Source organism: Ammospiza nelsoni, chromosome 23 (assembly GCF_027579445.1).
Source record: "Ammospiza nelsoni isolate bAmmNel1 chromosome 23, bAmmNel1.pri, whole genome shotgun sequence".
NCBI lineage: Eukaryota > Metazoa > Chordata > Aves > Passeriformes > Passerellidae > Ammospiza > Ammospiza nelsoni.
Window position 1 is genome coordinate 2,272,774 of NC_080655.1, and position 108,739 is coordinate 2,381,512.

Here is a 108,739-nt window from a genome sequence, read left to right on the forward strand (position 1 = left end):
AAAAATCCCTTTTTTTGGGATGAGCCTTCACTCCCTGAGTTTGAGCTGCTGCAAACACAAAATTGGATGAGCAGGGTGTCTGTGAGGCCTTGATGGATCCAGGAGGATGCAGTGGGAGCTGACCCATCCATCTGAGGCTGCTCTGTGGCTCTTCCTGAGCGTTTCAGACCCAAACCAGCAGGAATTTCACTCCTGGATTAAAACCCCCCCTGATTCCCAGCTGGGCTCACGGGGTGGGCAGGACACGTGTGGGGCAGAGCAGGAATCTCTGCCTGGAGCTCCCAGCAGGGGCTTTTTCCACCTTCACATCATCAAAACAAATTCAAATTCACTCGGTTTTGATGGTGGGACCTGATCCCTGCCTCGATGTCTGTCCCACCACGGAGTTCTCTGCCCTCTTTGGAGCAAGATCAGGGAATCAAAGCAACAATTCCAATTCCTTGGGATTCAAACCCACACTCGACTTCCCCCTGCACCTCTGGCTCCGAGATCCTGCCGTGCCTCTGCAGATGAAAGGTATTATATGAGGATAAATTCCTAATCATCACAATAATCAATCATTCTTTACTTATAATTTAGTGGAAATTAATCCAGCAGATGAGCAGAGGGCCAAATGCTAATCTGTGTCCTGGGTGTCTTTATTGACTGGGAAAGGAGAGAATCTTCCGTGGAAATAAAGAGGAGAGGAATGAAAAAGTGCACCCAGAAGTTTTTGCATTTGGAAAAAGAGAAGAGACAAAAAAGAAAAACCTCCCAGAAACTCTAATAATTGCACTTTAAAAACTGGAAAAACTTTAAAAACTGTACTTTAGAAACCTTAACATTTCAAAACTCTTATACTTAAAAAAATGAGGATTTTTTTTGAGTCAGCCCCTGGGTTGGGGGCTGGATGTGAGTCAGGGTTTGAAACCCTGAAGGGAGGATTTGGGGCTGCCAGGAGCAGGGAACCCCCAGCTCACCTGCAGGAGCTTCATCCTTGGGGTTTATTGGGATAAAGGAGCCCAGGTTCGGGATGGAGCAGGTTTGGGATGAAGGTTTGGGATGAAGATTTGGGATGGAGGTTTGGGATGGAGGTTTGGGATGGAGAAGGTTTGGGATGGAAGTTTGGGATGGAGGTTTGGGATGGAAGTTTGGGATGGAGAAGGTTTGGGATGGAGGATTGAGATGGAAGTTTGGGATGGAGGATTGGGATGGAGCTTTGGGATGGAGCAGGTTTGGGATGGAGGATTGGGATGGAGGATTGGGATGGAGGTTTGGGATGGAGGTTTGGGATGGAGGTTTGGGATGGAGCAGCTTTGGGATGGAACACGAAGGCACCTCCTGCCCAATTCCAATCAGGAAACCTCCTGCAGGGAGAGGCTCCCTGGGGCTAAAGGAGGCTTTCATTGCCCCAGCACCGCAATAAAACACAAAATAAAGCCATTTTATTGACATTAAAATATAAATGGAAGATTTGTCTCCCAGCCCATCCCCGCCTGCAGCTGGACCCGTGTCTGGCAGCAGGTGGGAATCCCTGAGATTCCCTGGGCTCCAGGTCTGGGAATGGCCCTGATCCTGCCTTGTGCCCCACTGCAGGTCCTGCAGGGCTGGCCAGGAGGGAAAGGTTGTCCTGGGGAATTGCTGAGCTGGGCCAGGACAGGAGAAACCACACAGGGATGGCTGGGATATCCCTGCTGGGATGTCCCTGCTGGGGGAATGTTTGCAGCACTCAGCTTTCATCTCCTGATGCTCCTCCTGTCCATGAACGGGAAGAATTCAATGAACAGGAAGAATTTTTTCCCAAGGGGATGCGGAGCACCCAAAGGAGCACGAGAGGGGTGACAGGGTGGCTCTGGGGACAGCAATTCCAGCTGGATGCGGGCACAGCCAGCTCCAGACTCCTCAGCTCTGCCCCAAACCATGGAGAGCAGCTGGAAGAACACAACCCCAAGCTGGGGACAGAGTCCCTGTGGTTCGGGGTGACAGAGAGGACTCAGCAAGAAAAGCTCAGAGAGGCTTTGGGGACATCCCATGGGACATCCCATGGCCTCTGGAAGAGTCTGGTGGCAGCAGGAGCCACCCAAAGGAGCAGCCAGCCCCTGGCAGCGGTGGCAGAGCTGTCCCTGCCCAAATGTGTCCCAGCAGTGGTGGCAGAGCTGTCCCTCTGCCCAAACGTGTCCCAGCAGAGCTGTCCCTCTGCCCAAACGTGTCCCAGCAGAGCTGTCTTTGCCCAAACGTGTCCCAGCAGTGGTGGCAGAGCTGTTCCTGCCCAAACGTGTCCCAGCAGAGCTGTCCCTGCCTAAATGTGTCCCAGCAGTGGTGGCAGAGCTGTCCTTGCCCAAACGTGTCCCAGCAGAGCTGTCCCTGCCCAAATGTGTCCCAGCAGAGCTGTCCCTCTGCCCAAATGTGTCCCAGCAGTGGTGGCAGAGCTGTCCCTCTGCCCAAACGTGTCCCAGCAGAGCTGTCCCTGCCCAAATGTGTCCCAGCAGAGATGTCCCTCTGCCCAAACGTGTCCCAGCAGAGATGTCCCTCTGCCCAAACGTGTCCCAGCTGTGGCCGAAGGAAAATCAGGAAACGCTCCCTGCACCGGCCCAGGGTTTCTGGTAGCAGCTGAGGGACGGGATAATAAAACAGGAAAAAATTAACATGTAAGAAAACAGAGCTGCACCTGAAGCAACAGAGGCAGGGAGAGAGCGCAGGCAGCTCCCCTCGATGCCAGAAAGGAACTGCGAGGAGGGGCCGGCCCCGAGCCCCCCTCCTTCCCTCCCTCCCTCCTTCCCTCACTCCGATTTCAAAGGCGCGCAAACAACGCCCGGCTCTGTGTGGCATCTCCACTCCTAAATCTTCCTGTCCTCGGGTTTGTGTAACGTGAGCCGAGGGCAGGATCTGACCCTGCCGGGGCACAGGAATCCCCCCCTGCACCCCCCAAAGCCCCGGGACAGGCAGGAATGTGCCCTCGCAGGGATGCAGCTGCTGCGGGGCACGGCTGCAGCTCCCAAAGGCTCCGCTGGGTTTGGGTTCAGCCCCTGGCACCTGCAGGGCACGGGGACAAACACAAACTGCCCCAGTTTCCAGCCTGGATGGGGTTTATCCCAAACTATCCCAGATCCTCCCAGTGTGGTCTCACACACAGCCTGGAACTGCCTGGATTCCTAAATATTTCAGCTCTAATGTTGGATTTGGGGAAAAAAGGGGCAAAGCTGGACCTGGGTGTTCATGCTGGGGGATCTTCTCTCTTCTCTCTTCTCTCTTCTCTCTTCTCTTTTCTCTTCTCTTCTCTTCTCTTCTCTTCTCTTCTCTTCTCTTCTCTTCTCTTCTCTTCTCTTCTCTTCTCTTCTCTTCTCTTCTCTTCTCTTCTCTTCTCTTCCTCTTCCTCTTCCTCTTCTCTTCCTCTTCTCTCTTCCTTTCTTTCCTCTTTCTCTCTTTTCCCCTTTTCCCATTTTCCTTTCTCTCTTTCCCCTTTCTCACTTTTTTCCTTTCTCTCTTTCCCCCTCTCTCTCTCTCTCTCTTTTTCTTTTCCAAAGCCACCCCCTCTCCCCCTTCCCTCTCTCTCAGTGAGAGCTGATGCAGTTAATTGGAGCTTCTTGTAAGCGAACATTAACACAGGCAGAGCCAAGACGACGTCTTGGCAGCAAAATATCATTATCAGCTCTTGAGCCCCAGCCAAAATCCCCTTGCGGTCAAAACACAATTCTTTAAACTAAACAATTAAAGATTTGTGCAAGTGTTGCTGCCATGAGTTATCGAGGGCGGGGAGTGGCAGCACGGGGGGACAGCTCTGCTGCTGGCAGGGACACAGGTGACAGCCCCAAAACTCCGCGAAGGGCCTCAGGGAAGGCTCACATCGCTCTGCTTCATCCCAGCCAGGTACAAATATCATTTTCCTGCTCTGGAGGCGCTCGGCGCTGCCCGGGGCCGCTCCCGTGCCACCTGTTCCTATGGAGAAGGGTTTTTATCACAAACACTTGGTAAACAGCTGCCTCTGAGCCCCTTTCCTGCCGGCCTGGCGTTTATTCCGAGAGAGTCAATAAGGAAAAACAAACATTCCTGTCCTTGTGCACACACACGGCCCCGGGGCCGGCGCTGCCCGGCTGTGCCTGCCAGACCCGGGGCTCCCAGATGGTGCCAGAGCCCCAGGCCTGGCTGGGGGGCGGCTGGGGAGCCCAGGAGGACACAAAAACTGCTGCAGAGGGATTTGCCCTTCCCCTTTGTCCTTTCCCCTTTCCTCTTTCTCCCTTTCCCTTCTCCCTCTTCCCTTTTTCCTCTTCCCTTTTCCTTCTCCCTTTTCCTTCTCCCTTTCCCCTTTCCTTTCTCCCTTTCCGCTTTTCTCTTTCCTCTTCTCCCTTTTCCTTCTCCCTTCTCCCTTCTTTTTCCCTTCCCCCTTTTCCCCTTTTCCCTTCTCCCTTTGCTCTTTTCCCTGTCCTCTTTTCTCTTCTCTCTTCTCCTTTTCCTCTTTGCCCTTTGCCCTTTCCCTTCTCCATTTTCCCTTTCCACTTTTCTCTTTACATTTCTCCCTTTTCCTTTTTCCCTTTTCCCTTTTCCCCGTTCCCCTTCTTCCTTTTTCCTTCTCCCTTTTCTCTTTTCCCTTTCCCCTTCTCCCTTTCCGCTTTTCTCTCTTCTCCTTTTCCCCTTCTCCCTTTAATCTTTGCCCTTTTCCCTTCTCCCTTTCCCCTTCTCCCTCTTCCCTTTCCCTTTTCCCTTCTCCCTTACATTTTCCTTTCTCCCTTTCCCTTTTCCCTTTTTTTTTCCCTTTCCCCTTCCCCAGCACCGGGACATTTCCTCAGGAACAAATCCGCCTAAAATTCCAACTTAGTTCCTTCACCTCCCAACCCCAGCAAGCTCTGAGGGTTCCAAAGTTCAGCTTAAATCCCCTCTTTGCTTCTTTCCTGCTCCTGCAGGAGCCCCCCGAGGAGGGGGAGAGGGCAGAGAGAATCCCCCACTCCGACAGGAGCTGGGAATGAACAATTAACGAGGTGCTCAGGCTGTAATTAGGGCTTCAGCACCCTGACACCTGCACAAGTGTCTTTATTTCAGAGCAGGTAAATTGGAGCCTTCCAGGCTGGGGAGGAGGTGGCGCTGCTGGGGAAGGGATCAGGCAGGAGGGAATTTTTTTAGTGGGTTCTTTTTGCGACAGGGGCATCATGGCCTGGGTGATGCAGGACTTGGAGGAAGTTTCTGGTCTAGTGGGAAGTGGCCTCACCTATGGTATGGTTTGGAACCAGATGAGATTTGAGGTCCTTTCCAACCCAAACCATTCCACGTTTCCATGACTGGACTCAGAAGGGTGTTTGTGTAGGTCCCACATTTATCCCTGACTGAGGGGGAAAGGGGTGAAGCCCTGTGGGTCTGAACCCCACATTGTGCTCACCCCATTGCCTGCCCTGTCCCATCCTCCTGCTCCCAGTTTGGAGCAGGGTCCATCCTCCTCCTCCCAGTTTGGAGCAGCATCCATCCTCCTCCTCCCAGCTGCTCCCAGCAGCAGTTTGGCCTCTGTCTTCTTTACCAGGAACCAGAGTGGGTGATTGGATTGGGAAGGAATTCCCAGGCAGGAATGGGGCAGGAATGGGGCCTGGAGCAGGAATGGGGCAGGAACAGGGCAGGAATGGGGGAGCAGGAATGGGGCAAGAACAGAGCCTGGGGCAGGAATGGGACAGGAGAAGGAACTGGGGCAGGAATGGGGTAGGAACAGGAATTGGATCATGAACAGGGCCTGGAGCAGAAGTGGGACAGGAGCAGGAACGGAGCAGGACCTGGAGCAGAAATGGGGCAGGAACAGGGACAGAGCCTCCTGCCCATCACTGCCCTGAGCCAGGACATCCCTCCTTCTCTTCTCCTGCTCCAAACCTTCCAGCCCAGCTGCTCCCAGAGCGTTTGGATCCAGCTGATAACAGCAGAAGCCTCAAAGTTCAGGATATTCAGATCTAGACCAATCTCGAGGCTTTTTTTTTCTTTTTTTTTTTTTTTTTTTTTTTTTTTTTTTTTTGACAGCTGCTGCCTCTACTTTAGGCAAGGACATTAGCGCCGGGAGGAAAAAAAAAATTTGATTTTAATGCAAGCCCCAGTAATCAGCTATTTGTGATGGAATTTTATCTGTCCTGGTCTCTAAGGGATGAGAAGCAAGCAGAGAGGAAAGAAGGGTCAGAAATTAGTATGCAGAAATATCTGATCAGCCAAAGTAATTTTCTTTAATAATCGTATTCATACTGGCTGCTCTCCGCTCACTAGAAGAATTAAGTATTTAATAGTAATATATTTCATCTGGCAGCAGTTCCGTTTCGTTAGGAGCTGTGATGCCTCGCCAGGGTGGGGGTGGGCAGGGGAGGCAGGCAGGGGGACACAAAGCTGCCACCAGCGTGTCCCCACAGCCCTCCCCATGCCCACAGCTCATTAGGGAGCGCTAATTAACCAGGGATGGAGGAAGGAGCCAGCCAGGGAATCCTGGGCCCAGCCAGGGAATCCTGGGCTGCATCCCCGAGGTGGCATCGAGGGTTTCACCCTGCTCGGGTCTGTAATTGCGGGAGAATTGCTAATTATGGTCATTGGCAGCTGCTCGGGCAGGGGTTTGAGCACTCGCTTAAGTTGAGCATGTCCAGAAGTTCCATTGACTCTGATGGGGCTTAAATGAGTTCCTAAATGATGCCCGGAATATTGATAGTGTCCCAAAAGTCCCTGATGTCTTCCCAAAAAATAAAAAATCCCCGATGTTTCCCCAAAAAAACCCCTGACGTTTTCCCAAAAAGACCCTGATGTCTTCCCAAAAATCCCTGATATTTTCCCAAAGAAACCCTGATGTTTCCTCCCAAAAAGACCCTGATGTTTTCCCCCAAAAAAACCCCTGATGTTTTCCCCCAAAAAACCCTGATATCTTCCCAAAAAAATCCCTGATGTCTTCCCAAAAAAATCCCTAATGTTTTCCCAAAAGATCATGATGTCTTCCCAAAAATCCCTGATGTTTCCCCAAAAAATCCCTGATGTTTCCCAAAAGACCCTGCTGTTTTCCCCCAGAAAACAGAGAAAGAGAGAAATTCAAGTGTGAGCTAGGAGCCTCTCTGTTCTTTTAAAAGTTGGTGATCCCATAGTGGGAGGGTAGGTCCCTGCATGGTCTGGGATGGAACTCCTGGGTGTTAATGGGTTAAATTTCTGAGGGCAGGGGGAAGGAGACAGCCAAGGATTTTGGGGTGCTTTGGTGGAATTTAGGGGTGAACTGCCTCGGAGCAGTGGGAAATGCATCCCTGTGGGCCAGAAACACCAGCAGGGAACCAGAGCCACAAATCCTTGAGCTGTTATTCCCTTCTGGAGAAATTATCAATGGCAAGGAGCACCTGTGCTGATGGATTCAAGCTGGTCACAGGGAGCACATCCACTCCCTTCCTTTCTCTCTTTCTTTCTCTCTTTCTTTCTCTCTTTCTTTCTCTCTTTTCTTTTCTTTCTTTCTCTCTTTTCTTTTCTTTCTTTTCTCTCTTTCCCTTCCTTCCTTCCTTCCTTCCTTCCTTCCTTCCTTCCTTCCTTCCTTCCTTCCTTCCTTCCTTCCTTCCTTCCTTCCTTCCTTCCTTCCTTCCTTCCTTCCTTCCTTCCTTCCTTCCTTCCTTCCTTCCTTCCTTCCTTCCTTCCTTCCTTCCTTCCTTCCTTCCTTCCTTCCTTCCTTCCTTCCTTCCTTCCTTCCTTCCTTCCTTCCTTCCTTCCTTCCTTCCTTCCTTCCTTCCTCCCTTCCTCCCTTCCCTCCCTCCCTTCCCTCCCTCCCTTCCCTCCCTCCCTTCCCTCCCTCCCTTCTCTCCTTCTCTCTTTATTTCCTTTCCCTCCAAAACTTTTGTACTCCATTTCCCCAAGTTTGCTGAGCTGCAGAAATCAGCTCCCCTTCCCCTCTGCTCCCCTGCCTCACTCCATCCATCCCAGCCCTGCTGACGTGGGCTCTGCAGCGTGACCAGGAGCTGAGGTGCACAAAAGGAACAGCTCAATCGAGCTTGCAAATGCCAGAAAATGCTGTTCTGGGGAGGAGCTGGGACTGAGCTCCTGTGATGGATGGACTGTGGGGTGGGAATAGTGAGTAAATAAACAGCACAGCAGAGGCTGAGGTTCCTCTCACCGCCAAAATAGGGAATGTTCATGGTGTGAGAGCTCAGAAATGATGAGAAACTGGTGGTGGGCTCTGGGTAAAGGCAGGTTGAGAGTGCAGAGCTCCTGTGATTGTGCGCTTGGGGATGGGGCTTGTTCAGGACACAAACTGAGGGACAGGGAACACCTGGGAAAGCTTTTGGGGGTTCAGGTGCTCCTCAGGGCTCACCTGGCCAAATCTCGGCCTCTTCTCCTCCCTGTTCAGACAGATCCTGTGTGAGAGTGAGGGAGGAAGGGACATCTGGCTGCAGCCCTGCCTGTGCCTGGTGTCCCTGGTGAGGGTGACATGGCCAGGGGGAGCAGGAGCAGGTGGGTGCAGGACCAAGCCCTGCATTCCCTGATTACGAATACACCCCAGGATGCCCCTCAGTGGGTTCAGGACCAAGCCCTGCATTCCCTGATTCCCACAGCACCCAAGATGCCCCTCAGTGGGTACAGGATCAAACCCTCCATTCCCTGTTCCCCACAGCACCCAAGATGCCCCCAGTGGGTGCTGCTCCTCTTCCTCACCTCCTCCAGCAGCACTGAGCTCCCTGATGCTGCAGGCAGAGCCCTGTCCTGTATTGGTGACCCTGGCCAACCATCCCATGCAGGCCCCATTCCCTTCCTTCCTCCCTTTCCTCCTCCTCCTCCTCCCCGAAGCGCGCGTGTTTGTGAGCTCACAGGGAACGGCGGGACACGGGCCTTTCTCTCAGCTCTAATGAAACCCTTTAATCATATTCAAATAGGTTACTGTTCAGGGGGAAAATAGAAATATGGATTTGATAGCAATAAATTTCCCTGGCTGGCTAAGCCCAGTTCTTAATTGTCCTGTCCCAGGGCTCGCACATTTCATTGTTCGTTAGGTGCTTAAGTCCCTGCTCTCATTTTGTGGCGGTGACATTACCGCTGATGGCTCTAATACTCTCATAATTTGAAAGGGGATTTGCATGATAGAACGCAGAGTATTAAAAGAAAAAAAGAAAAAAGGAGAGTTAAAAAAAAAAAAAAAAGGAGGGAGGGGGGCGAAGAAGGAGTGGGGGGGGCAGGGGAGCGGATTCCGCTTTCACTTAAAAAAAAAAAGTCACTTTCTTCAAAGTCAAATCATTGTTTTCATTAAAGTGAGGGGGAGAAAAAAAAAAAAGTGTCTCTTCTGCACAGTCAGTCCGGCCTGGCGCTGGTATTATCCTTATTGTTGCTAATGGTTATTAATTATTATTATCCTGCTACACGGAGCACTGCGGACGTGATGTCCCCAATGTCCTTGGGACAAAGAGAAAAAAAAAAGCGGCGGTGTCCGAGCCGGGGAGGCTCCGGGGGAAGCCAGAGGGGTTTGCCATTGTCTGGGTTCTGCGGGGTTCGGGCAGGAATCTGATGCCAGCCGGGATCTGATGCCAGCCAGGATCCGCTGGCTTCGATCCCACAGTGCCACCGCTGCCCATGCCTGGGCACGGCATTATCTGGGCAGAAAAATCGGATTTAAAGTTAAACTGGCCCTGCTGCCTTTCTCCCTAAACCTCTGGGGAGGTTTGGATCCCAAATAGAGAATCGCAGGGTGATGGAATAGCCCGAGTTGAAAGAATGGAAGATGAAGCCAAATTGCTGCTCCTCGATGTCGAGAGAGACTCAGACTTGAGTACAGCTCCCAGTGCTCCCAGTGCTCCCACTGGAGCCACATCCCAGGCCTGAGTACAGCTCCCAGTGCTCCCAATAGAGCCAGGTCAGGTCTTCATTTCACCCTCTGAGGGGGAAATCCAGCCCAACCTCCAGAGCTGACTGTTCCCATGGCTGCTTTATGAGGTGGCAAAAGAACCATTGGGATCTGAGCTGGGTGCACCCTCAGCACCCGGGGCCTCAGAAATCCTGATGTGGATTTTATCATGGCAAACCTGTCTGTGCGGCAGCAGCAGGGCACGAGTCCCCAGGCTGTCATTTTGGGGACATAAAGCTCGTGGGGAGCACAAGAATCTCATCCCCAATCCCTTTTTTCCCTCTCTTTATATGATATCCCAATTATATTCCATCCTAGGTCTGAGATTTCACGCTGCTGAGCAGCCACTCGCTGCAGTGTCCCTGTGCTCCAGGGCACAGGAGTCTCTGGGAAGGCTTTATCCATCAGCTGTTTATTTTCCAGCAATAAAGTGGCAGTCAGGGATGTATTAATTAGGGTTGTAGTGTCTGAAGCTCATGCAGGATTCATATTTTGGCTGCTGTTCTCTTATCAGGTGCTTTTAGCATCATCCAGGGAGTGAAACCAGCCCAGATCTGTTGATCCCAGCAGGTTTGGAGTCACTTCCCCCAGCTCAGGGTGCTGCTGTCACACTTCCCCATCCCCTTTTTTCCTCTAATTCCATCCCAGTGACACCAGCAAAGCCCCAGGTTGTGATTCCAGATGTTTCCCTGATTTCTGTCCTTTTGCATTGGTTCTTTCCAGGCTTGTTTGGGTGGGAAGGATTCCCTGGCAGCTCCTGGAGCTGATTTAACCCCATCACAAGGGAGGCACCGAGGTCTCCCTGCTCAGCTTGGCCCAACCCAGGCAGGAATATTGCTGTGTCTGCCCATCCAGCACCCATTTCTGGGAATTTCACCATCCCTGAAGGCTGTGGGAAGAGGCCCAGAGGGTTTCTGCAGAGCTGAGAGGTTCTTGTGTGGCTGTCACTGCAGACACCCCAGCCAGATGCTCAGTCCAATTCCTAAATTCAGATGGGAATGGGGCAGGAACAGGGCCTGGGGCAGGAATGGGGCAGGAACAGGGCCTGGAGCAGGAATGGGGCAGGAACAGGGCCTGGGGCAGGAATGGGGCAGGAATGGGGCCTGGGGCAGGAATGGGGCAGGAATTCCTGCCCTTGCTGCCTACAAATCCTCTGGCAAAATCACAGCCAGGATTCCTTGCCGGGCTCACCCCAGGATGAGCCAAAGAGCCCAAATCCTGCCAGAGGGGCCAGGAGCTGCAGGGAGACGGATGAGAATCCACATCCTCTGGTGTCTAAACCCAGGGAGATCCTTGAGGAGTCACTGGGAAAGTTCCCAGTCAAAATAGGCTCATCCTGTCGCTCTTTTTGCACTTCCCACTCCGCGTTTACCCAGCGAGGAGGTGACTGCCATCTGTCTCCTCTTTATTAAAACACTCCAGGATTCTCCCCCGTGAGCTGCTGCCCTTGGGGACGGCAAGGAAAGGATGTCAGCGAGCTGGAGGGAGGGCTGGGAAGTGGGTCATGCCCTTCAGGAGAGCTGGCAGCCCCTCAAAGTGGGGCACCGAGCGAGCCTGGGGACGCGGCACCGCCGGCCCCGATCCCGGCGAGGTTCTGTGCCTGGAGCTGCTGCTCCAAACGGTGCCACCGGCTCTGGCAGCCCCCAGCCAGCAGCAACTTGTTCCCTGATTACGTCAGCCTGGATAAAAGGGAATTATTCAGGGCCTGGTTTCGGCTGAAACAATACAGCGAATTAACGGAGGGGGGTGGGTGTGCTCGGAGCCCCCCCTGCCCGCCCAGATCCCAAACCAGGGCAGGGTCCTGAGATCAGGGGGTTAAGGCACTCAGGGAGGTTCTGTGGAGGTTAGAAAATGCCCATTTCCTTTGGAAAACAGGAGGGAAAACCCAAAAAAGGGCTTTGAAACAGATCCCCCAGCAGTGGTGGTTGCAGCCGCTGGAGGGTCTTGGCTCTGCTCCTGGAGCTGTGCCCACCCTGGATGGGCATGGCCAGGCCCTCTGCACCCCTCCTGTGTCCCATGTCCCCATCTCCAGCCGTCTCCTGCCTTTGGGTCCATCCAGTTATCCCCACCAAAGCCTCAGCAGCCTCCACCACCAAGGAGGTGCCCTCGTGTCACCACCCCAGTGCCCTGCGCAGCTCTTAGAGGGTCCCACCACCCCCAAATTGTCCCCATCATCCCCAAATCATCCCCAGATCATCCCTACCACCCCCAAATCTGCCTTTGGGTCCATCCAGTTGTCCCCACCAAATCCTCAGCCACCTCCACCACCAAGGAGGTGCCCTCATGTCACCAGCCCAGTGCCCTGTGCAGCTCTTAGAGGGTCCCACCACCCCCAAATCATCCTCACCATCCCCAAGTCATCCCCAAATCATCTCCACCACCCCCAGATCATCCCCTGTGCTGCAGAACTTTGTCCCCACTGCTCTCAGGTGGACATGGGACGTGTCCCAAGCCCCGAGAAGGCACCAGAGCCAAAGTGGAGCTCAAATATTTTTGTTCTCTCATTCACTTGGGGGGTAGGGGCGGAGAAAGGAAGGGGGGAGAAGGCAGAAGAAGGGGAGGGGGACAAAGGGGGTTTAATAGGCTCCAGTGACAGCACAATGTCCACATTGGGAAAAGATTAATGACGAAAATTAATCGCATGACCTTTCTTTCGAGGAGCTGGAGGTGAGGCGAGCCATTAAAGCCTCTTATGTTGTAATTAACGTTTGAGGGGAGAAAAGACTGGCTTTGGAATGGATGCGATCATTTAATTAGGGTTATGCGTCAGTGCCACAACAGGTTCAGAGAAGTCATAATTTAACTATAGCTTTAAATTACCCAGTCAGAGCCAGGCTGGCAGGGTTTAATGGCAGGGAAACGCCGCCACCAGGAGCAGGGGAAAACAATTCAATAAACACCTCGGGCCGGCAGAGGGACAGGGACACAGCCTCGGGTGCAAGGAGGGTGTCCTGGGCATGGCATTGGGGTTGGTGGGGTCAGGATGCTCTGAAATCAGAGCTTGAGCTGCCTGCAGACAGGTTTGCACCTCGTGTGTTCTTCCTGCGTGAGGTTGCCCAGCTCCTAATTCACCCACCAGCCCTGATTTCCCCCTTTATCACCCTGTTGGACACAGGTTGTGACTCACATCATGGCAGGTGCAGTGACCCAAGGGGTTGGCTCAGCAGAAATTCATTTTTGGTGTTTCTGGACAGGAAACTCGGGGTTGGTGGGGTCAGAATGCTCTGAAATCAGAGCCTGAGCTGCCTCCAGCCACGTTTGCACCTCGTGTGTTCTCCCTGAGTGAGGTTCCCCAACTCAGAATTCACCCACCACCCCTGATTTGTCTTTATCACCCTGCTGGACACTCAAATCATGGTTGATGCAGTGACCCAAGGGTTTGGCCCAGCAGAAATTCATTTTTGGTGCTTTTGGGCAGGAAACTCAGGGTGGTTTGAGTGGGAATGTTGTGAAATCAGAGCAGGACAGAGCCTGAGCTGTCTCCAGACAGGTTTGCCCCTCATGTGTTCCCCCTGAATGAGGTTCCCCAGCTCAGGATTCACCCCCCACCCCTCCACCCCTAATTTCCCCCTTTTTTCAATCTGCTGGACACTCAAATCATGTTGGGTGCAGTGACCCAAGGGGCTGGCTCAGCAGAAACTCATTTTTGGTGCTTTGGGGCAGGAAACTTGGGATGGTTTGAGTGGGAATGTGAAATCAGAGCTCTGAACCAGATTTGCACCGTCCTGAATCCTCCCTGAACAAGATTCCCAGGCTGGAATTCACCCACCAGCCCTGATTTCCCCTTTTTATCACCCTACTGCACACAGGTTGTGACCCAAACTGTGCCAGGCACAGTGAACCAAGGTGGTGCCTCAGCAGAAATTCATTTTTGATGCTTCTGCAACCACACCAAAGAGCAAAACCAAGGTGTCTTTACGCATAAGAGTTCAGAAAAGAAGCCAGGAATTCTTTTTTCCTTCCAGAGGAAAAATTCACCTAAAAAACCCAGTAAAACACTGAATTTTCCCTTTCTATGAGTAGGAGCCTCCCCTTGGTGCGAGCAGGAATCTTTGTCACTTTGGCTGGTGAGAAGGAACCCACCCTGGAGGGTTCTGGGAGGTTGATTCCAGAGGGAAAAGTTGGATTTTGTTTGACTTTGGCACAGGGAAGAGGTTTGGAAAGGAGGTGAAGGTGGCTGTGAAAATCTACGTGAGAAATGAGCGTCACCATCAAGCGCCGCACGTTGGATGGATTATTAAGGTTCAAAATTAAAACATATACAATATTGCCAATGCCAAGAGCTCTCTAATCATAAATCAGCTCCCCTGACCCCTTCATAATCATGAGATTGCCCTAAAGAGCAGGAGATTTTACATAATAATAAATGGGAAAAGGGTTTTTTGCTTTTTTAATTGGCCTGCTGCTTTTCTGAGCCCGCAGTGGTTCCATCTCCAAAGTTGTCTCGGCCAGTGAAAGGATTTTATTTGGTTTGGGTGGAATTGGTTTGGTTTTGCTTTGTGAAATTGTGCTTTAGGGAAAAAATAGACTGGAAAAAAAGAGAAAGAAAAAGAAAAAATAGTCCCTTCTTTGGCAGCAGAAGACTTGGGATTTGGGAAGAGCCAAGTGCCAGAAATCAGTAGCAAATTCTGTAAAATTATATTCTGTAAAATGTGCATCAAATTGTATTCTCTATCAAATTCTGCATCAAATTATATTCTGTAAAAAAAACTCCAAAAGATTATTTTATTGGAAGCCCCATGTCAAAGTCACAGCCTCATTTCTCCCTGAATTTATCTCTCTGCAGGAAAACTTGGGATTTGGGAAGAGCCAAATATATATATATTACATATATTTTTAGATATATTTATATTCTGTAAAATTACATTGTGTAAAATCTACATCAAATTATATTCTATATCAAATTCTGCATCAAATTATATTCTGTAAAATTATATTCTGTAAAATCTGCATCAAATTCTATACTATATCAAATTCTGCATCAAATTATATTCTGTAAAATTATATTCTGTAAAACCAGCATCAAATTCTATTCTATATCAAATTCTGCATCAAATTATATTCTGTAAAATCAGCATCAAATTCTATTCTATATCAAATTCTGCATCAAATTATATTCTGTAAAATCTGCATCAAACTATATTCTATATCAAATTCTGCATCAAACTATATTCTATATCTAATTTTGAATCAACATATACTCTGTAAAATTATATTCTGTAAAATCTGCATCAAATTATATTCTATATCAAATTCTGCATCAAACTATATTCTGTAAAAAAAAATAAATATGATTTTATTGGAAAATAAAAAGATGATTTTATTGAAAGCCCCATCCTTGGGGACCCCAGTGACCCCCTGTCCTGGGCCCTGGATGTGGTGGCCACGGGGGTCATCAATCCCAGTTCCTGAGTGCCCCATAAACCCCAGTGCCCTCAGAAGAGAGGGAAAATGGAAATGACTCCTCTCCTTCACGGAGGTCTCGTGGCCTTAAAACTTAATAGTCTCTCAAATGCCGTAATGCAAGAGGGGACTTTTATGGACTCGACCAGGGATAATATTATCAAGGTGTGTTATTATATTAATTCCAATATTTCATGACATGGGGAGGGGGGGAGAGGGGGGAAGGATGAAACCTTTCCCTGGGGAGCTCTGGGGTGGGTTATCCCTCCTTTAGGGATGCTCAGAGTGGTCACAGAGGCTGCTGGGGCAGCACAAGGCCTGGCCAAGATCGGTGGTTTTCCAGAGTTTCGGGTTTTTGGTTGTTAATTGCAGCCCTGAGATGTGCAGGATGTCTCTGTTTCGGCTGAAGAATGAGTCTGAGCTCTTCAGTTTTCAGTCTTAAGGTTGTTTATTAATTCTTATCTATAAAGTTTTCTTTCTGCCCAGCCGAGATCTGCTCAGCGGGGCAGCCACAGGCACTGTGTTGTCCTTTTATATTACAAACTACATATAACATATTTTCACTTAATTCCCAATACCTATCACCTATGTTAGACATAGGTGAGCTTCTATTCTAAACCAATCTCAAAGTGCCAACATCACTGCAGAAAATGGAGAACGAGAAGAAGAAGAAGAAAGGCTGGACACGCCCAAGTCCTTCCACCTTGTCCCCATAACCCCCATTCCAAAAATCCTAAAATCTATATTTTCACTTTTTATACTACAAACTCCGTATAACATATTTACACTTAATTCCCAGTACCCATCACTTATGTTAGACAGCACATTTCTACTGTAAATATAACATATTTATAATTACTTTCCAATACCCATCAGCAATGTTAGACAGTGCACTTCTACTCTAAACCAATCCCAAAGTGCCAACATCACTGCAGAAAATGGAGAACAAGAAGAAGAAGAAAAAGAAGAAGAAGAAGAAAGGCTGGATGTGCCCAGGTTCCTCCATCTTGTCCCCTGAACCCCCACACCAAAAATCCCAAAATCTACATTTTCACCCTGTGATAATTTTGTTACTATACTATTTAAACTTCTGTTTAAATAGACTTTCATGTCCTCATACAAAGCTGGTAACTTGCTCCAGGGGTCAAAATCAAATCCCCAGGTGCTCTGGTCTCTGAGCCCCCCACAACTCTGGACACCCAGAGGGATGCACTGAGTTCCGACACCAGAGGGGACAGCAAATGTCCAGGGATTTCCTTTCCAGTCCCACCAGAAATCTCCATCTCCTCAGCTCCTTCTCTTCCCAAACAATGCCACACCATTGTCCCTTACCTAACCCCACCTCTTCCTCCTGCATTCCCCATTTCCATTTCCCATTTTCTTTTTCCCTCCTTCTGCCTCCCCTCCCTGGCCAAGCCCAAGCTCCTGCTGGGATTTTGGAGCCCGGCCACTGCCCAGCTCTCACCGTGTGTGGGCAACCCCAAACAAACAGTGGGTAAATAAAATCCCCCCCACACCCTGCCTCACACACATTTTCCCCATTACCTCCCCTAATACTGTCTTGAGTTCAGTGTTGCTTTTTGTCTCTCCCAAACCCCTCCTCCTCCTCCTCCTCCTCCTCCCTGCAATTTATTCCAGCTGTGCAAACCTGGCTGCTGTGCCCGCTGCCCCATGGGTGGGGTGGGTGAGTGGCAGCAGTAGAAGCCCCTCAGAGCCCTGTGGATAATGGATCCCACATGTAAAGCTCAATATCAACCTTTTTTTTTTTTCTTTTTTTTAATCACAGAATTTTAATTTTTTTTAAATTTTTTGCAGGATCTGCGGTATGCAGGGATTCAGCTGCCCAGGGATTCAACTGTCCCAGCCCCACCCTCAAAGCCACCACCTCATTTTCCTCATCAGGAAAACCTCCACCAGATGGGAAAGGCACCCAGGAGCTGTCACATCCCAGCTGGATGCACCAAACAGCTCAGATACAACATTTTTGGATCCCTGGGCGGCTGCTGGAGACAAACCCAGAGTAAACCCCGTGCGTTATTCCCATCCCACAGCGCTGCATTATCCACAACCCATCCTTGTGCTGAGCATAAAGAGCTCAGAGCACCAAATCCTCCCATCTCAATGTTGTTTTATTTCCTTTTTTTTTTTTAATTTAATAAATACACATTCTGCCAGGCCAGCAGAGTTTAGGGCCAGCACTGTGTGTCTGTCACCCAGAGTGACACCCAGGGGACAGCAGAGCCCCAGCCCTGGGGATGGAGGGGGAAGAGCCTCACTAAACCCTTAAAGACCACTTGATTTAGCAGGAGGCTTTAGCTAAGCACTGGCTCCTGCTGGGCTATTTTCCCTGGTTTCCCTGTGGTCTCAAAGAGAGGAATTCCCATCAGGAATTCCTGTCAGAGCTCGGGGAAGTGGGGAGAGAGGTGGGCTCGTGGTTTGAGGCACAAATGGGACATTGTCGTTGTCCCTTTGCCATCCTCATGTGGCCTCGGGTGTCCCTGGGGGTCACATCTGTCTGACCACATGGTTTTATTATCATGGAGGGCTCACTGCCTACCTCTAGACAACAGATAGTGTAATGGTTGCTGGACATATTAATTATTTTATCATTTACTAGGAACTAGTATTTAAATTCCATTTTACGCATCCATTTTTTTTATCTTATTTTATTTTCTTTTGTCAAATAATTAAACCATATATCCTTACATTATCCAAATCACTTGTCATCAATACACTTTCAATTAGCCTTCCTCTATATTTCCTACTATCAAAAACAACAATCAACCATCATCATCTCTCCGCAACTACCCCCAAGCAGACACAGAATTAACCCCAGAAATAACACCCCCCAAAAAACCAAACAAAAATACAAACCATGATGACAAATCATCGACCAATCACCCACCAAATTTTTTTTTTATGAGAGTTTCCAGATGCCACTTTTCCCATTTTTCCCACTTTTTCCACCCCAGGCAGCTTCTCCTTGCCCAGCCCCTGTCACCACCCACACCTGGCAGCAGAATAAACCTGCTCCATGTCCTCCTGGTGACTCCAGCCCAGCCTGGAGATTTGGAGAAATAAACTCAGTGAGGGTCCCCATCCAAAATTAACATCCACTGGCTCTTCCACCTCCTGGAAAATCCAAATCCACCAAGTGCAGGCAGCATTTTGTGACATCCACACATCTTTGTCACCCCCAGAACACAGCTTAGCTCTGCCCAAAAAACAAAGCTGGCTCATCAGTCACCCCCTAATCTTCTCCCCTGTCATCTGGAAATTAAAAAAAAAAAAATTAAATAAAATAAATTAAATAAAAAAACCAAACCAGAATTGGAGGAGCAGAGTATGGGTGAGCTCCACCCCACCATGAGGAGCTGATGAAGCTCTGCTTTTAAATGCTGGTTTTAGAAGAGCAGGAGGTTGTAAAACAAATAAATGGGAGCTGCTGTCCTGTCCCTGAGGCAGGGCAGAGGACTGGGACTGCTGCATTCCCTAAAAGAAGGATCCTGGCTCCTCCAGAGGGAACATCTGCTCCATAAATGTTGTCTCCCACTCGATGGAATCCGCTGGGAAAGGTGTGGATTTGTTCCAGATGGGCAGCCCTGCTCTGAATTGAGCCCAAAATCTGAGCTCTGAGCCCTGCTGAGGGATTGTGTCCCTGCTGGAGGCAAAGCCAAAAATCAGAGTGTGAGGGGAAGGGGCAGGGGTGAAGTGCCAGCTCCTGCTGCCTCCCTGCCTCCCGTGCCCCTTCCTGATCCCTCTCCCTGCTCAGCATGGGGGTGCTGAGATCCCCTCATGGGACATTCCTGCTCCTCCCAAAGGGTAAAACATTGGAGAGCAGGATGGAAATGCCCCGAGAACAGCTGAACCCCAAAGGCTGGGAGATGGGGAACAGGGCCAGGACACTGGGATGGAGCAGGGCAGGAGCTGCCTGGTGATTGCTGTGTCCTTGTGGGACACAAAGGTGGGGAGAAGAAAGGGGAGGAAAGGGCCTGGATTTGCCCCAGATGTGTGGCGGGCCCGGATGATTGATGGCATCTGTCTCTGCCTTTATTAAACTTGTGCAGCCCCGTTCAGCCAGGGATTTGCAAGAGGCTTAATGAGCATTAGGGAGGAATCTCCTGGCAGGACAGGCAGATTTCAGGGGTTTGCTGAGCCACCGGCAGGAAATGTCCTGCAGGACAGGGCCAGGGACCCCCCGAGCTCAGGGCTGTGCCCGCAGGGTGCAGTGCTGGCAGTGTCACCTCACCCCGGGGACGTTGGGGGTGGCAGTGAGCAGGGCTGGTGCTGGGTGAGCAGAACACACCTTTGTGCATGCCAGGCTGGGGTTTTGGCAGGAATGGGTGTCAGCATGTGCTGCCTGCAGCCTGTGCCAGGCTCAGAGCCCTGATGGGAACATCCTGAGTGACAGATCAGGGTGTGCTCGGGGACAAGTGTGACAGTCCCTTTCTGTGGGGACCAAAGGGGTTTTGAGAGACAACTCAGAACCCTGGGTCTGTCCTGGCCTCTCCTGTTCAGCCTTTCCTTCCCCTTCTCCTCTTGGATAAGGAATTTCAGGATGCCAAGGCCTGTTTCAGACACCTGCTATTCCTACAAATATAATCCTAAATATTTAAAATTTATAATAATACATAAATTATTTATAGAAACATAAATATTTATAATAATATAAAATTAATTTCAATAAAATAAAAAATAATTTCAAATATATCTGATATTTATGCATGTCTGTGGGCGGACTGGGGCAGGCTGACACACAACTTTTCACCAAATATTTGCAAATTCTGATGGAACAGAAAAGTTTCTGAGCTACAGAAGAGCACAGTGCCTTCCCTCCTTGTGAGGTCTGGCCCAGGAAAACAGGATAATCCCAAGGGTTGTGCTTGGGAGGGCCCAGGTAAAGGGAAAGGCAGGGAAATGTTCCCTTTCCTCTGCCCCAAGCACTGGGAACACGCAGTGCCTCGCTCCTCCCAGCCCTGCAGGTCACATTCCCATCATCCAGAGCCTTCCCTGCATCACTTCAAAGCCTTTTTGTGATGGAAGACACCCCTGGATGAGCCACAGGAAACAAGTCTGCCTTTCCCTCTGCCAATCTCTCCTCTAATCCCTCACCTACGTCACTGCAGCTCCACGCACACCCTCCGGCCTGGGCACGTCACCCTCACAAGTCCCTGCGCACACTCCGGCCTCTGACGCACCAGCAGCACTTTCAGATGGGAGCCCTTGGCTTTCTTTGCATCCAAATCCTGATTTTTCACTTTGTGGGGTTTGGGGTTGTTGTTTTTTTAAACCCTCTGCCTTGGCCACGCCAGCTCGAGGCCTTGGTTTGTGTTTAAAAGTGAGGCTGTTAAAGGTGTTGGGCTTACGCTAAAGGGTTCCCTGACAGCTTTAAAATGATAAAGAAAGGGGATCTGGGGAGAAAGTGGATCCCTGTGAATCCTGGCTGTGCCCAAGGAGGTGATTCCCTCCAAACCCTGCAGTTCAGCCCAGCCCCACTCAGAACGGGCCCTCTGGCCTCCCATCCCTGCTTCCTCCTGCAGCCCCACTCTCCCTCCTTCCCCCTCCTCTCCTGCCTCCTCCTCCGCTTGTTTTTCTTATTTTAATTTTTTTTTTTTTTTTTGGCAGGGATTTTTTTTTTCTCTTTTTTTTTTTTTTTTCGGTGCCTCTCTTTGTCAGAATTAGTCAGGGCTGAACTGCCCGCGCTCCCCAAGGAGACCCCATTTCACCCTGCCTAAAGTTCACCGCCTTGTCAAACCGAGCTAATCTCCTGCCGGGGAAGGAAAAAGGCTCATTTCAAACTGCTGCACACTCGGGGAGAGCCTGGGGGGAGGGAGGAGGTCTTCCTGGCTCCAGCCTGAAAAGACCCCGGACAATAATACCCCTTTTGTTCTAGGACAGTGGGAGGGGGCTCGGCGGTAGGAATGAAAGATGGGGGATATTAAAGGAGCAGGTGAAAGACATGAGTCTTCAACAGGCCCAGATAAGAGCCGACCCCCTTCTAATCTGGCTGGGAGCTTATTATCTCCCTGCCACAGTCATTACCATTAATATTAAATATGAAAAAAAAAAGAAAAATGCACGCCAGACAACAACGCCAAAGAGGCGGCTTTGAGGCAGTGGTGGTGGAGGGACTGCCAGAGCTCCGGCCAAACCCCAGCCAGGCTCAGGAGGGGAGGCCTGGGATCCTCAGGGATGTTCCAGCCTGCTCTGCCTGTCAGTGTCCCTTTGGGCCACAGCGTTTGATGCCGAAAGTGCCTGAGCCAGAGGCTCTTTTGAGAAAAAAACAGCGAAACTGGGGGTTCTGGGCAGGTGCAGAGTCTGTACAGCCCAGCCCAGTGAGGGAAGGGGTAAAGCTGGCCCAGGGAAGCACTCACTCCCCGTCCCCTGTCTGTCACCAAGAGCTGCCCAGTCCCCGCTGTGTCACCTCCTGTCCATGGCAAGGTGTCCCCGAGCCCACTGTACATCAGCTGGGCTCAGTCTCTGAGTGTCCCCCAGTGTCTGAGTGTCCCCAGCTCTGTCCCTGCCACAGGTGGCCTTGGGGAGAGCCCTTTGGTGGCTCTTTGTCCCCTGTGTGTGCCCGTGAAGGTTTCCTTTGTTCCAGGAGCTCTCGGGGCGGGGATGCTCGGAGCTGTTTGCTCAGCGCTCGCCCCAGCAGCCCCTCGGCCTCGGTAAATACCAGCGAGCCCCACTGCCTGCAGCAGTCCTGGCTGAGAGCAGAGGCACAAATTCCCTTCCCAGCACCGAGAGAGGAGCTTCCAGCTCAGCACAGCTCTGCTGGACATCCACAGACCCCGTTTCCGATGCTTTTTGTCCATGCAGAAGGGGTGGATTTGGAATTTGGGGGTTCCCTTGAGCGCCAGCACATGGAGTGAGGGGCTGAGCTGCTCTCAGGCAGTGCCAAATTCCCTCCCCAAATCCCCCAAGGGCTTCCAGAAGGGGCTCTTTGTGGCTGTGCTGGCAGGGCTGGGATGTTTGCTGTCCCTGTGACCTCTCTGGCCACTTCCTGCCCTCCCTGGCAGGGATAGGGATGGGAATGGGAACGGGAACAGGAACAGGAACAGGAACAGGAACAGGAACAGGAACGGGAATGAGGATGGGGACGGGAACGGGAACAGGAATGGGAACGGGAATGGGAACAGGAATGGGAATAGGAATGGGAATAGGAATGGGAATGGGAATAGGAATGGGAATGGGAATGGGAATGGGAATGGGAATGGGAATAAGGATGGGATGGGATGAGGATGGGGATGGGAATGACTATGGGAACAGGAATGGAAATGGAAATGGGAACGGGCATGGGAATGAGAATGGGAACAGAAACAGGAACGGGGACGGGAAGAGGAACAGGAATGGGAATCGGATTGGGAATAGGAATGAGAATGGGAATGGGAATAGGAATGGGAATGAAGGAATCACCCATCCTTGCAACTTCCCCCTCCCATTTTTCCAAGCTCCATCAATTCTTTCTTCTGCTCAACCAGCCTGGATTAGATTAGATAAGATTAGATAAACAGCTCCTATCTAATCTGGGATGGATATGTGTGCCAGGCAAGGAATGTGGCATCCAGGAGAAACCAGGAATCCTTTGCGCATCTCCCTCCTCAAAGGACTTTTTTTTCCTCTGCTGATCTCAAAGCCCTCAGCTCATTATTTAATTAATTCTCTTTTAAAAACCAGTTTTAAGTCTTGAGACAAGCCTTTGACACACACACACTCACACACAAGAAACCACATCAAGTGCAGGGAACCAGACAGCCCCAAAAATAACCCCAATTCCCAGGGCTGCCTCCACGTCCAGGCAGTTCCAGAGATGTTGCTTATTCTGGTCTTAACAAATATTAATTAAACCTCTGAGGAGGGATGTTTGTTGTCTCTTTTGCTCTTGACACAACAAAAATAAGCTGAAGAAGCTCCAAGAGCAGCACAGAATTGTGTTTGCTCAATATGGGCAAATTCCCTGCTCCAGATGGGTTTTCTGGGAGGTTTTCCCCTCCTCTCCTATCACAGCAGTGGAAATTTCAACAGAAAATGGGGATTTGCACCTTAATTTTAAATAAAATCAGGTTGGGACAAGCCACCCTTCTCATGGGAGCCCCAAATTCCTCAATTTTTTGGGTGAAATGGCTCCAGAGGCCAAAATTTTGCAGTTTGAGCTGATGGATCCATGGGAATGCCCGGGATCCTGGAGCTCCAGGGGGTTGGGATGAGCTGTGGTTGTGGCTGTGGTTGGGGTTATCATCACCAGGGCTGGTGGGAAGGAAGAGCCTCGCCCAAGGGCAGGGAAATCTGTGAAAAATTCACTGTGGGAATTCCAGGAGAACGTGTGGTCGCACATGAGGGAGGAAACGTGGGTTTCTCTGCTGGAAATGGGAGTTTTTCTCCAGGGAAAATGAGGGATCAGCCCCAGGGATCCTCCAAAATGTGCGGATCATCCCTGGATTTCCCATTTATTGAAAGTGAAGGGCATCCCCAGCCCTGGTGTAGTTTGGTTTTCCATGGAAAATTGAGTTAATGCTGGAGAAAAGGCACAGGGAAGTGTAGAGAGGAAGGAAAGGGATGTAAATCCCACCAGCACTGAGGCTTTTCTCAATTTGGGGCAGTTTAGGTGACAATTGGGAAAGAATTCAGGGCGTTCCTCATGTGGTTGTGGGCACCCAGGGGTGCTGGGCCTAATTTTCCAAAAAGAAAAGGAAAAAAGAAAAAAAATGGGGGTGGAAATCAGGAGGGGGAGGAAAAGTGACATTATAAAAGAACAGGATTAAAACAAAAAGTAAAACAAAAACAAAAAAAGAAATAAAAGAGAAAAAACTTTCCTGAAACAGAGCAAAAGGAGAAAGAGTTTCACAAAGTGACACTTAATTCCAAGCTTTTCCTTTGCCTTTTCCACCTCGGAAGCATGAAAGCAGCTAAATTAGCAAAACAGAAGTAAACTGTTGACTGCTTCATTGCAGGATTAAGTGTGATAAATGGAGGTTTTGTTCAGCCTCTGTCCAGATGTTGTGTCTACGCTGGGTGTTTTTTCTTCCTTTTTTTTCCTTCTTCTCCTCCTTTTTTTTTTATTTTTTTTTTTTTTTTTTACATTCTTGGCCCCAATCCCATATATATTTTGGATACTGCAGGGAGTATATAATATCATTGGAAAATGATGTGGTCTGGTAACCTTTTAAATAACATTTCCTCCCTCCTCTCTTTTCTAATAGTTTGTTTTTCTTTCCATGTTTGCCTTTTATTGGGGGGAAATTTTGCTTGGAAATTAATGAGGCCAAGGTTTGAAAACAAACCAAACAAACAAACCCCCCAAAAAGCAAGAAACACCCCAAACCTCACTATTTCCCCTCTCCATTTAGGGGGGGAAAAAGAGTTTAGGGACTTGTAAGGGCACAGGCCAAGGATGTGTTTGGGACTTTTTTTTTTTCTCTGTCTAGAAAACCTTCCTGATTATTTTTTAACATTCCCAGCGCACTCAGCCCAGGAGCCAGGCAGGGCTTGGGGCAGCACTTTCAGTTCCTTGCTCTGTTTGTGTTGTCAGAGCCCCCAACCCCAAAAGCACAATTTTTTGGCTCTTTTTTTTCCATGGACCAGAAGTACCTGTTGCTCCTGGAACTGCTGGATTGGCCTTTCCTGAATTTTTCCAGCATCCACACCCCCAGTTTTGGGGGTTTTGGGGGTGACAGTGGCAAGGACAGATCTCATGTGAGGTTCCCAACCCCTTCCCCACAGCCAGGCAGCATTCCCTGGGATTTTATGATTTTATGATTTTATCACCCCCCTCCAAAAATAGAAAAACTTTTTATTTTTAACATCCCAAATGTTTTGGAAATGGCCGGGGGCTGCCAGCAGCCGGTTCAGTGCTCCAGCTCTGTGTTTCCCTCATCCTTCCCGTGCTCCCCGTGGGGTTTTATTTTCTTTCCAGAGTCTACCTTAAAATCCCATCCTGCTGCTGGCTGAGCCTCCCTTGGCTCGGGAGCCGCCGGGAGAGGAGCCCGGCCCAGGCTAAAATTGCTCTGTTGAGTCACCAAGGGCTGGCAGGGCCAGGGCAGGCACCCCTGGCAGGGTGGGGAGAGGAGAATTTGGGGTCTCACCCCCCTGCAGGATGGGGAGAGGAGAATTTGGGGTCTGGTCCACCAATAGGGTTTGGGGTCTGACCCACTGGTAGGGTGAGGAAACGAGAATTTGGGGTCTCACCCACAGCTGGGTAAGGAGAAGTGAATTTGGGGGGGAGAGGAGTATTTGAGGTCTCACCCCACAGTTGGGTGAGGAAAGGAGAATTTGGGGTCTCACCCCACAGCTGGGTGAGGAAAGGAGAACTTGGGGTCTCATCCCATGGCAGAGTGAGGAAGGGAGAATTGGGGGTCTGACCCAACAGTAGGGTGGGGAGAGGAGATTTTGGGGTCTCGCCCACAGCTGGGTGAGGAAAGGATGGGGAATATTCTTATGGAAATGCCACGGGAATGGTCAGCATGGATGGGGAAATGAGGAATATCCCCATGGAAATGCCAGGGGAATGGGCAGCATGGATGGGGAATATCCCCATGGAAATGCCAGGGGAATGGGCAGCATGGATGGGGAAATGCCAGGGGAATGGGCAGCATGGATGGGGAATATCCCTATGGAAATGCCAGGGGAATGGCCAGCATGGAAAGGGAATATCCTCATGGAAATGCCATGGGGATGGCCAGCATGGAAAGGGAATATCCCTATGGAAATGCCAGGGGAATGGGCAGCATGGAAAGGGAATACCCCTATGGAAATACCATGGGAATGGGCAGCATGAATGGGGAATATCCCTATGGAAATGCCAGGGGAATGGGCAGCATGGAAACCCCCCATGGATGCTGCCCCTGGTTGAGGAGCAGTGCCCCCAGTCCCACCAGGCTGTCCTGGCACTGCTCACCCCAGGCTGCAAATCCCCACCCCGGCCCATTCCTGTATCCTGAGCACTCTGTTTTTTCCACAGGGACACAAACCAAACCCCCAGAGAAATCCAGAAGAAATCCAGGTGAGAATTCCAGCAGATAAAGCCGCGGCCGCTCCCGGCCATAAACACCTCGCAGAGCCGCTCGCAATTTTTCTCCCCACCATCACCTCCCTGCCTCCCCTCCTCTCCCTCTCCTTCCTCCCCCCTTTCTCCCTCTCTCTCTTAAGGTAGCAGCGTGGGAGCTCTGCCAAAACGCTGCGGTCCCGTGGGGAAGCTTTGCTCTCACTGAAAGAGCCCCTGCGCCTGCCAGCCCAATTAAAACAACGTGCAAGGAAAGCAGCATCTGGAATTGCGCTGCTCTCACAGCCAAGTCACAATTGTTTAGTCTGAAAGTCGGTTCAGGCAGAGCGGGGCTGGCGGGAGAGCAGTGGCCCCCACATCTGGATTTGCGGCTAGACAGCCTCTTTGGCTGCAGGCCTGTGTGCATGTGCATTTTTAACTTTAGGATATGCTGACAAGTTAAGAAGTCAGAAAGTCAGTCACAGTAACAGCCTCCGCGGCCCCTTCCTCCCTCCGCCCCTTTCTAACACACACACGCAGTTGACTAAATACAATTTTCTGACATCCTTTCATCTGGAGAGAGTTTCTTCCCGTTCCAGCCTGCAGCCCGGGTCCCCGATGAGTTATTTGAGCTGAGCCAACACATGTGAACAAAAAGGCTTCTCTTCGCTGCGTGCTCGGGGGCCCGGCGGCTCTGCCCCCGTTCTGCCACCCCTGGGGACAGGGACAGGGACAGGCTGCCCCTCACAGCAACCCTGGGGGTGTTGCAGCCCAAAGGGGAGGCTGGGGGCAGCCAAAAAAATGAGTTGTTGAGCCCCCGGGCGCTGCGCCCTGCTTGGGTCAAAGATTTTGCTTGGATTTCTGTTTTTCTTCCAAGCCGTGGCTAGGCTGAGGTGTTGAGGTGTTGGTCATTCATTTTTTAGGCAAAATCCCCCCCCAAAAAATGACAGAGAAGGCTGATCTGAGTTTTTTTAGGTGCAGCTCAAGCAGGGCCATTGGCTACACTGCCGTGCCCAGCCTGAGTTGGTTCACTCAGTGCCCAAAAATCCCCCACTGTGGTTTTTGCTGTCCCAGGGGAAAGAGCACCCAGGAGGATGCCCAGGTGCCACTGAGGTCACTTTGGTCACCAGGTGAGCCCTGCTGACCAAAGCACTGCCAGGAGAGCATCGGAGTGGGTGCAAATCCCATCCTCCTGCAGGACCCAGCAGTAGAGAGAGCTTCAGAAAAAACCCTTTTGTCATGAGCAGCTTCCCTCAGAACTGCCAGGAACTTCTGGGAGCCCGGGATGTGCCTGGCTCCTGCTTCGTCCCTCCTGCTGTCAAAGCACTAAAATAGGATAAAATCAGGGATAAAATCAGGCTGGTGCCACCCAGACCCGCTCTGGGCTCTGCTCTCAGACCCAGGGGAGCCTCACAGAGGCTGCTCCACATCACGGCCATGAGCTCTCAAAAGTGGCCGCTGATTTGGGGCAGGGTTTGGCACAGAGGCTCGTGGATCCCATGGGGAAGCATCAACCCCCCCATTAAAACAAACACCCTAAATCCAAGCTCTGAAAAACCCGTATCCCAGGGTTGGGAGTGCTCCCTGTGCTGGGGGGGGATTCCTGGGGATGCCTGGAGCCCCCAGGATGGATTTGGGATGTTGTGCCCCGGTGGGATGTGCTGCTCTGGCTTCAGCTGCCTCTCCAGGTGTCCCTGCTCCTGCCCCCTGAGCGCAGGGCTGTCGCCACCAAACTGGTTTAGCAGCTCTGAGCTCTGCTCTTTCAAAAGGCTCCCAAATACGTGTTGCTTGTGTTGCTCTCAGAGCTCTCCTGGATAAATAAATACCGGCATTTCTGCCCCGACCTTTGCTCTCCGGCCGGGTTTCTCCTAAATGCAGAGCACACAAAACCCCAGAGGAGCCTGAACAGCCCCGTTTCCACGTGCTGACACACCTGGGAACTCTCCTCCCCATCCTCCTCCTCCTCCTCCTCGCAACCCCAGAGACTGGGCTCACCAGAGACCCAGAAGCTGCTGAGCTTCTCCTGCCCGGAGCAGAGGGGCTGGGGAGGGGATGGAAAAGCTGTGCCATCAATGCCAGCATTCACAAATCCCATGTGGGGCCTCCAGCTCCTGCCCAAGCACTGCGAAGCCAGGCCACGACGCTGCAGTGGCTCTGCAGGATGAATCTGTTGGGGTTTTCCTTTATGGCCTCTCGCTTTGCAGGGCAGCAAGGTCACATCTCCCAGGGTGGCTTTTGCAATGGTGTCACGAGTCTCGTGGCGGCTGCTGTTTACTCTGAAACCTGTCCCGTGGCTTTGTTCCTGCTGAAACCCTGCGAGATCAGGCAGCCAGGGAGCCCCAGAGGAGGAAAAATGTTCACATGGCAGGAAAAGGAAACAAAACCTTCAGGCCTGGTTGCAAACTCCTCCTGCAGAGCCTGATGTGGATCTTGATGATTTTTGGTGATGCAAGAGCAGCCCCTCGTCCTCTGGCTGGGTGAGGGACAACGAGGGGATTGGATTTGGAAATCAGACCTCAAGGGGATTGGATTTGGAAGTCAGAACTTAGCATCCTGTGGTGCTGTTGGAAGCAGGGCCCTGCCATCGACAGCTCCCTGATTGAGGGCTGGGTAAACTCGCCTTGTTTACCGACGTGGGTGTCACGGTGACAACAAACAGGTCCCTGCCTGTGTGTGTCATCAGCCAGGGAGGACAGTAAACAAGGAGTGACACGTAATGCTGCAGAGCTGCTGGCAGCAGGGGAGCACCTCAAGGGCTCTGGGAAAACACTGCACAAGTGGCATAAACCACTTGGAAAAGGAATATTTTACCCTGTCTTAGATTCAGGGTGTCTGGGGCAGGGACTATCTTTATTCCAAGTTTTCCTGGTGATTGTGGCAGGGCTGCCAAGAGAGATCTGTGTGGGCACAACCTGGGCAAAGAGCCCTGGGCAGAGCCAGGGGTGATTTCCAAGCACTGAGGGCAAATGTTCTCCCCACTGCATGGCTCAGCTCCTCCACAGGCTCTTTCAGGCTGTTCTCCCATTTTCCAGCTGATATTGGAGTCAGAAACAGCTTCCCCAAAGTGGGATCATCTTGCACTTAAACTCTGCTCCAGTTCCTCCCAAAATGTCCCTGAGCTCCTCATTTTCCTCTGCCTCAGGCTCCCAACCTGTGAATGGGGCTGAAAATGCAACGAGACAGGAAAAAGTGCCTGGGATGTGTGTCCTCATCCTCATCTCATCCTCATCCTCATCCTCATCCTCATCCTCATCTCATCCTCATCCTCATCTCATCCTCATCCTCATCCTCATCCTCATCCTCATCCTCATCGTCATCTCATCCTCATCCTCATCCTCATCCTCATCCTCATCCTCATCCTCATCCTCATCCTGGCTGCTCTGGCAGCAGCTCCAATGTCCCTCAGGTTTTTTTCCCAGTGTTTTGTGGCACCTGCTCTGTGACCCAGCTGGAGTGACAGTGACACATCCATGGGATGCTGAGCTGGCTGTCAGGCAGGGCTGAGAAAAATACAGAGTTTCAGGTGGCCCCACAGGGATGAAAAATGTCATGGGAACAATGTCTGTGGTGGGATAGCAACTCAGAATACTTGAGCCACAGATGTGCTGCACAGATGTGGAGTTTCAAGAAGGATTTCTCCATGGAAAGGGTGCTCAGGCGCATGAAAAATGTCACAGGAATAATGTCTGTGGTGGGATAGCAACTCAGAATACTGGAGGCTCATCCTCATCTCATCCTCATCTCATCCTCATCCCATCCTCATCCTCATCCTCAGATGTGCCGAGCGTGGAGTTTCAGGAAGGATTTCCCCATGGAAAGGGTGCTCAGGTGCATGAAAAATGTCACAGGAACAATGTCTGTGGTGGGATAGCAACTTGGAATACTCGAGCCACAGATGTGCTGCACAGATGTGGAGTTTCAAGAAGGATTTCTCCATGGAAAGGGTGCTCAGGCTTTGCAAAAGGAAGGTTTGGAGTCGCCATCCCTGGAGGTGTCCAAGGAATGCTCTGGGGTGACGAGGTTGGGGATCAAGCACAGCTTAGACCCGCTGATCCTGGAGAGCTTCTCCAACCTCAGTGATCCCAGGATCCTGTGACCCTGCCAAGGACAAAACTTCTCCTCCTCCTCCTCCTCCCTGCCCGCTCCCCTCCACCCGTGCCACACGCACACCCCGACTTTGGGCAGTTTATTTTATATTTTCCCTCGTAAAGATTTGTGTCCGTGCTGCTCTCCTATCAAAGCCAGCAGTGGCCCCTCGGATAAACATGCGGTCAGAAGACAGAAAACTCCAGGCTCAAACACCGTTCCTTTCACCCAGAGCAGCATAAACTGAGAGGCTTTTAAGAAGGGCGAATGGTTTTCAGTAAATCTCTCATATCAGCAGAAACCTTTGAAAGAGTTTGTTTAAAGGCTGTGGAGATAAACAGCCCGGCCAAGTGTTTGTTTAAGATGTATGTACTCTGTGTCGACTGGTAGGCTGGTATTTATATCCAGGGGGGGGAAAGGAGGGCTGGGAGCTTTTTGACCCTTTGCTGGCTCTGCCTGCGTGGGCTGGGGTGGTTTTGGAAGGGTTTGGGTGTCACAGGGTCCCTGGGTCACCAATGGGGACACAACCAGCGGGGCTGTGGGGTGGGTTGGGTTGGGTTGGGTTGGGGGAGCAGCGGTGTTTCCCTGCAGGGGAGGTGGGATGGCCGTGCCAGGCACTAAACGGGGGATGAAAGGGAGATAAATGGGAGATAAATGGCTCTGAGGGATCCTCGGGCAGGCTGTGCTGGGACCAGCCCTGCGGGGAATGGGATGAAGGAGGGAGGAACATCTGGGGAAGCTCAGCCCAGGGTGACCTTGGCCGTGCAGCAGCCTGGGGTTACCTGGGCACCAAGGGCAGCACCTGAACCCACAGCCCCGAGGCCCTGAGACCTGGAATGCTGTGTACCTGATCCCAGCGCCCCTGATCCCCAAAACCCTGAGCTCCTGAGCCTCAAAATCCTGTGTACCTGATCCCAGTGTCCCTGATCCTAATGTACCTCATACCAGTGTCCCTGATCTCCATGTCCCTGAGCCCCACAATTCTGAGCCTCACATCCCTGAGCCCCAAAACCTTGTGTCCCTGATCCCAATGTCCCCAAGCCCCACATTCTTAAGCCCCGGAAGGAAGGAAGGAAGGAAGGAAGGAAGGAAGGAAGGAAGGAAGGAAGGAAGGAAGGAAGGAAGGAAGGAAGGAAGGAAGGAAGGAAGGAAGGAGCAGGCCCTTTGTTGAGCTCTAATCTCCCTGTCAGATCCAGCAGCAGGTCAGTGTTGTGACTGACTGCCTGAGGATCGCTCCCTCAAGGCTAATTACACTAAATTCCCCTTTGAAGGACAGCTTTCCCTGGATATGATACAAGGAACCCACTTTTTTTCCATTCACTCAAATTCATGAATTCAGCTGGGCTGTCACCGAGCGTGGAGCACTCGCAGCACTTCCAGCTCTGTGGCGAAACCCAGTGATGTGGGATGGGACAGAGACCCCACTGTGGAGCAGTTGGGATCCACAGAGCTCCTGATGGATGAGGAGGATGGAAAACTGCCACACATGGAGCTGGGATTTCTCCCTTCCCTTCTTTCCACCTGGGGGGCACCACCAGAGCTTCATCCCTTCCTTCCTGACATCCTGGATGCTCCCGTGGGCTCACCCCCAGTGTCCAGGAGTCACCTATCAACAACAAACAGTTAAAAGGAAGAAAATAGGCTGGAAATATCAATGCACTTTGGTAACAATAAACCCTGCTTTTAATTTATGCTAATATGTAGGGTTGTGGTGACAGTAAGAACAAAATTACAGAGTGGCTTTCTAGCTGGTAATTATCCCTCCATTTTCGTTGCTCGGGAAGATGGACACACAATTATGCTCTCTTGCTGTATATTAATACGGATTCTTGACATCTTCAGCAGACCTGGAGCTGTCATCGGGCTTTTTGTCTACTTTAATTGAAAATTAATGGTTACTGTGTTACCACGGAAACCGTGGCAATGGACGCCAATAGCGCTCACATATCAAACAGGCACTGGTGGCATTGTCTGTCCGTGGTGACCTTGAAAGTTAAAAGAAAAACTTAAATATTAAAAAAAAAAATAAATAAATAAATGGTGACAGGGGTAGGAAGGAAGGGAAAAAAAATCTCACATGGAAAAGAGAGGGTTGGATGAATTGAGGGGAGGGGAGAAGGGGAAAGAGGGATGGGGAGGAGAACTTGGTGCCTTTGCATCTCCACCAGGAAAAAGAGGGAGTTTTGGGATGAGAGAGGTGGAGTGGTGGAGAGGAGAAGGAGGCTGGAGTGTGGCATCCATCAGGATGTCTCCAGCAGCTCCAGGGATTTATTTTTTGGGCTCACTCAAGAGGAAGGGATGCTTGGGATGAAACCAGGGAACAGAGGAGAGGAGCCCCGAGCAGGGTGGGCAGCACGGGGAGAAAGTTCATGGGCTCTGTGGAGATAAGAGAGGGGGGAAAAGGCCAGGGAGATGGGCTGGAGGGAAGAGAGAGCAGCTTTGCTTTGGCTGGAAGCGTTGCCTGAAGGCTGCAGAGCCTGGGGATTGAAGCTGCCCCACTCTGGAGAGAGTTTGGGGTTAGGCACTGCCTCTGCCCCACAGAGACCCCAAACCCCTTCCCTCTGCAGAGTGTGAGGAGGGGGCTGGGGCACAGGGACCCCCTCCAGCTCCTGGTGTGGCTCAGCCCCAAGCCCAGCTGAGGACCCAGCCTGCTCTGAAGAGGGTGGGACATTTTCTCCCCGGAGAAAAGCAATTTTAGGTAGGTTTGGCCATCCCCAGCGTCCCTCTGGGGCTGCTCCTGTCCCCCCAGCTCTCCCAGGAGAAATGCAGCAGCACCAACCCTTGGGGGCTGCAGCTGAGGGGGGAACACCCAGAGCAGGATTTGGGAAGGGGGATTGGGCATTGCCGGAGTGCAAACACAGCAGCCCCGTTCTGGGGACAGGGGGAGATGGGGAAAGCTGTGTCAGGGTGACAAGTGGCCCTGGGGACACGCTGGAAGCAGCCACGGGGACTGAGGTGCTCCCTGCCTGCCACAGCTCTCAGTCTCCTGACTTTTCCTGCTCCCTTCTCACTCTCCTCGAGGTTCCCATGATCCTGTTTTTTTCCAGGTTCTGCAGCTTGGCTGCTGTGCTTTTCCTTGGGCACTAAAACCACCCTGGAGCAAAGGGGTTTGCAGTGTCCGCCTTGGAACCCCAGCCCTGGAGGGAGGCAGGGGTGTGCTGGCCCAAAAGTGGGAATAGCTCGGTCAGGAAGGGAAACATTGAGTTCTGGAAACTCCTGGGAAAAGGCAGAGAGATGTTCAGGGAGGAACCAGGGATGGTCCCAAGGGGCAGGGCTGGGTCTGCCCGGGCTCCAGCTGCTCCAGGGACAGCAGGGTCCCCATGGCATCCTCCTGGAAAAGGAAATTTAAAGGGGAAATAGGGAAGGGGAAAGGGAAAGGGGAAAGGGAAAGAGGAAAGAGGAAAGGGGAAAGGGAAAGGGGGAAAAGGGGAAGGGGAAAAGGGGAAGGGGAAAAGGGGAAGGGGAAAAGGGGAAGGGGAAAAGGGGAAGGGAAATGGGAAGAGGGGAAGGGGGAAAGGAGGAAAAGGGGAAAAGGGGAAAAAGGAAAGGGGAAAAGGGAAAAGGAGAAAAAGGGAAAAGGGGAAAAGGGGAAAAGGGGAAAAGGGGAAAAGGGGAAAAGGGGAAGGGGAAAGGGAAAGGGGAAAGGGGAAAAGGGAAAAGGGGAAAAGGTGAAAAGGGAAAGGGAAAGGGAAAAAAGGAAAGGGGAAAGGGGAAAAAAGAAAGGGGAAAAAGGAAAGGGGAAAAGGAAAGGGGAAAAGGGAAAAGGGGAAAGGGGAAAAGGGGAAAGAGAAAAGGGGAAGGGAAATGGAGAAGGGGGAAGAGGAAGAGAAAGGGGAAACAGGAAAGGCAGCTCTGAGGTGAACCCCGGCCTCTTTGGGAGCCTTTGCAAGCCCAGAGCTCGTCCCTGCCCGGCAAACACGAGCACAAACACAGCGGAGACACGCCTGGAAGCCAGAGCCTTTTTTCATTTCCCCCGCATCCCTGATCCCAAGCTTAATCCCTGCTCTGAATCCTGTCAGCCCGGCTGTTCTAGCGCTGACATTGCTGCAGGCATCTCCAGCGCTGCCTTCCCTCAGATCTGCCTCCTCCTGGGACACCTAAAGAGGACTCGGAGATTTCTGCCCTGCTCGGTGATTCAGCCCGTGCCCTCCAGCAATGAGAGGGGTCCCGGGGGGACTGGGGAGAGGGGATGGGGCTGTGGGGCCGGGGGTGATCAGGGATGGGGTGTGGGAGGTGGGGGATGAGGGGTCCGGACAGCCCAGGGGGCAGGGAAAGGGATGGGGTGGTCAGGGAGAGGGGAATGGGGAGAGGGAAGGGAAAGGGGGAAAGGAATGGGGAAAGGGAAAGGGAAAAGGGGAAGAGAAAAGGGGAAGGGGAAATGGGAAAGGGGAATAGGAAAAGGGGAAATGGGAAGGGGAGAGGGGAAAGGGGAAAGGGGAAATGGGAAAGGGGAAAAGGAAGGAAAAAGGGAAAAAGGGGGGGAAAAGAGGGGAAAAGGGGGAAAAGGGGAAAAAGGGGGAAAGGGGGGAAAGGGGAGAAAAGGGGAAAGGGAAAGGGGAAAGCAGAAAAGGGAAAGGGGAAGGGAAAAGGGAAGTGGGAAGGGGAAATGGAAAGGGGAATGACGAATAGGAAAAGGAAAGGGAAAGGGAAAGGGAAAGGGAAAGGAGAAATGGAAAGGTGGAAAGGGGAAAGGGGAAATGGAAAGGGAAAATGGGAAAGGGAAAATTGAAAGGTGGGAAGGGGAAAGGGCGCTGCTGCTTGTGCTGGCGCTGGTGCCCAGGTGGCAAACCCGTCCCCCCAGGGCTCTGTGTTGCCAAATTCGCTGTCAGGTCCGTGTGGTAACGAGGCACCGGAGCCTTTCCCCAGCCCAGCAGGGATCAGTGTGAGGCTGGGAACGCTCCGTGCACACCCAGGGGCAGCTCCTGCCCTGCCCTCGCAGGGATCCTGGCTGGGCTCTTCCTGCTCTGACCCCCGAGATGGGGGAGGGAAGGGGAGGAACACAAAGGCTGAACTCTCTCACTCCCATCCCATCCCATCCCATCCCATCCCATCCCATCCCATCCCATCCCATCCCATCCCAGGGCCCACCATACCCAGGGTGGCCCCAAATCCCAGATCCAAACACCATCCCAGGCCCCCAGGCACCTGGAAAACCCAGGCTGCTCCATGGCTGCGAGTCACAGCTCCATGTTCAGGCAGGTTTTACCTCCCCAAAACCCAGCCAAGCCCAGCTGCAGCTCCCCAGCAGCGTTCCCTGGGCCCTGGGAGCATTCCCCACTCTGCTGCTGCAGAACTGACAGAGTTGGCAGCTCCTGGTGTTGTACCCCCCAAAAAACATCCCAAACTCAACCCCTGAGATCCCAGAGAATCATTGGGACCTTCAATGATTCTCCAATGATTTTTTCCCTTTTTTCCCCTTTTTCTCCCTGGGGAATAAAGGTCCCAGGGAGGGTCTGTCGCCCTCCTTCCCCCAGCCAGGACACCCCAGCAGTGCCACCCTGGCTCCCTGCTGCAGTCACAGGTGGCACAGACTTTATGTGGGCACTGAGTGGGGTTTTTATTCCCTGTGCAGGTTCTTTACAGGCAGATATTTGGATTTTACGAGCCTGAGTCCGTGGGTTTATGGCAGGAAAGGTGGGGATGTTAATGAACTGCTCCAGAAACAGGAACAAGAGTGGAAAGACATTTTTCAATGGGCCTTTAACAAATAACAAAGGAGCCCATCCATTAAAATGTTGCAAGCAATAAAAAAAAAAATCTCTGTGTATATTGTTGAAAACACATAGACCCTGGGAAGTTTAAATCCATTATTATTTAAAAAAAAAAATAATTAATTAATTAAAAAATAATAATGGATTTAAACTGTGCCCAGTGCCCAGACAAGAATATCCTTGGGGATGCTCTGTGACACCCAGGGGCATCCCCAATCAAATTCCAGCAATGATTTTTGGATGAACTTTTTGGGGCATCCCCAGCCAAATTCCAGCACTGCTTTTTGGGGTGAATTTCTGCTTTTTTTGAACACCCCCAGCCAGAGGTGAAGTGGGCTCCAGATCCTGCAGTTCCCCCAGCAGGAGGAGGGCTAGATTCCTGCGAGGGAGCCTGGAAATATCTTTCTTTTTTGAAATGTTTGTACAGCATGACTTGGCCGATTTACCTCCCAATCTCTCACGCTGGCCTCGAGCCGAGGGCATTAGCGACACTGGGAGCCAGATAAATGAGCCCAGCGCTTTTTCTTCTCCCTATCTCCTGCTACAACAACAACAAAAAATGGATTTTTTTCTATCCAAGTGTCTCCTGTTAACCCAGGCACTGCCAGGAGGGGCTGGGGAGCAGAAGGGGCCGGGTGTTTGCACTGCCAGGAGTGGGAAAAACATGGAAAACCTGGATGGGTCCTGGCACAGCCACGGCTGGAGGGCTGGGGAAGGAGAAAGGGGAAAGGAGAAAAAAGGGAAAAAAGGGGAAAAAGGAGGGAAAAGGGAAAGGGGAAAAGGGAAAGGGGAAAGGGGAAAAGGAAACTTGGGATGTGCAGGTAGAAGGGCTGCCAGGATGGAGCTGGTTTGATATTCCCTGCAGTTGTGTCAGATCCAGCTCCCAGCTGATCTGGGATCAGCTAAAATTTGGATTTTTTGAGCCTGGGGATTTATGGCAGGAAAGGTGGGCGCCTTAATGAGCTGCTGCAGACACGGGAAGCAGCTGGGACAACCCCCAAAACATCCCATTCTCAACCCAGAGAATCATTGGGATCTTCAAGCTGGGGAAAAAAGGTCCCAGGGAGGGTCTGTCCCCCTCTTTCCCCTAGCCAGGACACCCCAGCAGTGCCAGCCTGGCATTTCCTGTGGGCTTGGAGTCCAAACCATTTTGGATTTTGATCCATCCCCTCCAGAGGGTTTGGATTCCGCCAGTGCCATGGGGGCATCTGCACCTGCACCGGCGCTCACCCCATGGCAGGAGGGTTTGGGGCTTGGGACCCTCCTGTCCCACAGCAGGACAGTGACCTGGGGACATCCTCAGCTCCTCTGTGCATGGAGAGGGACAGGAAGGACAGGACAGTGACTTTGGGGACATCCCCAGCTCCTCTGTGCATGGAGAGGTGCAGGAAGGACAGGACAGTGACTTTGGGGACATCCCCAGCTCCTCTGTGCATGGAGAGGGACAGGAAGGACAGGACAGTGACTTTGGGGACATCCCCAGCTCCTCTGTGCATGGAGAGGGACAGGAAGGACAGGACAGTGACTTTGGGGACATCCCCAGCTCCTCTGTGCAGGGAGAGGGACAGGAAGGACAGGACAGTGACTTTGGGGACATCCCCAGCTCCTCTGTGCAGGGAGAGGGACAGGAAGGACAGGACAGTGACTTTGGGGACATCCCCAGCTCCTCTGTGCAGGGAGAGGTGCAGGAAGGACAGGACAGTGACTGCTCCTCTGTGCAGGAGGGACAGGGCTGAGCAGGTTTGGTTCCTGAGGAAAAAGGGGCTTTAATATGAAATAACCCCAATTAACCTGTGAGGAATTCCCAGCCCTCATTTGGTGGTGCTGGCAGGGAGGGAGGAGCAGGAGCAGGAGCGGAGGAGAGGGTTTGGGCTGTGGAAGTGCCAGGAATGGGGTCAGGGAACCAACAGGGTCCATCTCCTCCCCAGTCTGCAGCTCAAGCCCTGCAGTGAGAGCTCCTTGTGACCTGAAGCAAGAAGATCCTGATTTCCCTCAGTTAATTGCTTTTAAAAAGGACAAATCCATCAACGTTGAAGTGTTCAGCACTCAGCACACGGCTCAGACTCCGAGCTTGGAGCGGTTTTGCTGGGATGGGGTGGCTGCAGGGTGGAGAACAGCTGTTTTTTCCAGCATTTCAGTGAATTTGGGCACATTTTGGACGACAGCCTCATTAGTGGGACCTCAGTGAGACCTGGAGGCTGCAGAAAGGCTGTTGTGCCCCCAGAGCTGTCCCTGCAGGTATCACAGGGCAGATGTGGGCACCAGGGAGGGGTGGCAATGGCTCTGCTCGTGCAGGCTGAGATTGCAGCACACAAAACCTCCCAGAAACAGTTTCCCTACCTTTGGAAAAGGGATCAGCCCCGGGAGGAGGTGTGTTTGCCGAGTTTAATTGAGGTGATTCCAACGCAGCCAAGGCTTTGGGATGCTGTAGGGATCAGACATGGCTGTGTGATGGGGCCTGGAGCCACCAAAGCTGGGTCACTGCAGGAGCTCTGTGTGAGGGACACTCGGTGCCATTTCAGGACAAAGGTGACCAGGGACAGCACCCACGGAAGGCTGGAGCTGTTTTAGAGGGTTTAGGATGGAGATCAGGGAAAGGTTCTTCCTCCAGAGGATGCTGGCACTGCCCAGGCTCCCCAGGGAATGGTCCTGAGGCTGCCAGAGCTCCGGGAGAGTTTGGAAAACGCTCTCAAGGACAAGGTGCAATGGTTGGGAGCTGATTTCCAACGCTCTCAAGGAAAGGGTGGGATGGGTGGGAGCTGATTTCCAGCACTCTTGAGGACAGGATGGGATTGTTGGGAGCTGATTTCCAACGCTCTCAAGAATGGAGTGGGATTGTTGGGAGCTGATTTCCAACTCTCTCAAGGATGGGATGGGATGGTTGGGAGCTGATTTCCAACTCTCCAAAGGACAGGGTGGGATTGTTGGGAGCTGATTTCCAACTCTCTCAAGGACAGGATGGGATTGTTGGGAGCTGATTTCCACACAGGGGCGAGCTCCATGGATTGAACCCACAGCAGGGTCGGGATGCTGGGGCTTGGCACCACTCTGGGCATTGTGCCACCATTAATTGCGAGTTTCCTGGGAGCTCTGGAGCCAGCCCGGTGCCGGATGGGGATGAGCCGAGCTCAGGGCACACCCGAGCTCGGACGGGGCTGGCGCGGCTCCCCGAGCGTTGGTGACCTCATGCCGCAGACACGGGTGAGGTCAGCGCGATAATTGCCCTCCCAGAAGGATGCATCGTGCGGGAAGAGGATGTTGTGAAGCCGGCGAACTTGCCGGGGCGAACAAAAACCCACCTGCCAGGGGAAACTCATGCCCGGAGCGTGCCAGGAGCGGCGGGGGCATGGCAGGAGAAGAGACGGCGGCACGGGGGTGCCAAGCGGGCGATAATTGCTGCAGGAAGGCGTGCGGGACCTGCGGCGAGGGAGAGGGGCCGTGCAGGGACCTGCCCTCCCCAGGGCACGGGCGGGATGCGCTCCCCGAGCTCCGCCGGCTCCATCCGGCGCCGGGCGCTGCCAGGGCCGCTCCTGGGGAAGGAGCCGCGCTCGGAGATCTGCTCAGACCCTTCTCTGCCCATTTAAAACCCCGCTCTGGGGTGGATCACGCAGGTGCCGGGATGAGCCCTCTGGAGAGCACCGTGCCTCAGTTTCCCCACCTGCAACCTTCAGAAAACACTCAAAGGTACAAAACCGAACTATTACCCCTCATCCAACCCTTCTCTCCCCATTTAAAACCCCGCTCTGAAATGGATGACGCAGGTTCCAGAGTGTCTGGATGAGCCCAATGGAGAGAGCACCGTGCCTCAGTTTCCCCACCTGCAAGCAGCAGCGGTGCTCTGTTACCTGCAGAAACCAATCAAAGGTAAAAAAACAACCCATTACCCCTCATCCAACCCTCCCTTCCCGTGCCAGGGAGAGCTCCAGAGGGTTTTATCCTCCAGCCAGGGGGATGCTCAGCTCGCTGCTCTCAGCTGGTTCTTCTCCCCGCAGCCCCGTGACAGGTATTTGAAAAGGAGCTGAGCTCAATCCTATCAAACCTCCGTGGGTCCTGGGACAAGCCAGACTTTAAGGAGTCGGAGTCCGAGCGAGTTTCACAAGAAAACAAACAGAAATGCTTCTGTTGCTGCGGAGAAAAGAGGAAAAAAAAATAAAAGAAAAGAAAAAAGAGAAGTCGGGAGGGGAAAAATCGCAGCACTGTGGAAAAAAATCAACTCTTTCCTGAATAAAGCAGAAAAGAAAAAAAAAAAAACCGCGGCCGTATTGAGCTGTGACATATGGTTACACAAATAGAAACCACAGAGGGGAAAATCATGTTTTCTCTTTCATTATTTATCACTCTCTAACTGTCTCCAGCTGGGTGAGTAAACAGCCTCATTGGGCCGTAATGAGAACAGCCTGCTGCCACTGTGCCGGGGCTGCCGGAGCGTGTGCGAGCCGGGCTGGGACCTGCCGAGCCCGGGGCATGCGGGAGGATGAGGAGGGATGCGGGAGGATGCAGGAGAATGAGGAGGGACGCAGGAGGATGAGGAGGGATTCAGGAGGATGAAGAGGGATGCAGGAGGATGAAGAGGGATGCAGGAGGGATGCGAGAGGATGACGAGGATGAGAAGGATGAGGAGGGACGCGGGAGGATGAGGAGGATGAGGAGGGATGCGGGAGGATGAGGAGGATGAGAAGGGACGCGGGAGGATGAGGAGGGATGCGGGAGGATGAGGAGGGACGCGGGAGGATGAGGAGGATGAGAAGGGACGCGGGAGGATGAGGAGGGATGCGGGAGGATGAGGAGGGATGCGGGAGGATGAGGAGGACGAGGAGGGATGCAGGAGGATGAGAAGGGATGCGGGAGGATGAGGAGGGTGAGGTGAGGAGGGACGCGGGAAGATGAGGAGGAAGAGGAGGGACGCGGGAGGATGAGGAGGATGAGGAGGGACGCGGGAGGATGAGGAGGATGAGGAGGGATGCGGGAGGATGAGGAGGGATGCGGGAGGATGAGGAGGGATGCGGGAGGATGAGGAGGGATGCGGGAGGATGAGGAGGGACGCGGGAGGATGAGGAGGATGAGGAGGGACGCGGGAGGATGAGGAGGAAGAGGAGGGACGCGCGCACGTGGCCGCGGCGCCCGCAGCATCCTCCCCTCGGCACGCGTTAACGAGGTCCAGGCGCGGAGTTAAATTAAGCGGCCGCTCCGGTTATTGTTCAGGGGAATTATGTGCCCAATTTCCCCCCTGAGCCGCGTTGCAAATTGACTCCTAAGTGTCCCGTGAAATGGCTGCATAATTTGCACATTTGAGAAGCTCGGGGCGCCGGTTCTTGCCTTCGCCTCCCTCCCCGCCTCGCCCGGTTCCTGCCGGTTTTGCCGCCGGTTTTCAACCGTCCCGCGGCTCTCAGGGGGTTCATTCTCAGTGTCCGAGTGGATCCGTGCTCCAAAGAGGGAATTTTGGCAGCTCTCAGCACTGTGGGAGCAGAGCTGAGGCCACGATCTCTTCCCATCCGTGCTCCATCCCCAATCCTTCCTTCCCTTCCCTTCCCTTCCCTTCCCTTCCCTTCCCTTCCCTTCCCTTCCCTTCCCTTCCCTTCCCTTCCCTTCCCTTCCCTTCCCTTCCCTTCCCTTCCCTTCCCTTCCCTTCCCTTCCCGGGGGGATCAGACTGAAGGTTCCGATTCCCCCTGATTAGGACAGGCTTTGGATTAGGCTCTGAATTAGGTCAGGCCATGGCATCTCCCACCCTCCCCATCACTCCCATCTTTTCATCCTCCTGGATGGAGCTGGGGTTCCCTGGCCAGCTCAGAGCTGCACCCCCAGGGCAGGTGACACAGGTGACACGGGCACAACCAGCGTGGCCCAGCCTCAATCAGCCCCATCCCAGCTCCATTCTCACACCCAACACCCAGCCAGGAGCCTCGGGAAGGGGCACCGCCAAAACCCCGCATCCATCCCAACTTTTGGGAGGAGAAAAAGAGCCCAAAAGTCCTTGAGCAGCGATTTCCCAGGAAGATGAACCCATTTCTCCAGTGAAGAAGGGCAGCCGGCGTCTGGAGCTCATCCCAGTCCTTCTGACATGCGAAAAACTATCAGTGAACGGGAGGGTTTTTAATGAAAACTGACCCAATTTTGAGTGGCACTTCTCCTCCCAGCTCAGGAACAGGCTGTGCCAGAGTTGGAGTGAAATTAGGTCGTTGTTGAACAAAGGTCATGAAAGAACTTGAAAAGCTTTTTGATGGGAAACCCCAGTTTTTTATGGGGTTTTGTGGAAATCCCCTCCCAAATAAAGTTATAAATGGAGTGACAGAACAGCTCAGGGAGCCAACATCCCTGTGTAAAATATCCAAATTTCACTCTTCCTGAATCCCTGTGTTACCCATCCTGGTAAAAAATCCAAACTTCACCCATCCTAGTAAAAAAAAAATTAAAAAATCCAAATTTCACCCTTCCTGAACATGGGGGGAAAACCAGAAAAACCTGGTGAGAACCTGACCATTTTTTCCCTCTACTAAATCCAGGATGGAGATTTGGGGAAATGTCCCAGGAGTGTTACTCATCGTGCTAAAAAAATCCAAATTTCACTCTTCCTGAGTCCCTGTGTTATCCATCCTGGTAAGAAAACCAAATTCACCTTTCCTGAATCCCTGTGTTACCCATCCTGGTAAAAAAATCCAAATTTCACCCTTTCTGAAATCGGGGGAAGAAACAGAAAAACCTGGTGAGAACCTGACCATTTTCACCATTTTTTCCCCTTACTAAATGCAGGATGGGGATTTGGGGAAATGTCCCAGGACCGTTACCCATTCTGGTAAAAAATCCAAATTTCACCCTTCCTGAATCCCTGTGTTACCCATCCTGGTGAAAAATCCAAACTTCACCCATCCTAGTAAAAAAAAAAAATCCAAATTTCACCCTTCCTGAACATGGGGGGAAAACCAGAAAAACCTGGTGAGAACCTGACCATTTTCACCATTTTTTTTCCCCTTACTAAATGCAGGATGGGGATTTGGGGAAATGTCCCAGGAGCTTGGAGGGCTGTGCTGTGCCTCTGATTCAACACATTCCCCATGCCAGAATCCAAGGCCTCTTACAGGAAATGCTCCCTGAGCTTTCCCAATCGCCCTGGGATGAGCAATCCCTGCCCCATTCCAGGGGAAGGGATCCGAGGCAGCTCCTTCCCTGCCAGACTGGGAATCACTGTGCAAATAAATCAATAAAAGGGGAAGTTTTGGGGTTGGGAACATCCCAGAAGTTTTTATTTAAGGGGAAAGGAGGGTTGAGGTGGCTCCTGTGGGAAGGAGGGTTTGGGTTTTTCCCCCAAACCTGCTCAGGTGTGGAGGTGTCCAACCAACATGCAAGGGGAGCAGAAACCTAAAAAAATTCTGCCCTTTGATTTGGGGATGGATTCTTGGATAAGGAGAGGCCTGGTGCAGCAGCTCTGATCCAGGGAATAATTTGATTTTTGAAGGCTCCCGTGCCTTGCACACACACATATCCCTACAAACACAAATATTCACACTCAGCACCTATTCCCCCTTCACTCTCTAGCAGAAATTTGGGCTGAGAAACTCCTGAGAAACTCCTGCCCTTTGATTTGGGGATGGATTCTCAGATAAGGAGAGGCCTGGTGCAGCAGCTCTGATCCAGGGAATAATTTGATTTTTGACGGCTCCCGTGCCTTGCACACACGCATATCCCTACAAACACAAATATTCACACTCAGCACCTATTCCCATTTCACTCTCTACCAGAAATTGGGGCTGATTGTGCCTGGTTTGGGTGGTTGGAGGTGCTGGTGGTCACTTCCCTGCCTGGCTTTGTTATTGCCCAGCACTGCCCACATTGTCCCCACGCTGCCAGGAGTGGCTCAGAGGGGCCCTGGGCTGGTGCTGGCCCCAGGGACGCTGCAGTGCCCTCAAACCCAGAGCCCCAGAGGGGGAAAAGCAGCACAAGGAGCAGAATTCCAGCCCCAAACAAAGCCCTTGTTGTGTTCCTGCAGAGAGGGGCGGGAGGGCTTCCTGCTGCCCTCCTTCCCTGGCCTGTCCTGACCTCCAGAGCTTCTCCTTCCCTCCTTCCCTGGCCTGTCCTGACCTCCAGAGCTTCTCCAAGCCCTCATTCCTGCCCAAAGTGCAGCAGCTCCTTCCCTCTCCTCTCCCGGCCATTAGCATCCTCCCCGTGTAAATGTTAATGAATTGTCATCAGACCAAAGTAATCGCCAGTCAGCAAAACTTAATTTTACCGAAAGACAAAAAGAGGCTTCGCTCTAATTGATGGAAAATTGGTCGTTTCTTGTCAGGTTATTGTTCATTTCCCGCCTGTTAATGGCCAGATCCCTCCAGCCGTGCCCAGCCCCTGAGCAGGAGGAGCCTGCAGGGAACCCGGGGTGAGCAGGGACATTTTCACTGAGCTTCCAAAGGCACAGGGAGCAGGACGAGCCCCTGTCCTGCCTGGCAGCTCTGGGGAACAGCAGTGGTGGCTCCTCAGAGCGCACCACAGCACCCAGGGCTGATAAGAGACGCTGATTGCAGTTTTGGGTGCTTTTCTGTTCTAGTCGCCCAAAGGGTTTGGAACTGGAGCAACTTTGAGGTCCCTTCCAAGCCAAACCATGCCCTGGTTTGTGATTCCAAGAGCCAGGCAGAGGAGGAAGGAGCCCTGGTGCAATCCATGGCCTCACACGGCAGAAACCCTTTTTATATCCCTTTACCACAACGTTCTTGAGTTGGCAATAAAAAGGGATGGAGAATTCTCTTTCCCTTCAAACCCTGGCAGCCCAAAGGGAAGAAAACCTTCTTCCCACTATCCCAAGCACTGGTTTTAGGGAAACCCTGGTCTCACATGACAGAAACCCTTTTTGTGTCCCTTTACCACAACGTTCTTGGCTTGGCAATAAAAAGGGATGGAGAATTCTCTTTCCCTTCAAACCCTGGCAGCCCAAAGGGATGAAAACCTTCTTCCCACTATCCCAAGCACTGGTTTTAGGGACACCCTGGTCCCACCTTGCTTGGTGAGTCCCATTCGTCCCCCTGGGCTCCCCTCACCCTGGCCAGGCTGGCTCTACTCAGGCTATTACGGTAATTTGATAAGCCACTTCTTCGTGATATGAATCTTTGCCTTCGTTAAAGGCAGGGGAAAAAAAAAAAAAAAAGCCCATTGCATTTTGATGGCTCACAGGGACAGTTCATTAAGCAATCAACTCTTTTAATGAAATATTTCTTTGTTAAAATATTCATTGATCTGCTGGGGTGTGCGTGGAGAAGGGGAAGGAGTGAGTGTCCCGAATGCTTTTCTGTTGAGTCTTCCCAAGGAACAGCAGGACAGGAATTCCCACAGCCACCCTTCCCTCTGGAGAGAGAATTTGGGGTTTTCTGGGTGGTTTTGCTCCTCCTCTGGCTCATTTGAGGCAGCACACACCAGGTCTGAGGGGGGATGTGGGGTAGGCTTTATGGGTGACGTGTGGGGACATTGTGACAGAGGTGGGGGAAAGTTGGGCCAAGAATGAGCAGAAATGAGCAAGGGTGAAGTGAGGATTTGGGGTTTTCTGGGAGTGAAGATTTGGGGTTTTCTGGGAGTGAAGATTTGGGGGTTTCTGGGTGTGAAGATTTGGGATTTTCTGGGTGTTTCTGCCCCTCCTCTAACCCACCTGAGGTGTCACACACCAGGTCTGAGGGGGGATGCAGGGTGGACTTGGTTGGTGCCATGTGGGGACATTGTGACACAGATGGGGGGGAAGTTGGGCCGAGAATGAGCAGAAATGGGCAAATGTGGAAGTGGCAGAATGGGAAAAGGGCGTTCCCAAGGGGAGGGACTCCCAGCCAGGTGTGAGGGGACCATGGGACAGCAAAGGACATTTTTCACCCCACAGAGCTGCAGATTCTCCAACCCAACATAGGAGCGAGCAGGAGGGAGCTCAGGGAGCCCGGATGGAGAACATTGGCAGGAGAAGAAAGAGAGGAGGGGGGAAAAAAATTCTATCAGAGGGTGAGAAATGACCAACTGCAGACAAAGCAGCGAATGTGGCCTCCCTCCCTCCTTCCTCCAACTTTACACCGTGAGTAATTCCCCACCGGCACCGTGACAGCAGCACCACGTGTGGGTGAGCATCTCCTGAAGGAGCAGGAGGGGAAAACACGGGGAAGACAGGGAAATGAGTGCTGATCCATAAAGGAACAACTCAGGTAAACCAGGGAGATGGGTGCTGCTGCAGGAGGGAGTAAGTCAGGAAAATACAGGAGATGAGTGCTGCTCCACAAAGGAACAACTCAGGAAAATACAGGGAACAACTCAGGCAAACCAGGGAGCTGAGTGCTGCTCCAGGAGGGAAAAACACAGGAAAATACAGGAGCTGAGTGCTGCTCTAGGAGGGAACAGCTCAGGCAAACCAAGGAGAGGAATCCTGCTCTAGGAGGGAACAGCACAGGAAAATACAGGGAACAACTCAGGCAAACCCAGGATCTCAGTGCGGCTCCAGGAGGGAACAGCTCACCCAAACCAGGGAGCTGAATGCTGGAAGCTCTCATCCGGATGAGTAACATTCTTGGAAAAGCTGGGAAATGATAAAAAAAGAGAAGAAGTGAGGAAATCCTGCAGGCAAACACGGCACGTGCTGGCGGGGACAGGGAGCCTCCTGCCCTGTGTGCCCAGGTGCTGGTGGCACAGCTGGGCTTGGCAGGGCTCAGGGAATTCCATCCAGGCTGGGTGATTGCTGCTTGCAGCTCCTTGCTGCCCTGGGATGGGGCTCTGCAGGCACAGAGGGGTGTTGGGGACTGTCCGGGCACCCCCAAACTGCCCAGACATCCTCGTGCCCCTGTGTGGGGGCAGCACTCCCAGGCTCTGGGGCTTTCCCTCCCTTACCCATCCCCTCCAGCTCCATAAAACCTGGCTGAGTCCAGCCCTCAATGGGGGAAACTGAGGCACGGCACAGCCACCAGCCAGGGGTGTGAGGTGGCGAAAGCTCCCTCAAACCCCACCCTGAGCTCTGAGCTGAGCCCAAATTGCCGATGATCTCCTTGCTCTGCGCAGCTCTGGCGCTGTGGGGATCCCCTTGCTTGGGGGGGTTCTGCCCAGGGGTGCCGTGATCCCGCTGGCTGGAGCAGGGGAGCAGTGCCAGCCGCGGGACAGGCAGCAGCCTGCGGCTTTCCCGGGCAGCCAGGAGCCTCTCATCACTTACAGGAACTCCTGCATCATCCCCTGCCCTTACGCAAGAGCCCGGCGGGGTCCAAGAGCTGCAGAGCCGGATTGCTCCGTGTGCTCGGCTCCTGGAGCCTCCCCTGCCTGCACTGACCCTCGGGGGGCTCTGTGGGACCCCTCCAGCCTCCCCAGCGCTGGGCTGGCTGGGGGTGCAGCCCCCAGAGCCGTGGGGTTCCCAGGGATGCGCTGGTCCTGCTCCCTGCTCTGCTCGGTGCCCTGGAGGGGCTGGGATGGACCCTGGGATGGACCCTGGGGTGGACCCTGGGGTGGACCCTGGGGTGCTCAGGAAGGAGAGGAGCAGGGGTGGGGGCATTTCTGGGTATCACGGGGTGCTGGGGTGAAAATGGATGCTGTAATTTGGGTGGAAAGTCAGATTTTGCTGCTTACCAGTTGGAATTTCCTCCGTGGAAGGGATGGGGATTTGGAGTTTAGCTGTGTCAATGCATAACCCCCTCCCCAAAACACTGCTTTCTTCCCTCATTCTCTCCATTTTTCCATCCCTAATTCTCTTTTTCCTCATATTTCCAGGTGCTTTTTATCTTTATTTTGCCTTGGAAACAGGAGAGAGAGAATCCAGGACGGGGAAGGAAGCAGAGGAGTTCAGGGCGACTTGCTCCCATCACCAAACACTGATTTTTCAAGTGAGCACATTGAGAAAGCTCACATTTTGTTTCTGAAGTTGCTCTTCCCACAGAATAAAAAAGAGAAACCAAAGGAGATGTTCTCCACTACCTGTTTGCCAGAAATGCCAGCCCAGGAGCAAACAGGCTTTGGGTTCATCTTGGGGAGAACTTTCCTGGAGGGATGAGGATGCTTCAGGTGAGGTGACTCAGAGCTGCTTTTCCTTAGGTGGGATTCAGGACAAACCCAAATTCACCTTTTCCATGGAAGATTTCAGCTTTCTGTCAGCCTCCCAGCAAACTGGGATTGTTCCCATTCCGGGCAAACACGGGATCATCTTCCTTTGGCCGAAAATGTTCAGGTTTTAAAGGTTTTCAAAATCCTGGTTATGAGATCAGACAGTCCCTGGGGGAGAGAAAGCCCAACTTTATAAGGAAGAACTTCCCCCAGCTGGGAGTTTGGGAGAGGATTGCAGATGCTGAGAGTGAGGATGAGCTGGGAAGAGGAGGAAGGTGGAGTTTTCCTGGAAGAGCTGAAGGGCTCTGGGTCTGGGGCTGATCCCTCACCCTGCTCTGACTTTACATCCACACAAAATGTTTCATCCCACAGCTCCAAATCCTCCTGCCTCTGCTGGACCCTCTGGAGCTGATCCAAGCCCGAGGTGAAGAACCAAAGGAAGGTTTTTTTCCCTTCCTTTTTTTCCCTCTCTTTTGGGAGCTCAGCACTGCTGCTCTCCTTCCTGGGAATCTCCTCATCCCTGACGTCCTCACTGCTTTCCCAGCAGCCAGGTGATCCCTCAGAGACCAAACCCCAGCAGGGAAGGAGCTGAACCAGCCCTGTCTGACCCTGATCCAGCTGTGTCTCCTCTCCCAGACCCCTCATCCCTGCTCTGCCTCATTTCCAGGCTGGCACAAAGAGGATTTGGGGCCAGGCTGGATTCACAAGCTGCCCTCAGTGGAAGGCTGCCCACGTGCGGCTCCTTCCCCCTCTGATGGTGTTTGATGTCTTCAAAGGGAAAAGAGGGCAGGCACAGCTTGGACCAGGCTTATCACTCAGAGCTGGTTTTTCACCCAGAAAAGTGCCACTTTGGGGTGGAATAAAAGTGGGCATTGTGTTTGTCGTGCACTGATGGGTGGGGGCAGAAATCACAAAGATCTCAGAGCTTCCAGCACTCCCAGGGTTTGGAGAGTGCCAGGAGGGATCTGGGCTGGACTGGGGGGTTGAAGATGCTGCATTCCCATCTGGGGACCCCCTAAAATGGGGTGGGGTGTCCCACAACTCTGAGTCCTGAGCACGGAGGGGATTGAACCACCAAGGCTTGGTCCAAGGGCTGCATCTGCCCTGCCATGCTGGGAGAGCTGGGAATGCTCAGCCTGGACAAGGGAAGGTTCCTCAGGCCTGAAGGTGCTCCAGGAGAGCTGGAAAGGGATTTGGACAAGGCCTGGAGTGAAGGAAGTGGCTGCTCCATCCCTGGGAGTGCTCAAGGCCAGGCTGGATGGAGCTGGAGCGGGATGGGATGGGGAAGGAATGGGATGGGAGGCAGATCCAGGGATATTTCCTAGGGCCATCAGAATGTTGTTGTAGAAAACCAGCTTTCCCATCTCACAGAAATTCCCTAACTTTTCATTCAATAATAGATTATTAAAAAAACAAAACAAAACAAAAACAAACCAACCATAAACAGTCTTCCTGTAAAAAATTAAATTATAGGGGGAAGAAAAATCCAGGTGGGTTGAAATACTTTTCATTCCAATTTCACCTCTTAAAATGGAAATTTCAAAAGAGCCACTTTTGAATGTTAAAAAAGAGAACAGAGTGGCCGCTCTTTGGTGCCATCAGGATGTAAGTGGCTTTGGAAAACCTCTGCCTGTGGGAGTGGGATCATCCATCCCCAGTGTGCTGGTGCCTGAGGCAGGTGGGAATTCAGCCCCAAACTGAGGCAGTGGCAAGGCTGGGACGCTGATCCCTGCCCTGCTGTGGCTGTGTCACCCTGACCCGTGTCCCCAGCGCTGGGAGAGGGTTTGGGAGCAGCACCCGGCTGCTGGGTTGGGTCTCGGAGTTTTGGGGCCTCTCTGCAGATGATTGGGTGCAACAACGGGGTGCTGGTTTGGGTGCTGCACCCTGCCACAGCTCTGTTCCCCCAGGGGCGCTGGGGATTCTGTCCCTGCTGTGGGATGGGATGTTGGGGTGTCACGGGGGTGTCACAGGCCGGATTTGGAGGCGTTGGGGTCACCAGCTCAGCCTCTCACTGTTCCCACCTAAAAATGGGGCTCAGCGCCCCTGTCCTGCCTCTGCCCCGCGCGTTGAACTCGGTGTTCCGAGCGCTCTTTCCCCACCCGGAGCGCCCCTGTGCGTGTTCCCAGTCCCCCCGTGCCTCAGTTTCCCCGCCGCTCCCCTCCTTTTCCCCAACCCCACAGCTTCGCTGCGCGCCGGGGACCGACCGCGGCAGAAACCAATTAGCGCAGGCATTAATGAGCAAAACGCGGGGGGGCCCCAAAGAACGCCGGGCTGGGGGGGGGGGAAGGGAGGAGGGTGTGCACCAACCAGCGAGGGGAGACCCCCCCCAAAAACCCAAAAAAACCAAAACAACTCCGGGCGAGCGAGCGGGGGGCGCGGGGGGGGGATGCTCGGGCGGGGAAAGCGGCTGCACCTGCTTTAGAGGAACTATGGTAGGGCGGCCGGCGCCCGCCCCGCGCCGCCGCCGCGCCCGCGCCGCCGCCGCGCCGAGCCGGACCTGAGAGCGCGGCCACGGCCCGGCCGGCCCCGGCTGCCCGCGCCCAGCCCCGCTCGGAGCTCCGCGGCACGGAGCCCCCCGGCCCGGCCATGCCGCGCCGCCCCTGAGCCCCGGCCCCGCCGCGCCCGCCCCGTCCAAGTTTGGGGAAGGTGCCGGTGCGGGGAGGGCAGCGCTGGGCTGGCGGGGGAAGCAGCAGCAGCGGCGCGGCTCATGCCCGCCCCGGAGCCCGGCGAGCGGCGCGACCAGGTGGGTGCGAGCGGCGCGGGGTCCCGTCCCATCCCATCCTATCCCGTCTGTGGGTGTCCCCCCGGGGTGCGACCCCCCGGCAGGTGCGGGGGGCTCGGGCTGTGGTGTCCCCCCTCCCCGGTGTCCCCTCGCTGCCCCCCGGGCGGGCCGTGCCCCGCGCTCGGCCGCGCCGCGCTCGGAAGTTTTGTTACGGCGCCCGGACAAAGGGAGCGGGGCCGGCGCTGGGGGAGCCGGGGCTCGGCGGGCGCTGAGCGTTCCCCGGGGGGGTCCCGGTGCTCCCCGAGCGGCGCGGGGGTCCCGGTGCGAGCGGGGGTCTCGGTGCGTGCGGGGCTGCCCCGCTCCGGGCGGGCGCGGGGGTCGCCGCCGCCCCCGAGGCGTTTTGGGCGGCCGGTAACCGGGAGGGGAAGGGGGGGGGGTCGCAGCCCCCTCGGTAAGGAGGGGTCGGGCCCCGGGAAAGTTGCGCTGCCGCCGGCACAGCCGCGCTGCCGGTGCCGGATCCGGACCCGCCTCCGCTTCGGGGGTCCCGCACCCCCCGAGGGGGCAGCGCACCGGGGTAGCGGGGGGGGCCCGGCCGCCCCTGCCCTGCAGCCGCCCCAGCGCTCCCTTTGTTGGTGCTTCCCATTTCCTCCCCATCTCTTCCTTTCTCTCCGGCAGTTTTCGTTGAATTCCGGCTGCTGGAGGGGCTCCGGTGGGTTTTTCCCCCCTTTTTTTTTCCCCCCCTCCTCCATCACTTTTTAACTCAGCCTCGACCCGCCGCCGCTTGGGCCCGGGGGTGGTGTGATTCCCTCCTCGGAGAGAAATCCGTAAGTCTGCCCCAAGTTTTGCAATTCCTGCGAGAAGCAGCAGCCGCCGCCGTCCCCGACAACCTGCAGCCTGCCCGGCCGTCGCTCCCGCAGCGCCCTGGGAAAAAATCCAGCGTCCAAACCCTAACCCAGACCGCAAGGTGAGGGAGAGGAGGACGAGGCACGGCTTCGGATGGAGCTGGAGAATATTCCCGAGAAAGCCCCGCAGGTTTGGATTCCGGAGGGGCTGACGGCAGCCGCCTGCCCCGCGGCTCACCCGCGCCTGCCTTTCACCCGCTTGTTGTAAAGTTTGCGGGGGTTCCGTGCGCCTTTGTTTGGACGGGGAGAGAGGCTGGGGAGGCTTTTCCAAGGATTTTGGGGGGGGTCTCTTTAACCAGGACACGATGCCCGGTGCCGCGGGGGCTCAGCGGGGACGCTGCCGGTGATAGCGGCAGCGATAACGTGCTCGGGAAGAGTTTTTATTACGGAGCATCGTCTTCTGGGAGTTCCGAAATTCCCGGGCAGGCAGCGTGTGCTGGCTCACCAGGAGCCCTAGATCAGCCTCCGGCAACATCCCCTTCCCAGCGCGGTGTCCGCCGTCGTTGCGATGCTCTCCCGGCGCTGGCAAAGTTCAGGGATTTTCTATTCTCCCCCGCTCCTCCGTGGGGTAAACAAACGCGCCTCTGTCTGCTCTGCCCTCTCCCCCTCTCCGGGAGGAAAGGGCACTTCGGGAAGTGCCGAGGGTGGCTCTGGATGTTTCTTTGGGTGTAGGAAATCTGGTTTGAGTTGGCAGGCGCGTTCGGAGGTGTGGATGGGAGAGAACAAGTGGAGCGTAATTGGGTTTTCTTTTTCCGTTCGGGAGCGATGCTGGTTTCTCTTTCCCCGTTTAAAACGCTAACATGCCAAGGGCCGTGTGTTTCCCCCTCTCTCCCTCCTGTGCACTTTTTAATACAAATGAAAAATGTGCAGAGGAGAAAGTGGGAATAATTCACCAACCCCACTTTGCTGGGAGTCGTGGTTGGGAAGTGCCCGCTCGGAAAACTTGCACTGAGATTATTATTTTTTTCTTTCCTGCTGCTCTTAATGTAGTCCTGGAGGAATTCATGTCCGAATTCCTGCCTGGGATCTCTCCTCAGCTTCAGGCAGCTCTTCCCTCCCCATCACTTGATACCCCAAGATTTTCCTTTTCCCACCCTCCACCCCAACTTCCATCAGATTGAGACCTCACTTCTCCGCGAGCGTCGTAAAGCTGTGGGGCAGACAATAAAATTGTTATTAGTTTCTGTATTAAAAGGTTGGGTTGTTTTTAACCCAAACCAGAAGGAGGATTTACTTTTACAAATTTCTGCTGGTGCGTTAAAAATTTACACGGGGAATACGTTCTGTGGAGAGCAGAGATTTGATGTTAAATCAACCCAACATGTGTCTCAGGCAGGCGGCGTGACCTGGTCCCGAGTGTCGGCAGGGATGTGTTCCCTTTCATGCCTCCCCATGTCCTCGATTAAAACACAGCAAAGTCTCAGGGTTTTCCAGAATCTTAACTCTAAATTAAGGATTTTAATTTTTTTTTTTAATTGCCACCCCGCCTTAAAGTCCATCAGAAATAAATCGAACAAGCTCCAGGAGCGGGTGGGTGGAGGAAATAATCAGGTTTGGAAAAATTACTCTGCTCTCCCCCTTTTTATTTAATTTTTTTCTCTTTCAGATTGCTTAAATCAAACTGGAAAAGGGGAAAATGTGGGGGAGAAGGGGCAGAATTCCCCATGCCAAACCAGGGAGCTTTGTCAGGGCTGTGGAGCCCTGGGAGGCTCCGGCTTCTCCTGCCCTTTGTGGTGTGGGATTGGGGGCAGTGGAGAAGATCCCGGAGCCCTCTGCTCCCAGCATCTCCCAGAAATAACGCTGGGAACTGCTGCTTTGAGCTGCTCCCCGTTTGTTTTCATGTATAATTTTAATTTATTATTTGCTAGGAGTGGTTTGTTTTTGTGGATCTCCCCCCATCCCAAAGCCCCTTTTTAACGGGATTCTCACTGTGGGGATGGGGTGCATCCGTTCCCGGCCGGATTGAGCATCGCGGGCAGGTAAAATATAAAATCCAAAGTGGCACCAAAGTTGGATTTGATGGGGGAAAAGTGCAGGAGAACGGGATCAGTGTGGAAAATGCCCCCCTCCATCCCCTGCACCCCGGGATGTGTCGCCCAGCGGGGTCAGGGAAGGAGGAGGTGAGGGGGGAAAGGCTGAGCAAACGGAGCGAGGTGGAATAAAACGGATTAAAGTTGCTGCTGGGGGAGGTGGGGAAGGGGCTGGAGAAACAGATAATATCCAGAATATCTCTAAAATCCGTATCCAGCCCCGCTGTCCTGCCTGGAAACCAAGCAGCTGCAGGTTTTGCGTCCCATTTGGAAAGGGACGAGCAGGGAGCATTTGGAAAAAAACAACAACAACAAAAAAAATCAGTGCGATGTATAAAACCAAGTGACACTAAAATATCTCCTCGGGCCCTCGGCCTTTCTCTCCTAATAACCCGGCAGGAATGCGAGTGCACTCAGTTGTGAAGTTGCTGCCCGGAGAGCCCAGCAGCTTTTCTTTTCCGCCGCTGGCTCGGGGGATGCTTTGAGTCTGCTGATGTTTGTGTCTCGCTGTGGGGCTGGGGAGGGGCCGGGGGGCTTTGCCTTTCAGCGTTTTCTCTCCTTTGATATTTTTTTTTTTCACCCCCCCCTTCCATCCTTTTTTCTCCTTTCTTGTCGGTCCGGCGGGGAGCGGGGCCGGAGGGGGAGAGTTGTGGGGCTGGGATTGCCTTTGTGGCAGCAAGGTGGGGGGCAACGGGAGCAGGCTCATTCTTCCCACCGGGGAAAGGCGGGAGGAGAAGCCTGGAGGTCCCTGGGTTTGTAACTCATGCACATTTATGGCTCCTTGCCTTCCCCCTCACTGTGGGCTTTGGGAGCATGAAGGATTTGGGGAAATTCTCTTATTTCGGGAAGGGCTGTGATGGGTTTATTTCCCCTTCATCCCCGTGGGTTTGAAGCCCAGCAGAGCGCTGGGATGGGGCTGGCAAGGTGGGTTTGGGGTCTCCAGGGGTTGTTCCCCATTTCTGGGTGTAGGGAGGGATCCCACCTCCTCCTCCAGTGCCACCCTGGGTTTTGCTCTGCTCCCGAAATCACCCCGCTGCTGCCTCGGTGTCACCTGCCACTTCTGCAAGTGGGAACTTGAAATTTCCTGTCCCTTCCTCTGTGTTTCTGTCCCTTCCTCTCTGGTTCTGTCCCTTCCTCTCTGGTTCTGTCCCTTCCTCTCTGGTTCTGTCCCTTCCTCTGCTTCTGTCCCTTCCTCTGTGTTTCTGTCCATTCCTCTCTGCTTTGCAGCTCCTGCAGCTCAGACAGGGAGATTCTGCAGGGTGGGGAGCTCAGTCCTGCTGCTCCGTGGGCATCTCCCCACACAGGGATGAGCTCTGGTAGCACGAGAGGGAAGGAAAAAGAGAGAAAATAAAACCACTCCGAGCCTGGAATTTCCGTGTGTTTGCCTCGGAAGGTGTAAAAATCCTCGGTGAGCCACTCGTGGATGCACCTGATTGAAACTCAGGGGGAGCAGCTGGCTCTGAAATGAGCCCAGGGGCTGGGACATGGCCCTGCACAGAGCTGGTGACACTTGGGGTGTCCCCAGAGCCCCCTGAGTGGCCGTGGGGCTGTGACCAGCAGCACTGGCTCCTGGGCCAGCTCAGGGCAAGGACTTGCACCCATTTCACCCATTTTATTTCTTACAAAACCTCCTTGTGCTGCACCTTTTCAAGTCAAACAGAACTTGTAGATCAAGATGGGGCCGGGCACAGCTTGAAAAACTTCCTACTCTTTTTTCTTCTTTTTTTTTTTTTTTTTTTTCCTCTTTCCTCCCCCCCCTCTCCAAGTGTTTGGGAGATGAAATCCAGCCAAGACACCGCTCGAGGGTTTGTTTTTGTTTTTTACAAACTTTTCCTAATTTAAACGGCTCTTGGCACGGCTCAGCACGAAATGTGTTGTGGTGATCCGGCCGCCCGTGACAAAAACGTGCTTGGAAGTGGAATGGCATCAGGGAAAAGGGAGAGGGGAGAGGCAGGAGAATCAGAGGAGGCAAGGAGAGATCCAAAGCCATGATTTATTTTGTGGGGATCGTGCTGGAGCTGCAGGGAAGTCATTGAGGGATTCCTGCGCCACGGGCACGGGGTTGGCACCGGGATGCGCAGGGAAAGGAGCCCGGCGTGAGTCTGGATCCTTTCTCCCGGGGTTTATTTGGTTTTTAAGGAGAAGCCAGGCTGTGTTTGCAGCCTGTTGTGCCCAGGTCTCTCTGGGGTGGAGCGTTGTGGCGTTGCCAGCCCCGGTGACACTTGCCGGCGGCTCCGCGCCCTGGCAGGTTGGCAGCAGCTGTTGGCAGCGTGTTCCTGGGGAAGCTGTGCCTCCTCCTGCATTGTGGAGCCAGGCTGGCAGCAAAACCAGGGGTTTTTCACCGGGGAGGATGAAGGAGCAGAGGGTGGATGTGGAGGAAATCTCACCTTGCTCCGCTCAGGGCTCCGCGCTGGGTTTGTCGGAGGGAGAAGTCGGGGTAATAAAATGGTTTGATGGAAGATTCCTTTAAAAACTGTGGGAAAGTGCACAAAATAATTTAAGGGGGTAGAGGAGGGAAAAAATCCCACGGGGCGGGGGTGGTTTGGAGGTGATTTGGAAGTGGATTTTTCTGCCTCATTGGGAAAACTCCTCCGGAGCTGCAATGGGCAGATGGGGCTGGGGAGCACCGGGACGGCCCCGGCTGGAGCAGGAGGAGGAGGAGGAGGAAAGGGAAGAGGAGGAAGGCCCAGTGGGATGGGTTTGTGCTCGGGGTGCTGTCAGGGTGTGTTGGGCAGCTCGGGGAGATGCTGCTCCTGTTGTTCCCACATGGAGCCATGGCCAGGAGGAGCTGCTCACCCGGAGCAGGGGCTCAGGATCGACTCCTTGGAGCAGCCCTTGGCCAGAGCTGGGCTTATCCACGGGGATTTCACTGCTCCAGGGCTGATAAAGGCACAAAATCAGTGCCATTCCAGGTTCCTGGCTGAGCATCCCACTGCCAGCTTCCCCCGGGATCTGTCAGCTCTGATCCCAAACCCTTCCCTCGCTTTCTCCGAGCCCTGCTTTATTCCTCAACCTGTAGATTTTAGGTGAGTGATTTTCTCTCTGCTGTTTGTTGTGAGTCTGAGAGCTGCATGTGGATGGGACCACCATGGATTGGGAAAAGATGCCTTGGGAAAGAGGGAACAGTGGAAAAGGGCTCAAGATTGGAGGTTAAATACAGAATACAAGGCCAGGGTTGTGCTGTGGAGCCAGGGATGAGCTGTGATCCCGAGTTCCCAGCAGTTCCTTCCATCTGGAGGCCCCTTGGGTGCACATTCCTGCCTCTCCCGAGTGTCTGCCATGCTTGGGAGTGGGGTTTTGCCCTTCTGCAGGTGCTCCACGGCCCAGGGAGAGCTCCTGGAGATGGCACGGGGCTCATGGCACATCCCTTGGGATGGGGGTTCCAGCACGGGGCACCCCAGCTTGCCCACACCATCCTGGAGCTGCTGGGAGGGTGCTCCTGGAGCAGGGGGGACCCCACAGCCTGCAGGGACCTGGGGCTTCCTCAGCTCCTGGAGAAGGGAATGCCTGGCAGGGATGGCAGGGAAGGGCAGGGGACATCCCAGGATGGGGCACAGTGCCCCACTGCAGGCTCAGGAAAAGCTTTTGGGGCTCAGGGTGGGCACAGCGGGGTTGGAGGAGCCACAGTTTGTGGAGGAAATAACCTGGCAGAACTGAAATTCCTTATTGATGATCCGCAGCTTTGGGCTGATCTGGGCAGGAATATTGGGCGGAGACAATTCTGGACAGGGAGAAAAGCTCCCCTGTGTCCCCTCTGTGTCCCTTGTCCCAGCAGTGGGAGGGAAATTCCCTGAGCGTGGGGTAGCTTGGATGGGGAAGAGAAACGCGGCATCGCCAGGCCTGTTAAAAACAGAGGAGCAGCAAATAAAGGCATGGGGAGAAGCGTCCTGTAAGTTTTGAGGCAGGAAATGTTAATTTCGGAAATGAACAAAATGCTGGGCCGGGCAGAGCTGCAAAGCCCTGGGTTTTTAGCGAGGTGGATTCAGGTGGGATTATAAAGTCTCCAGCTTTGCCTTTCTCTGGGATTATTTCCTGAAAATTTACATTTCTCCTTTACACCCCAACCTGCTTTCCCTGCAGCTTCCTGGGTGGATTTTTGTCCTGCTGGGATGGGTTTGGGTTTGTGGGCAGGGCAGGGTCCCCCATCCCCATCCCCTGCTGCCCTGCCCTGTGCTGAGCCCCTGCAGGGTTTGGGGTGTCAGGCTGCCACAGATGTTCCCCATTAATAAATCAAACCCTCAAAATCAACAAGAATTCTTAATTTGGAGCACAAAAGGGGCTCTTGTGACCTGCTGGATGGGTAAAGCTGGGGAATGAGGAGGAGGGTGATGCTCCTGTTCTTCCCTTTGCTCCCAGCTTGTCTCAGCCTCTTGGAACTCACAGCGTGGGGTTCTCACCCTCAGTTCTGCCTCTCTGGCAGGACCCATTCTTGTCCCTCTGTCCCCAAGGCACTCAGGGTTTGTAGGAGGTCTGGGTTTGGCAGCAGAGGCTTGTTGTCCCATGGAGGTGAAGGAGAGGAAGAATTGGGGCAGATCTCTGTAATTTTGGCTTTTTGTGCATGTTGGGGAAGAGAGACTCCCTCAATTTGCTCTCAAGAGAAACAAGTGAAGGGAAATGTCCAAAAATCCATCCTGGGAGAGGTGGGAGCGTGAGTGTGTCAGAGAAACCCTGGGAAGGGAATTCTGGCTGAGTTCTGCTCCCGAACACAGCACAACCTTCACTCCATCCCCTTCTCCCAAAGTGACAGCAGTGGGATTTGGGCAGAACCGGGATTTCACTTTCCCAAAGTTAGACCCAGAGGTGCAGGGGGCTGCAGGGCCCAGCTCAGCCATTCCCATGGGATAGATCTCAAGGCTGGGCTCTGCATCCTGAGGGATGCTCAGGACCCTCTGGATGCAGCCACAGCCCTGTGTGGGCTATTCCCACTTCTCCTTTTAACCCAGGTTTAATTCATAAAAGAATACAGGGCAGGGCCGTTCCCAAATCCCTTGAAATCTTTCCCTTGATTCTGCTGGGCTCCCTCTGAACAAATTCCCTTTTCCCTGGGAAGTGGAGCCACGGTTTCAAATCTGGGTCAGACTTTGGAGCTGTGGGAGCAGCCCATGGACCAAACCCCTCCTCATCCCTGCACCCATTGACCAAACCGCTCCTCATCCCTCATCCCACAGGTTTTCCAGCAGCTCCGACACCGGCACCACTTGGAATCAGGAATGCTGGCGTGATCCCCCTGCTCTGTGGGGCTGGGGGTTTAAAATCCTCCCTGAGGAAGAGTGGGAACGCAGTGGGAGGGGGTTTGGCAGGTGAGGGGGTGGTTTGGGGGCTGCTGCTGGCCCTGGGAGGGTCGGTGCTTGCTGCTCCCTCGTGTCCCCACTGTGCTGGAGCAGGGGATGCATTGGGAGCACTGCATCCTCTGTAAAATTCCAGCTGTAAATTTGGGATGCAGACAGGGCTGTGCCCGTCCCTCTGGGAAAAGGATGGAGGGACACAGCCCTGTCCTCTCAGAGGGGACAAACAGCTCCTTCCTCTGCAGCCTGGGTCCTTCCCAAGCGTTCGGGGAATGAGCACAAATTGCTGGGTTTATCTGGAGGTTTAAATAATAATAGAGGGGTTGAAAACTCCTGGCAATGGGCAGGAGAGCACATGGGGGACACAGGGATGTGGCTCATGCCCTGAGGGATTTGGTGTCCCCAGCTGTTGTCTGATTCCCCCACAGTTTGTCTGATTCTGTATCCCGGTGTTGTCGCCTTCCCTCACCACAATGTGATGATTTTTGGTTTGGGGACAACAGGAGACATCCCCTGGCTTGGTACCCTGCCTGTGACAGCCCTTGTGACACCATGTCCTGCAGTGGGTGATGTCAGTGCTCTGTGCCCACCCAGGGACAGCTTGGGGACAGTTCTGTGTGCCCACGGGAGATGTGGGCAGAGGATGTGAGCGGATTGTGGAGGAGCGGTGCCAGCGGGGCCTCGGGGGCTGTGCTGTGCCTGCCCGGGGACAAAGGTGACACCCAGAGGGTGGGCACCCAGCCCAAGGTGGGCACCCTCACCTGTGCCCCCATGCCAGAGCCCTCAGCTCCGGGATGTTTTTGGGATCTCCCCTAAAACAGCAGCTTCCAGTTGTCTGGTGGTGAGTCCTGCTCAGGCAGGGGACGCGTTGGGAGCCAGGTGGGCACTGAGGACCTCCAACCTCTCCTTGCCCCAGCACCCCAGGGTGCTCACAGGACTGCAGGAGGGTGACAGCAGTTGGTGAATCATAATTTAATATTTTTAAAGGATGAGGGTTATTTTTAGGAGGGGTGGAGGGAGCCCAATTCCTGGGAATAATCTCTGGGATTTGCACGGTGCTCTGTGTCCCACGGCACTGGGAAGGTGCTGGGCTTTCCTTGGCCACCGAGCTGGAGCAGCAGCAGCCACCTGGGGGCCAGGACACCCTAAAGTTTGGCTTCAGGACCTCAGCATTGCCAGGAGGACAAGCAGGGATTGAGGACGTGGATTCCCCCTTGCCCAGCTCTGTCCCAGTCCAGCAGGATGTGCTGGGTTTGAAGACGCCGCTGTCGCTGAGCTCTGGGGATGCTCGGGAGCCTGGATGGATCAGCACGACCTGGGAGTGCTGAGTGTGACCCTGGAGCGATGCTATGGGACCAGAGCCCTTCCCTGTGTGCCAGGCTGGCATCCAGAGGGACGCTGGAGCCGTGGCAGAGCTTTGCTGCCATCCCTGTGGGATCCATCCACGCTGGGACAGGCCGCGCCTCCCGGATTCCCCATGGAAGAGCCACAGAGGGGGATATTCCTGAAAAGAGGACACCCTAAAAAGAGGACTTTCCTGGGAAGAGGACATTCCTGGGAAGAGGATGTGGTGGCTGGACGTGGCTCATCCAGATGACACCAAGAAGGGCACCACAGTGACCTCCTGATTTCAGCACAGAGTCCTGGTGAAAAGCGCTTCCCGCAGCCAAGGGATGCTCCTGCTTCTCCTGCTCTCTTCCCAAGGCCTCAAATATGAAATGCAGCACCCACTCCCCTCCGTGGGCACCCAGCAGCGTTCCCAGATCCCAGCACAGCCCTGCTGAGCACGCTGCTACCCACATTTTAGCGGAGAAATCTGCGGGGTTATTCCGGAGCCGCGTTCGTCTGCGGGGCTGGGTTTGCTCCGTGGGGGTGGCAGGTGCCCAGAGAAACCAGGAGATGCTGAGGCTGGCCGTGGAGAAGCCAGGCTGTGCAGGAATAAAATCAGGGAAGCTGTTTGGAAGTGTGGAACCAGGCTCTGGCAGGGCTGAGAGACGGATCCAGCCTCGGGTCACGCTGCCTCTGACTGGGATGCGAAGAAAAATGGACTTCAGACCAGGAGTTTGAAATTGCCCAAGGACAGTTCTTGCCCCCATTGCTTTTTTTCTGCTCCCTCCTCATGAGCAGCATAATTTCTGGATGGAAACCAGGCCTCTTCCTGCATAGGAATGGGATTTGCCGTGGAAAGCATCGGGGAGTGCATTAACCAGAGCGTTTTCCGGATGAATTTTTGCACAGACACGACGGAGTCTGGGAAAACTTGTGGCATCCGAGTTCCTCCCTCCTGCTCCATAGGTACCATGCCTGTTTTTCCCTCCCCTCTGGATTATTTGAAGGCCAGGAGAGATGTCTAGCAACTTCCAGTCTGACTCCCCACGAACTCAGCTGGAAAATTTCACTCGGGGTAGGACGTGAGAGGCCGAGCCCGAGCCCTGGCATCCAGAGTGTCCCTCACCTGCTCCAGGGCATTTCTTCCTCCCTGGCTCCATCCTTGCCGTTTTCAACCTCTCCTGATGGGATGGGGAGTGGGGAGCCCCTGGAATTTGGGGTTTATTTTGATTTAAGAGCTTCCCCCATCGCTCCCCTTTTCTGGGAGCTTTCGCCTTCGCAGGGATCGAGCCGGGACATTTCCCTGTGTCCCTGCTCTTCCTCACTGCCACAGGGCACTGTCCTTGAGCCTCCATCCAAGAGGAAGATGCCTCCTCTTCCTCAGGTGTCCCAGGCTCTGGGAGGCAGGTGTGGGACCATCCTGGCTGGGAACAGAGGAGATTTTGGCCAGAGCTTTCAGTGTGCTCCGGGCGGGATGAGGGCTCTGGTGTCTGCAGCAGGAATTCCAGGTGGGATTTGCACCAGGGGGATGTGTCCTCAGTGTGTGAATTTTACAAAAAAAGTGTGAGCTGGGCACTGGGCATGTGGGTGAGGCTTGAACCGAGCTGGGATTTACGGGGAGATGCTGGAAAAACCTTTGGGAAACTGGTGTGGGTGATGCCGTGTTGGTTACAGCTCTATCCCACACCAGCAATGGGAGCTGCTGGCAATTATTTAAATGGGATTTTGGGGGGATTGTGCTGAAAACCTCATCCCAAATCCTAAAACCCTCATCCCATGTGGAAACACAGCGCGATGGATGGGAGTTGAGCGTGGTGGGAATCTCACTTTATCTTGTGGGTTTGGGATTTTTTTTCCCTGGGAGTTTGGAGGGATTTTTTTTTTTTTTTAAATTTTGTTCCCTCTGAAATTTTTTCCCCGCCGTCTTCATTATCATTTTTGTTAATTAGATTGTGCTGGGAAACAGTCTCTATTGAAAAGCAAAAAAGCTCTGAGATGGGTTTTTCCAAGTGCGGCTGCGTTCCGGGGCTGGGAGAAGGACGGGGAGTGGGGGAGAGCTTGAAAGAAATATAATTTTTTTAAAAAAATAATTTCTTCATAAAGCTCTTTAAAAAGAAAACCCCGGGCCCCCTTCCCCCACCACGGCCACCTCCCCTCTTCCCCCACCCTCCCCAATTAAACGATTTGAATTTCCACGTTAACCGCTTGGTGCTTCCTCGGCGCCTCAGATGATTAGAAAGGGATATTCATTTATGCCTTTTAAACGCCGCCCCGATTAAAATCAGAGAGATTTTTTCCTTCATCAAAATCTAACATCCTTGAAAAATTAATTTGATGCCTCTTGTTATCAATTAATTGAATCTCGTTGGGAGAGAGGCTCGTGCGGCGGGTGGTTGGAGCCGGCCCTTCTGTTCTTAGTTGCTTTCCCCCCTCTCCGCTCCCTTCCGCTGCTTCCAAACACTGGGACATTATAAAACTCGGCCTTTTCTCTCTTTTTTTTTTTTATTTTATTTTAAATATATTATTTTTACTCATCTCATAAAATAAAATAAATGAATAAAACTTGCTCTCGCTCTCTCTCTCTCTCTCCGCCCTCATCCTCCATTCCGCCCGAGTTCCTCTCGGATGAAAGACCCTTTTTTCCCTTCCTTTCTCGCATCCCTCTTTCCTATAACTTCTGAGAAAGAAAAGTTTGGGCTTTCAGCAATTTCTCGGCAGCCAAGGTCCGTCTTTCTTCCTTTCTTTAACGGGGGATATTGGATATTTCATTTGAATCTCCTTTTTTTCAATTAAAAGTGCCCCGTTCCTTCTCTTCCAGCTGCTCCATTCTCCTGCCCTGGCTCGGCAGCAGGAGAAGCGATTTTCCTTTCTTTAATATTTCAGCTCTTCCCCTGAGACGGGCTGCCTGCCTTATTTTTTTTTTTTTTAATAGACTTTTTCTCCCTCTATTAAACTTTTCCAATCTTCGTCCCTTTATTTTTTTTCCCTTCCCACCTCTTTAAACAAAAAAAAAAAAAAAAAAAGAAAAAAAAACCACCAAAAAAAAAATCTAGGAAAAGTTATAAAATGGGAAGAACTGGGTCATTCAGGAAGTTATTGAAATAACTTCAAAATTAGGCTTCACTTTCACTCTCCTTGGAGTGGTTCTGCCTTTGGGTGCAGTCTCCTCCCTGGTGGCTCTGTTATTGATGTCCAGGTGGGAATTTGGGGTTGGAGGTGTTGGGGGATCACCCAGATGAGAGCAGAGAGGTGGTTTTGGTGATTTGGGGTTTCTTTGAGGGAATGATGTGGGATTTGGTGGTGGTGTCCCATCCAAGGGCTCCTCGGGGATGGTGAGGGGATGTGTCCCCCCAGCCCGGTGCCCTAAGGGGGGATTTGGTGTCAGGACCCCGGTGTCACCTCGCCCTGTGCACTGTCCCCTGACTTCTTGTGGGTTTGGGATGTGACAGGTGAGAGGCTCTCCCAGCCCCACCTGTCCCCACTGAGGGCCTCTCCTGCTCCTCTGTGGGGTCACCAAGGATTTTGGGGCTGGAGAGAGGGTGGCCCTGATCCCTGTGCACAGAAGGGAGTTTTGGGATCTTTAAATTCCCATTTGGATCGTGTTGGGTTGAAGGAAAGCAAGTTTTTAGGGGGATGAGAAATGAGGGGATGCAGGGCTGGACCTGGCACTGTGGTGGCTGATGTGGCTTCATGGGGACGTCCTGGATTTTGGGAAGTTGAGTGGGAATCCTGCAGGATTTGGGCACTGGGCCTGCATCCCAGACTGATGGGACAGAGGTGCCAGGCCTGTATCCTGGCATCATGGGACACAGGTGCTGGTCCTGCATCCCAAACTGAAGGGACACAGGTACCAAACCTTTATCCTGTCCCACTGGGACACAGAAACTGGTTCTGCATTCCATCCTGATGGGACACAGGTGTTGGACCTTCAGCCACACCTGATGGGGCACAGATACCAAAACTGCATCCCTGCCTGGTGGGAAGCAGGTTCTGGATCTGCATCCTGACCTGATGGGACACAGGCATTGGACCTACATCCCAACCTAATGGGGCTTTGGTACCAGACCTTCATCCTGACACACTGGGACATGGATACCAGACCTGCATCCCCACCTGATGGGGCACTGGTACCAGACCTGCATCCTGACCCATTGGGACACAAGTTCTGGATCCACATCCCAACTTGATGGGGTTTGGGTGCCAAACCTTCATCCTGACCCACTGGAATGTGGATACCAGACCTGCATCCCACTGTGATGGGACACAAGTGCTGGATCTGCATCCTGACTCACTGGGGCATGGGTACCAGACCTGCATCCCAGTCAGACGGGACCAAACCTTCATCCTGGCTCAGTGGGACACAGGTACCAAACCTGCATCCCCACCTGATGGGACACAGGTGATGGATCTGCATCCTGGCCCACTGGGACCAGACCTGCATCCCAGTCTAATGGGACATGGGTACCAAAGCTTCGTCCTGACCCACTGGGACATGGATACCAGACCTGCATCCCAATCTAATGGGACATGGGTACCAAACCTTCATCCTGACCCCCTGGGACATGGATACCAGACCTGCATCCCCACCTGATGTGACGCAGGTGGTGGACCTTCATCGTGGCCCACAGGCTGCTCCATCACCCCAGCAGTGATCCAGAGACCACCAGCACCCACCGAGGGGCTGTCCCCGGGTCCCCACCACCACGTGTGGTGGCTCGGAGCAGCGAGGTGGGAGCCCCGTGCTCCACGTCACTATTTAATTAGACGTCCCTGATTAACAAAACTTGGCGTTAGGCTTCCTCCTGCCCTCATCTTTCCTGGCTCCGAATCAATGGCTTTGATATGCTAATTAGGGAGTAATTTAATTTCAAAAGGCCGCAATTAACAAGGGTGTTGTGGACATGCTGTAGTTAAGCTGCGTAATCTAATTTGCATTAGTAACAAGCAGGGACTAATTAGAAGCTTAATTAGACACTTAGACGGCTCTTGTGTTTACTTTCTTAATGAGATGGAGTGGGGTTCCTTTTTTTTTTTAATCTTTTCAAGAGCACAGCGAGGGAAGCAGGGATGGAGCAGGATGGGGCAGCCGGGCACGTGCTCCAGGACGGAGCAGCAGCCCCACGGTGCCAACACCGGCCTGGCCACCTCCAGCCAGTCCTACACCCACTCTGGGAGAGGGTTTTGTGTTCCTGGAAGCTTGGAAGGGAGTGGGAGAGGTGCCAGGCAGGTGTTGGTGTCTCTGGGAATGTGTGGGATCTCCTGTGGGGTTGGCTGCACTTGGGGCAGCTCTGGAGAGCAAAGGACGCTCCGGAGGTGACAGGTTCTGGAGAGGCAGGCGGGGCTTGCCAGGAGTACAGGAACCATCCCAGGCTTTCCCACATTGGAGTCCTCACAATTCCAGGTGCTTTCCAGCTCTCTGATCCAAGGATCCCCCGTTTTTGGGGGCAGGAGAACCTCACTGTGGCTCTCAGCAAAGGCTCCTCACTGCCTGCCTGTCCCTGGTGCCCGCGAGTGTGGCTGGGCTGGGCTGGCACTGAGGCAGGTGAGGAGAGCCAGGGGGTGAAGGTGAAGCACCAGAGGTTGGCTCTTCCCAAAGAAGTTGCTGGGAGCGAGATGAAAGTGGGAGATGAAAGTGCCCAGAGGTGAGATCCCATTAAAGCAGTGCCTGGGCTTAGCCGGTCCCTGGTTCCTTAAATATCTTCTAATTTACAGTAATGCTCCGGATTCGTCTCAGCTCCCCCAGACTTTTATTTTAATCCCCTTTCCACATTTCCATGTGTTTATGTGTTAATTAAAGGGTAAAAAGCCACTCTTGGAGCAATGCTGGGCTGCTGCTTCTCTTCCAGCGAAGCCTTTTAGGATTAGCAGCCGCTTCCTAAAGCCTGGCGGTGCCGGAGCAGGACGGGCAGGGTGCTCAACTTTCTGTAGCTGGGAGCCGATCCAGGGCCTGGGATCCAGCTTGCCTGAGTCCTCTTCTCCTTCCAGCTGTGCAGAGGAGCATCCTGCAGATTTCTGAGGGCTTACTGGGTCTGTGCTCCTTTGGGATCCGCTGGTACCCAAGGCCTGCTCCCCTCTGTGTCCTGGCTAGGCTGGAGAAGGGAGGAGGGCTCTGGAATACTGCTTTGGGACTGGGATAACTCTGAAATACTGCTTTGGGACTGGGATGTGGTGGGAAGGGTGGAAACAGCCTCTGGAACCTCTCAGTGTCAGTTTGTGTGTCACCTGTGCTGTCCCAGCTCGTAGAAAGTTTTCCCAGTGGTATTAAATCCTCATCCCTCCCTCGTGGGTAATGGTTTAGGAGCTCTTGGAGTTTGTGGCTGGGGATACTCAGGGCAGGGTAACCCACAGTGGTTGGGGATGGGGGCTCAAGGACAGGGACAGCAGGGTGGAGGTGACACTGGGTCAGTGCATGGCCCACGGAGGGCAGCCCAAAATTACGGAGCTGTCGAGGATAATGAAAAATAGGGAAAGCTGCTGAAATTGGTGTTGGGGCAGTGGTTTCTGAGGAGCTCGTGGTGTGGCTGTGGCTGTTCCAGCAGGTCCTGGAGGCTGGGAAGTGCCACTGAATTTTCCTGTCCTTGGAATCAGGCGGAGCAGTGGCATCGCTTGGAACGGGTCTGGATGGGCCAAAATTCCTTGTGAGTTTTTTGGGGGAGAAAATCACTGCTTCACCTGCTCTTGCTGCTCCTAAAATCCCACATCCATCGCTTCGAGCCCGTGGTTTTGGTCACCTCCATGTTCATCCTTCCCTTCTGGAGGGCTCGGTGGCAGTGCCAGCTCCTGGCATGGCACACTCATGGTGTTCCCATGGGAATTGTGGCACAAGCAGTGGGAGCCGCATCCCCAGCCCCTCCCTCCCAGGGAAGCTCCGGGCATCCATCAGCCCGTTAATTGCGCTAATTAGAGAGTGCGGAGGTGTTAATTGGAAAACCCTGGGATCGTGCCTGTTTGCGGGAGGGATGGATGTCAATAAAGCGGGATTGATGGCTGGGATGGAGCGTGCTCCGCGCAGGTTAGCGGCGAGTCGGGGGATGTCAAGGAAATGTTACTGCTCAGATGAAGCAATTGTTAATTAAAAGCCGCGGTAATTAATACACCCTCGTTGCCATATGGTCCTGCCGAAGGCAGGGGGATTCGTTGCTCCGTTTGTAATTCTCCGTTTCCTTCCCTTTGTCCTGCGGAAGGTGCGTGGTTGGATAAAAGGGGGGAACAAAAAACGCGGAGCGGTGGTTCAGCGAGTCTGAAATGGTAATTAATGGTAATTAACGATCCATTTGTGCAGCTTCTGTTGCTGTTGCCGTTGGAGGGGGCTCCTCCCTCCCCTTTTAAGCAAACCCACCCTTTCCCTCTGGATGTGGGTGTTGTTGGATCTTCCCGCTGGCTGTCTGGGCTCCGTCCCTGCCGCTGTGCCTGGGGGAAGGTCTGATCCTGCCCAGCCCCTCTGCACGCCGAGGAGGAGAATCCCTGCAACTCTGCTGGTGTTTGAACTGCGAGGGATGAGCAGCAGGAGCGGGGATGCTGCGGATCCCCCCCGGCTCTGTGCAGGGCTGCACGTGTGCTCTGGCATCGCTCAGCCCAGCTCTGCTCTTCCCACTCATCCCAGATCCGTCCTGGCTGGAAAAGTGCTTGTTGCTAATTTAAATCCAGTTTATAACCTCGCAGACACCGGCTTCGTTTTCAGTTTTTCTTTTTCTTTAAGGTTTTGCGAAACTTTTTATAGGAATGGAAATATTTCCATTATTATGGTGATGACTTTCTTTTATGACTTCCCTAGCAGCGTTGTTGGGATCCCAGACACTGCAGCATCCCAGAGGGGTTTGGGAACGGGAAGTGGAGTTTTACAGGACTTGGAGAGGGAGCTCAGCTGGCCCGGTGTCCCCAGCTCCGGGAATCACCCTGGCTGCAGGAATCTGCTCCAGCATCCCACCTCTGGCAGGGGCTGGAACCACCAGAGCGAGCCCACGGCTCCTCCACCAGCAGAGATTTCCTCCTAATTCCCAACAGTTAAACTCCAGTTTATGCCCGAAGCCAGGAAAGTTTTATATCCTTTCCAAAACTGTCTTTTTTTTTAAATTTTTTTTTTCCCCTTTTTTAATACTTCCTGTTGTAACTCTGGATATTCCTGTTCTCCATGTAAAAGTCAAATCCCTGCTGGAATCCTGATGAGTTTCTGACCCTGGTGATGCCGTTCGAGGGTCAGACACGAAGCGTTCCCCGTGGGCCCTCTTGGATTTCAGAGGGAAAACGGGAATAAGAACAGCAATAATTTCCTATTTCTGAACTTGAAATCCTTGAAATTCAAAGTGGGGAAGGAAATAGTGTAGTTTCAAGGAAAAAGTGAGGGGTTTATTCCAGATTTTTGCTGCTAAGGTTGGAGCAGCTTCCCATCGTTGTGAAGCTGCTCCAACCAAACCCAAATCCCACTAATCCCCTTAACCTTGAGCTGTCCCACAGCCACCAGTGTGTCACCCCCAGAGCCCTGGGACAGTGGGAGGGAGCCAGGAGCTCCCCTTGGGAATGGATGTCACTCATATCCCCTGCGGAAATGACTTTTGAAATGCAGATAATCTCCAACATGCAAATGAGCAGCTCGCTGCTCCCTGTTTAATATGAATGATCAGCCCCTGAATAGCGATTATTACACGCCACATTTCAGCAATTATGTTGTTCCTGGTTTGTCTCGCTGCCTTTTGGGGTGTGGAGGGGGAAATAGGGAAGAAAAGAGGGTGGAAAGAGAAAGGGGGGTGGTGTTTTTTCATCCCATCCCTCTGGTTTTGTTCCTGTCTTGTTCCAAACTCCGCAAGCGGCGGTGGGTGAGCGCTGAGCCCGTGCTGGTGGGATGGAGGGGTGTGGAAACAAAACTGCTTTTCCATGGAGGAAAACAAGTGTTGGGAAGGAGGGAGAGACCCTCACTCCTGGGTGGATTCTGTGCTGCCAGTTTTGTGTGTCAGGGCTGGATGTGGCAGAGAGCAGTTCTGGGTGTGCTGGTCCTGTTTTCTCCAGTACCAGCCCAAAACCAGGAGTTTCTCCTAGAAAAAGGCGCCTTCAGCTTCACAATCACCAACCTGCCACTCATCCGAGCCCACAGAGCAAAAACTGGGAGAAGGGAAGGATTTTCCAGTCTTGGTTTTGCTGGGCTCTCGTTCCCACATCCCAGCTCTGCCGTTCCTCTGGGTTTCCTCAGCCTGGCACCTCCTGCCCGGTGGTTCTTCCAGCTGGGAAGTGGTGGTTTGCTGGGAGATGAAGCATTTGGAAGGGAATGTTTTGACTTTGTTAGGATTTTCAGGGTGGAATATAAGGTGCAGGCTCTCTGTGTCTCGCTGGGGCTTCGGGTGTGCTCTCACCATGAAGTACTTTGCAATTTGGGGAAAAACAAATGGATTCCTGGATCTCTGTGTCTGGCTGGGGCTTCAGGTGTGCTCTCACCATGAAATTTGGGGAAAACAAACGAATTCCTGGAGCTCAGTGCCCTGTACCAGGCTCAGGGAAAGCTGGAATTGTGGGTTTTCCTAAGGACTGGGTCGCACTTGCTTTTTCTAGGGACGTGCACCGTGTTTGCAGCAGCTCCACATTTATTTTTTGGGGTGCGAACCGAACACAACTAAAACCCAACACGGTTTGACACCCATCCCACCGGGACCTCAGCCCCCGTTCTCAGGCTCTTCTCTCCCCTCTCCAGGTCCTGCTAGCGAGTCATGATGGTTGAATCTGCCTCGGAGACGATCCGCTCCACGCCCTCGGCGCAGAACGGGGTGAGCAGCCTGAGCAATCAGCCCGATGCCGGCGGCGGTGGCGGCAGCGGGGGCGGCCCCGGGGGCAGCGGCCGCGACGGAGCCGCCGGAGCCGAGGCCAACGGAGAGATGAGCCCCGTGGAGCTCCTGCACTTCCAGCAGCAGCAGGTAATGCAGGCTAACCTGTTCCTTCAAGCCCCGCTTGCACGGGCAGCGGGGTTCCGCAAGGATGCGGTTTGGGGACGACATTGGGTTTTGCCGTGATTTGTGCTTGGGGTTGGGTTCCGCCAGGTTTGGCCATTCATGGTTGAGGTGCCCCAAAAATCAAGGGGTTTGTCCTTGTCCCACATGCCTTGGGAAGCAGAGCCCACCCATCCAAACCTGTTCCTTCAAAGCTGGCTTGCACAGGCAGCGGGGCCCTGCAAGGATGCGGTTTGGGGACAGCACTGGGTTTTGCCGTGATTTGTACTCGGGGTTGGGCTGCACTAGGTTTGGCCATTCGTGGTTGAGTGCCCCAAAAATCAAGGGTTTTGTCCCTGTCCGACATGCCTTGGGAAGCAGAGCCCATCCATCCAAACCTGCTGGTTTTTTCCTGCCTGCTCTGCCCGCCATCAATCCGTGGGGCTGAGACACCAAAAACTTTGGCTGTAACACAAGGAACAGGTCCTGCCTGAGAGGATTTTGGTTTTCCAGGAGCTGCTTTCCCATTCCCAGCACTCCTGGAGATTGAGCCTCACCCACAGGACACGTGTGACAGTGACATGTGTGTGCAGCAGCTCTGGATGTGCCCCTGGGGTAGCCCCTGCCACACACGTGTCCCCTCTCAGCCCTGAGGACGTGCCTGCAGCTTACCTTTCCAAACAAACTTTGGCGAAAAAACATCAATTTCCCTGCTCAGCTACTAAATAAGGCAATGATCCCTCTCCTCGTACGGAGATCGCCTCCCTGAGCCATAAATTCCAGCGTGAAAGCTGTAAAAAATTGCTGTGTCTGATACTTTAGTAGGGAGTGCTGTAAATCCATTACCTGGATAACAGGCGTTCCGCACGCCGCTAAGCCCCTGTTCCCCGCATCCAAAGGGTAATCATGCGTGTAATGCTGCTGCCAGTGCCCCTCTGAGGAGCTCCCTGCTCTCCCTCCTGGAATTCCAGCAGATAACGGGAGATCCGTGTGTCCCCTCAGCCAAAAAGATGCAAATCGTGGCTCTGAAATGGGGGATCTCCTCCAGAAAATCAGGATTTTCGTCCTTGTGGATTCTCCTGGTTCATGCTGATGTTTCATTTCACCCCTCTGTTGTTTCTCCTGGTGGGAAGCTGGCTGGCATGTGGTATTATTAAAGCAGAGGGTTTGGTGTCACTTGGGTTTTTTTATTTTTCCCAAAAATACCAAGTGACACCTCCAGCGACAGCACCTGGGGAAGGAAGGGGGAGAACCCATCCCGAGGATTATCCATCTTCCTGCTTCAGGGAGCAGGCTGAGCACCAGCTGGGGTCAGGAATAAATGTCCCCACAGCGGAGTTTTGGACAATTAGGTGCTTGATGGAGGCTTTGCTCCATCCCCGGGAGCACCCAGCGTTCTGCCCGGGTTTTTGGATGGCTGGGCTGCTCCGTGTGCTCTCTCCCTCATCCTGGAATGGCAGCTCTCCATCCTGATTCTCTTTGAGCTTTATGAAATCCCTCCAAGAAACCTTGGGAAGCCTGCAGGGGTGGGAGTTTGATCCTGGTGACCCCAAAGCTCTGTGTCTGTGGGGATTTCTGTGCCCAGATTCCATTTTTGACCTTTTCCAGTGCCTGTCACCTCGCTGTTTTTACAAGCGTGAGGCCAGACAGGTCTTGGCAGGGAATTTTTGGGTTAAAGCTGCTCTCCAAGGGTGCTGCCTCGAGGTGGGTGAGATGTTGAGGCCATGGGGGTGTTTGTGGGGTGCTCAGAGACCTTGTTGTGGGGTGTCCCTGGAGCAAGGATTGCTGAGACGGGGTCACCCAGGTCTCAACATCCATCCATCCGTCCATCCGTCCATCCGTCCATCCTCATCCCTCCCAATCCATGCCACTTCCCAGAGAGCCTGGAAGGGGAGAGCAGGGTGGAAAGGGCATCCCCTCTCCTTCCTCCCCTTCCTCCCTCCTGCTCCTCCTCCTCTCCCTCCTCTCCCCAGCCCGGGGGGGTTAAATCCCTGCATTTCAATGCTCGGGTGGGGCTGAAAAGCCTCAATAGCTCCCGGCAGCTTTGTGCGGGGGCTGGTGGAGGGGAGAGGTCGCCCGGGGGCACCGGGGGCAGCCCCCGGCCCGGGACCCCTCCCCTGTCCCCGCTGTTGCTGTGGGAACGGGGAGGGACCTCCCAAAGGGATCTGCCAGCTTTCCTTCCTTTCCCTTTTTCCTTCCCTTCCCTTTTTCCTGGGAAAGGAGAAGGAAAAAGGGAGAAGGAAAAAGGAAAGGAAAGGGGAAAGGAAACTGGAAAGGGGAAAGGAAAAAGGAAAGGGGAAAGGAAAGGGGGCATGGGGTGATGGGGGTGGCACATCCCTGTGGTGGAGGATCCTCTGGAATTTTAGGAGTGGGAATAAACCACTGCTCAGCCACCATTTGGGGTTTTCCTGGGTGTTTTTTTGCTGAATTGCTGCAAAGAATTCCAGCTTTTGGAATTCTTTGAATCCACGGGGTGCAGAGAGATGGGGTCTCTGCAGGTTTGGGGTGCAGGGAATGGAGGGAAAGGATGGAAGAAGGTCCTTGCAGACACAGCAGATTTCCGCATGGAGAACCCAAATCCGTGCAAACCTCGTGGAGCAGGGATGTCCTGGGACAAGCAAGGGGACAATCCCTGAGTCTGGCACCCCACAGGAGCTCCTTGCAGCTCTAAATCCATGGAAAAGGAGCCAGCTGGAAAATCCAGCTGCTCTGGTGTTGTTTTATGGTGCAAAAAATACCCAAAAAATTGCAGCTTGCTGCAGACAGGCGTCAAAGAAACGGGGAGGAATAAACAAAAATAAGACTTGTTTTGGAGAAGGAGCAAACGGGACTTTTTTGGGAGTTGGGGAAGGGTGTGGAGGGGGAGGAGAGGCACTTTGCTGCCCTGGGAGAGATACCATTCCATAAAACATGTGATCACATCTCAAATATATTGTGTAATCCTCTATTATTAGGGTATTTAAGATAAAAACGAGGCCGGAGCACTTAAGTGAAACTCATCTCTCTCTTCACTTCCCTGATTCATATTTAATATTTCACTGAGGACAAATGCAGGAGCAGTTTTTCCTTTTTTCCCCTTTTTTTTTTCCTCCTTCTCCCTCCTTTTTTCCTCCTTTTCCCCTATTTTTTTCCCATTTTCCCCCTTTTTCTCCCCTTTTTCCCCTCCTTTTTCTCCAATTTTTCTGCCTTTTTCCCCTTTCCCCCCTTTTCCCTCATTTTCCTCCCTTTTTTCCCCTTTTTTTCCACGGAATGGGATTGTCAGGAGGCTGTTCCTTGTCCTGTTAATTACTGGGGCTGGGTTTAGCCCCTTTCCTGTGAGGACTGAGCAGTCAGGAGCAGAGGAATAAAATCCAGGAGCATTGGAACAGGGCAGAACAGCTGGGGCTGGGCCACAGACACAGAGCTGGGTGTAAAAAGGGAATTTTTTTTTTTTTCATTTTCCTGTGAGGAATTGTGTCATTTTTTGTTCATTTGGATCTCTTTGGAGCCATTTGGTTCTGGTTAAGCGAGGCCAGGGCTGGGCTGGTGGAAGTGCTCCTCAATATGGCATCATTTACTGTTAATATCCAGCTAAAAATATCCCTGTGTGTTGTTTTAATGGCTCTAATTCTGGAATGTGACGATGTCATTTTTATGAGGTTAGTGTAAAAAATCTTCCTTTTTTTTTTTTTTTTACCATTTTTTCATCCCTTCCCAACCTTTCTCCACCCTCCAAAAGGATCAGAGGGAAAAGGGAAGATAAAAATCCCCTTCCTCCTTCATTCCATGCAAAGTTCTTGCTTTAATGGAAATTTTCAGGTGTTTTTATTCTTTTTGGAAGGTAAAACACCATAGAAAGCTGTGATCCAGGTGGAAAATCCCTCAGATGATTTTGGGCAGCTCTTCCCAGCTGGAATTAAAAACTCCATCCTCATGAAGTGAAATATCTGGTAATTGAGGCACTTCCAAATCCCCCAAGCAAGATTCTCCTTTGTCCTGGGATTATTTTGTGTCGATTTTTTGGGGGGAGGCTGTGGCTCCTCCTTTTCTAATGACCATGGATGTCTCCATGCTGTCCAAACTTTTTTTTTGAGCTCTTGACCCATTTATTCCCAATTAGGCCTCAGAGAGGCTCTGCTGGGGCAGGTTTTGAGGAGGAAAAGGCAAGGATGAGGATTAATCCCACATTAATCCAAGGTATGGTGTGAGGCAGCTCTCCCTGGGCTATTCCAGGGCTGGAGCCAGGTTTGGGTTTCCTGGGGTTTTTTGTTTTGTTTTTGGTTTTTTTTGGTTTTTTGTTTTGTTTTGTTTTTGGTGGTTTTTTTGTTTGTTTTTGGGGGGGGGTTGTTTGTTTTTGTTTGTTTGTTTTTTGTTTTGTTTTCTGGTATTTCCCCATGGCACAAAGGGGAGTTTGTGTTGTTTACCATGGAAAAGGCAAAAATCAGCCAAAATCTGCCCTTGCTGGGGGTCTGGAGAAACATCCAGCACATCCGGGGTGGAGAGGGAAAAATCAGGATAATCCTCAGGTAGGCTGGGTGGGAGTTGGACAATGAGGCTGCTCCCCTGCTGGAGGATGTCTGGATTTTGGGATGGTTCAGAGAATTTGGGGATTTGGGGTCTGAGGGGAGGGATGAGCATCCCTGGGGGGATCCTGGGAGCAGGAAAATCTCCAGTGCTGTGGGAGCAGGTCCTGGCAGGGTGGGATTGGTCCCAGCATGGCTGGGATGGAAATTTTGGCTGTTCATGGACCCCTTCCCCATGCCAGCACACACCCTCCAGCATCTCCCACCTCTCCCCGCAATCCCAGGTGTGTTCCACACCCCAAGGAAGTTCTGGGCCTCCCCCAGCAATGTCCAGGTCCCCATCCTCTTCCTCATCCTGGAGTGTGCTGCGTTTGGGGAGGGCAGAGCCAAACCAGCCCTATCTGTGTCTGAGACAAACTTTTTCTGGGATCATCTGCAAACTTTTTCTAGAAGCATTTACAAATTTTTTCTGGGATCATTTGGTGATCAGAGGGAGTTTGACACAAGGAATTCATTCCCAATTCTGGCTGATGTGCTGATGGATAACACCAGGATAACACCCTGGATATGTGTTGATTTTTATTTATAAATCATTTTCCCTCTGGTTCACAGAGGTAAAATCCCATCTACTCCCACAGGGAAAGTCTTCCTTCTGCTTCCCACCTCCTCAGCCCCAAGGAGAGGCTCTGACTGATGGAAATCTTCATCCCCCCACCATGGGCTGCTCCTCCTGCCTTGTTTGGGCAACAAATGCAGCTGACAGGTGGCTCTGCCTCCTGAAATTCCATCCTGGGTCCTCCACATGCTCTGTCCAGGTTTCCATCCCTGTCTGAGGGACCTGCAGCAGGTTTTATCCCTGTCTGAGGGACCTTGCAGCAGGTTTCATGTTCCATCCCAGTCTGAGGGACCTTGCAGCAGGTTCCATCCCTGTTTAAAGGACCTGCAGCAGGTTCCATCCCTGTTTAAAGGACCTGCAGCAGGTTCCATCTCTGTTTGAGGGATATTGCAGCAGGTTCCATCCCTGTTTAAAGGACCTGCAGCAGGTTCCATCTCTGTTTGAGGGATATTGCAGCAGGTTCCATCCCTGTCTGCAGCTGAGCCCAGCTCAGGATGGAGAGGGGACAGAGGCAATGGAGGGAGGGGGCAGCTCCGGGCCCTTGCCAGAGAGGCCCCTGTGTGCAATTGTGAGGCCATGTCGGGTTTTTTTTCCCTGTAAATCTTTGTAATTTCGTGCTTCAGAGCACACCAAAGTGAGGGAGCCAGCGGGGAGTGAATTAAATTCCCCCCTGAGAGGCGGCGCGGTGGGGCCGAGCCGCCACCCCGGGCCAGCCAGGCCTTGGGAAGAGAAATTTGAACTTTGGGAAGAGAAATTTCAGGAGAAATCCTGTGCAGCACTTTTTGTGTGCTGGAGAAGTTTTGTGCAGCACTTTTTGTGTGCTGGAGTTCTTTTCCTGAGGCTTTTCTCCCTTTATTTTTCGTCCTTGCTGCGCTGATTTTTGCTAGGCCGGGGCAGGGCCCTGCCCTCACTGGGTGTCCTCTGTGAGGTGGTGCTTGCAAAAATGGCAGGAATTGCACATGGAGAATCCAAATTCATGGAAAACTCTGCTAAAAGACACTTGGAAAAGCAGCTAAAGCTCAGGGATTTGCTGTGGGGATGTGGGATGCAGCTCCAGCACCCATCCTGGTGGGAGCCTCGGGCCTAAGCTGCCATCAAGTGGATTCCTCCACCTTGGCTTTTAACTGGAATTACTGTTTTCATTTCTAAAAGTAATTAAAATATCAGACCTTGAGCTGTCATAACTGTCACAGGGTTTTTGTGCTCGCATTACCGATGCACATCTATCCCTGGTAATAACAGGGAAAATAAAATGCCCTGGAGAAAAAAGAAAACATTGGGGCTGAGGCAGCTTCGGGATCAGGACCATGGGATTTTTCCATCAGTGATTCCCAGCGGTGAATTGTGGTGTTTGTCCTCCAGGATCTGAGTTTTGAGTTGTTTGGATAAAGGAAGTTTGGGAGTTATTGCTCAGTGGCCATAGGTCAGCTCTGGGTGCACAATCCTGGGACACAACTCTGGTAAATTCACCACAGGAATAGGAAATTAGGATCCATTTACTTATAAAATCCCTCAGGTTTTGATTTTCTTGGGGCTCTCTGGTTCGTGGGACGGTGACAAACACAGCCAAGGGTGCCCAGTGTTGTGTCTGGGGTGTTTGGTTTGAGCCTCCTGCTATGAAATTACAATTTTTTTATAAAGTAAGGCTGGGTGTGTTAAACCCTCTGCTCTCAGCCTCCAACTGGAAATTCCCTCTCATTTTCCACGTGCCCTTGTAGTGCCTGTCCAGCTGCACAGAGTGGGTCAGGTGAATTTTCCACCCAAAGATGTGGCACAGCTGGGGCATCCTGTGCTCATCCCAAGAGTTCCCTTGCGCACAGGAGCACAGGGAGGACCTGAAATGCGACCTAAAATGCAGGGAATTACTTTTCATGGGTGTTCCATTTGAGGAGGGGCTCTGGGTTAGGGTTTTGTGGGTGCTCCTTGGTTTGGATCAACAGGTGAGGTGTGTGCTGAGCTGTGAGTGGATTTGGGGAGGGAAGGAGGGTGGAGATTTTTCAAAAACGTGCCCCAAAAAAAAACCCAGAAGGGAGGAAAAGAATCCTTGTAAAGCAGAAATAAGGAGCAAACAGGTCTGGGAGCACTGGCTTGTTTTCTCAGAGCTTTACTTCTTTTCCTGGCTCCCAAGCTCTTTTTCTCAGCTCACGCTTGCTCCTCTCCTCATCTCTTCACAGGATTTTCCTTAATTTCCCATTTTCTCCAGCTGCCTATAGTGCTGGGCATGACTCTCTTGTACCTGTGTTTTTCACAAGTGCATTTTATCAATTTCTGTTGTTTTCTGCCTATTTTTGTGGGATTCCCAGGGGGATTTTTTTTTTTGTGGGATTCCCTGTAAAAACTTGAAGAACTCTTCACTTTTTCTAGGCAAACCCCCCTAAAAACAATCAGGTTTCATGGTGGTCACTTGTGTGGGTTGCTGAGCACCTCTTGGATCACCATCAAATGCACTCAGACGAATTCCTGGATTGATTCAGGCTGGAGTCCTACACTTGGCTTCACCTAAACCTGGCTGGAACTTTCTGCCACAATCCAGTTAATAAAATTAAATACCCACGGTGGCTTTGGGCACAAGGGACAGCTGTGGTGCTGGTGGCTGTGAAATAAATCAATCAACCAGGGGACAGATCTCTGAGTGGCTGTGCCAGAGCTGGGGTTTGAGGATGACCCTTGTGAGGTGGGAATGCTGGAGCTGGTGGGGATTTTTGGGAGAGGACAGGATTGTTTGTCCCCATGGGAACTGGGAAGGTGCTGGTCTCTAATGGGATATACTGGTGTGGCAGGAGGGAGCACTGGGGAGTGCTGCCCTCTCTGTGTATCAAACCCATCCCGTGAGGGAAATCCATGGAGAAGGAGCCAGAGCTGGAGGAGGAGGAGGAGGGAGCCTTGCTCATGCCCACCCCTGTGTCTCTCTTGCAGGCTCTGCAGGTGGCTCGGCAGTTCCTGCTGCAGCAGGCCACGGGGCTCAGCTCCCCCAGCAGCAACGAGGGCAAGCAGCCAGCGGTGCAGGTGAGCCCCAATGTCCCCTGTCACCCCCTCCTGGGGACAGCACAAACCCTTGTCACCTCATGGCTGGAGCACTCCAGGAGTTAAATCCTCTGGGAACCTCCAGAAGTTTCTTGGGAGGTTTATCTGTGTGTGGGAATGGTTGGGGAGGGGAGGTCACTGTGTGTCACCACTTTTTGGGACAGTGTTTTGGAGACAGAGTTTCCCAGGGCTGGAGCATCCCAGGATTGATGCTGGGTGCTGTGAGGTGGCACAGGGCTGGAAAAGGGAACAATCCTTTGGCTGGAGCCAGGGCAGGTCCTCCAGGATGGGACAGAGGCCCAGCTGGGATGGGGATTTGTGGCACTGGCAGGAAAATGGGCTTTGGGTTGGCACATCCTGCTCCTGTAGGGATGGGGCACCTCCCTTTGCTCCCCTTCTCTGCCAGAGGAAAAGGGCAGAAAATGGGCAGGAGAGGGGTGAAATCTGGAGAGAGGGAGAGGCAGGGAGAAGCAAAGCCCAAGCGATGGGAAGTGACAATTTAAATAGCTGTGCGGAGGGGCTCTCCCTTCAGGCTAATTAAATTTATCGGAGAACAGCAGGTTACCTTATTAGAGCCACGTGGGTTTAATTAACAAAGGAAAGTAATTAGCACAAGCGCTCTCGGAGCTGGAGGTCCTGCCTGTGCCAGGCTGAGCCGGGTGGCAGCAGGAGCCAGGCTGGGATGGGCAATCCCTGGATCCTCTGTGCCAGGGCATGGCTGAGCCATCCAGCAGCAAATCCCAGAGCTGCCAAGGGGTCAGGAGAGCCCAGAACCCCCCGGGCTGGGAAACAGCAGCTGGGTGGGAGCAGTGGGAATTAGTCAGGGCTCCTACGGCACAAACAGGCGGCTTTTTCCAGCGGTGCCGGCAGGAAGGAAATGCAGTCACTGCATGGAAAATGTCTGCAGAGGACAAAGGCGGCGAGGGTGAAGTCAGATTCCGGTAACCGGCGCCTCGCTCCCCTCCGTGGGTGTGTGTCCCTGCACTCCTCCTCCTCCTGCTGCTCCTTATCCCTCCTTGCTCTCCCCGGCTGGATGCAGCCGAACATCCCGCGCTGCTCCCCAGCCTCCCCTCCCTGCTGCCCATCTGGCCAGCGGCTTTCGCCGGAGTGAACTGGATCTCCTTCTTCTCCCTCCCTCCCCTCCTCCCTTTTTTCTCTCTCTCTCTCCGTGTTGCAAAAAGGACTTGTGAAAGTTGTAGACGTGAGTCAGAAATAGCTCATAACTCAGCAGCGCCCGGCAGTGCCTCCCCCCGCAGCCCCGCCGGCAGCTGGAGCGGGATCTGACCGAGGGGAGATAGGGGATTAAGCAGACTCCTTTGAAAGGAAGTTTATCTAAGGCACCGTGGTGTGGATGAGACTGGCCAGGACGGCTGCAAGAGGAGGAGGAGGAAGGCTGGGTCCCAGCACAGCCCTCCTTGGCTTGGAGGCAGCAGGAAGCGAAGCAGGGTGGGGATGTTTGAGAATTGGGGTGTCCTTAGGGTTGCTGCCTGTGGATGTGCAGCCCCACAACTTTGGGAAGGGATTTCCACATGCATGGGGAATTTTGTCTCGCCTCAGCTCTGTGCCAGATGGTTCCTGACCCCCAGTCCTGGAGGAATGAGCAGGAGGGTCCCAGTGCTGGCAGGGAGACCCCCGTGCTTGCCCACACTATGCACTCTCCTTGTCACCCCACTGATGGGGATGGGACAGTTTTGGGGCACCAAGCCAGCAGGATTAATGACATTCCCGACAGCCTGAGCTTAAAAACAAGCAGGGAGCTGCTGGACTCAGCAGCATCTTGGATTGGGGTTTGTTTTGGAGTAGGGACCCTCTTCCCACATGCCATGAGGTGTGTGTGGACAGTCTCATGTTGTCACTCCACTTACAGCTGCAGGAAAGGGGAAAAAAACCCAAACCCCCATCTCTGGGTGTTCTAAAACATTTAGAAACAAGTTTATTTCTTTACAACTTTAAAACTCTTGAAAACTTGGTGGGCACTGACAAAATGTTGCTTTTGGGGGCTTTTGGTGTTGCAGGGCATTGTCATCCTGGGATGGTGGGAGCAGCAGATCCCCCTGGGATCCAGGAAAACCCAGAAGGTGCTGGAAAAGCAGCACCCCAGTGCTGGCTTGGAGGCACCTGGGAATGATGGGGTGCCCTCTTTGGGTGCTCTCAGAGCTGCCTCTGCTGGGATCAAGTGGCTGGGAAGGGAGAGGGGCTGGAGGGCACCCGGGGAAGGGAGGAAAGAGGAGTTTGGAGCAAACTGCGGGAAATTGCTTTTCTTTTGTCTGCTGCAGCGGGGAGGGCAGCAGAGCGGAAAAGTGTATTTTGTTGATTTGAAACTTGAGTGAAATGGGTAATGAAGACAGATCAATACCAGCCCTTCTGCGTTCCCTCTCCGGGAAAAAGAAATCCAGCAGCAGCAGCAGCCTGTCCGTCTGTCTGGGCTCACACCGAGGTTTTTCCATTTGAGCTTGGAGCATCCCTGTCTGTCCCTGCTCCATCCCAAAGCCCCCAGCTCTGCCAGCCCGGTGCCACTGCCACCATCCCACCCTGGGATTGGTGTTTTGGGTTCACAGAAGAGCAAAGTCACTTTAATCCCTGCAGAATCTTGGTGACAGAGCTGTGCCAGCCCCCCGTGCTCATGGAGGGGATATAGGGATCCTGCCCAGGTGGTGCTGGGGGACAGGGCTGGCTGAGGAGGGGGCTCAGTGCTGTCACCTCAGTGCTGCCACTGTCCCCAAGCGGGGACTGGAGCCCAGCCAGGTGTGATTGGGGCTTCCCCAGCAGGAAGGCTGCGCTAACGAGGATGTGCTAATGAGGATGCTCTAACGAGGATACACATTGGGCTGAACATGCCGGGCATTGATTCCTCCTTTTCTTCACAGGAAGCTGAACATCAGGGCCTGGTGTCCTCCACGCTGGTGTCCCCCCACCTGCTCACCCTGCTGCCACCCCACCCAGGGCACTCACTTGGTTCAGAGTGTTCCTAAAATTGCTCCTAAAACCACCCACGGCCTCAAAACCCAGCCTGGCACGTGGGGCTGAGCTTTATTTCTCCTCTGACCCTGGGCAGATTTCAGTGCATTGTCTCATGCCAGCCTGGCGAGGTCTAGAGGTGGCACAGCAGCGTTTGGGTGGCCCTGTGCCACCCCTCAGGGTTTATAAGCCATGGCTGGGGTCACCTCGGTGTCAGTGGCATCACTGCCTGGCACTGGGAGCACTCCCAGACTGTCTGAGCCAGCTGGATCTTGGAGCTCACCCAGGGATGCTGAGTGCAGGAAGGGAGTGCAGGATGTGCCAGGAAGGTTGGGGTTGCTCTGGCCCTGTGAGAATTGGGTGCTCTGAGGTGGGATTTGCTCATCACCTGCCCTTACAACAGCACGACTTGAAGCTGCTTTTGGTGGTTGTTCCCTCCCTTCTGTTCCCAGTCTCCTCAATTTGTTTCTGTTTGGTTTGGATTTGAAAAGAGTGGTTAAAATTAGAAAAAACAGCACAAACATGTTCCCTGCTGTTTCTAACTGGGAGTTAAACCCCAGGATTGGATCAGAGCAGGGATGTGCATCCCTGAGCTCCGTGGAAAACCAGGAGAGAGAGAGAGGGGTGCTCATCCCCGTGATCCCAGAGCCAGCAGGGATGGGGGGATGAGGTCTGGGCTGTGTGGTTGAGGCGTGGAGCAGGAGCTGCCCCTTCCCATAGTGGCAGTGACACGTGGCCCTTGGGGACACGGTGGCTCCTGCAGTGACCTCCCAGCCCGGGTGACAGCAGAGCAGGGATGTTTGGATGCTGATGGAGGATGTCCCCAGGCCGTGCCAAGCCAGCTGTCCCCAGGGTCAGGAGGGCACTGTCCCTCTGATGACAGCACCGTGGCACTGCAAGCCAAGGCTGCCGGGCTGTGGCTTCCCCCGCTCTGCCTTGTGCCTGGGAGTTCAACCCGCTTCCCGTAAAAACAACCCAAAAAAATCCAGGAAAAATTTCTCAACAGCCTCGCTCCCCATCCTGCCTCGTTCCACACGGCCAAGTCCTGCTTCCCTCAGCTGGCTTTGGCTCAGGGAGGGAATATTCCCTGGAATACCTGCCTGCTTTTCCACCCACTGCCTCTGGCACGGGGATTCCAGCCGGGCCCGCCTGGAAAAGCAGCCCCTGGAGATGCTGCTGGCCGGCCCGAGCAGCGCCGGCTGTTTCTGGGAGCAGCCAGAGCTGTTAGTAAGCACTTTCTGCGGGGTGGCAGCCGGCCAAGGCGTGAGTCAAACCCTTCCTGACTCGGTGTCTGGCAGATGCCAGCTCGTGACGCGTCGGGCTGGTCCCCAGCCACTGCTGCTGCTGCTGCCGGGACCTGCTTCCCCAGGGATGTGCTGGCTGCAGGGACATTTCCTGGCTGCTCCTGTGCCTGGGGGTGGGGGCAGCTGGGTGGCACTCACCCCTCAGCTGGGTGACACTCACTCCTCACAGCCCCTGTGCTGCTTTGGTGTCCTGGGCTGGTGGCAGCTGGGTGGCACTCACCCCTCAGCTGGGTGACACTCACCCCTCACAGCCCCTGTGCTGCTCTGCCTGGCGCCCTTCAGCTCTCGTATATTCCAGTTTTTGAGGCAGTTGCTGCCCAGATCTCACTGTTATATCCAGGGATGCCAGGCTGGCCTCATATCCTGCTGCAGGGAATCTTGTCACTGAGGGCCATGGGTGCAGGTGAGGGGGTGTCCCATCCCTATGGGGCTTTTGGCCAGGTTGGGATGGACATTTCCATCCCCATTTCCATTCCCATCTCGTTTTGCCAGAGCAGCAGCTTTCCCTGTCCCCACCAGAGGCAGCTGGCAGTGTCACCAGAGCTTGGGACGACAGAAACCCCCCAGCACTGGGGTTTGCTGGCCCACACTAGGGTCAAGGCAGTGCTGGAACATTCCCAGCACTGAGGCGTGGGATGAATGGGAGCAAAACCGCCTGTAAGTGGGAATTTCCTCTTTCACTAAAAGTTGCTGCTTTCCCTGGAAACCTTAACTGGGAGAGGAACGTTTTCCACACTGTGGGGAAATTCTTCACAGCAGCCAAGGAAGCAGCAGAGCTCAGATGCCCCTCTCAAGTTCACCCCATCCCCACCTCACCCCCACACGGATCCGCCACCATTTCTCCGTGTCAGCTCCGCATCCGAGCGGGGGGAAGGAAAAAAAAAAGCCATTTAATGCAGACAAAGGTTGTATGAAAATATAATTCTGCTTTTGTTAGCAGCCATCAAACTCTAAAAAGCGTCACTTTTGTTTTCTTGTAACATTGTGAAAACCTCATGTCGGATCGAGAGCTGGGGCCCTCTCGACTAATCGCCTCTCCTTTGTGTTTTTAGATTATAGGGGCAATTAGTGTTGTCAAAACCTCTGGCAATTCTCTTTGCTCTTGACAGGGTGTCAGTCCGCTGGGCGAGAAATGGAAGGTGTTATAACTCTCCGGTAATTAGGATGCCTCCGATTTGAAAATGCCAGCAAACGTGTTCGAGGGGCCGCGGGAGGGGGCGGGGAGCCCGCCCGGGCTTGGGGGGGATGTGGAGGAGCAATTAATTAGGGGCTCTCATTCCGAGCACGTTGCTGGCTGATGAATTGGCAGAGGGAAATTAGCGGCGCTCCTGGGTGCGCACCTCGCTCTCCTTGCCAGCTTCCCAGATGTTCACCCGGGGCTTGGCACAGCTGGCTGTGAGCACCTGGGTGCCCAAACAGCAGCTCTGCACTGGGTGCTGGTGCTTGGGGCTCTCTGGTGGGTGCTGGAGTTGATGAATTGGCAGAGGGAAATTAGCAATGCTACTGGGCGCACACTGCTTGCCAGCTTTCCTCCTGCCCAGATGTTCACTCAGGGCTTGGCACAGCTGGCTGCGAGCACCTGGGTGCCCAAACAGCAGCTCTGCACTGGGTGCTGGTGCTCAGGGCTCTCTGGTGGGTGCTGGAGCCTTGCAGGGTGCTGAGTTCCAGCCCTTGGGCGGGAAGTCAGAAGAGTTTAATCGATAGCTCGGCTGGAGGGGGAAACGCTGGTGACAAACAGAGCTCGCCCCATGCCCGACGCCTCCCTGCAGCAGAATGCCTGAGTAAATAGATAAGGCTTTGCAATCTCCCTTGAAGGTCACCTGGACACCCATCACAGATGGGAGGGACTGCACGGGGCCACACTGTGGTGCCATCCCTGCTGGAGTGGCTGCAAGGGCTCCAGGCTGGCATCACTGGGAGGGCTGGCAGGAACCAGGCTCTCCATGGGATTTTGCTGGGTTTCTCTGCTCTTTGAGGTCCTGAGATCCTGAGGAGCTGTTTAGTTTGGGTCAGAACTGGCTCCTTGGCATGCAGCTGGATCCTGGCTCGTGCTCTGCCCCATCCCACATGCCAAGGAGCTGCTGCTTCTTCCTGGGATCCCCTGGAAGAGCTCGTGGCTGCTGGTGGCTCCTGACCAGCAATTCTTATTTGCTTTCCCAGGAATATGAGGCATCCGGGGGGTCATTCAATTACAATGAAGCCCTAACCCTGCCCAGAGCCTTGGGAAGGGCTTTGGGCTGGTGGGATTGGTGGGAGGCCAGGACAAGGCAGCTCCTGATGGCTCCATCCGGGCATTGCTCCACCTGGGCAGGACCCAGCAGGGCTGGGATCCATCACTGACACCTTCCCAGCAGCTTTGCCAGGGGTGTGGAGCCGTGTTTTGATAACCAAAGGCAGGGGCTGGCAGGTTCCCTCGGCCCTCCCTCCTCTTGGCACAGGAATTACAGGAGTTACTGGTGTCAGCTGGAGGTAAAGCTTTGATGTGCCTGGAGAACCCCGTAACCTCTTCCTCAGTGCTCTGCACTGCTGAGTTATTTGGGTGATCAGTATCTTCCCACTTCCCTGGCATTTCCCTCCACCCTTCCCATGCTCCCAGCAGGGGAGGGAGCTGTGGTTTGATCCTCCAGCTAAATTGCAATTGAAAAAGAGCTCTCAGCTTGTTCAGAGCTCTCGTGGTTCAGGAAGCTTCATTTGGTGCCAGCAGCACCATGGGACATGCAGAGGTGACAGAGACATGGGGGACATGGAGGATTCTCTGGGAGAGGCACTGCTGGTGTTTGGGGAGGTCGGGGTTGGGAGTGGTGACGTGTCCTTGCTGTCACAGGTCCCCGTGTCCGTGGCCATGATGTCCCCACAGATGATCACGCCGCAGCAGATGCAGCAGATCCTGTCCCCACCCCAGCTCCAGGCCCTCCTGCAGCAGCAGCAGGCAATAATGCTGCAACAGGTAACACTGAATCCAGCCAGGCAATTGCCACCGGGCTCTGGGAATGCTGGGGTTGGTTGGAGGCACAAAAATGGGTCCTTTCCTCCTTCTGCTTTCCACATCTTTCCTTTGGGATTCCCAGCACGTCCAGGGATGGAAAGAGCTGCAGGTGCTGACAGCGCTGCCACCCTGAGCCAGGGTCTCAAAACCTGCAAAATCCCTGCTCAAGGCTGATTTGGGGCTGCCCAGCTCCGGGGAGAAGCTGGGGTCAGGGTGGATGCCCTTGATTCAGTGTGCCCCAAGCAGAGCCCCCGTGGCCACTGCTGGGCTTTGGGCAGGTGCCCCGTGTCCAGCTCCAGAGCTGAGCTTTGTTTCTCATGGCCCTGCTCGGCCTTTCCAGAGATTTTAGTCAGATGGGGAGGGAAGAAAAAGGAGGAGAAGGAAAAAAAAAAAAAAAAAAAAAAAAAGGCAGATTTCCACTCTGAAACAAAATCTGTCTGCTTGGGTAAACAGCTCCCAGCAGCGGGAAGGAGGGAGAGAGGGAGAAACCCCACAAGCATCCTCCACACCCTTCTTCCTGCCTCCAGTACCTGTTTACTCCAAACAGCCCGATAAGGATTCAAGGTTGGCCCCGGGGAAAGAACAAAGGGTAAACACTACCCTGGGTGGGTCCTTCCACAAGCCTCTTTGGAGCCGGATAAAGAAACACGTTTGACTGCAAATTAAACAACCCAGGCCGGAATAGCTCACATTCTCCACCGGCAGCAAACCAAACATCACACCTCTCACCCCTGACCCAATGTTCCTGCTCCCAGCCCGGCCACTCTGCAGCTCCCTGGCTCGGGCTGGCTCGGGGGTAAACACCCAGCCCCTCCAAACCTGTTCTCAGACACAAACAGCCGCTGGCTGCTGCCAGCCCTGGGGCTGATAAAGGCATCCCAGCATCCCCAGGGACATTCCTGAGCCCCTGAAAGGGCTGGGGGGGTCTCACTGACCTCCCCGTGCCTTCCTCCCCCTCCCTGCACGCAGCAAATCCGTCACCCACAGTTTATTCAGGGGCCAGGGTGGGAGCTGGTGGCGATGCTGGCAGGTCCCAGCGCTGCCTGTGGGCACTGGGACCCTCTCTGGAGGCTCCCTGGGGACCCAGGGGGGTTTAAACAGCTCTGCTTTGATTTGAGGGGCTGTTTTGGCTGCCCCCAGCTCTCACAAGCCAGGGGTGGTGGATGCTCCTGGTCCTCCCCAGCTGGGACTCTCACAGCACTTGTCAGGGGGGTTTTGGGGTCCCATCACACCAAAACTGAGGTTTCCCCACCCTGAAGTGCTCTGTGATGTGCCAGAGCACCCCAGCCTGCTTTTCTGTTGAGGTTGGCATTAAAATAAACATGAGGGTGGGCATTGGGAGGGGGTTCAGGGGCCATGGGCATCCAGACCCCTTGGCAATGTATGCCCAGAGTTCCTCTGCTGCTTTCCCTCCTGCCCTGCACTGGGTGACACAGGGAGCCCTGGTGACAGTGCCAGGAGCTGGAGTGGCTGTGGCAAAGTCTTGGCACTGGGGTGGTGAGGTGGGCACGGGGTGGTGATGTGGGCACAGGGGTGGTGAGGTGGCACAGGGGTGGTGATGTGGGCACAGGGTGGTGAGGTGGGCACAGGATGATGAGGTGGGCACAGGGTGGTTCCCCTGCTGATCCCGTTGCTCTCTCCCCAGCTGCAGGAATACTACAAGAAGCAGCAGGAGCAGCTTCACCTGCAGCTGCTGACCCAGCAGCAAGCCGGAAAGCAGCAACCCAAAGAGGTGAGCTTACCTGGAGGGCACCAGCACACAACAAGATGTGGGAGAGCCCCCAGGGAGCCCATGGCAGTGGGACATGGGACATGCTGCTCTGATGTCTCCCAGTCCAGTCACTGGGAGTTGTTGTTCTTCCTCTTTTTCCTCCTCCTCTTCCTCCTGTCTGTGATCTGGTGTGGATGTGGGGAGTGTGGGGCAGCACTGGAAGGGCGCTGGACCCTCCCTGGTGACAGGGACAGGTGCCATCCCCCCAGCACAGAGCGAGGGCTCCCCAAATCCCCCCGTGGTGGGATCAGAGAAGGCCCAGCTCAGCCCAGCCCTGCCCTGCCCTGCCAGGCTCAGCTTGGGCAGCCCAGTCCTGGCACAGCGGTGCCCTGGTGAGTGGGCAGGGCTGGGCAGGTGGCAACAGAGCTGGGCTAGTCCCACCAGGAAGGAAAAGGGTGGCTCTCCAAAGCCCAGGGAATGTGGCAAACAGCAGGGATCCCAGGAAAGGGCTTTTCCAGCAGGAGACTCTGAGATGGGCAGGGCACTCAGCCCCCCAGAATCACACTGGCAGTGCCTGCTGGAGACTCATTTTGTTCCCCTGTGGTTGCAGCAATCTTGCAGAACCCCCTTTACACAGCAGGTTTTGCCCCAAGGGCACAGTGATGCTCCCCAAGGGGTTGTGGCTGTGTTTTGGGGTCACACAGAGGCTGGGCCAGCAGACAGCTCTGCTCACTTCCTTTCCCTTGGGTGGTTTTGCCCCTCTCTCTTGCCAAAATGCTTCTCATGGGGTTTTTTGCTGTGCAATTTTGCAGAATTCACGTCTGGCGTTGCTGCCCCTCCCCTGAGTGTCCTTCCATGGGCTCCAAGTGACAAGGGACCTGTTCCTGAGCCACTCCCTCCACGTCCCTGCAACTCTGGGGCTCTTTATGGCCATCACTCCTCCCAAAATCCAGCACCCTGGTGCACACCCAGCGCTTGAAACTCAATTTTTTGGCAAGGAGGGAAGATTCAAGGCCCAGGCTGTGTGTTGGGGTGGCACAACTGGCAAAGCCACGCTGCCATCAAGGGACCAGGGTGGCTGCAGTGGCTCAGGGTCACCTGCTCCAGGCTCTCACCGTGGGCTGTGGGTGAATTTCCAGGTCAGGGTTATCAGAACCATCTCCAGGAGCTGCTGGTGCTCGGGGAAATGGGGGAGGTGTAAATGTGAGCTTCCTCAAGGACTTTCCTGCTGGCCCTGGTGATGTTCTCTTGCAGCACCGAGCAGGGATATAATTAAGCTCTAACAAAGCGCTTGCTTAGCGGGCTCTGCTTTAAAAAGCTCATGTTAACTTTTAATTAAATGGTACAGAGGAGATGGGAAATTTATCCAACAAGAAAGGGTGTAGCAGGGGGGGGAAGGGGTGTTGGATGCTGCTGGAGGGGTGTGTGTCCAGCTCTCCTGCTGGGAAAAGCACTGAGGGGATCTCAGCAAGGGGATGTCAGTGTTTCCCTTCCTCAAAATCCTTGGATAAGCTTTGGTTTCACCCCAAAAATTTGTGTGGGTGGTGTTCCTAAAGTTTGATGTTTGCCTGCTGGAAATGGTGATGCTGTGGCTTCCCTGACACTCAGAGAAGTGCTGGAGTGCCTGGGATGCCTCCACAGAGCCACCCTTGGATCTTTCCTGGAAACCCATGGCTGGATTTAATTCCGGTCCTGCTGCAGGATTTGTAAACCAAACACCTTCTGCTTCCCCTCTGCCTGATTCCAAGGGCTCCTCTCCATTAGTCAGCAGCTCAGAGTGGGATCTGCAGGTGGGAAGGACACCAGGAAGGAGCTGGGAGCAGGGGCAGCATCTCCAGGGAGAGCAGCTCTGATATCCCCAGGAGCAGGGGCAGAATTTCCAGGAGGAACAGCTCTGATGTCCCAGGGAGCAGGGGCAGCATGTCCAGGGGGAGCAGCTCTGATATCCCCAGGAGCAGGGGCAGAATCTCCAGGGAGAGCAGCTCTGTTCTCCCCAGGAGCAGGGGCAGCATCTCGGGAGGAGCAGCTCTGATATCCCCGGGGGCAGGGGCAGAATTTCCAGGAGGAACAACTCTGATGTTCCTGGGAACAGGGGCAGCATGTCCAGGGGGAGCAGCTCTGATATTCCCTGGGGAGTGCCCCAGAGAAGAAAAGGACAGACAAGAGGATGGAAATGTGTGGGAAGAGCCTGTCAGCAGCATCCTGTCCCTAAGGATGCTCCGTGTCCATGGGTGCTGTGCCACACTGGGGCCATGAGGAAGGGCCAGAGCAGCTGATCCGTGAATCCATGCATCCCACCAGGATGGGGCTGAGCTCTGGCACATCCCAGCCCTTCCTACAGCATTTTCCTGTGCTGGGGTGTGAGGGCCACCCCCCATGCTCCAGCAGCATCCTGGAGTGTGGGATAAACAAGGAGCTGTGCTCATGTCTCCCATCCTACTCCTGCCAGGATGCTTGGAGGAGCCACGGGGTGCAGAGACCCCCAAAATCCCCTGGGAAGGTCCCAGTGTGTCCCCAGAGCTGCCGAGGGCAGGGGTTGTCCCTGTGCTGAGGCAGGCAGGGCGGGGAGGGGGAGCTGCTGCCTCCTAACCCCGGTGTCAGCTTAATGAAGTGCTGCTGTCAGTCCCGCGTGTCACGGCGCAAACTCCTCCTGATGTGCTCATAAATCAAAGTGACGGCGCCTCCTGCCCCGCTGGCTGCACCCGCTCAGCTGCGGCTAATGCACGGGGATGCTGCAGACCCCCACCCCACGCCGGGAATGGGCTGGGAATGGGCTGGAATGAGCTGGGAGAGCCAGGCCTTGGATTTGAATGGGCTGGGAATGAGCTGGGGGAGCCAAGCCTCAGGGATGCTGCAGACCCCCAGCCCTAAGGTGGGAATGGGCTGGGAATGAACTGGGAATGAGCTGGGAATGAGCTGGGAGAGCCAGGCCTCAGTGATGCTGCAGACCCCCAGCCCCACACCAGGAATGGGCTGGGAGAGCCAAGACTTGGATTTGAATGGACTGGGAATGTGCTGGGGATGAGCTGGGAATGAGATGGGGGAACCAAACCTCAGGGATGCTGCAGACCCCCCAGCCCCACCCAGGAATGTGTTGGAAATGGGCTGGGAATGAGCTGGGGGAGCCAAACCTCAATGATGCTGCAGACCCCCAGCCCTAAGCCGGGAATGGGCTGGGAATGAGCTGGGAATGAGATGGGGGAACCAAACCTCAGGGATGCTGCAGACCCCCAGCCCCACCCAGGAATGTGTTGGAAATGGGCTGGGAAAGGGCTGGGAATGAGCTGGAGGAGCCAAGCCCAGGATTAGGCCCCAGCTCCTCTAGGAGTGTTTTTTTCCAATGGGAAATGAGAGTTATGAGGATCAGCAGAGTGTGAGCTTTTGGGAGTGCTGGCGCTGTCACCCAGGCTCTCCCCAGCCTGGTTTCTCCAGGGAAAGCTTGGCTTGGAGTCCATGTGCTGGTGGATGGCTCTGCATCCCTTCACCCATCACTCAGGGCTTTAGGGGTCTGTGGTGTTCCCTAGGGGTGGCAGATTGGCTTCCCCTTGGATCAGCCCTTGCTTTGGCTTGGATTTGTGTTCCTGGGGCTGCTCCTCCTGTTCCTGGTCTGTGGAAGCTGGAGGGATGTGGATTTGAGGCACATGAAGGTTCAACCTTCACATCACCAGGCTCAACAGCATCCCTGCCAGAGCCAGGAGTGGCTCAGGGGGCTCAGGGGTCTGAATCCAGCCAGGCCAGGTCAGAGAAGCCTGGCTGGGCTGTGGGATGCAGGCAGCGTGCCCAGGGATCCTCCTGACCTCATCCCCTCGCAGCAGCTCAGCCTGGAAGTGACGTGGATGAGGCTGTGCTGGAGCAGAGCTCGGGCTTGCCCCGGGGCCCTCGGGGAGGGCGGTGGTGGAGCCGGGAAGAGGAGGAGAATCCTGTCCCGTCCCATCCCATCCCTTTCCATCCCAGCTGCTGTTCCTAAGCAAGACAAGCACAGTGTGTCCATCCCACACTGTGGCAGAGCTCCCCCTCGCCAGGAGGGGACACCCTGGGGGGACAGAGAAGCTGTTAAAGCTCTCAGGCTGCAGCCTGGCCCTGCCCTTCTCCCTCCATCCTGCTGATCCCATGGCCTGCAGCCCTCGTGGCTCAGCAGTCGGGGATTTCTCTTCGCTGAGCAGGAATTGCTTTGATTTGTGCCTTGATCTTTAAGCCTCAGAGGTGCAGGGCTGAGACAGAGCCAGGGAGGATCCAGGTGTGACTCTGGGGAGGCAATTCTACCGTGGCCAAGAGGTGGAGAGGACAGGGAGAGCCCACACATCTCCCTGAGGCTGAGAAACTGGAATTAAACTCAGCCTGTGCCCTAGACAGGACTGGTGGTGGTGCCTGATGTTGCAGAGAGGGGTTTGGCTCAGCCTTGGATTCACAAATCCAAGGCTGAGCACCAACAACATCCACAGGGATCCACCTGCATGCAGTGAGACCCTGGGTGTGACCCCAAACTCACTCAGGGACTGGGATGGCCCCAAATTCAGGGACTGGGATAGCCCCAAACTCACTCAGGGACTGGGATGGCCCCAAACTCAGTCAGGGATTGCCACAGAGAGTCTGGCTGTTGCTCCCTGCTGATGCAGCCTCAGGGATCACCAGTTCCCTGGAATTCCCAGTGCCTGGGGGGCCTGAATCCCCTGGTGCTCACAAAACAAGGCCAATCCTGCCTGCAGAGCTCTCTGTGCTGCTCAGTCAGAGCACGAACATGGAAATGCTGCTTTGGGGGGTGCAGAGTGCAGCGAGGGGGGGACGTGCCCCAGCCTGGCTCCCCGCCGGCACCGTCTGCCCAAGCAGGGGGGTTTGGGGGGTTCACGGGGTCACGGAGCCGCCTGCCCCACTAATGAGGCCGGGCAGCCCCGGGGCAGCTCCCCTCTCCCGGCCAGCTCGGATTAGCAGCTGCCTGTCCCCAGCCCTAATTGAATTCTCTCCCCTTCACTTAATTCTCATGGATTTCTCAGCGCCTCCCCCGGGACCCATCCTGCCTAACTAGTTTAGGGCCAGCGCTGCTGGTCAGAGCCTGGCCAGCTCTGGGGGGTGATGGAGGGTCACCTCCTTAGGGGGTGGCTGTGGCTGGGGTGGGGACAGCAGTACTGCCACTGGGCACCCCCTTCCCTGCACCAGTTGCAGCCCCTCACTGAGAAAGAGCTCATAACAGTAATTTTTGACAAACAGGGCTAAATTTCTGCCTTACAGGAGGGTTCTGTGCCTGTTGCCTGCTGTGATCCCCCCCTTTTTTTACACCAACCCCACAGCTGAGCCTCCCCCTTGGGGACCCCCCAGCCGAGCTTTTTGCGTTCCTCCGAGCAAACCCCCAGCTCCTCTCTCTCCCTTTCCTTCCAGCGCTTTATTTTTCCCTTCCCCTTTTCCCTTTCCTTCCCCTCCTCTTCCGATAGATCAAAGCCTCTGAGCCGAGCAGGCCCCGCAGCAGGATGGAGGCACGGCCGGGCTCGGCGTCCCCAGCGCTGCCACCCCTCGCTGCCAGCGCCCCTCACCGCCACCTCCAACCCCCTCCTGCCCTGCCAGGCCGCAAATAAAGCTCGGATTTGTCCCTCCTTTTGTCTCAGCAGCCGTTGGGGAACAAGCAGCTGGCCTTCCAGCAGCAGCTCCTGCAGATGCAGCAGCTCCAGCAGCAGCACCTGTTAAACCTGCAGCGCCAGGGCCTGGTGAGCCTCCCGCCGGGGCAGGGCACGGTGCCCCTGCAGAGCCTGCCCCAAGGTAAGGATCACAGCCTGGGGGGGTCCCTGGCGTGGAGCTTGCCCAGATCTGGGTGAGGGGGGCTGGGGAGGGGCGCTGGTGTTGGGTTTTGTGGTGCCCCCAAAGTTTGGGGGGTGGTGGTGTCAGTAGTTGGAGATGTGTGGGGTTGGGGTGTGGGTTCCAGAGGGGTGCAGGGTTGGGGCACCTCTTCTCTAGCAGAGGAATGTCAAGATTTGGGGTGCCTTTTCCTCTGGCAGGGAAGTGTCAGGATTTGCGACAGGATTTGGGTATCTCTTCCTCTGGCAGAAGGGTGCTGGGATTTGGGGTAGCTCTCTTGAGGAGTGTCAGGATTTGGGGCACCTCTTCCTCTAGCAGAGGAGTGTCAGGATTTGGGGTATCTCTTCCTCTGGCAGAAGGGTGCCAGGATTTGGGGTACCTCTTCCTCTGGCAGGGAAGTGTCAGGATTTGGGGTACCCTGGCAAGGGGGTACCAGGATTTGGGACACCTTTTCCTCTGGCAGAGGATTGTCAGGATTTGGGGTACCTCCCTTCCTCTGGTAGAGGAGTGTCGGGTTTTGGGACAGGATTTGGGACACCTCTCTTCCTCTGACAGGAGAGTGTCAGGATTTGGGGCACCTCTTCCTCTTGCAGAGGGGTGCCAGGATTTGGGAAATCAGGCTCTTCTCCCTTCTGAGAGCAGCTCTGTGAGTGCTGCAGGTGCCTTGATCTGTGTTTCCCAGTGGGGCCCTGCAGCCTCTGCTTGCTGTGCCCAGCTCCAGGTGATGCTCTCCCAGTGCTGGGTGAGATTTGGGGAGTCAGGGAGCAGGAAAGAAGCCCTGGGTGCTGTCTCATGTCCCTGCTGACATTGCTCTCCTGTGCCTCAGCTGTTTGTCCCTCAGACCTCCAGCAGCTCTGGAAGGAGGTCACGGCCACCCAGCCCGTGGAGGACAGCATTAAGCAGGAAGGTCTTGACCTCACCACCAACACCTCCAACTCTACCTCGTTTTCGGCCGCCAAGGTCTCGCCTCCCATTTCCCACCACCCTCTGCCCAATGGACAGAGCACCATGCACACGCCCAGAAGGGACAGGTAGAGCCGGGTCGGGCCCTGGCACTTTGTGGTTTTATTCCTGGGCAGGTGGAAGGGGCTGGGATCCATCACCCACAGGGCTGGGAGGGATGGGGCGTTCGGCCCACCCCATAAAAGAGGCCTGGCACTGTTTTGCTGCACCCACAGAGGACAGGGAGCTGTCACTGTGGGATGTCCCATGGGTGCCCTGGGAATGCTGGAGCATCCCAGCTGCCCCACCTGAAGGCCCCTTTCCCTCTTGTGCAGCTCTTCCCACGAAGAGACCCCCGGCTCCCACCCGCTCTACGGCCACGGAGAGTGCAAGTGGCCTGGCTGCGAAACCCTCTGTGAGGACTTGGGGCAGTTTGTCAAGTAAGTGTCACCTCATTCGGGCAGGTTTTTCTGTCCCAGCTGGGATAAAATGCACCTGGTGGAGGGGAAGATCTTGGGAATTGATCCAGGCGTCCCAAAGTGTGTACCCTGAGCTGGGTGACCTCGTGGAGGAGGAGAAAACAGGAGACCAAGCATCCCAAAGAGGATGATTCTGTCCCTGCATTCCATCAGGGACAGAATTGATGGAGGGGAAGATCTTGGGAATTGATCCAGGCGTCCCAAAGTGTGTGCCCTGAGCTGGGTGACCTCGTGGAGGAGGAGAAAACAGGAGACCAAGCATCCCAAAGAGGATGATTCTGTCCCTGCATTCCATCAGGGACAGAATTGATGGAGGGGAAGATCTTGGGAATTGATCCAGGCGTCCCAAAGTGTGTGCCCTGAGCTGGGTGACCTCGTGGAGGAGGAGAAAACAGGAGACCAGGCATCCTAAAATGTGCACCCTGAGCTAGGTGACCACATGGAGGAGGAGAAAACAGGAGAAACAGGCATCCCAAAGAGGATGATTCTGTCCCTGCATTCCTCCATTCCATGGGAGGGGAAGATCTTGGGAATTGATCCAGGCATCCCAAAGTGTGTACCCTGAGCTGAGTGACCTCATGGAGAAGGAGAAAACCCAGCAGGAATTGCTGCTGGTGTTGTCCCATCCTTGGAAATATCCAAGTCTGGGCTGGCTGGGAGTGGAAGGTGACCCTGCACGGGGCAAAGGTGCAATGGGATGAGCTTTATGAGCACTTCCAAGCCAAGCCATGGGATGAGTGAATGGTGTGGAGGAGGCCAGAGCCCGGCAGCAGGCGAGGGGGGCTGGCAGCCCTGCTGGGGACACGGGGGGGAGGCAGCAGATGGCAGATGGCACCGCTGACACCGCTTGTGGGCTCCGGCGCTGACTGATTAACTCTGCTGTCTGAGAGCCCTCTGCTAGCGTCAGGGTCAAACAAATTGTTTTCACGCTTCGTCAGAGGTTTACTTAATTAGTTCATTTGCAATTAGATCTCTTTGTAGCCGGGATTTTTAGCAAAGACATCAGAAGGAGCTGACGGGGCTCCTTCCCCCGCCTCCCCGGCTGTCTGCTCGCCGAGCACCGCGCTCTGCAGCGGGCAAGATTTGGGGCTTTCCACACTCACCCTCTGTCCTCTGCCACCCTCTGAGGGCTGGCTCTGGGTGGGAACATCCCTTGGACTGTGCCAAGCCAGCAGAGGCCTTGCCCAGGAGGATGAGAAGGTGTGAAGGCAGCCAGGGGATGAGTGAAGGATGATTCAGCCTCCTGTGTCCTCCTTCCTCTGAGTCATGGGGTGAACCCAGATAAGGCATCTCCTCCTGCCTGGCAGGGCATGTTCCAGTGGCACGGGCCAGATGAGCAAGCTCTGGGTTGGGAGGTGGAGCTGGAGCTGGCAGGGAATGCCCAGAGCTGGGTCAGGGGGCTGGCAGAGCTGTGCTGTGCCAGGCAGGGTCCCCTCCTTGCCAACATGGGCACGAGGGAAGGGGTTCTGTCCCTCTTTGCCACCATGGGCACCAGGGCAGCCCCCCAGCAGCACTGGGGAAGGGGTTCTGTCCCCTCCTTGCCAACATGGGTATGTGTTGAGGTGTGGGACAGATAGACAGAAAATTTGCACCTCCCAAAAGCCAAGCCCAACTGGAGCTGGAACCTGCCTTGAGTTTGGACATCTCCTGGGCATCCCCTGGACATCTCCTGGGTATCCCCTGGGCATCCCCTGGGCATCCCCTCCATGGGCAGCTGTGCTGGGCTGGAGGGGCAGCGTGGCCTTGCAGCTGTGCTGGGTTGGGGTTGGGGTCAGTGGGGATTGGCTCCATTCCCTCCTGGCTTTGTTCCCCTGCAGAAGGCAGCTGTGCCCTGGCAGTGCCAGGCAGGCAGAGGGGCAGGGCTGGGGCTCTGGGGGCTTTGCTCAGGGATGGGTTTGGCAGCAGGGCCTGGCTCCCTGACGTGTCTGTGCACGCTGGGGCTGGGAGGCTCCCGCAGGCAGCAGGGTGAGACTCCTCTGTGCTCCAGAGCCAGCCTGGGAGGCTGAGGCGCCTTCTCTGGGGTGTCTCAGCTTTAATCCTGGGGAACATCTGGCACACGGCCCCTGGGACACCCCAGCATCACCTTTTGGGGTGTTCCCAGGGTGGCATTTCCCCAGAATCCCTCTCCAAACCAGCCTGCTCCTCTAGTGAGGCTCCCCGGCAAGGACAGGACCTGGCCTTGTGACATCCCCAGGGCTGGCTGTGTGCCCAGGCTGCTGCTTTGGTGGGTTTGGGGGTGAGGTGATGCCAGGCTGTCCCTGGCTCTGTCACTCTGTCACCAGGAGCCTTCCTCTCCCTGAGGAGGAGGAGGGAGGGCAGCGAGGACCAAAGGTGCTGGTGCTTCCTTCAACAAAGCACCTCATAAACACGAGGCAGGAAGGGGAGCAGCCTGGAAATGGCACCTTGTGCCCTCAGGGCTTTCCTCAGAGCGTGGAAGGCACCCTGCCATGGGAACCTGCTCCTCAGGTCCTGCTGGCACCTCCTGCCTGCTCCAGGAACCTCCACGGGGCTTCCCCTGTGCCAGAGGCTGCTCCTGAGCCCCCTGGGGCTGCCTGGGGTGGGGCTGGGCATCCTCCAGCCCGGGTTTGTTTGGGGTGCTGCCACAGCCTGCTTTGCTCAGTCACCTCCGTGCCTCCGTTTCCCTGGTGCTCACCCCGCTTTGGAGCATCCCTGAGCGATTTGCAGGTCAGGGCTGCTCCCATGTGTGGCCCCAGCAGAGGGGGCCGAGCTTTGGGCATGCCCAGGCCTAAGCAAACCTCCGTGTTCTCCTCACAGACACCTCAACACAGAACATGCACTTGATGACCGGAGTACGGCCCAGTGTCGAGTCCAGATGCAAGTGGTACAGCAGCTGGAGATACAGGTGGGTGTCCCCATGGAAACGGGGACAAAAAGCCACCTCCTTGTCACCCTGTGCTCCCCTCAGGAGAGGGTGACAGGGCTGGGGACTGTAACTTGTTTTAAACGCCCTTCCCAAAGAGGAATTCTGCATCCAGGTGGAAATCAAGCCCTCAAACTCGTTTCCCTCTCATCCCAAAGTGTCCCTGTGGGTAAAAGGAGATGCCACAGATCTGGAAAATGGGAGGGTTTGTCCCCACGTGGGCTGTGCCACCTCTTTGTCACCCTGTGCTCCCCTCAGGTGAGGGTGACAGGGTTGAGGACTGTAACCACCCAAGTGGGGACTTGTTTTAAACTCCCTTCCCAAACACTTTCCCTGCATCCAGGTGGAAATCAAGCCCTCAAACTCATTCCTGTCTCATCCCAAAGTGTCCTGTGGGTAAAGGGAGATGCCACACATGTGGAAAATGGGAGGGTTTGTCCCCTCATGGGCTGTGCCACCTCCCTGGGAGCCACGGGGCTGCATGAAAACCAGGCCACTTATTTTTTGTGGTCTTTGGAGCCCAACATTGGGCTGCTATTTTTGGCCAGGCAATTCTTTAAATAGTGCCTTTGCCAGCCTCTCTGAGCCCCCAGCGTGCTCTGAAATAATTCTGTTAATGGAGAAGGGAGGGGGGGAAAAAGGGGGAGGAAATGGGGAGGTTGGAAAATGGGATGGGGCAGGGGGGGCACCCCCATGGTTGGACAATGCTTGGGGTGGCAGGGGTGGCTGTGGGTGACAACACAGGGGTCACACTGGTGACAGGACACAGCAGGACAAGTGCAGCACCCTTAGGACCACCCCATCCAGAATTAGGGACCTGACCAGGAAAAGGGGGGGAGAAAATGGGGGAGGTTGGAAAATGGGATGGGGCAGGGGGGTCACCCCCATGGTGTGACAATGCTTGAGGTGGCAGAGGCTCAGCATGGTGTGTGTGACAACACAGGGGACACACTGTCCTAGGACACATCAGGACAAGACCTGCAACACCCTTGGGACCCCCCCCACCCAGAATTAGGGGTTGTGGGATGGGTCGTGGGGGTCACCCCCATGGTGGGACAATGCTTGGGGTGGCAGGGGCTCAGCGTGGTGTGTGTGACACCACAGGGGTCACATCACGACAAGATCTGCAGCACCCTTGGGACCCCCCTGCCCAGAATTAGGGTCCTTACAGGGTCTGTGGGATGGGGGGACACAGCCAGACCTGGGTGGCTCTGGAGGCTGTGTCCTCTCAGACCATCCCTGCCATCCATCCCGCTCCCCACGCCTCGCCAAAGCTTGAAAGCAATTACTGGGGCTTAAAGAGGGGAGGGAAAGGAAAAGGGGAGGAGGGAAAAAAATAATAATAATATAAAAAAAAAGAAGCTGAAGGGCGAGAGCAGAGCTGTGTGTGCAGAGAGGAACCTGCCACGGAGCCACCAATTAGAAAGTTTGGAGCGCGGAGCTCCCGCTGTGCCGCTGCATCACGAGGGGAGAGCTGTCAGCTCTAATGAGCGCCGAGGCACAGAAAGCACCGAGCTGCTCCAAACTTGCTGCAAACTCCTGCTTTTAACCCCTTCCTCGCCCAGCTCTGCCAGGGGGCTTGGCTGGAGCGTGGGGACTCCCCCTGAGCTTGAGGGGTCCCCGTGGAAAGGGAAGGTGACGGGAGGGGAGTGGGGTGTCAGATCCCATCGGCTGCGCCGGGCTCAAAATCTCTCCTGGTGCCACAGTGAATATTTCAGCCTCTGCTCAGTGCAGGGAGTAAACAGGCAGGGAGAGCAATTACAGCGATGTGGGAAGGCTGGGGGATGGATGGACCGATGGACAGGGAGCTGCTGGGGAGGCAGAGGGGACAGGACAGTGACAGCAAGCACAGGGACGAGAGCACCCAGGGCTGCTGTGGGTGGCCTGGCTGGTGGGTGGCAGCTTGGGGGCTCTGGGAATGGCTCTGTGGATCTTTCCCCCAGTGCACACACGGAGCTGGAGTGGCCCCTGTGCCCTCCATGGTGGCTGCAGCAGCCCCCACAGCCCCACTGGGGCTCTCGGGAGGTGGCACCTGGGGGACACCTGGGGGTTGCTGCATGTCCAGATCAGGTTTGGGGGCTCATGGCAGCTCCTCCATGGTGACTTTGGCACTGTGTGACCATCCCTGTCCTGCTTCCTGCCTCCCCCAGCTGGCCAAGGAGAGCGAACGTCTCCAAGCAATGATGGCCCATCTCCACATGAGACCTTCAGAGCCAAAGCCTTTCAGCCAGCCTGTAAGCGTGAGTCCCCTCCTGCCCTCTTTGTCCCCTCCCCGATGGCTGCTGTCCCCTCCTTGCCCTGTGCACACTCTCTTGGGTGGCCTCTGGGGGGTGGATGTGCCCTGGCCACCCTCTGGGAGATGCAGCTGCTCCACCAGCTCTGGCATGGAGTGGGTGCATCCCCATCCCATGGGTTCATCCTCATTCCGTGGGTTCATCCTCATTCCATGGGTTCATCCCCATCCCATGGGTTAATTCCCATCCCAGGGAGTCACCCCCATTCCACCGGTTTATCCCATCCCACTCTTGCACCCCCATCCCACAAATTCACCCCTATCCTGTGAGTCAATTCCCATCCTATGAATTCACCCCCATCCGAAAAATTCATCCCCATCCCATGGGTTAGTTCCCATCCCACAGACTCATCCCCATCCCATGAGTCAATTCCCATCCCATGGATCCATCCCCATCTCATGGGGTCCATCCCCATCCCACGAATTCACCCCAATCCCACAGATTGATCCCAGTCCCATGGGTTAATTCCAATCCCATGAATTCACCCCCATCCCATGGGTGCATCCCCATCCCATGGGTTAATCCCCAATCTCATGGGTTCATTCCCATCCCATGGGTCCATCCCCATCCCCTGGGTCCATCCCCACCCCCTGGCTGCATCCCACCCTTTCCAAGCCCACCAAGCCCCCCCTGCCATCCCCTCCCCACCTCCTCTGGCACCGCCGCCGCCGTTCCCGATGCTCTCCCAGCCTTCCCAACCCCTTCCCTCCCTGCCTGTCCGTGCAGCTGAACCTGGTCTCCAGCGCCAGCCTCTCCAAGAGCACTTCTGACACGTTTCCTGACGGTTTACCTCATCCCCCCACCTCGGCCACGGCGCCCATCACCCCCCTGCGGCAGGGCCCCTCCGTCATCAGCTCTTCCACTTTACACAACGTGGGGCCCATCCGCAGGAGGAACTCGGACAAGTTCTGCACCCCAATCTCTTCAGGTGAGCTCTGGGCTGGGGCTCAGCGCCCTCCTGAGGGGCTCAGAGGGTTCCTTCACTGCAGCCCTCCCCTCTGTTTGTTGTGTCTTTGCAGAGCTTGCACAGAACCACGAGTTCTACAAAAACGCCGACGTCCGGCCGCCCTTCACGTACGCCTCGCTCATCCGGCAGGTGAGAGCCCCAGGGACCAGCTCTGCACCCCAAAACCCTCCCTCAGCCCCCTCCCCACCTGCTGAACCCCTTGGGGTGGGTGTCCAACCCCACAAGTGACAGCCTTGTCCCCTCTCTGGCTGCCCAGGCCATCCTGGAGACCCCCGACAGGCAGCTAACGTTGAATGAAATCTATAACTGGTTCACACGGATGTTCGCCTACTTCCGGAGGAACACGGCTACCTGGAAGGTGAGAGCAGCTCTGCCTGGCACCCTGAGCTCTCCCTGACCCAGCTTGGGCTCACCCCATTAACCCCACGCTCACCCCATTAACCCCAGGCTCACCCCATTTCCCCCAGGCTCACCCCAACCCTCTCTGGGCTGAGCCCAGGCTCACTCCATCCTATCCTGGCTCACCCCATCCCACCCTGGGCTCACCCCAGCTCACCCTGGGCTCACCCTAGCCCACCCTGGGCTCACCCCATTAACCCCAGGCTCACCCCATTAACCCCAGGCTCACCCCAACCCTCTCTGGGCTCACCCCATTTCCCCCAGGCTCACCCCAGCCCAGCTCAGGCTCACTCCATCCTATCCTGGCTCACCCAATCCCACCTTGGGCTCACCCCAGCTCACCTAGACCTCACCTCAACCCACCCTGGGCTCATTTCAACCCACCCCAGGCTCTCCCCACCCCAGCCTGGGCTCACCCCATTTCCCCCAGGCTCACCCCAACCCATTCTGAGCTCACCCCATCCCAGCTCAGGCTCACTCCATCCTATCCTGGCTCACCCCAACCCACCCAAACCTCACCTCAACCCACCCTGGGCTCACCTCATCCCACCCCAGGCTCATCCCAACCCACCCTGGGCTCACCCCATTCTCCCCTAAGCCTCACCCCATTCCCCCCGTGCCTCACCCCGTCCCACCCAGGCCTGGCTGCTGCAGGAGATGCTCCTGTGCTAAAGGACCACTTCATTGCCCAGCTCTAAAAGGCTGTAAGAAATTATTTTAGGACCAAATCCCACTTTTTTTGCCCCCCAAAACGCCTCGCTGGGCTGTGGGGATGCATCATCCCTGCAGTGGGATACAGCAAAAGGCTGTGTGGTGAAATCCAGGGATTTTCTGTGGAGAACAAGGGCAGAGGCAGGAGAGGAGTAGAGACTGGAAATAGCAAATGAGGTTAATGATAACCTGGGGGCAGGTGACACTGCTGGTTTGGGGAGTGAATTCTCCCCAAAATTGGAGTGAATTTTGGGATGAATTCACTGCTGGAGTGAATTTTGGCGCAGCACACGAGTGCTGGGGCTGCTCCCTCTTTGGTTTTTGTAGAAATTAAAGCTGAGAAAAGCCATCTGAGGGGAGCAGGGGGGTGTGGAAGGAGCAGTTCTGTGATTCTGTGATTCACTTCTTGCCTCAACCAAGAGGAGAGATTTATTTATTTATTGTTTCCTGCTGCCCATATTTACTGAGAGGCAGCTTCAGCTCCCTCCTGCTCAGGGCAGCAAGGAGTGAAGTGGCAGAGGGAAACCTGCTAGTTTAAATAAAAATAATTAAAATCAGCAAGGTGCAAGTGAGATGGAGCTTTTGGAGAGGCTTGAGGAGGAGGAATCCATTCTCCAGGAGCTCAGGGCCCCCGTGTGTCGCTGCTGCAGAGCCAGGCTTTGCTTCCATGGGAAGCTTTTGGGTGGAAATCAGGCATTTGGGCAAAGCCCTGGAATGGGGACAGGGTGGCAGCAATGGGGCAGAGCCCTCTGTGGCATCACTGTCCCCAGAGCCTCAGTTTCCCCCTCTGCAATGAGGTGAAATTGCCTTTTTCCTGTCATTTTGTTGCTGAAAGGAATAAATATTTTGGGGGTTTTTTGCATTTTCCACATAACCCGTGTTAACAAGGGCAGAGGTGGAGAAGGGCATCCCTCAGTTTTCTGCTTCACTTTTTTTTTATTCTTTATTTTTTCCTGTTCTACCCCCAAAAAGGGATTAAAAAGAGCTTGAGGTGGGGGAAGGACAATTCCCTTCACAACTTGCAGTGCCCAGGGCCAGGCTTCTTCTGGAGGGAAATACACAGGAAAAAATAACATATTTCCTCTTCTTGAAAACCACTTTTCTGGGGTTTTTCCCTCCTTTCCTGCAGCTCCCCCCTGGGATGGGACAGGAGTGCTGGAACCAAGGTGGGGAAGCCACGGGGAGACCCCAGCAGGGCCCAGGGAGTGGGTGGAGGGTGCAGAGCAAACATCATTAGAGGAGAGAGATGAGAAGCAAACAGAGCAGCTGGGCTGGCTCTGAGCAAACACTGCCTGGAAACACAAAACCACCTCAGGCTGAGGCAGGGGACACGTCCCCTCTGTCCCCAAACCAGGGGCTGGCCTGGGACCTCCTCTGTGACCGGGGAGCAGCACAGGGATGGGGCATGCCAGGCACCAGGGATGCAGGATCACATTTTATTTTATTTTATTTTATTTTATTTTATTTTATTTTATTTTATTTTATTTTATTTTATTATTTTATTTTATTTTATTTTATTTTATTTTATTTTATTTTATTTTATTTTTTTAATTTTATATTTTATTCTATTTATTTTATATTTTATTTACTTTGTTTTACTTTATTTCATTTTTTATTTTATTTTAGTTATTTTATTGTATTTCATTTATTTAATTTATTTTATATTTTATTTTACTTTATTTTATTGTATTAATTTTCTTTAATTTATTATTTTATTTTATTTCATTTCATTTCATTTCATTTCATTTCATTTCATTTCATTTTATATTTTATTTTATTTTATCCCCCCCCAGAGCCTTCCCAGGCCCATCCTCACCGTGCCTCAGAGAGCAGGGGATGTCACCAGGGCAAAAAGGGGACACTGGGCAGGGGGGGTTCTGGCTTTGCCACACTCCTGACTGCAGTTTGCTGGAGTTTGGCAAATCCAGGGATTTGTTTGGACAAAAGGAAGGAGGGAGTGTGGGCAGGACCCAGCCTGGCAGGGAGGGACATCCTGTGTGTGCTCACAGGGACAGTGACAGTGACAGGACAGTCCTGGGGTGAGGACAGAGCGGGGGACGAGGGCTTGTCCTGCGCCCTGAGGTCCCTCTTGGATTTCCAGGGATGCCCCTGTGGGCGATGGCAGTGCAGAGTTTGGGGCCGAGGGGTGCCAAAGCCCTGTGCCAGGGCATGGCTCAAATGGAGCATGTCCCTCTGGTGACAGTGACACAAGGCTGGGACACAGGGCCAGGCTTCAGCCACGCCAAGTGTCCCCTGAGGAGCTGAATCAGGGGTGACCCAGGGGTTCCCCCAAAATCCCATCAGGCAGCCCTGGCTGGGCCTGGAGCTCCCTCCCCAGGGACCCTGGGAGATGCTCACAAAGCGTCCCCAAAGGGTCAGGGGAGCCTGTCCTGCTGCTTGTCACCGTGTCACCCTGGCACCACGGATGGAGGGATGGATGGATGGATCCATGGATGGATAGATGGATGGAGGATGATGGATTGGTGGACAATGGATGGATGGATCTGTGGATGGATCCATGAAGGGATGGACGGACAAATGGATGACAAGGGACGATCCCAGCTTTGTTTTCTCCTCAAATTCCAATCCAAAGGGGCGATGCTGGTGCCATTGCTGAGTTCTGGGCACTCTGGCACTCCAAGGCACGGGGGGTGCTCAGTCCTTGTGTCTCCTTTTGCCTTGTTGTGCTGGCCAGGCTCCTTTGTTTATACAGCCCCCGTTCGACCTTTTAAATTGCTGTTAATGTTTTAGCGTAACGAATTAGTCTCTCATCACGAATCAGGACTCGAAATAAAAAAAAAAAAGGAGAGAAAAAAAAAACCCTCCGAGGCCAACTTCCTGAAATTGGGGTCATTCTCATTTGCAAGGCAGAGAATCTGAGAACCTTAATGCAAGGAAATTTATTCAAAGGCAGAGCCCCGGCGTGATTAGGCCCTTTGTAATTATAGCTCGGAGAGATTCCACTCCAGCCTCCTGCCTCCCTCATGGATTAGCAAGTGAGTCGGAAAAATACACAGGATTTAATTAGAGGCAAATTAAAATTGGTAATGAAATAGGGGCAGTAGCAAATGGCAGGGAGTTGGAAGGGGAAAAGGGAGCTGGTATCTCTCGGGGCTGCGCTGTCTGCCTACGTGTGTGTCTCTTTATTTTACATTTAGAAATGTAAAGATGGTCAATGTAAAGAAGAAAGGGAGGGAAAGGACCAAAACGACAGGGGAGGGGTTTGGTGGGGGGGAAAGAAAAAGGAAAGGAAAGAGGAGCTGGCTTTGCTGAGCATCGCCAGAGCTGCAGTGGAGCTGCTGTCCCTTGTCCCACCCTGTCCCCACCTTCCTCAGCATCCTCCAAGCCAGGTCGTGACCACTCGGTGCCAGTGGGGTCAGGGAGCACCCAGCGGGGTTTTGGGGGGCAGGACACCCCCAGGAGGTGTGGGGCTGCGCAGGGGGGAGGCTGGCAAGGCTGTGGCACCGAGGCCATGCCCGTGTGCCCGCAGAACGCCGTGCGCCACAACCTGAGCCTGCACAAGTGCTTCGTGCGCGTGGAGAACGTCAAGGGCGCCGTGTGGACCGTGGACGAGCACGAGTACCAAAAGAGAAGGCCACCAAAGATGACAGGGTGGGTGCTCCTTCCCCCGTGGGACACAGCCCCAGAGCTGCCACCAGCCCCGTGCCCAGGCTGGGAATGCTCAGCCCTGCATCCCTCTGTTTTCTCTCTGTTTCCTGCAGGAGTCCCACCTTAGTCAAAAATATGATTTCAGGACTCGGTTATGGAGCACTTAATGCAAGTTACCAGGTAAGGACCCAGCCCTGGCCCTGACAGGGACATGGGGACACTCTCAACCCTCTACAGTCCTGTTCTCCACTGAGGCTTTGCATCTCATCAGGAAATGAGGGGCAAGGGATTGGGTTCAAGTTGAAAGAGGGAAATTTAGGTTTGATATGTGGAAGAGATCATTCCCTGTGAGGGTGGGCAGGCCCTGGCACCGACTCCATCCCTGGGAGTCTGCAAGGCCAGGCTGGAACAACCTGGGACAGTGGAAGGTGTCCCTGCCCACAACAGGGGGTGGGATGAGATGTGATTTAAGGCCCTTCCAACCCAAATTCCACATCCCTCCATGCTCTCTGTCACAGGCTGCACTGGCAGAGAGCAGCTTCCCCCTGCTCAACAGCCCCACCATGATCAACACCAGCTCGGCCAGTGCCATGCTGCACGTGGGCCACGACGACGTCAGCAGCACCGTGGAGCAGGTCAACAGCAACGGCAGCAACAGCCCCCGCCTGTCCCCGCAGCAGTACAGGTCAGCCTGGCCCTGCCCGGGCACGGGGGTGCCCAGGGATGCTGGCACGTGGGGCACAGGCAGCCCCCGGCAGCAGGGTGAGGGGGTTTGGGCTCCCGTCCCCAAGGCAAGGGTGTTCTGGACCAAATAATTCAGGGAGTTTTGGGTTATGAGATCAAGTCCCTGAGGCTGAAGGTTCCCTCTTCCCAAAGCCACCAGGAGCTGCTTGTGGGTGGCTCTCAGAGCAAAGGGGGTTTTGGCTTCTGCTCACAGGGTGAGGGAGGTTCTGGACCAAAAACTTTGGGGAGTTTGGAGTGGTAGGACACAATCCCTGAGGCTGAAGGCTCCCCACAGTCACCAGGAGCTGCTGGTGGGCTCTCATCCCCAGGTGAAGGGGTTCTGGAACGAAAACCTTGGGGAGTTTTGGGTTATGAGATCAGCTCCCTGAGGCTGAAGGCTCCCCTTCCCCAAAACCACCAGGGGCTGCTTGTGGGCACCTCTCAGAGCAAATGGGATTTTGGCTCCCTCTCCAAGGGTGAGGGGGTTCTGGACCAGAAAATTTGGGGAGTTTTGGGTGGTGGCACCCACTCGCCGAGGCTGAAGGCTCCCCCTCCCCGCAGCCACCCCGTGCACGTGAAGGAGGAGCCAGCTGAGGCCGAGGAGGACAGCAGACCCGTGTCACTGATGGCCACCACCAACCAGAATGTGACGATCGCCGACGACAGGGACCTGGAGGAGGAGCTGCCGGTGGAGGACTTGTCCTAAGGACTCCTTCCTCCTCCCCCAGCCCGGGGCAGACCCTTCCCACCCTCCTGGACGGAGACCACGCCACGCTCCCACCTCCCCAAGGTGACCTTGGCGCTATCCTGGTTCTTTCGAGGCACTTCCACAAAGCAAAAGGGTTTTCCTTGGGACGATGACAATGACAATGGCACCGACCTGTTGCTGCTGGCGTGTCCCTCACGCTGCCACTGCCTGGGGACGGACTGGCCCCACCACGACATGGAAGCAAAACCCCAAGAGCTGGACTTTTCCTGCCCTCCTCCCTTGGCTAGTGACTGGTGGACGAGGATGGTGGGTTGGTTGTTCCTGTCCAAAGTGGTCCCTCCTTCCTTCCTTCCTGCAGGGAAGGCACCTCTGTCCCCTGAGCCCTGGGGAGCCATGGCAGGGCCCTGCTGTCACCTCTATGTCCCCCAGTGGGCTTTGCACTACGGAGGGATCGTGGACCCTGCCCACGTGCTGCCTCCACCCAGCTTTGGGGGAAGAAACAGCAGAAACGGGGCTGAGTCCTGTGCAGGGTGTGGGGTTTGGCACGGAGCTGGGATGGACACCAAGCAGTGCGGTGCTGGGACCGTGTCCCCTTGTCACCTCTGCGGGGCAAGCAGAGCAGCCTCCAGGCTTGGCCACCCTCCCTGAGCCCCAGCTGGAGGGGGGCTGCTGGCCACAGCAATGCTGACCACCCCAATAGTGCTGACCAGCAGTGCTGACCATTCCCATCACTGCTGACCATTCCCATCAGTACTGGCTACCCCCATCAGTGCTGACCAGCAGTGCTGACCATCCCCAGGAGCACTGACCAGCAGTGCTGACCATCCCCATCACTGCTGAACATCCCCAGGAGCACTGACCATCAGTGCTGACCACTCCAGCAGTGCTGACCATCCCCAGGAGCACTGACCAGCAGTGCTGACCATCCCCAGCAGTGCTGACCATTCCCATCACTGCTGACCACCCTGTCAGTGCTGACCATCAGTGCTGACCATCCCCAGCAGCACTGACCATCAGTGCTGACCATTCCCATCAGTGCTGACCATCCCCAGCAGCACTGACCATCAGTGCTGACCATCCCCAGCAGCACTGACCATCAGTGCTGACCATCCCCAGCAGTGCTGACCATCAGTGCTGACCATCCCCAGCAGCACTGACCATCAGTGCTGACCATCCCCAGCAGTGCTGACCATCAGTGCTGACCATCCCCAGCAGTGCTCACCATCCCCAGCAGTGCTGGCAGCAAGGTCACAGCTCCCTTTGTCCTGCTGGCCATCAGCCACAGTGCTGCCACCTCCCAGCCAGCAGGGATGGCCACTGCTCCCACGTCACTCCAGGCACTCCCAGTGCCCCCCATTGCACCCCCAAAGCTGGGCCAGGGCAGCAAAGGGGCACCATCCCCACAGCTGAGCACCTGCAGGGGACCTGGTGGTCATCAAAGCTGGCCCTGGAGGATCCCTGTGGTGGCCAAATCCTGCTGCTGCTGGTGGGGTGTGGGGGGAGGAAATTCTGCTTTTCATCTTTTCTTTTCCTCATCCTTTTGTTTGCGTCCAGATGGGAAGATACCAAAAGATTTCTTAGAGACAGAAGGTCCGTAGTTCAGGTGAACAGATGGTATTCATGCCAAAAAAAACAACAAAAAACACGAAAAAATATTAATAATAACGAGAACAACACAACCAAACACCCCTCTTCTCCCTGCTCTTTCTTTCTGGGGTGGTGATGTGGGCACCCAGTGCCAGGGAGGCAGTGTGGCATTTCCAGTGTCCCGTGGTGGCTTTGGGGAGCATCACCTTCCCTCAGGAGCATCCCCTTCCTTGGAATCCTCTCCTTCCCCTGGGAATCCTCCCCTTCCCTGGCACAGCCAGGCTGGCTCTGGCTGTCCTGGCACCCAGCAGGATCTGCTGTGATGGATCTGGAGCTGCTCTGGGTTTTTTGGCCATCTCTGGGCTCTCCAAAGTGACCCCGAGGTCT

At 54.2% G+C, this 108,739-nt stretch overlaps 1 protein-coding gene across 1 annotated transcript; it reads left to right on the plus strand.

The window, feature by feature from the left end:
* The first annotated feature begins 50,519 nt into the window (after window positions 1–50,519).
* On the plus strand, window positions 50,520–107,177 carry FOXP4 (forkhead box P4). Its single transcript, XM_059487826.1, has 17 exons — window positions 50,520–50,730; window positions 69,935–70,154; window positions 78,201–78,290; window positions 85,395–85,517; window positions 87,202–87,288; window positions 92,865–93,015; window positions 93,878–94,082; window positions 94,329–94,433; window positions 97,248–97,335; window positions 99,504–99,587; window positions 100,374–100,575; window positions 100,667–100,743; window positions 100,871–100,972; window positions 105,215–105,336; window positions 105,447–105,513; window positions 105,852–106,018; window positions 106,618–107,177. The coding sequence occupies exons 2-17, from the start codon at window positions 69,951–69,953 to the stop codon at window positions 106,760–106,762; spliced, it is 2,019 nt and encodes a 672-aa protein (XP_059343809.1). The 5' UTR covers window positions 50,520–50,730; window positions 69,935–69,950; the 3' UTR covers window positions 106,763–107,177.
* The last annotated feature ends 1,562 nt before the right edge of the window (window positions 107,178–108,739 follow it).

Bases quoted from the DNA above. Each gene is read 5' to 3' on its own strand.
- FOXP4 (XM_059487826.1), top strand. From the start codon at position 69,951: ATGATGGTTGAATCTGCCTCGGAGACGATCCGCTCCACGCCCTCGGCG. The intron at 70,155-78,200 runs GTAATGCAGGCT...TCTCTCTTGCAG, and splicing joins TGCACTTCCAGCAGCAGCAG to GCTCTGCAGGTGGCTCGGCA. The intron at 105,514-105,851 runs GTAAGGACCCAG...TCTCTGTCACAG, and splicing joins CACTTAATGCAAGTTACCAG to GCTGCACTGGCAGAGAGCAG.